The sequence below is a fragment of the Panthera pardus genome, unplaced genomic scaffold, assembly GCF_024362965.1.
Source record: "Panthera pardus isolate Hobbes unplaced genomic scaffold, ASM2436296v1 HiC_scaffold_8, whole genome shotgun sequence".
Taxonomy (NCBI): domain Eukaryota; kingdom Metazoa; phylum Chordata; class Mammalia; order Carnivora; family Felidae; genus Panthera; species Panthera pardus.
Genome location: NW_026527013.1, coordinates 7,089,552 through 7,194,146, shown reverse-complemented (window position 1 = coordinate 7,194,146; position 104,595 = coordinate 7,089,552). Strand labels below are relative to the sequence as shown.

The 104,595-nt window shown below is 41.2% G+C and overlaps 7 protein-coding genes and 2 pseudogenes across 7 annotated transcripts; 7 read left to right on the top strand and 2 right to left on the bottom strand.

Annotated features, from left to right (window-relative positions):
* The first annotated feature begins 9,743 nt into the window (after nucleotides 1-9,743).
* LOC128775435 (putative gustatory receptor clone PTE01) lies at nucleotides 9,744-10,832 on the top strand. Its single transcript, XM_053896661.1, has one exon. It carries the CDS (start codon nucleotides 9,744-9,746, stop codon nucleotides 10,830-10,832), a length of 1,089 nt encoding a protein of 362 aa, XP_053752636.1.
* Nucleotides 10,833-16,428: 5,596 nt separating this feature from the next.
* LOC128775438 (olfactory receptor 7E24-like) lies at nucleotides 16,429-17,421 on the top strand. The gene has a single exon (XM_053896665.1). It carries the CDS (start codon nucleotides 16,429-16,431, stop codon nucleotides 17,419-17,421), a length of 993 nt encoding a protein of 330 aa, XP_053752640.1.
* A 7,204-nt stretch (nucleotides 17,422-24,625) lies between these two features.
* LOC128775669 (olfactory receptor 7D4-like) lies at nucleotides 24,626-25,597 on the bottom strand. Its single transcript, XM_053898183.1, has one exon. It carries the CDS (start codon nucleotides 25,556-25,558, stop codon nucleotides 24,626-24,628), a length of 933 nt encoding a protein of 310 aa, XP_053754158.1. The 5' UTR covers nucleotides 25,559-25,597.
* A 6,958-nt stretch (nucleotides 25,598-32,555) lies between these two features.
* Nucleotides 32,556-33,182, top strand: LOC128775667 (olfactory receptor 18-like; annotated as a pseudogene).
* Nucleotides 33,183-51,854: 18,672 nt separating this feature from the next.
* On the top strand, nucleotides 51,855-52,943 carry LOC128775434 (putative gustatory receptor clone PTE01). Its single transcript, XM_053896660.1, has one exon. It carries the CDS (start codon nucleotides 51,855-51,857, stop codon nucleotides 52,941-52,943), a length of 1,089 nt encoding a protein of 362 aa, XP_053752635.1.
* A 7,850-nt stretch (nucleotides 52,944-60,793) lies between these two features.
* LOC128775440 (olfactory receptor 7E24-like) lies at nucleotides 60,794-61,784 on the top strand (annotated as a pseudogene).
* A 7,334-nt stretch (nucleotides 61,785-69,118) lies between these two features.
* LOC128775444 (olfactory receptor 7D4-like) lies at nucleotides 69,119-70,090 on the bottom strand. The gene has a single exon (XM_053896671.1). It carries the CDS (start codon nucleotides 70,049-70,051, stop codon nucleotides 69,119-69,121), a length of 933 nt encoding a protein of 310 aa, XP_053752646.1. The 5' UTR covers nucleotides 70,052-70,090.
* A 7,215-nt stretch (nucleotides 70,091-77,305) lies between these two features.
* Nucleotides 77,306-77,932, top strand: LOC128775666 (olfactory receptor 18-like; the record flags this gene model as incomplete). Its single annotated transcript, XM_053898177.1, has 1 exon — nucleotides 77,306-77,932. A coding segment is annotated over one exon (627 nt), but the record flags the coding sequence as incomplete, so codon positions are not given.
* An 18,600-nt stretch (nucleotides 77,933-96,532) lies between these two features.
* On the top strand, nucleotides 96,533-97,621 carry LOC128775433 (putative gustatory receptor clone PTE01). The gene has a single exon (XM_053896659.1). The coding sequence runs from the start codon at nucleotides 96,533-96,535 to the stop codon at nucleotides 97,619-97,621; it is 1,089 nt and encodes a 362-aa protein (XP_053752634.1).
* Nucleotides 97,622-104,595: the final 6,974 nt, after the last annotated feature.

Here is a 104,595-nt window from a genome sequence, read left to right as displayed (position 1 = left end):
AAAATACAAGGATAAAGAGAAAATTCTGAAAGCAGCAAGGGATAAACGTGCCCTCACATATAAAGGGAGACCTATAAGACTCGTGACTGATCTCTCCTTTGAAACTTGGCAGGCCAGAAAGGCTTGGCACGATATCTACAGTGTGCTAAACAGAAAAAATATGCAGCCGAGAATCCTTTATCCAGCAAGTCTGTCATTTAGAATAGAAGGAGAGATAAAGGTCTTCCCAAACAAACAAAAACTGAAGGAATTTGTCACCACGAAACCAGCCCTACAAGAGATCCTAAGGGGGATCCTGTGAGACAAAGTACCAGAGACATCACTACAAGCATAAAACATACAGACATCACAATGACTCTAAACCCATATCTTTCTATAATAACACTGAATGTAAATGGATTAAATGCGCCAACCAAAAGACATAGGGTATCAGAATGGATAAAAAAACAAGACCCATCTATTTGCTGTCTACAAGAGACTCATTTTAGATCTGAGGACACCTTTAGATTGAGAGTGAGGGGATGGAGAACTATTTATCATGCTCCTGGAAGCCAAAAGAAAGCTGGAGTAGCCATACTTATATCAGACAAACTAGACTTTAAATTAAAGGCTGTAACAAGAGATGAAGAAGGGCATTATATAATAATCACAGGGTCTATCCACCAGGAAGAGCTAACTATTATAAATGTCTATGCGCCAAATACCCGAGCCCCCAGATATATAAAACAATTACTCATAAACATAAGCAACCTTATTGATAAGAATGTGGTCATTGCAGGGGACTTTAACACCCCACTTACAGAAATGGATAGATCATCTAGACACACGGTCAATAAAGAAACAAGGGCCCTGAATGATACATTGGATCAGATGGACTTGACAGATATATTTAGAACTCTGCATCCCAAAGCAACAGAATATACTTTCTTCTCGAGTGCACATGGAACATTCTCCAAGATAGATCATATACTGGGTCACAAAACAGCCCTTCATAAGTTTACAAGAATTGAAATTATACCATGCATACTTTCAGACCACAATGCTATGAAGCTTGAAATCAACCACAGGAAAAAGTCTGGAAAACCTCCAAAAGCATGGAGGTTAAAGAACACCCTACTAACGAATGAGTGGGTCAACCAGGCAATTAGAGAAGAAATTAAAACATATATGGAAACAAACGAAAATGAAAATACAACAATCCAAACGCTTTGGGATGCAGCGAAGGCAGTCCTGAGAGGAAAATACATTGCAATCCAGGCCTATCTCAAGAAACAAGAAAAATCCCAAATACAAAATCTAACAGCACACCTAAAGGAAATAGAAGCAGAACAGCAAAGGCAGCCTAAACCCAGCAGAAGAAGAGAAATCATAAAGATCAGAGCAGAAATAAACAATATAGAATCTAAAAAAACTGTAGAGCAGATCAACGAAACCAAGAGTTGGTTTTTTGAAAAAATAAACAAAATTGACAAACCTCTAGCCAGGCTTCTCAAAAAGAAAAGGGAGATGACCCAAATAGATAAAATCATGAATGAAAATGGAATGATTACAACCAATCCCTCAGAGATACAAACAATTATCAGGGAATACTATGAAAAATTATATGCCAGCAAATTGGACAACCTGGAAGAAATGGACAAATTTCTAAACACCCACACTCTTCCAAAACTCAATCAGGAGGAAATAGAAAGCTTGAACAGACCCATAACCAGCGAAGAAATTGAATTGGTTATCAAAAATCTCCCAACAAATAAGAGTCCAGGACCAGATGGCTTCCCAGGGGAGTTCTACCAGACATTTAAAGCAGAGATAATACCTATCCTTCTCAAGCTATTCCAAGAAATAGAAAGGGAAGGAAAACTTCCAGACTTATTCTATGAAGCCAGTATTACTTTGATTCCTAAACCAGACAGAGACCCAGTAAAAAAAGAGAACTACAGGCCAATATCCCTGATGAATATGGATGCAAAAATTCTTAATAAGATACTAGCAAATCGAATTCAACAGCATATAAAAAGAATTATTCACCATGATCAAGTGGGATTCATTCCTGGGATGCAGGGCTGGTTCAACATTCGCAAATCGATCAACGTGATACATCACATTAACAAAAAAAAAGAGAAGAACCATATGATCCTGTCAATCGATGCAGAAAAGGCCTTTGACAAAATCCAGCACCCTTTCTTAATAAAAACCCTTGAGAAAGTCGGGATAGAAGGAACATACTTAAAGATCATAAAGGCCATTTATGAAAAGCCCACAGCTAACATCATCCTCAACGGGGAAAAACTGAGAACTTTTTCCCTGAGATCAGGAACACGACAGGGATGCCCACTGTCACCGCTGCTGTTTAATATAGTGCTGGAAGTTCTAGCATCAGCAATCAGACAACAAAAGGAAATCAAAGGCATCAAAATTGGCAAAGATGAAGTCAAGCTTTCGCTTTTTGCAGATGACATGATATTATACATGGAAAATCCGATAGACTCCACCAAAAGTCTGCTAGAACTGATACATGAATTCAGCAAAGTTGCAGGATACAAAATCAATGTGCAGAAATCAGTTGCATTCTTATACACTAACAATGAAGCAACAGAAAGACAAATGAAGAAACTGATCCCATTCACAATTGCACCAAGAAGCATAAAATACCTAGGAATAAATCTAACCAAAGATGTAAAAGATCTGTATGCTGAAAACTATAGAAAGCTTATGCAGGTAATTGAAGAAGATATAAAGAAATGGAAAGACATTCCCTGCTTATGGATTGGAAGAATAAATATTGTCAAAATGTCAATACTACCCAAAGCTATCTACACATTCAATGCAATCCCAATCAAAATTGCACCAGCATTCTTCTCGAAACTAGAACAAGCAATCCTAAAATTCATATGGAACCACAAAAGACCCCGAATAGCCAAAGTAATTTTGAAGAAGAAGACCAAAGCAGGAGGCATCACAATCCCAGACTTTAGCCTCTACTACAAAGCTGTAATCATCAAGACAGCATGGTATTGGCATAAAAACAGACACATAGACCAATGGAATAGAATAGAAACCCCAGAACTAGACCCACAAACGTATGGCCAACTCATCTTTGACAAAGCAGGAAAGAACATCCAATGGAAAAAAGACAGTCTCTTTAACGAATGGTGCTGGGAGAACTGGACAGCAACATGCAGAAGGTTGAAACTAGACCACTTTCTCACACCATTCACAAAAATAAACTCAAAATGGATAAAGGACCTGAATGTGAGACAGGAAACCATCAAAACCTTAGAGGCGAAAGCAGGAAAAGACCTCTCTGACCTCAGCCGTAGCAATCTCTTACTCGGCACATCCCCAAAGGCAAGGGAATTAAAAGCAAAAGTGAATTACTGGGACCTTATGAAGATAAAAAGCTTCTGCACAGCAAAGGAAACAACCAACAAAACTAAAAGGCAACCAACGGAATGGGAAAAGATATTTGCAAATGACACATCGGACAAAGGGCTAGTATCCAAAATCTATAAAGAGCTCATCAAACTCCACACCCGAAAAACAAATAACCCAGTGAAGAAATGGGCAGAAAACATGAATAGACACTTCTCTAAAGAAGACATCCGGATGGCCAACAGGCACATGAAAAGATGTTCAACGTCGCTCCTTATCAGGGAAATACAAATCAAAACCACACTCAGATACCACCTCACGCCAGTCAGAGTGGCCAAAATGAAGAAATCAGGAGACTATAGATGCTGGAGAGGATGTGGAGAAACAGGAACCCTCTTGCACTGTTGGTGGGAATGCAAATTGGTGCAGCCGCTCTGGAAAGCAGTGTGGAGGTTCCTCAGAAAATTAAAAATAGACCTACCCTATGACCCAGCAATAGCACTGCTAGGAATTTATCCAAGGGATACAGGAGTACTGATGCATAGGGGCACCTGTACCCCAATGTTTATAGCGGCACTCTCAACAATAGCCAAATTATGGAAAGAGCCTAAATGTCCATCAACTGATGAATGGATAAAGAAATTGTGGTTTATATACACAATGGAATACTACGTGGCAATGAGAAAAAATGAAATATGGCCTTTTGTAGCAACATGGATGGAACTGGAGAGTGTGATGCTAAGTGAAATAAGCCATACAGAGAAAGACAGATACCATATGGTTTCACTCTTATGTGGATCCTGAGAAACATAACAGAAACCCATGGGGGAGGGGAAGGAAAAAAAAAAAAAAAGAGGTTAGAGTGGGAGAGAGCCAAAGCATTAGAGACTGTTAAAAACTGAGAACAAACTGAGGGTTGATGGGGGTGGGAGGGAGGGCAGGGTGGGAGGGAGGGCAGGGTGGGTGATGGGTATTGAGGAGGGCACCTTTTGGGATGAGCACTGGGTGTTGTATGGAAACCAATTTGACAGTAAATTTCATATATTAAAAAATAAAAAAAAAAAAGAAAAAAAAAGATACTCTTGTTTATTTAAGAGAAGTAGCAAGTTATAAATAAACATATAAAAATTAATAGTACTTAATATGCCAGCATACATCAAAGAAACAGAAAAATTAGAACTTGGGCTGTCATTTAAATAAGGGAACAAAAACCCCTAAAAACGGGAAAAAGGAAGTTCCTCTTAGGAACATAAATTTTAACTTAGAAGATGGAAATAGCCTCTGATTCTTGTTGTAGAAAACCAAATTCTCCCTAATTTACATGACTGACATAATCGATTTGTAGATGTCAAAGTCAAAAAGCCATACATTAAATTGAAAAAAAAAAAAGAGTCTGTATTTTATATTAAGATCCTTGAAATTAGAAGTCAGAAGGAAAGTGTACAGACAGATGAGCTTTCTCCAGAGAGGAAGAAGGGCCTAGACCCTTCTAACTACAGTCACTTTTCTCATTTTATTCTTCTGTTATTAGGAAGTCCTCAGAGAGTGGGATAGCATGGACCAATTTTGCTAATTATGAGCTCTGTGCATTGAGCTCTCAAGGTCATACAGGAGTAAATAATTAGCCAGTGCCTCCAGCCTTTCTGGATGGCAATTCCGTTAGGATTCATACTGTGTCTTCTCCTCCAAGAGTCATCATCTGCAGAAGAAGATTCATGCGTGAGGCTGTCTTCCTGCCAGTCCTGAGCACAAAACCTCAGCCATCATCACTTACCAGGCAGGAGGGGAGGATGGATCCAAACTCCTATGTCATGACCCAGCAGAGGTATAGCACAGACCAGTGAGTGTCCAGGAAGATGGTGGATGGAAGAGGGACTGTTGGGAACTGTTTCCTCCTCAGCAAGACAAGCTGGGGCTGGCCAGATGGGAGGACAGCCATAGGCAAAGTTTCAGCTCAGAGGCCTATGAAGTTGATGTTCTTTTTCCTGTTGGGAATTTCAGAATCTCATTCAGAATTCTGCTCTCCTCCAACACCATTTCTAGCTTCCATATGCCACACTCACATGAGAGCAAGAAATGGATGTCTCCAAATTGTTCCCTAAGTACTCCAAAAGGATCATGACTGTGATGACGGTAATCATGATGGTGATGAGGAGAGTAGCCATTCTACAAAACTTTATTGAGAGTCTCCATGTGCCAGGCTGTGAACTTTGTGCTATACAGCTTTTTATTTTCATGTACATAATCCTTCCCAAAACACAGGTGCACAATTGAGGAAAAGAGCACAGCATTCTTATTTATTTTCACCAAGTCCTGGGGTCAAAAGGGGTGAAGTCAGGTTTGGATCTGAGTATCAAGACTCTATTCACAAGGCACAGGGTGTGGGCAATGTCTTTCCGTACAATTTATTTTCATGTGGCTTGTGAGCCCTTGAAATGTGAGTGGTCCAAATTGACATGTTCTGCCCATACAAGATACCAGATTTTGAAGATGTTCAAAAAAGAATGTAGAATATCTCAATGTTGTTTATTGGTGAAATTATAATATTTTTTGACATAGTTGGTGAAGGAAAATATTAAAACAAACAAACAAACAAACAAACAAACAAACGAAAACCAACCAACATCTCAACCTGCCTTTCCTTTTTCTTTCTAGGTCACTCCAGGCAGACTGTCAGCAGGAAACAACTGAGCCTCATTCATTCCTCAGCACCTACACTGTGGTTAGCATAGTGTATGTGTATGTATATGCCTTATGTATATTATATATACATATAATATATATAATATTGATTACCCTTTGTTAGTTCACAGGAACACATTGTAGTCAATATGGCTTCCATACACTAGAGGCTTTCCTGTCTAAGTTTTCTTTTCTTCCAGGGATGTCCTGTATGACAAATGAATGAGATTCAGTGGTTTCCTCCAAGCACTCTTCCAGAGTGACAAATCAAATTAACCAAACCCTGAGGAAGGGGCCATGGGAACCCCTGGTTTGTAGCCAAATCAGACAGAAATTGGCCAGAACATGACGGACATACTAGTCTCAACTGGCATCTGAAGTGGGGTGGGAGCAGTCTTGTGAGACTGAGCCCTTATCCTCTGGGATCTGACACTCCAGGCAGATAGTGTCAGAACTGAGTTAAACTGTAGGACATTCAGCTCTTGTAGAGAATTGCTTAGTGTGGGGGGAAAGTCTTCTGTGTAAAATAATGGAGAATTGGAGGAGGTGAAAAAGTGCATGGGTTTTTCCTATACAGTGTCAAAGACTTAATTCAATTTTAGTTTACTACTCATAGGGTCAGAGTGTTCATGCCCATTGTGGGATCTTTGAGGGGAAGGCAATAGTTTTAATGGTGAAGGTGAAGCATACATGTTTGTTCACTGTTCTTATGTTCAAGAACCTCCTCCCCAAGATTCTAGAGGGCACGTTGTTTAAATTTAATGGGATCCCAAGAAATGACTGTAACCTGAACCCCTGTATTGATTGAGAACATGAAGTTTGCCAACTGGTGCATTTCAGCAGATATTAAAGTTAATTCAGAACCCGTGTGAAGAGATGCAAAGCCAATCAGCACCTTTTTATTTTTTGTTCTATAAAGTATTTTAGTACATTTCAGATTTCTAATTGGATCAAGTTGTATACCTGTTCTATTTTTTGTCTCCTTCCCCATATGCAAGTTTCTTTCTTTCTCTTCTTTTTTTTTCTTTATTTTTAAACACTGTATATATTTCAAAGGAGGTCCTCTCCATCCTGCTCATATTTGTAAATTTCTTTCTCCAGAGAGCCTCAAGCCAGGATCTTCATGATGAGGGGCCTCTTCCATGATGATGATTGTTTTATAGGGCTTATATACCCCATGCCTAAGCCAGGTCTACACTAACCTCTTTACTGTGCTACAGGGATGCTATGGATGTTTCTCCCATTAACCCTGAGGGTCTGGATCTTTGTTGTGACAAAGGCATGGGCAACAGGAACAGCAGAGGTATTGAAAGGTCCCAGCCTGTTTTTAGGAATGCAGACCTCATATGACACACGATGACTGCTTTTCTTCTCCTTCTCCTTCCTTCCTCTCCCCTCTCCCCTTCTTCCTTTATTTCCCTCCCTCTGTCTCTCTTTCCCTCTCTATCTCTCCAATGACACTTCCATGTGCAACCACCCAATGGACCTAGATCTTGCACAGGGTGTACTCTTTCCCTTGAGCACCCATAGAGGCCAATGCTGGTTTGAAACACACAGCAGTCAGGGTAAGAGCCTTTCCTCAACCCTAATGTCAGTCACAGCTTCATTCTAAGACATGGAGAGGTCTGGGCCAAGACACAAGACCCAGGGCCACATTAAGAAAAGACCCAATCCTGGGGCACCTGGGTGATTCAGTCAGTTGAGCATCCATCCAACTTAGGCTCAGGTCATGATTTTGTGCTTGGTGAGTTCGAGCCCCACATCAGGCTCACTGCTGTCAGCCTGTCAGCACAGAGCATGCTTCAGATCCTCTGTCCCCCTCTCTCTACCCCTCCCCCACTTGTGCTAGCTCCCCTCATAAAGATAAATGTTAAAAGTAAAAGACCCCATCCCAAACTCTTGTCTCTAACAACCAAGTGATTATTGACACTTCTAAATGAGGTCATTTGGATCTATAAGAAAGGATTGGAAGGGCTCAAGAAATGCATGACAGTGCAGCACAGTCCAGAGTGCATGCTTGCCATGAGGCAGCAGAGCCAGTGAGCAAGCCAGACCAAGAGAAGAAAGACCTCGTCTGGTGGTGGTCACTGCCTCATGCCCTAGTCACTGCATCAATAGGACACTGCAGAAATAGGATTGACTCCTATTCAAAATTTGGCTTGGATGTTGAGGCTGATAATGCCACACATACAAGAGGTTATAAAACGTTTTATTCTTCATAAATATCTCCCTTTAGGGAAAGCATAGCAGGCTTTCTAAACTGGTCTGAAATGGCACAAGATGGTATATATATATATATACAATGGAGTATTACTGGGCAATCAAAAAGAATGAAATCTTGCCATTTGCAACTACGTGGATGGAACTGGAGGGTATTATGCTAAGTGAAATTATTCAGTGAGAGAAAGACAAAAATCATATGACTTTACTCATATGAGGACGGTAAGAGACAAAACAGATGGACATAAGGGAAGGGAAACAAAAATAATCTAAAAACAGGGAGGGGGACAAAACATGAGAGACTCATAAATATGGAGAACAAACTGAGGGTTACTGGAGGGGTTGTGGGAGGCAGGATGGGTCAGGGGCACCAAGGAATCTACTCCTGAAATCACTGTTGCACTATATGCTAACTAATTTGGATGTAAATTAAAAAAAAATGAAATGGCACAAAAGTTCAAGGAAAGTGATTGGCTTGGATTTTGTATTGTGGCTATGGTGTGAGTTCAGAGAGAGAGAGAGAGAGATTTCCTGCATATGTTCTTGTGAGGTTTGAATGTTTCACTGTCTCTAAAGGAGGGGCACCCAGGCTGCCTGGCTTGCTTTTTTTGTTGTTTGTTTTTTGAGATAAATTGACATATAACATATTAGGGTCAAGTATACAACATAATGATTCAAAATTTATACATATTACAAAAGGATCACTACGGTCTAGTTAGCTTCCATCAAATACATAGTTCCAATTTTTTTTGAGAGAGAGAGAGAGAAAGAGAGAGCAGGCAGGCAAGGGAGGGGCAGAGGGAGAGAAAGGATCTTAAGCAGGCTCTATACTCAATGCAGAGCTGGATGCAGAGCTTGATCCCATGACTCTGGGATCATGACCTGAGCCGAAATTAAGGGTCGGGTGCTCAGCCGACTGTGCCACTCAGGTGCCCTGCAAAACTTTTTTTCTTGTAATGAGAACTTTTAAGATCTACTCTTAACAGCTTTCAAATATGAAACACGGTATTATTAACTATAGTTAACATGCTGTACATCACATCCTTAGAACTCACTTATAACTGGAGGACCCGGGTTTTTTTATCAGCTAGCCCAGGTGTTGGGCAGATGGGGTAAAGAGAGCCTTAACCACCGTTTGCAGTCAAATATCACCACAAAATATGAGTCAGACACTTTATTACATAGTTCTTTAGGGTGTTTGTAATTTCTCTGCATTTAGATGAAATAACGTACTTTTGACTGCTAATTAGTGCCCTTAGATGAGAACAATCTTTTAAGGGAGAATGACATTTCTTATTCCTTTTGTTTCCTTTAAGGAGGGTACTGATATGTTAGTGTGTTTATGGAATTTTAAATCTGTAAGTATCCTTGGCATCTCTAATTTCTTTAGCTCCATCTTTCCAAAGTGGGTGCACATAGAAACAGGTGAATGGAGCAAAGGACAATGAGAAAAGAGTTGTAGGAAGAGTATGTTGTCACAACTGACAAATGTTGCTAAATTTCCCTCAAGTGTGAATACTTTATTTGTGAATTGCATGCATCCAAAGTATAGCCACACTGATGGATTCCTGTATCCTTGTTTCTGTTATGTAAACTCTCATTTATTTTCCAAAAGCTGTCTCTGCTCTGTGGAACCAGATAATCTAACAGATGTGTTGGAGTTCCTCCTCCTGGGGTTCTCAGATGATCCAGGACTGCAGACTCTAACCTTCAGCCTGTTCCTGTCCATGTATGTGGTCACCATGCTAGGGAATCTGCTCATCATCCTGGCTGTCAGCTCTGACTCCCACCTCCATACCCCCATGTATGTCTTCCTTTCCACCCTGTCCGTGGCTGACATCGGTTTCACATCTACCACAGTCCCAAAGGTGATTTTGGACATTCAGACTCATAACCGAGTGATCTCCCATGCGGGCTGCCTGATTCAGTTGTCTTTCTTTAATCTTTTTGGCTGTTTGGACAGTGTACTCTTAACCGTGATGGCCTATGATCGATTTGTAGCTATTTGCTATCCTCTGTACTACCCAGTCATCATGAACCCCCGCCTCTGTCGCCTGCTGATTCTGGTGTCTTTTTTGATCAGCCTTCTGGACTCTCAGCTGCAATGCCTCGTTGTGTCACAACTTACCTTCTGCACAAACGTGGAAATTCCCCATTTCTTCTGTGACCCTCCTCAACTCCTCAAGCTTTCCTGTAATGATACTTCCACCAATAAAATATTCATGTATTTTATTGGTGGCATCTTTGCTGGTATTCCAGTCTCAGGGATCCTTTTCTCTTATACACGAATTCTTTCCTCCGTTCTGAGAGTCCCGTCAACAGGTGGGAAGTACAAAGCCTTGTCCACCTGTGGCTCTCACCTGTCGGTTGTTTGCTTATATTATGGAACAGGTCTTGGGGTGTACCTGGGATCGAGTGTCTCACATTCTTCCAGGAAGGATGCAGTGGCCTCCGTGATGTATACTGTGGTTGCTCCCATGCTCAATCCCTTCATCTACAGCCTGAGGAACAGAGACATCAAGAGGGCCTTGCAGAGGCTCCTTAACAGAACAGCCTAGTCCATCTACAGCCTGAGGAACAGGGGCATCAAGAGGGCCTTGCAGAGGCTCCTTAACAGAACAGCCTAGTCTTAATACTTGGGCTTTTTTTGTGTGTGTGCCTATTGATCAGAAATGATTGCCAAACCAAACATATGGAATTGGCAAGCATGCCTCTTTGGTCACATTTTTTGTAGGTCGTGGTCCATTCCTCTTGATTTGTCATTTCTAAATATTGCTTATCTTGGCACCCTTTTGATGGAATTATGGGAGTATTCCAGGACGCTATGTATCCCAATATCACTGCACAATTGAATCTCTTTATACCTATGGAATCTTCTGATTGGTCACCTATGACCCGAGCTTCCTGTAGAAATTCACAACTCCATTTTCAAATAGATACACAATTCTCAGCCATTTTCACCATAATGTCTATTATCCATAAAAGTTTGGCTTTGGTCAAATCTGTTTATCCAGGTTGTGTGAGAGAATGCATGTCACTGGTCCATAATCTTGGCTTCCTATTTGGACTATCTGAGAAGCATTTTAAAATCCTCATAGTATGGAGTGCCTGGTTGAGTCAATCAGAAGAGTGAGCAACTCTTGATCTTGAGGTTGTAAGTTCGAGCCTCACATTGGGTGTAGTGGTTACCTAAAACTAAAATCTTGGGACCCCTAGGTGGCTCAGTCCATTGAGTCCAACTTGTGATTTTGGCTCAGGTAGTGTTCTCAGGTTTCATGAGATTGAGCCCTGCACTGGGCTCAATCAGCCCGTGCTTTCCAGCCCTTTAGTGGCCAGTTCCAGTTAAGTGGGCTCCATACATGTCTCTCCTCCTCCCAGAGTTGTCTGCTCCAGGAGACCCATAGCTGCATCTGTGTTCCTGCCAGTCCTGGAAACAAAGCCTCTGTCCTCACCCAGTTCCAGGTAGGGGAGTGGCAGTGGGATCTGCGTTCCTCAGACCTGCTCCAGCAGAGACACAGCACAGTCCAGGAGTAGTAAGTGCAGTGGGAGAGACTGAAGGCAGAAGGGACTGGAAGAGCATTGTTTCCTCCTCATCAAGACAACTAGAGCGGTTGGAATAGCCAGACATGAGGGGACCAAAATGGAAAGATTCAACTCACAGCCCTATAAAGACCTAATGTGATTGGTTTTGGTGCGGATCCAAGAACTCTTATTTAGATTTCTATTTTTGCCCCCATGTTATTTCTGTGTCCCGTGGGCATCTTCCCCATCAGAGCAGGAAATTGGTCCTTCTTAACTGCCCACAAGTCCTGCAAATGATCATGAAGCTGATGATGACGGTGATGATGGCAATGATGACAGTAACCAGAATGTTACAAACTTTTACCTTGGGACTCCGAGTTTCAGGCACCGAGTTAAGTTTTCTATGTAGCTTGTTACCTTTTATCTGCATTACCATCCCCAACAGACAACAACATGCATTATCATCATTTCAGAGATAAGGAGAGGAACACAGCATTCTCTTTCACTTCCTGATTTTATTTATTTTTTGTGTCCAACCGACTTTTATTTTTAAGGCTTAATTTAAATTCCAGTTAGTGATCATAGTTAACATAATATTCGTTTTAGGTGTACTGTATAATGATTCCACAATTTCATATGTCACCTAATGCTCATCGTGACAAGTGCTCTCCTTAATGCCCATGACCCATTTCACTCATCCCCCCAACCACCTCCCTTCTAGTTTTTTCTCTATAGTTAAAAGTCTGTTTCTTGGCTTGCCTCTGTCTCTTTTTTGCCCCTTTCCTTGTTTGTTTTGTTTCTTAAATTCCACATAGGAGTGAAAGCATATTATATTTGTCTTTATCTCACTGACTTATGTCACTTAGCATAATGCTCTAGCTCCATCCATGTTGTTGCAAATGGCAAGATTTCATTCTTTTTTATGGCTGAGAAATATATATATATACACACACACACACACACACACACACACACACACACACACATATACATATATGTAATATCTATCTCACGACTTTTTTATCCATTCATCAATTGATGGACACTTGGGCTGTTTCTATAACTATTATTGTAGATAATAATGCCATAGCTATCAGAGTGCATGTATCCCTCTGAATTAGTATTTTTATATTCTTTGGGTAAATATCTAGTAATGCAGTTGCTGGATCATAGGGTAGTTCTATATTTAATTTTTTGAGGGATCTCCATACTATTCTCCAGAGTGGCTACACCAGCAGTGAAGAGTGTTCCCTTTTCTCCACATCCTTCCCAACACCTGGTGTTTCCTGTGTTGCTAATTTTAGCCATTCTGACAGGTGTTGAATGGTATCTCATGGTGGTTTTGATTTGTATTTCCCTGATGATGAGTGATGTTGAGCATCTTCTCACATGTCTGTATGTCTTTTTTGGAAAGATTGTGTTTTTGCTATGCATAAATTTTTTAAGTTTTACCAGGTCCTGGAATAGATAGGGATGAAGTCATGTTTAGATGCAGACAGTGAGACTCTGTTCACAGGGCACCTAGACTGTATTCACTCCTGCTTATCCACCCTGCCTGTCTTTTTCCCGTTACTCCAGGAAGAGACTCCTGCTCTCTGTGCTCTTTCCTTTGGGGGTTCATGGTAGAAGACACCAGAGAGCAGTGGTGCCACCAGCTGCGTCAACTATAGAAAAGATAGTTGAGATGAAGGTAGAGATCATATAAACAGTCCGCTCATGGGGCACCTGGATGTCTCAGTCAACGAAGTGTCAGACTCTGGCTCAGGTCATGATCTCAGGACTCATGAGTTTGTGTCCCGCATTGGGCTCTGGGCTAACAGCTCAGAGCCTGGAGCCTGCTTCGAATTCTGTGTCTCCGTCTCTATATTTTTTCCCCACTCGCACTCTGTCTTCCGCTCTGAAAAATACATAAACATTAAAAAAAAAAAAAAACAAAAAACTCATGACTGTTCAGAGAAGCTCTCTCTTGCCCCTTCTCCTGGATTTTGCTTCACACTCCACTTTCTCTTCCATTTTTGTAATTTCAGCCCTCTTGATTTCTAAGGGGATAGAGTCAGTATGTTAGATCCGATTCTTAAGAAATAAAGAGTTCAGGGGTGCCTGAGTGGCTAAGTCGGTTGAGCGTCTGACTCTTGATTTTCGCTCAGGTCATGATCCCAGAATAGTGGGATTGAGTCCCACATTGGGCTCAACACTGGGCATGCAGCCTGCTTTGGATTCTCTCTCTCCCTTTTTCTGTCCCTCTCCCCTGAATGCTTCTCTGTCTCTCCAAAAAACAAACAAACAAACAAACAACAACAACAACCACAAAACAGAAAGAAACTGTTCAAAGGTATATCTTAGCGATTCTGGAAACGACCTCTGGACTTCTCCTTAAATGCTCTGAAGTTCATGGAAACAGGGACCCACCATTGAATTTTGAACCTTATCTGCTCTACTTTTTTATCTGTATGGGACTGGGCAAGCTCTTAATATCTTTGATCTGGTTTATACAACTGCACTGAGTAAGAATTAACATGAGCACTGTACATGTGACTAAATATGTGATGAATGCATATAGTAAGGGCAAGGTAAATTTTAGGTATTATTAATATTGTTTTTACTGTCATTCTCAAGGCTAAGCACCATATATCCAACTAAATATCCTGTGATTGGAAGTTTTGGGTTTCCTGAGATCCCGAGAGAACATTTTTGTTGTTGTTGTTGTTCTTATGCAGGTAGGTACTGAGCGTTTGGAGGGAAACGACTGAATCACATTCATTTCTGATTTCCCAGAGTCTATACTTTGCTTGGCACAGAGTAGTGACAAGGACAACAGTGATCTCTGTTCAATATTGAATAGACCCTACATTGGTTCTCAGAAACAGAGCATAGACAATATGGCCTCAATGCTCTCTCTGCGTGCTTCTCTTCCTTCCAGTACAAACCTCTGTTAGGTGCCACATGGGTACTGTTCTCCCCATTTCTAGGTGATACCTAGAGGGATACCAGCACGGAGAGGTTGAGAGCTTGCAAATACTCCAGATTTAGTATGTGACAGATGTGAGACTCAAAGTCCTGATTCCCATCCCAAGACTCGGTGCACTCCACCAGTGTGGAATGATTTCTTCAATTTCACACATGCTTTTGTCCCAGATGAGAAAACAGAAAGAGGATGACCAATTCCTTCTCTTGAGATTTTGTGACTTCATCTGTGAATTAGGGAAATGGGCCAAATGGTTTACGGGGGCCTTTACTATATGAATATTATAGATCATAGGATTTTTTTTTATGAGGACTAATGCATTTGGCAGCCTATTTTGGAGATCTGTGATTTGGAAATATTATTCCCTAGACAAAAATAGAATTTTCATGTGGATCTACTATGAAAGAGCATGGCAACACAGACTTCAGGCATCTTTCCAGTTCTATACCTTGACAATAAAAGCATGAAGTTGCTTTTGTCTACCTTTTCTATTGGGAAAATAAAGATAGATAATTAATAGTACAATTGTACATGTATTGATTTTTACAATTCTTCACCTTTCTGCTTATATGGTACAGAAATTCTTGTATAATATGGAAGTGTGCAGAATTTTATTAGGAATATTATAATAAGAAATGGAAAAATAAAATAAAGTCATCCATCAGGTAATACTATGCATCATTTGAAGTGCTTGAAATAGATGTGTGTACTTCACAGAGACACTTGAAGCACATTATTGTGGTGAGAATGAAGAAAGCAATGTGAGCATTATTATAGTATTAAGTAAGGTTTCTTTTAAACTTTATTTGTTTTTGAGCTTTATTTGTTTTTGAGAGAGATAGAGAATAGGTCGGGGAGGGGCTGAGAGAGAGGGAGACACAAAATCTGAAGCAGGCTCCAGGCTCTGAGCTGTCAGCACAGAGCCTGATGCGGGGCTCGAACTCACAAACCACGAGATCATGACCTGAGCCGAAGTCAGATGCTCGATGGACTGAGCCACCCAGGCGCCCCAGGGTTAAGTAAGTTTTTAAGAAAACTGTTCATGAATACATCAGTACTAATATTATGAAAACATTGAAAGGAAAATATACTGCCACATTCGTGACAGTGTTTGCCTTTGGGCAGCTGAAGTGAAGAGGGCAATGGGATCATGCAGGGATAGCAAGAAAACTCAACTTTTCCTGGCCACAAATATGAGTTCCAAAACAAGTATAACTAAATATTTCTCTTTTTAAAGTTTATTTATTTATTTTGAGAGAGAGAAAGAAAGTACAAGCAAGGGAGGGGCAGAGTGAGAGGGAGAGAGAGAAGCCCAAGCAGGCTCTATGCTGTCAGTACAGAGCCTGATGAGGGGCTTGAACCCACACACCGTGAGATCATAACCTGAGCTGAAATCATGAGTCAGATGCTTAACCAACTGAGCCACCCAGGTGCCCCTAAATATTTCTATGTTTATATGTTTAGATGCTTGTCTAACATTCTTTGGCTCAATGTCTTCATGATGGGTATATGTAGAAACAGGTAAATTGCCAAGACACCAATAAGGAAAGAGTTCTAAGAAGAGTTTACAATGGAGAAATGTTGCTGAAGGTAACAGGAGGTAGGATCCTCAAGTGTGAATGCGTTACTTATGAATTGCTTGAATCTAAATATTCACACTTAGCTGGATGTCTCTACACTCGTTTTGTTTATTCAACACTCTCTTCTTTTTCAAGAGGTGTCCCATCTTCATGGAACCACAGAATCTAACTGGTGTCTCAGAATTCTTCCTCATGGGACTCTCAGATGACCTGGAACTACAGCCCCTTCTCTTTGGGCTGTTCCTGTCCATGTACCTGGTCAGTGTGCTGGGGAACCTGCTCATCATCCTGGCTGTCAGCTCTGACCCCCACCTCTACACACCCATGTACTTCTTCCTTTCCAACCTGTCCTTGGCTGACATTGGTTTCAGCACCACTACGATCCCCAAGATGCTGTTGAACATTCAAACACACAGTAGATCTATCACCTATGCAGACTGCCTAACTCAGGTATCCTTTTTTTTCCTATTTGGATGTTTGGACAATCTACTCCTGGCTGTGATGGCATATGACCGTTTTGTGGCGATTTGTCACCCCCTGCACTACCCAGTCATCATGAACGCATGCCTCTGTGGCTTTTTGGTCCTCGTGTCATTTTTCAGCAGCCTTTTGGACTCTCAGATTCACTGTTTGATGGTGTCACAACTTACCTTCTGCACAAGTGTGGAAATTCATCATTTCTTTTGTGATGCACCTCAACTTCTCCACCTTGCCTGTTCTGATACCTCCATCAGTACCATACTAGTGTATTTCATGGGGGCCATTTTTGGTGGCGTTCCACTCTCAGGGATCCTTTGCTCTTATACTCGAATTGTTTCCTCCATTCTGAGAGTCCCATCAACAGGCGGGAAGTGCAAAGCCTTTTCTACCTGTGGCTCTCACCTATCAGTTGTTTGCTTGTTTTACGGAACAGGTCTTGGGGCATACCTCAGTTCATCTGTCTCCCCCTCCCCTAGGAGGAGTGCAGTGGCGTCGGTGATGTATACTGTAGTCACCCCAATGCTGAACCCCTTCATCTACAGCCTGAGAAACAAGGATATCAAGAGAGCACTGTGGAGGATTATCAGCAGGACAGACTAATCTTAGCATGTGTCTTATCCTTTTCGGTTCATTGCACTGCAAAATGCAGCAAATCAAACATGCACAAGACATTCTGGATGTGCAGTCACATGGTATAGGTACCTATATGGATCTCTGGTGTTTGCTTACACAATTTTTCCTCTTAGCATAGCTCTAATGGAATTGGGAGATTATTTTGGGCTCCCCACTTAAATTATAACCTCTGCAGGATTATGTATATATCCATATATCCCTCTCACTTTCCTTTTGCATTACGCAGGACTCTTGGTCATGAGCAGTCTTGTTTCTATCAATGCAAAATAATCATAACTGTCTCTTGTTATTTATTGTTTCTATACTTTTCCTGAGCTTCCTCTCCCCCACCCCATCCACCCACAAATTTGATGGGAGGTTCTAAACCCTACCTTAAGGACCAAGGCGTCTGATACATTTTGGCACCTTAATGCTCTTGGTCAGATTTTTGAGCGAGTAGGATGACTAATTTCTTTTTGAAATTGAAGTGGGACGCTATTAATATTGAGTTTGAGTCAACAGGTATCAAGTTTCCTGGGACTTCTCTAGGAACTTTGGGTTGTATGGTTCCCAAGGAATAGATGGGAGAGGAACTACCAGAACAGAGGTGATTCCCAATTTTCCTGATAATTTTCCTTCCCATTCCATCTAACTTCTCCCCACTCATATTACATAACCCGACGCAAAGGGGAAAATATTGTATACTTCCATTTATATGAGGTTCATAAAGTAGTTGAATCCATAGAGAGAGAAAGTAGAATGGTGGGAGCTGGGGTCTGGAGGAGCGAGAGATGGGGAGGTAGTGTTTAGTAGGTTCAGAATTTCAGTTTGGGAAGATAGCAAAGTTCTAGAGTTGGATGGTGGTGATGACTGCACAACAGTGTGAATGTACTTCATGCCACTGTACTGAAAACTGCTTAAGATGGTAAATTTTATGTTCTTTTACCACAATTTAAAAAAAGATCTTGTGTCAGGAATAAGGGACATGTTGCTTCAAATGTTGAGTGTTACTCAGCCCTCAGCAACCAACGTCTATAGGGATCTACTTCAGCAAGCTCATGCCTCCTTGGGGCAGCCCACATCCGATGACTGATTAGGTGTGGGGGTGCAAACATTTGGTCCCTTTGCCCTAGTTCCCGGCAACTCTAAGAGATCATCTTAGCTCCAGAACTCCCTGCTGGTTGTTGGAGATCTTTGATGGGCTTCATCTTGGCTCGACTTTTTCCAGTTTCCTTCCTTGCTGCAAAGAATTTGCCGAACCACAAGATTGTCCTCACCTCTGACACCAGATGCAAGTCCAGGAGCCCCTAGGTCCACTCTCACATCAGACCAGTTGGATCCAAATTTGGGAACTTTTTCACATTTGATACTTTGCTAGAATGATTCAAACCAAGAGGACTTCCTCAGATGCACCAGAATGACTCACAGAGCTCAAGAAGCAGTGTGCTTATGATTGCAGTTTGCTTATAGGAAAGAGACACAAGTTAGAGTTAGCCAAAGAAGGGCATATGGAGGTTCCCATATGCGAAGCTTCTTGTTGTTCTCTTCCCTTGGATCCAGACCCATTACCTCCTCCTGGTGACAATATGTGTGACAATACTCAAAGACCATTTCCAATCAGGTAGCTCACCTGAGCTCCATTGTCCAGAATTTTTATTGAGGCTTCATTAGATAGACATGAGTAGTTGAATTATGGCCTATCAGGTTGAACCCAATTTCCAACCTCCCTCCTTATATTGGCCTGATATGCCTTTGCCCAATACTCCAACCCTTTAATCACATGGCTGGTCTTTTTGGCAAGGCCAGTTCCCATCCTAAGTCATTTCATTAGCATAAACTATCAGGTGTGGTCCTTCATGAATAACCTGGGGTCTTTCACAAATAACCAATCACTTCTATCATTAGGGAATTTTCAAGCATTTAAAGGTTACCTCCCAGGAGCTGGGACAAAGGCCATCTCTGTTTAGGTGAGGCCAAATTCTTTACTACACATATGCCCCTGCACAGATGTTGATTCTAGGAACATTGCTTGGTAAACATCCTGTGTGCTAATCATTGTCTCAGAGTCGGCTTCAGAAGGAACTCAATATGGGACCCCTTGTTACTAATAAAATGTATTTGAGAACATTTTATTTTATTTTTTTCAAGTTTATTTACTTATTTTGAGAGGGAGAAGGTGCAGAGAGAGAGAGGGGGAGGGAGAAATCCCAAGTGGGCTCTGCATGGTCAGCTGGGAGCCCAAGATAGAGCTTGATATGGGCTCACATGAACTCACAAACTGTGAGATCATGACCTGATCCGAGATCAAGAGTTGTTTGCTTAACCGACTGAGCCACCCAGTGCTCCTTGAAAAAATTTTAAAGGCAGTTCTGAAGTAGTTGAAATATTCTTTGAATTACAAACCTAACGCTGGGCTCATGAAAAGGAAAATTCAAGGGCAAAAGATGAAGAATGGGGGCATTCATTCATTCAATGCTCCCTGCGGGCAGCAGGGAGGTCACCACTGAAATTTTTAATAACTCTGGAAATCCAAACGCAGAGATATTTGATAGAAAAGGAGTGTAGAGTTTGAGATAATAAGGTAACTTACATATCCCCATGTGTGTTACACTTTTAAAAAAGTTTATTTTAAAACATTAAACCCTTGGTGTAAATAAAATGTGCATTAAAAATGACAATTTTGGCTGCTGCTGGTATTGTAATCCTCTAATTTCTGGAGTCAGTGGTCCAACCATAAACATTCCCCCCTACCCAACCCTTTATTTTGTGACAAGTTTTACCATGGCCCCACAGATTCCTCTGTTCAATGGATTTTGAAAGCATTGCTCGTGGGGATGACCTCAGTGTTCAACACTGAGGCTATTCCTGCCCTTCTCGGAAGAGGAGTTTTCTGAAGAATTAACAAACATTCCAACACTGGTCCATTAGTGGAAGTTGCTTTCACTGCATGTTGGCGGACATACTAGTAAGTCTCTTCTTGTTTCCACTGCCAAAATTCACTAGCATCTAGCATCTAGCACATACAATATAGCTGTTCAGATTTTCAAGTGAGAGACCTACTCCTCCCTTTCAAGTCACTCAGACACCCCCCCCCTCAAATTTTGTCATTTTAGGTCTTCGTTTTATTTGCCTTCATATCAAAGCAATTAAATGATCTGTATAGCACTGTTTTAGTGATATGATTTGCTTTTCCCATTCTTCCAAAACAATTCATGGTCACATTGTATTATTGCTCTTATAAGAGTGCCCTAATTGGGTGCTCAGTAATCACTTTCTCCCTGTGGACATGGCAGCCAGATTGATTTTTTAGGTGTAGTCAAAACTTGTGACTTCTCTGCTTAAAACCTTCTAGTCACTTTGTGTTACTCTTTGAGTACAATTCGAACCCTTTGCCATGGTCTATAACATCCTTCAGTTAGTCTCTCCTATCCCTTTCCAGGTCCTTCATTGGTCCCTGGACCAGCACCATCACCTTCACCTGGGAAACTACAAATGCCAACTTTCATACCCTCTCCAGACCTGCTAAATCAGAACCTCTACAGCTGGAACCCAGCCATCTGTATTTTAACAGGCCCAGCAGGTGATTCTATTGCACACTAAGTGTGAGAACCATTTGCCTAGACATATTGGATATCTTTTTTTTTAATTTTATTTTTTTAAATTTACATTCAGATTAGTTAGCATATAGTGCAACAGTGATTTCAGGAGTAGATTCCTTAGTGCCCCTTACCCATTTAGCTCATCCCCCCTCCCACACCCCCTCCAGTAACCCTCTGTTTGTTCTCCATATTTATGAGTCTCTTATGTTTTATCCCCCTCTCCTTTTTTATACTATTTTTGTTTCCCTTCCCTTATGTTCACCTGTTTTGTCTCTTAAAGTCCTCATTAGGAGTGAAGTCATATGATATTTGTCTTTCTCTGAGTGACTAATTTCACTTAGCATAATACCCTCCTGTTCCACCCACGTAGTTGCAAATGGCAAGATTTCATTCTTTGTGATTGCCAAGTAATACTCCATTGTATATATATACCACTTCTTCTCTATCCATTCATCCATCAATGGGCATTTGGGCTCTTTCCATACTTTGGGTATTGTTGATAGCGCTGCTATAAACATCGGGGTGCATGTGTCCCTTCAAAACAGCACACTTGTATCCCTTGGATAAATGCCTAGTAGTGCAATTTCTGGGTCATAGGGTAGTTCTATTTTTAATTTTTTGAGGAACCTCCAGATTATTTTCCAGAGTGGCTGCACCAGCTTGCATTCCCAGACATATTGGATATCTTATATTTATTTATTAATTAAAAAATTGTTTTAATGTTTATTTATTTTTGAAACATACAAGACAGAGCAGGAGCAGGGGAGGAGCAGAGAGAGAGAGGGAGACACAGAATCCGAAGCAGGCTTTGAACCATCAGCACAGAGTCCAGCACGGGGCACAGAGACACAAACCGTGAGATTATGACCAGAGTCAAAGCTGGGCCCTCAACTGATAAGCCACCCGAGCACCCCTCTTATTTTTCTTTAAACAGACTATATTCTTTCAGTCTCTAGACCATTACACTTAATTCTCTCTGCCTAAAATTTTCTTCCCCTTTCTTACTCAACTTTCCACTCAAATATCGAAATTTAAAGATGTTTTCTCTCTCTGGGGTACCTGGATGGCTCAGTCAGTTAAGTTAAGAAATCTTGATCAGCTTCAGTCATTTTCTCACAGTTCTTGGGTTGGAGCCCCACATCAGGCTCCATGCTGATGGTGAGGAGCCTGCTTGGGATTCTCTCTCCCTCTCTGCACCTCCCATGCTTGCTCTCATTCTCTCTCTCTCTCTCTCTCTCTCTCTCTCTCTCTCAAAGTAAGTAATATAAACTTAAAAAAAAAGATGCCTTCTCTTACACCCATCTAAATTCTCCTGATGTTCTCTCCATCAGGTTAGTCTCTATTCATCTTTTACTACCATTACTTTCTGAGTGAGTTCACATGTTTTGAGTGTCATGGACAGTCTTTGTACCAGGCTACCTCAGATATTTTGTTCCAAATGAAACTGATGCATCAAGAAAGTGGGTTTTGCTCCTCTTCCAGTCTGAAGTCCTTTGTGAGATGCAATATTATTTGCTTAAACAGGCAAGACACTGGGCAATTTCATCAAAAGAGTACTTTGATAGAAATTTGTTAGGAATTTCTAGAGACTTTCTAGAGAAAGTCGTTCGTTGTGTGTCCAAGTAAAATTGCATTGGACATAGTCAAACAGGTAAAGAAGACCTTATTCAAGACTATTACAGTAAGGGATAGAGATTGAACTCAACTCCACAGAACAAAAGACAGGAGGATTTTAGAAGCTGGGGTGAGCTTATGGAAAAGGGGTGGAAGATATTGGGGGGAGGTTGGTCGATGTGGCTAGTCTATCTGTGTTTGCTAATTGCTGCTTATTGAACTTAAGTGCCTACCGTCCTATGAAAAGACATTGGGAGATAAAGGTGCTAACATTATTGACGATTATATTTCAAAGGGATGGCTCCCAGGTCTTTAAGGAAGACATCCTGGGTTGTAAAATTGATGACAAAGGGGTGGTCAGGCCCTTGCAGTCAGGAAGAAACATGTTTTAATTTTAGTCAAGCTGCAGGGAATGTTAAGGCAGTCTTAATCAATTGATATCCAAAATTTCTACTCTTGTTCTAAACTTGTAATTCTTGAGTGTTTTAATATGTTTCAGTTAGCTAACCTCCATACCTGGACAGAAGTTCGAAACTACATTCACAAATACCTTGAGTTCTAAACTTAAAATGGCAGTAGTCTTAACCATGGGTGATTGAGCAACAAATCCAGAATGGTGACTGGGATCCATGAGCCACAGAGACCTGCAGTGGTGGTAACAGATCATAGATGAGCAGACATCAAGAATATCAGTTGACTTAGATAACCCAAAATATAAAAAGCAAGTCTGCAATTATCAGATGTCGGCTACCACAATCAAATATCCTGATTTTTTCCCAGTTTCTAGATGAAATCTGTTTTTAGACACAAAGCCTAAAAGAAATTAAGGGGGAGGTGGGTCCCCCTTTTGGAAATCCATAAATAGTTTTTCAAAATGGTGCTATCCCTTGAAGACTCCACTTGATGGAAAGTAGATTCTGTCAGACTTCTTCTATCCTGGAGTGGTCAGCGACTCATCTTTACCAGGACGGATATTTTTGTGTTTATGTTTGCCTTTCCTGTTGCAGTGCCTTGGCAAACACCACCATCCAAAGACTTAACACATTATCCAATTGCTTTATGGTGAAGAAGATAGGAAAACAAACACTTATCAGAAGATCCACTGGTCCTAACATACTCTACCTCGGCTGAAGCTGCCCAGAATCACATACCTAGAGAGTAGTGATTCTGTGATTCTGTCCTTACTCTCCTGAATTGTAATCCAGTAATTGACATCATCCTTAAAGACATGTTTCCTTTCACACACATTTTATCACTGTGTGTTCTCCTGTGTTGGGCCCTTGGTAAATTCACCAGCACAACAAGGCAACTAAACCAAATGATGTATCAGAGCCTGGTCAATTCTGATACTCTGGACCCAGAAGTTTTTCTACATTTAGTGATATATTTTTATAGCTTATTTTGGAAGTGCACTCAATAAACATTTGGAGAAACATTCAACCTTGCTAATAGCCAAATAATTAATCCATCAGTGAATATTCTGTTTGGACACATAATGTGATCAGAAACTCTGAGATCCTGAACTTATGCTCTATTAGGACAAAGATTTTTTTCTGTGTTTTTTTTTTTCCTTCAATGCTGTTTTCCAGACATCTCCTGCAGCCTAGCACACCAAAGGCGCTTAGTTAATAAGAACTAACAATGGTTATTGATAAAATGCACTACTTTTCATAATCCTCATGCAACTGTTCTGAACTGGTAGTAGCATAAATGGCCACAGGACTGGAAATCCAAGGTGAGGTGCAGTAATAGGAAAGTGAAAGGAGGGGACGCAGAGGGTAGAACTGAGGATAACAGAGGAGTCAACATAAGAGGTTGAAGTACCTAGAAAAAGTACTCACAAGGCAGCTCTGGGCAACGTCACTTACTTATGGAGGACGGGTGAGAAGCACAACTCAGTGTGATTAGGAGGTGGGATTTCTTTAGCAGCCACCTGCTGCTACCACTGTCAGCTCAAAAACCCAGGACTAGTGTTCCCATCACTGAACATAGAGTGTTATCCTGAGAACTTTTTGTAAAGCCCTCTTGATGTCCCTGTTCCGTAGGCTGTAGATGAAGGGATTCAGCATTGGGGTGATCACGGTGTACATCAATGAGGCAATCATGCCCCTCCAGGAAGATGCATCAGAACTGAGATACACACCAAGCCCTGTCCCATAGAACAAAGAAACCACAGACAAGTGAGATGCACAGGTGGAAAATGTCTTATACTTCCCATTAGCTGATGGGATTCTCAGGATTGAGGAGGCAATTCGGCTATAGGAGAAAAGGATCCCTGAGAAGGGAACAATGCCAAGAAGGCCAGTCACAATGTATTGCAGGATGTGATTGACCAATGTGTCTGAGCAGGCAAGCATGAGGGCCTGAGTAAGTTCACAGTAAAAGTGTGGAATTACCCGGTTGGTGCAGAAGGACAGCCGCAACATTAAGAGACTCTGGATCAGGGAGTATGACAAGCTGATGAACCAGGACACAAGAACCAGGAGGCCACAGAGCCACGGGTTCATGATGACTGTGTAGTGCAAGGGGTGACAGATGGCTACAAACCGGTCATAGGCCATCACAGTGAGGAGAAAAGTGTCCATACCTCCAAAAACCATGAAAAAATACATCTGGGCGATGCAGCCTGCATAGGTGATGGATTTGCTCTGTGTTTGGATGTTCACCAGCATCTTAGGGATGGTGGTGGAGATGAAGCAGATGTCAGCAAAGGACAAGTTGGAGAGGAAGAAGTACATGGGGGTGTGGAGGTGAGAGTCAGAGCTGACGGCCAGGATGATGAGCAGGTTCCCGAGCACGGTGACCAGGTACATGGACAGGAAGAGCCCAAATAGAATGGGTTGATGCTCTGAGTCTTGGGAAAATCCCAGGAGTAAAAATTCTGAAACACTCGTTTGATTTCTTGGTTCCATATTGCCAACACATCAGCTAGATGATTGAAGAAGGGAATGCACATGAAATAGACACTAGAAAAACTCTAGAGTCTGCTTTTTTATTTCTTGAAATGAAGTATTGGGCATAAAGGCCTTAACATTACAGAATTTAGACATCCTATATTCTGTTTTATGTGCAACGTTTAATAATGTTGATCAATCCCTGTCCATCGGCCTTTGGGGCCCTCATTTATCCTCTTTATTTAGAATCACCAAATCTAAAAAGTTAAGAACAACTTTGGACATTAGCCATAACATGATCCAAACTCATTCTAACACAAATGAGCAACATGAGGTCTGGTGAACCGCAGTACCTTAATGTGGATTATCTGCCTTGTGTGGGACGCAAAAAAGGGTCAGATAACTATGTCTCAGAGGTGAGAAAATGTGAGGGTATCGCACGTGTCTGGACAGACTATTGCAGGATGAGTAGAATGTAGTTTTACTCCTCAAGAAGAAAAAAAAGGAAGAAAAAGAAAATGTTTACACAAAATGATAAATCACATAAACAGATTCTTAATGCTTAGTGTACCAGGGACCATCAACATCCTGCAGGAACAGGGCCAGATGCTTCCTGGACATTTGTTGCTTGACAAAATGCTCTTCATCCAGATGGTATACGTTCAAGCAAAAAATGCATATTAACATTTGCAGTATTTCAGTACCATTATATACTACAAAGGTCACAAATAGAATTTTAGTCATATCCTCTATGGTGCTCATGAAATACCCAAGGGAGCCTAGAAACCACTCCAGGATGTTGACATAGGAGCCCAAAAAAATGAGAGTCAGATGTGGCACTCATATTCAGGTGATGATTCAATGAGGCTGGGAAGAAGAGGAGCCCACCTACTCTCCTACTCTCTTTGTTTCAGGTCCTGAGGTCCTGTACCCAGATATAGAGGAAGGGGTCCTATAACCCAGGATGCTGAACAGCATAAAATCATAAAATGATCTTCAGTGTTGTATTTTGTCTCGTTAGAAGTATTTTTGCACAACTACTATTCTGTAATGCCCCTAACTACAAAGGGAAAAAGCCACCATTGACTGTCATCCCTGTCAGTCCTCTTAGGTATGAAAATCAAAGTAGCAGGAAAGGGGTGGCTGAAATAGGTGAAGGTGGTCAAAAGGTACTAACTTCCAGTTATAAAACAAATAAACCATGAGGTATAATGTGCAGTATGAATACAGTTAATAGTATTATATGGTATATTTGAGAGTTGCTAAGAAAATAGACCTTATAGGGGCACCTGGATGGCTCAGTCGGATAAGTGTCTGACTTCAGGTCATGATCTCGCAGTTTATGAGTTCCAGTCCTGTATCTGGCTCTGTACTGACAGCTCAGAGCCTGGAGCCTGCTTCAGATTCTCTGTCTCCCTCTCTCTGCTCCTCCCTCACTAGTGCACTGTTTCTCAAAAATAAATAAAAAATATTTAAAAAAGAAGAAAATAGATCATATAATTTCTCATCACCAGAAAAAAATTTTTGTAACTATGTGTGGTGGCGGATGTTAACCAGACCTATTGTGGTAATATGTCAAATATTATATGTGCAATGTGATGAATCATTATGTCATATACCTTATGCTAATATAATGTTACATACCAATTTTACTTAAAAAAAAAACAAACAAACAAACACAAAAACCCCAAAGCAAAGAGTGTGTCTGGAATGATAAAGATGGTCACGTTGTAGGCAAATTGTTTAGGTATGAATGAACGTCTTTGTTCTGACCCTTGGTAGGTGGGCAGTTTGCAATCACCTCTGGTGGCTTCTGGTCAGGTGAGAGGTATTTGAAACAGAGGGTCACGACTCATCTTTAAAGCACGATAGTTTGTAAAAATTTTCCTTGACTTTTTATAGATGTAGCTTGCTCCCTTGCATTCTGATCTGTTTTGAGCAGAAGATCAGAGTACACAAGTAATGCCCACAATTCTGGATAATCCCTGGGTGCTGTGTGTCAACATCATCAACTGCATTAGAATTCAGTAAAGCCATTTCTTAGAGGGACTGGATTATGATTCAAGCGGGTCATGAAATGATGAATTATCACATTCATCTTAAGAAAGAGTTTCTTATAGATTAGAAACATTTTATCTTATGGCACAAAAACAGACACATAGACCAGTGGAATAGAACAGAGACTCCAGAATTGGACCCACAAAAGTATGGCCAACTAATCTTTGACAAAGCAGGAAAGACTATCCAGTAGAAAAAAGACAGCCTCTTTAACAAATGGTGCTGGGAGAACTGGACAGCAACATACAGAAGAATGAAACTAGACCACTTTCTTACACCATTCACAAAAATAAACTCCAAATGGGTAAAGGACCTGAATGTGAGACAGGAAACCATCATAACCCAAGAGGGGAAAGCAGGAAGAAACCACTCTGGCCTCAGTTGCAGCAATTTCTTACTTGACACATCTCCAAAGGCAAGGGAATTAAAAGCAAAAATGAACTAATGGGACCTCATCAAGATAAAAAGCTTCTGCACTACAAAGGAAACAATCAACAAAACTAAAAGGCAACCAACGGAATGGGAAAAGATATTTGCAAATGACATATCAGACAAAGGGCTAGTATCCAAAATCTATAAAGAAGTCACTAAACTCCACACCCAAAAAACAAATAATCCAGTGAAGAAATGGACAGAAGACGTGAATAGGCACTTCTCTAAAGAAGACACCCAGATGGCCAACAGGCACATGAAAAGATGCTCAACGTCAGTCCTCATCAAGAAAATACAAATCAAAACCACACTGAGATATTATCTCATGCCAGTCAGAGTGGCTAAAATGAACAAATCAGGAGACTATAGATGCTGGCGAGGATGTGGAGAAAGGGGAACCCTCTTGTACTGTGGGTGGGAATGCAAACTGGTGCAGCCACTCTGGAAAACAGTGTGGAGGTTCCTCAAAAATTTAAAAATAGATCTACCCTATTACCCAGAAATCGCACTGCTAGGAATTTACCCAAGGGAGATAGGAGTGCTGATGCATAGGGGCACTTGTACCCCAATGTTTATAGCATCACGTTCAACAACAGTCAAACGATGGAAAGAGCCTAAATGTCCATCAACTGATGAATGGATAAAGAAATTGGGGTTTATATTCACACTGGAATACTACTTGGCAATGAGAAAGAATGAAATCTGGCCTTTTGTAGCAACAAAAGGATGGATGGAAATGGAGAGCGTTATGCTAAGTGAAATAAGTCATACAGAGAAAGATACCATATGTTTTCACTCTTATGTGGATCCTAAGAAACTTAACAGAAGACCATGGGGGAGGGGAAGGAAAAAAAAAGTTAGAGAGGGAGGGAGCCAAACCATCAGAGACTCTTCAAAACTGAGAATAAACTGAAGGTTGATGGGGGGTGGGAGGGAGGAAAGGGTGGGTGATAGGCATTGAGGAGGGCACCTGTTGGGATGAGTACTGGGTGTTTTATGTAAACCAATTTGACAATAAATTTCATATTAAAAAAATAAAGATTTATGGTCAGAAAAAAGAAAGAAAGAAAGGAAGAAACATTTTATCTTAGGACGAGAGCTTAGAAATTAGAGGTGAAAGATACAACCATTTGTCATTTATACTTTCCCCTTTATTCATGCACCAAATACATGTTGGTCTTCTGTTTCTATTCTGTTTCTAGGATCTAGTGTTAGTGGGCAATTTTGTGGAGCCAGGCAGGATGTAGAGAAGAATGGAACTAGGCTGTTAGTCACTGAAAAAGTCCTGGAAGCCATTCTGCAAGAAGGATTACTTTGGGACAGGCTAAGTGTTAGCTGTTGGGGGTACAAAGATTAATGGTGTGGTTTTGTCTTGAGGGAGCCTGCCTTTCAGGGGTAGTGGTGGATACAGAAACCAGTCATCGTAATACAGTGACTTAAAAGCTAAGGTAAATGCAGTCTTCAGAGTGAAGTCGAGAAAGGAACCACAAATACAGCCTGAAGTGATGCAGTCAAGGAAGGATTCCTGGAGGAACAGATCCGGGGGCAAGGAGTTGTCTAGGTTGATGATTGAGCATGGGCTTTTCTGGCAGAGAAGGCAGCAAGGAAAAAAGCCCATAAGCAAAAAGCTGCATGGGACAGTGTGCTCCTAGCAATTTGTTGCAACACAAAATGGGACATGGAAATGGTGAAGAATGAGGTTAATGAGAAGAGCGGGGGCCATATCTCTGGGAACCTTGAAAAAAAACAATGGATAAAAGGATAGGGGCTATGTAAGGACTGTGACTGAAGGAGTAACATGATCCATATCACGATTTTCCCTGGTGCCTGGAGTGAAAGATAGATTTAAGGCAGGCAAACTAGGGTCAAAGGGAATGGGGTTGGGAATACTCATATCATTAAAGTTGAAGGGACCACGTCACCAATTTTTGGGAAGAGGAACAAAGAGAAGAGGTGAATAAATTGTTCCCATGTCTTACTAATGATTCCATGTTTCTAGATAAGGGTGAGACTTGACACCCAAGAGGAATCAAGTGAAACTATGAGGAAGGGATATGTGAAATCAGTGTCTTCCAGAATGTTTCCAGAGCTGAAGGGGAGGGTGTCAAGAGGGGACTGGACATTGGACCTTCCTGTGTGCTTTGCTCTTCCTCCCACATCCATCGTGTGCACGTCTTTATACACTGCAGCCCTAGATACCAGGGAACACAGACTCTTCACTCTTGAATATCTCTATGAGGACCACAGATGAAGGTGAAGAAGGAATGGAGGGACAGGTCCTTACAGAGAAACAGGGTATGTTCCCCAGCAAATGAAGGTGGTAAAGAAGGATTCAGAAAGGATTTATCTGGTCTGAGTGAAGGTGAAGTCTCTGGAGTTTTGGGGCCAGGCGATGGAGTAAAGAATAAGAGAAGACCCATATTGCATAGTCAAAGACCTAATAATCTATCAGTACCTGGGGGCATCCATTTGTGCACTTCCGACTGGTAACTGTGCCATTACACGGTGTGGTCCTGGATAGTGCTGTGGTATCCAAGAGCAGACTGGGGGCTTAACTCTTCCTCCTCAACCCTATAATCTCCATCAACCATCCACCCAAATAACATGCAAGCAAAGTAAAAGCTCACTAACAATGGTAGGGTAGCCATTCACCCTCCCAAAAAATTGGCCCCTAGAGCTCCTCCTGCATGCATACCATGGGGGTGTCCCTGCCACAGGCTTAATAGTAGTCAATGCCCTTTCTACCCAACCACCTCTTTTCTCTATTTCCCACAACACTTACTGGGCTATGTATGCTTGGCAATGTGGGCTCACCACTGGGGCTGACTCCCCTGCATCTTGTTCTCTCATGGAGGGTGGGCAATGAAGAAAGATTTGTTTCCCCAAAGAGAAGGGATACAGAGCCAGGCATGCAATGCAGGGTGTGTCTGATTTTTCCTGCCAAAGGCATGGGTATCTTGGGAGTGATACATGGGCCTTGGTGACTATAAGTTGATATGTTACAGGTTTGGTGGCCCTGGGGACTGAACCCCTGTGAAGCTTGTTAGACAAATTGATCAATGGATTTTCCATTCCCTGATCAATTTGACTCCTGGTAGGCAGGGTCCACACAGGAAAGGGTCTCTGACCTGCCAATTCCTTATCCCTAGGAGAGTAATAGTGGGGCCAGCTGTGACACCTCTCTTCTGGGTCCCTTTTCACTGGGAAGAATTTTTCCAGTGTTTCTTAGATCTCCTCCTGAAGACAACTGACTTGTAGTATTCACATCAGGCAGATGGCTGAGTAATGAAGGATCCCAGGAATCACTTGGGTAATGGTTCTCAAACTTCTGGCCTGTGCCCGGATGACCTTGAATATTTGTTTAACTAGTTTTATTTTTAATTTACTTTATTTTTTAAGTTTATTTATTTACTCTGAGAGACACACAGATTGAGAACAAGCAGAGGAGGGGCAGAGAGAAGGAGAGACAGAATCCCAAGTAGGCTCTACACTATTAGCACAGAGTCCATTGTGGGGCTTGAACTCACGAACTGCAAGATCATGACCTGAGCTGAGATCGAGAGTCAGACTCTTAACTGACTGTGCCACCCAGGTGCCCCTTTTATTTCAATAGATTTCTGAGTTCCGTCTCCAAGTTTCTGTCTCAATATGTCTGGCTTTGGGCCTGACAATTTGGATTTTTCACAACCTCTAAATTTTGCTGGTCTCTAGGACACTATTTTGAGAATAGTTGCCCTAGGGGAGTTTCAAAATGTAAGCTATATCAAAAGTATCACCTTGGGCTCTTGTTAATGTATAACTTTCCACCTTATTCCAGACATACATAGTCAATATCTCCAGGGGAAGAGGCTGAGAATGTACTTTGAAAAAAATTTACAACAATTTTACTTTACTTTATTTTTATTTATATTTTATTGTAGAGATAGGTACAAATATATAGGTATAGATAGATATATATCTCCACAATATGTATATAATGACATTTTCCATTTTAAGAATTTTTAAGTGTGCAAGTCTGTGGCATTAAGAACATTCACAATGTTGTACAACCATCACCACTATCCATTTCCAGAACTTTATCATCATTTCCAATAGCACACTGTCCCCGTTAAACAAATTCCACATTCCCCCTCTCCCAACCATTGAAAACCCCTATTCTACTTTCTGTCTCTATGACTTTGCCCATTCTAGGTACCTCATATAAGTGGACTCATAAAGTGCTTATCCTTTTGTGTCTGACTTATCTCACTTAGCATGTTTTCAAGATTCAACCATGTTGCAGCACGTATCAGAATCTCATTCCTTAGGGCTGAATAATATTTCATTGTATGTATATATCAAATTTTGTTTATTCATCTATTTTCATCCTTCGGCTATTGTGGTTAATGCTGGGATGAACTTCAGCAAGAATCTATTTGACTTTCTGCCTTAAATTTTAGGGGGCATATACCTGGAATTAATGGATCTTGAGAATTTACTATTTTTATCCTTTACTATTGGATTTACTATTTTATCCTTTTGAATTTCCTATTTTACCCTTTTTGGATGTATGGATGGTATGTTTCTGACTGCAATGGCATATGACCGATTTGTGGCCATCTGTCATCGTCTACACTACTCAGTCATCATGAACCCACATCTCTGTGGCTTTGTAGTTTTGGTGTCCTTTTGTGTTAGCCTTTTGGACTCCCAGTTGCACAATTTAATCGTGTTGCAACTTACCTGTTTCAAGGATGTGTAAATTTCTCATTTCTTCTGTGACCCTTCTCAACTCCTCAACCTTGCCTGCTCTGACACTTTCACCAATAACATAGTCATGTATTTTGTTGGTGTCATCTCTGGCTTTGTCCCTATCTCAGGGATCTTTTTCTCTTACTATAAAATTGTTTCTTCCATTCTGAGAATCCCATCAACAGGTGGGAAGTACAAAGCCTTCTCCACCTGTGGCTCTCACCTGTCAGTTGTTTGCTTATTTTATGGAACGGCTATTGGAGTATACCTTGGATCAGCACTGTTGCCTTCTCCCAGGAAGGATATGGTGGCCTCAGTTGTGTACACCGTAGTCACCCCCATGCTGAACCCCTTCATTTACAGCTTGAGGAACAGGGACATCAAGAGTGCCCTATGGAGGTCACTCAGAAGAATAGGTTAATCTCAGTATGTGTGCATTCCTTTTTGAAGTGTGTGTTGAAAAAATCAGCCAAACCAAACATGTAGATCAGCAAATACTGCTTTCTGGGCCCCATTATTTTTTCAGTCTCATGGTTTTCATTCCTCTTCATGTTTCATACATGAATACTATTTTTTAAAATTTGTTTTTAATTGGATTGGAGGAGTATTCTGGGACGCTTTGTACATCATAATGAATACGTGAGAAGTTCTCCTCAATGACCCTGGTATCCAGGGTGCATTCTTCCTTTTATGTACCTAAAATTTATATCCTTTCCCATGGTTTCTGTTTATTTTGCATACAAATTTTGCATCTGTCAAAGCTATTTATCCGGGTAATGTCTAAATATGCCATTACTGGTCCTCAATCTTGGATTTTTTTTTAAGTTTATTTATTTTGACAGAGAGAGAGAACACGAGCACACAAGTGGAGGAGGAACAGACAGGGGGAGATAGAATCCCAAGCAGCCTCTGCACTGTTAGTGCGGAGCCCAATGTGGGGTCAAACTCATGAATGGTGAGATCATGACCTGAGCTGAAGGTGGACACTTAACCGACTGAGCCCCGCAGGCACCCCCCAATCATGGATTTTATAGAATACGCTGAGAAGTTTTATAACTAATGATGACTGAGTCTCATCACCAGAGATTCTGATTTAGTTGGACAGGTGTGTGTCTAGGTATGAGGATGTTTTAAAAAGCACCCAAGATGGTTTAGTTGTGAGTTGCTAAAGAGATCAAGCTCAAAAGGCTAAGTTATAAAAAACGTACTGTAGCTCGAAGCAAGGGGTTTCTTCAAATATATTGTCCTTCAACACTATAAGCTTTTCCTTTGTGCTGGTTGTTAACTCTTTCTGCTCCAAACTCATCCTTCTATACTTATCTTGTAATGCTAGAGTGGGTCTCTTGAAATCCCTGCTTTGTTTTCCATATATATATATTTTTTTTTTTTTCTTTCTCCAAAATTTTACTTAAATTCCAGTTAGTTAATGTATAGTTCAATATTAGTTTCAGGTGTAGAATTCGGTGATTCATCACAACAAGTGCCCTCCTTAGTACCCATCATCCATCTAGCCCATCCCCCCACCCACCTCCCCTCCAGCAACCCTCAGTCTGTTCTCTACAGTTAAGAGTTGTTGCATAATTTGGGGGCACCTGGGTGACTCGGTTGAGTGTCCAACTTCGGCTCAGGTCATGATCTCACAGTTCATGAGTTCAAGCCCTGCATTGGGCTCTATGCTGACAGCTCAGTCTGGAGACTGCTTTGGATTCTGTGTATCCCTCTCTCTCTCCCCCTCTCCCCACTCATGCTCTGTCTCTATCTCTCTCAAAAATAAACAAACATTAAAAAAATGAAAAATGCATAGTTACATATTTTTAATAATGGTCAGCAAATTATATTACACTCTAAAATTAAGTAAAGTTCACTCCTACCTCTAAAAACCCTAAGCCCTTGGTATTTATTGGCTTCCATCTGTCACCACATTTTCCCATCTTTTGCTTTGTCCTGAAGTAGCTATTTACTCAACCACCTACACTTAATTCTCTTTATTAAAACAATCCATTGATTTTTTTTTCTTGACCGAACCCTGAATGTTAAATTATAACATGAGGAGAAAGGTGTGTAATAAGTTGTGTGCAGTTGGAATATTGCATAATGAGCTCATAAAATAAAGGTGGTTTTAAATATAGATTTAGGAATGTACAACTGAGATCTAAGTCCTGGAATCCTATTTCCAGTAGATGAGTGGCTCTAGTGGTGTCTGAGGATTATAAAGTCACAAATTTCATCATAAATAAATTGTACTTTGTCCTCCTTTTTAAAACATCCTCAGCAGCAAAGGTTTATGTTGTCAGCAAAGGTGAGCTCTTTTCTTTGTCTGGTAACAAACAGCCTGTTTAGGACTTCACTTTGTTGCCTTCCCGTCTTGTCTTCTGTCATTGATAAATCAGTCTTTGGGCTCCATTTGGTATCCATCTTTCCTTAGAAATGTCATACGTAGTTTATTGGTAGTAATCTTGGTTCTCTGAAAACCTGTCCAAAAGTTCCTTTAATTTACCCTGTCTTTTACCTCTATGGTAAATCATCTACCAACTACATGGATAAGGAACTTGATATTGGAGAAAGGCATGAAATTGACAGATGATGAAGCCAAAACAGTTAGCGGGAAGTTACCATCCAAGACAAATTACCGCATTTCTATACTTGCCTATCCATTTATGCAGACCTAAGTGATGGCCAAAGAACCTTGGTAAGGGGGAAAGTGATGCTGCTTTTTTTGTCACATGGTAGACTCTACCCAGTGGCAGCACTTTGGTTTTGTTTGTTTGTTTTTAGGTTTAGATTTAGAAGAGTGCTGAGCATGGGAAAAGACTGGAAGATTCATACAGCCATGTAAATGTGGACTGACAACAGTTGATTAGAATAGGAAACACAGAAGGAGACTGGGTGGTTCAGTCAGCTGAGTGTCTGACTTCGGCTCAGGTCAAGATCTTGTTCATGAGTTTGAGCCCTGCATCAGGCTCTGTGCTGACAGCCTGGAGCCTGGGGCCTGCTTTGGATTCTGTATCTCCCTCTCTCTCTGCCCCTCCCCCTCCCATGCTCACACTCTGTATCTCTCTCAAAAATAAATAAACATCAAAAAAAAAAAAAAAAAAACAAACCACCCCAAAACCCAAAAAAGAATAGGAAACACAGATAATAGAAAAAAATGTGGGATAAGAAAATACTCCATGGCCTGGTATTGGCTCAGAAATTTGCAAATTAGTAAGTCAAAGTTCCTTTCTGAGCCCCAGAATCCTCAGCAGCAAATTAAGTGCAACAGTGTTTATCCTCTGAGGCCATGCAATAATTATATATAATTTTGCCATGGACCAGTCAGATGGTATATGGTAATTCTTATTATAACATTAAGGAAGTTAATTTAAATAAACATTCCAGTAATTTATAAGTAACTTGATGCTACAAACAGTGTGACTTTGAGTATGATACATAACATATTTCTATTTAATTTCTTATCTGTAGAGTTATGATAATAAGAGCATCTAAATGAGAGGCTGATTGAGAAGATATCATCAAATGTAATGATAGAACACAATTTAGGATATAGTAAGGGATCGATAGGGCAGATTGTTGTAGTATATTGACAGGCCAGTGTATAGTTCCAACATACAGGCTTTGTAGGCCAAAATTTGACTTGTAACATCAGCTCTGGCTTCACCATCAGCTAACTCATTAGCTGAGTGCACTGGGATATATTTTTATAACTTTGATGGCCTCTGATCCTTCATTTTAAGTAATATTTAGCTGGAAGCACTCTAGGATTAAAAAGACTCTAGGATTAAAAAGGGGGGGGCACCTGGGTGGCTCAGTCGGTTAAGTGTCCGACTTCGGCTCAGGTCATGATCTCGCAGTCTATGAGTTCAAGCCCCACGTCGGGCTCTGTGCTGACAGCTCAGAGCCTGGAGCTTGCTTCGCATTCTGTGTCTCCCTTTCTCTCTGTTCCTCCCCAACTCATACATTTCTCTCTCTCTCTCAAAAATAAATAAACGTTAACAAAATAATTTAAAGAAAAGTAAAAATAAAAAGACAATATGCTCATGGTAAGAACTCAATAAATATAGATATCATTATCATCATTATATCCTAAGGTTGATATATTTCTTTTTTCAACTCTATTGAGATATAATTGACATACAACATTGTGTAAGTTTAAAATGTACAGTGTATTGATTTGATACACTGATATATTGCAAAGTGATTTACGACCACAGAGTTAGTTAACAATTCCATATATCACATAAGTACCATTTCTTTTTTGTGGTGAGAACATTTAAGATCTACTCTCTCAGCAACTTTCAAGTATATGATATAGTACAGTCATCATGCTGTACATTAGATCCTCAGAATTTATTTATCTGATAGCTGAAAGTTTGTGCCCTTTGACCAACATATCCCTATTTTCCCTACCCTCTATCCCCTGGTAACCAGTTGTTTCCTTTTTGTTTGTTTGAGTTTGGTTGTTTTAGATTCCACATATAAGAGAGAGTATGCAGTGTTTGTCTTTCTCTGACTTATTTCACTTAGCATCATGTCCTCAAGGTCCATCTATGTTGCAAATGGCAGAATTTGCTTGTTTCTTTCTTTTTAAAAAATGTTTATTTATTTATTTTTGAGAGAGAAAGAGAGAGAGAGCAAGTGAGCAGGGAAGGGGCAGAGAAAGAGGAAGAGAGAGAGAGAATCCCAAGCAGGCTCCATGCTGTCATTGCAGAGCCCAACACAGGGCTTGAACACTCGAACCATGAGATCGTGACCTGAGCCAAGATCAGGAGTTGGATACTTAACCCACTGGGCCGCCCAGGCACCCCAAATTTACTTCTTTCTTTTTGCTGACTAATATTCTCTTTTGTGTGTATGGATACATATTGCATCTTCTTTATCTGTTTGTCTGTTGAAGGACATTTAGATTATTTTTGTATTTTGGCTAATGTGAATAATGCTGCAATGAACATGGGAGCACAGATATCTCTTCGAGATCCTGTTTTAATTTCTTTTGAAAATATACCTGGAAGTGGGGTTGCTGGATCATATGCTGGTTCTATTTTCAATACTTTGAGACACCCACATGCCGTTTCCATCGTGTTTGTACTGATGAACATTCCCACAAAAGTGCACATGGGTTCCCTTTTCTCTACTTTTGCCAACATCTGTTATAGTGTCTTTGAAGACAGTAATTTTAACAGGTCTGAGTTGATATCTCATTGTGGTTTCAATTTGCATTTCCCTAATGATGAGTGATGTCAAGCACTTTCATGCACCCATTGGTTATTTGTTAGTCTACTTTTAGAAAACGGCTTGCTTGGTTCTTCTGCCCATTTATTATTATTATTAGTCCTTGAGTTGTATGAGTTCTTTATATATTTTGGATATTAACTCTTTATCAGATATATGATTTCCAAATATGTCCTCTCATTTTCCCATTCCATGGTTGCTTTTGCATTTTGTTGTTTCTTTTGCTGTGCAGAAGCTTTTTACTTTGATGTAGTCCCACTTATTCATTTTTGCTTTTGTTGCTTGTGCTTTTGGTGTCCTGTTTAGGAAATTGCTGCCAGACCAATGTGAAGGAGTTTCTTCCCCTATGTTTTCTTCTAGGAGTCTTATGTTTTCAGGTCCTCTGTTTAAATCTTCAACCCATTAAACTTTGTTTTTGTGAGTAGTGTAAGATAAGGGTCCAATTTTATTCCTCTGCAGGTAGTAATTTAGTTTTCCAAACTTTTTTATTTTTTATTTATTTATTTTTTTTGGAGACAGAGTGTGAGTTTGGTAGGGGCAGAGAGAGAGGCAGAGAGAATCCCAAGCAGGCTCTATGCTTTCAGTGCAGATCCCAACACGGGGCTCCATCTTGCAAAACATGAGCTGAAATCAAGAGTGAATCAACTAAGCCACCCAGATGCCCCTTCCCAACACTATTTTTTGAAAAGAATATCCTTTCCCCCTTGGGTGTTCTTGGTTCTCTTGTTAAATATTAGTTGACAATATATGCAGGGGTTTACTTCTGGGCTGTTGAGTCTGTACTATTGGTTTCTGTGTCTATTTTTATGTCATTACCATACCTGCTTGTGGTTGATATTGGTAGTGCTTACACTTCTTCCTTGTTTCTAGCTGCGTCTATATGTGCAAGCTTTGCCATTCTCTGGGTGGGGTATACCAGAAGCAGGTCCTTTGTGCAGAGCCCTGAACGTCTGGGCAAACTGGTCACTCACCCTACTCTCCCTTTCCTTTTGAGAGGAGCTCTTCTGGCTGATGAATACCCTCTTGGTGCTGAGCAGTGCTAGCTGAGGGATGGAATGATGCAGGCAAAATGAAGCTATTCTTTCTTCCCCTTTGTGTAGTTATTCTTGTGTTAACCTTATTCTCAGGTTATTCCCTTTTGTGTGGTTAGTCACTGTTTGCTGAAGTTTCTTAAGTAGACTCCTGAGCTCTTCCAGAGCTGTTTTTGCTCATGGATGGTTAATTATTGATCTCTCGGGTGGGTGTGGCAGAGGCCAGGGTTGCTTCTTCACCATCTTGGATTAATTGATTTTTCTTTGCATCAGTTAATGATAAACCATTCTCTGAGTTACTCATCCAGAGTCCTATGAACCGGGAGAACCACATGATAGGCTGTGGCAGTTTGTGAGGGACCAATATTTTCACACAATTTATTTTGTCACCCAGAAAAAAACCAACAGGCCATTTATTTAAAAAAAATTTTTTTTACATTTACTTATTTTTGAGAGACAGAGAGAGAGCACAAGTGGGGAAGGGGCAGGGAGAGAAGGAGACACAGAATCTGAAGCAAGCTCCAGTCTCTGAGCAGTCAGCACAGAGCCTGACGCGGGGCTTGAACTCACCAACTTCGAGGTCATGACCTGAGCTGAAGTTGGGTGCTTAACCGACTGAGCCACCCAGGCACCCCTCAACAGGCCATTTATTTAAATGTTAGTATTTGTGAACACAAAGTAATGTAAAGAAAATACATTCGAGGGCAAATGAATTCTTCTCAATGTGCAGAAATCAGAAACTACCGGGGGGGGGGGGGTTGTTAAATTTGAGCACAGAACGGCTCAGCTTGGTGTGATGTCAATGGAGGGACCCTGGTGGTAGAAGAGAAACTATATTAGCTTCATGTCCTGAAGCAACATGGTGGGGTCTGCAGAAATACCAAATCAGTGGCCATTTCTACTCACATGTCAGATCTTTTGCAGAGGAATTTTGTTGAGAGTCTTTTGGTGTTATGGGTTGTGGGCTGTGTTGGGAAGCAGAGAGACATCTTCAGAGTCTTGTGGTATTTAAGACCAATGTCCTGAAAAAGGGTGGGACCTGCATGGTGCGTAGATTGTCATATGTTCCCAAAGACCTCCACCTCCTGGATTTATACCAATGTGGAGACTTATCCCCTGAAGTGTGTCCTGGGCCTAGTGACTTGCTTCCAACCAACACAACATGGCAACACTGATGGGATGTCACTTCTGAGACTGGGGTACAAAAAGACTCTGGCTTTCAACTTCCTGTCTGTAGTTTCCTTGTCACCTGCCTGCTTATCCTGATGGAAGCCAGCTGCTATGTTGCTTCCCCATGAAAGACCCATGTGGCAGAGAACTGAAGAATACCTCTGGCCAACAGCCAACGGGGAGTCCATCCTTCCAACAGCTATGTGAGTGCGCTTGGAAACAGGTCTTCTCCCAGTCAAACTTTGAGGGGACTGTAACTCTAGCTGGCACACTCATTGCAGTCTTGTTAGATACTCTTGTTTATTTAAGAGAAGTAGCAAGTTATAAATAAACACATAAAAATTAATAGTACTTAATATGCCAGCATACATCAAAGAAACAGAAAAATTAGAACTTGGGCTGTCATTTAAATAAGGGAACAAAAACCCCTAAAAACAGGAAAAAGGAAGTTCCTCTTAGGAACATAAATTTTAACTTAGAAGATGGAAATAGCCTCTGATTCTTGTTGTAGAAAACCAAATTCTCCCTAATTTACATGACTGACATAATCGATTTGTAGATGTCAAAGTCAAAAAGCCATACATTAAATTGAAAAAAAAAAAAGAGTCTGTATTTTATATTAAGATCCTTGAAATTAGAAGTCAGAAGGAAAGTGTACAGACAGATGAGCTTTCTCCAGAGAGGAAGAAGGGCCTAGACCCTTCTAACTACAGTCACTTTTCTCATTTTATTCTTCTGTTATTAGGAAGTCCTCAGAGAGTGGGATAGCATGGACCAATTTTGCTAATTATGAGCTCTGTGCATTGAGCTCTCAAGGTCATACAGGAGTAAATAATTAGCCAGTGCCTCCAGCCTTTCTGGATGGCAATTCCGTTAGGATTCATACTGTGTCTTCTCCTCCAAGAGTCATCATCTGCAGAAGAAGATTCATGCGTGAGGCTGTCTTCCTGCCAGTCCTGAGCACAAAACCTCAGCCATCATCACTTACCAGGCAGGAGGGGAGGATGGATCCAAACTCCTATGTCATGACCCAGCAGAGGTATAGCACAGACCAGTGAGTGTCCAGGAAGATGGTGGATGGAAGAGGGACTGTTGGGAACTGTTTCCTCCTCAGCAAGACAAGCTGGGGCTGGCCAGATGGGAGGACAGCCATAGGCAAAGTTTCAGCTCAGAGGCCTATGAAGTTGATGTTCTTTTTCCTGTTGGGAATTTCAGAATCTCATTCAGAATTCTGCTCTCCTCCAACACCATTTCTAGCTTCCATATGCCACACTCACATGAGAGCAAGAAATGGATGTCTCCAAATTGTTCCCTAAGTACTCCAAAAGGATCATGACTGTGATGACGGTAATCATGATGGTGATGAGGAGAGTAGCCATTCTACAAAACTTTATTGAGAGTCTCCATGTGCCAGGCTGTGAACTTTGTGCTATACAGCTTTTTATTTTCATGTACATAATCCTTCCCAAAACACAGGTGCACAATTGAGGAAAAGAGCACAGCATTCTTATTTATTTTCACCAAGTCCTGGGGTCAAAAGGGGTGAAGTCAGGTTTGGATCTGAGTATCAAGACTCTATTCACAAGGCACAGGGTGTGGGCAATGTCTTTCCGTACAATTTATTTTCATGTGGCTTGTGAGCCCTTGAAATGTGAGTGGTCCAAATTGACATGTTCTGCCCATACAAGATACCAGATTTTGAAGATGTTCAAAAAAGAATGTAGAATATCTCAATGTTGTTTATTGGTGAAATTATAATATTTTTTGACATAGTTGGTGAAGGAAAATATTAAAACAAACAAACAAACAAACAAACAAACAAACAAACAAACGAAAACCAACCAACATCTCAACCTGCCTTTCCTTTTTCTTTCTAGGTCACTCCAGGCAGACTGTCAGCAGGAAACAACTGAGCCTCATTCATTCCTCAGCACCTACACTGTGGTTAGCATAGTGTATGTGTATGTATATGCCTTATGTATATTATATATACATATAATATATATAATATTGATTACCCTTTGTTAGTTCACAGGAACACATTGTAGTCAATATGGCTTCCATACACTAGAGGCTTTCCTGTCTAAGTTTTCTTTTCTTCCAGGGATGTCCTGTATGACAAATGAATGAGATTCAGTGGTTTCCTCCAAGCACTCTTCCAGAGTGACAAATCAAATTAACCAAACCCTGAGGAAGGGGCCATGGGAACCCCTGGTTTGTAGCCAAATCAGACAGAAATTGGCCAGAACATGACGGACATACTAGTCTCAACTGGCATCTGAAGTGGGGTGGGAGCAGTCTTGTGAGACTGAGCCCTTATCCTCTGGGATCTGACACTCCAGGCAGATAGTGTCAGAACTGAGTTAAACTGTAGGACATTTAGCTCTTGTAGAGAATTGCTTAGTGTGGGGGGAAAGTCTTCTGTGTAAAATAATGGAGAATTGGAGGAGGTGAAAAGGTGCGTGGGTTTTTCCTATACAGTGTCAAAGACTTAATTCAATTTTAGTTTACTACTCATAGGGTCAGAGTGTTCATGCCCATTGTGGGATCTTTGAGGGGAAGGCAATAGTTTTAATGGTGAAGGTGAAGCATACATGTTTGTTCACTGTTCTTATGTTCAAGAACCTCCTCCCCAAGATTCTAGAGGGCACGTTGTTTAAATTTAATGGGATCCCAAGAAATGACTGTAACCTGAACCCCTGTATTGATTGAGAACATGAAGTTTGCCAACTGGTGCATTTCAGCAGATATTAAAGTTAATTCAGAACCCGTGTGAAGAGATGCAAAGCCAATCAGCACCTTTTTATTTTTTGTTCTATAAAGTATTTTAGTACATTTCAGATTTCTTTTTTCTTTTTTTTTTTTTTTTTTTTTTAGTGTCTAAGGCGATTCTTTTTTTTTTTTTTTTTTTAATATATGAAATTTACTGTCAAATTGGTTTCCATACAACACCCAGTGCTCATCCCAAAAGGTGCCCTGCTCAATACCCATCACCCACCCTGCCCTCCCTCCCACCCTGCCCTCCCTCCCACCCCCCATCAACCCTCAGTTTGTTCTCAGTTTTTTAACAGTCTCTAATGCTTTGGCTCTCTCCCACTCTAACCTCTTTTTTTTTTTTTTTTTTTTTTTTCCCTTCCCCTCCCCCATGGGTTTCTGTTATGTTTCTCAGGATCCACATAAGAGTGAAACCATATGGTATCTGTCTTTCTCTGTATGGCTTATTTCACTTAGCATCACACTCTCCAGTTCCATCCATGTTGCTACAAAAGGCCATATTTCATTTTTTCTCATTGCCACGTAGTATTCCATTGTGTATATAAACCACAATTTCTTTATCCATTCATCAGTTGATGGACATTTAGGCTCTTTCCATAATTTGGCTATTGTTGAGAGTGCCGCTATAAACATTGGGGTACAGGTGCCCCTATGCATCAGTACTCCTGTATCCCTTGGATAAATTCCTAGCAGTGCTATTGCTGGGTCATAGGGTAGGTCTATTTTTAATTTTCTGAGGAACCTCCACACTGCTTTCCAGAGCGGCTGCACCAATTTGCATTCCCACCAACAGTGCAAGAGGGTTCCTGTTTCTCCACATCCTCTCCAGCATCTATAGTCTCCTGATTTCTTCATTTTGGCCACTCTGACTGGCGTGAGGTGGTATCTGAGTGTGGTTTTGATTTGTATTTCCCTGATAAGGAGCGACGTTGAACATCTTTTCATGTGCCTGTTGGCCATCCGGATGTCTTCTTTAGAGAAGTGTCTATTCATGTTTTCTGCCCATTTCTTCACTGGGTTATTTGTTTTTCGGGTGTGGAGTTTGATGAGCTCTTTATAGATTTTGGATACTAGCCCTTTGTCCGATGTGTCATTTGCAAATATCTTTTCCCATTCCGTTGGTTGCCTTTTAGTTTTGTTGGTTGTTTCCTTTGCTGTGCAGAAGCTTTTTATCTTCATAAGGTCCCAGTAATTCACTTTTGCTTTTAATTCCCTTGCCTTTGGGGATGTGCCGAGTAAGAGATTGCTACGGCTGAGGTCAGAGAGGTCTTTTCCTGCTTTCTCCTCTAAGGTTTTGATGGTTTCCTGTCTCACATTCAGGTCCTTTATCCATTTTGAGTTTATTTTTGTGAATGGTGTGAGAAAGTGGTCTAGTTTCAACCTTCTGCATGTTGCTGTCCAGTTCTCCCAGCACCATTTGTTAAAGAGACTGTCTTTTTTCCATTGGATGTTCTTTCCTGCTTTGTCAAAGATGAGTTGGCCATAAGTTTGTGGGTGTAGTTCTGGGGTTTCTATTCTATTCCATTGGTCTATGTGTCTGTTTTTGTGCCAATACCATGCTGTCTTGATGATGACAGCTTTGTAGTAGAGGCTAAAGTCTGGGATTGTGATGCCTCCTGCTTTGGTCTTCTTCTTCAAAATTACTTTGGCTATTCGGGGCCTTTTGTGGTTCCATATGAATTTTAGGATTGCTTGTTCTAGTTTCGAGAAGAATGCTGGTGCAATTTTGATTGGGATTGCATTGAATGTGTAGATAGCTTTGGGTAGTATTGACATTTTGACAATATTTATTCTTCCAATCCATGAGCAGGGAATGTCTTTCCATTTCTTTATATCTTCTTCAATTACCTGCATAAGCTTTCTATAGTTTTCAGCATACAGATCTTTTACATCTTTGGTTAGATTTATTCCTAGGTATTTTATGCTTCTTGGTGCAATTGTGAATGGGATCAGTTTCTTCATTTGTCTTTCTGTTGCTTCATTGTTAGTGTATAAGAATGCAACTGATTTCTGCACATTGATTTTGTATCCTGCAACTTTGCTGAATTCATGTATCAGTTCTAGCAGACTTTTGGTGGAGTCTATCGGATTTTCCATGTATAATATCATGTCATCTGCAAAAAGCGAAAGCTTGACTTCATCTTTGCCAATTTTGATGCCTTTGATTTCCTTTTGTTGTCTAATTGCTGATGCTAGAACTTCCAGCACTATATTAAACAGCAGCGGTGACAGTGGGCATCCCTGTCGTGTTCCTGATCTCAGGGAAAAAGCTCTCAGTTTTTCCCCGTTGAGGATGATGTTAGCCGTGGGCTTTTCATAAATGGCCTTTATGATCTTTAAGTTTGTTCCTTCTATCCCGACTTTCTCAAGGGTTTTTATTAAGAAAGGGTGCTGGATTTTGTCAAAGGCCTTTTCTGCATCGATTGACAGGATCATATGGTTCTTCTCTTTTTTTTTGTTAATGTGATGTATCACGTTGATCGATTTGCGAATGTTGAACCAGCCCTGCATCCCAGGAATGAATCCCACTTGATCATGGTGAATAATTCTTTTTATATGCTGTTGAATTCGATTTGCTAGTATCTTATTAAGAATTTTTGCATCCATATTCATCAGGGATATTGGCCTGTAGTTCTCTTTTTTTACTGGGTCTCTGTCTGGTTTAGGAATCAAAGTAATACTGGCTTCATAGAATGAGTCTGGAAGTTTTCCTTCCCTTTCTATTTCTTGGAATAGCTTGAGAAGGATAGGTATTATCTCTGCTTTAAATGTCTGGTAGAACTCCCCTGGGAATCCATCTGGTCCTGGACTCTTATTTGTTGGGAGATTTTTGATAACCGATTCAATTTCTTCGCTGGTTATGGGTCTGTTCAAGCTTTCTATTTCCTCCTGATTGAGTTTTGGAAGAGTGTGGGTGTTTAGAAATTTGTCCATTTCTTCCAGGTTGTCCAATTTGCTGGCATATAATTTTTCATAGTATTCCCTGATAATTGTTTGTATCTCTGAGGGATTGGTTGTAATCATTCCATTGTCATTCATGATTTTATCTATTTGGGTCATCTCCCTTTTCTTTTTGAGAAGCCTGGCTAGAGGTTTGTCAATTTTGTTTATTTTTTCAAAAAACCAACTCTTGGTTTCGTTGATCTGCTCTACAGTTTTTTTAGATTCTATATTGTTTATTTCTGCTCTGATCTTTATGATTTCTCTTCTTCTGCTGGGTTTAGGCTGCCTTTGCTGTTCTGCTTCTATTTCCTTTAGGTGTGCTGTTAGATTTTGTATTTGGGATTTTTCTTGTTTCTTGAGATAGGCCTGGATTGCAATGTATTTTCCTCTCAGGACTGCCTTCGCTGCGTCCCAAAGCGTTTGGATTGTTGTATTTTCATTTTCGTTTGTTTCCATATATGTTTTAATTTCTTCTCTAATTGCCTGGTTGACCCACTCATTCGTTAGTAGGGTGTTCTTTAACCTCCATGCTTTTGGAGGTTTTCCAGACTTTTTCCTGTGGTTGATTTCAAGCTTCATAGCATTGTGGTCTGAAAGTATGCATGGTATAATTTCAATTCTTGTAAACTTATGAAGGGCTGTTTTGTGACCCAGTATATGATCTATCTTGGAGAATGTTCCATGTGCACTCGAGAAGAAAGTATATTCTGTTGCTTTGGGATGCAGAGTTCTAAATATATCTGTCAAGTCCATCTGATCCAATGTATCATTCAGGGCCCTTGTTTCTCTATTGACTGTGGTCTAGATGATCTATCCATTTCTGTAAGTGGGGTGTTAAAGTCCCCTGCAATGACCACATTCTTATCAATAAGGTTGCTTATGTTTATGAGTAATTGTTTTATATATCTGGGGGCTCGGGTATTTGGCGCATAGACATTTATAATAGTTAGCTCTTCCTGGTGGATAGACCCTGTGATTATTATATAATGCCCTTCTTCATCTCTTGTTACAGCCTTTAATTTAAAGTCTAGTTTGTCTGATATAAGTATGGCTACTCCAGCTTTCTTTTGGCTTCCAGGAGCATGATAAATAGTTCTCCATCCCCTCACTCTCAATCTAAAGGTGTCCTCAGATCTAAAATGAGTCTCTTGTAGACAGCAAATAGATGGGTCTTGTTTTTTTATCCATTCTGATACCCTATGTCTTTTAGTTGGCGCATTTAATCCATTTACATTCAGTGTTATTATAGAAAGATATGGGTTTAGAGTCATTGTGATGTCTGTATGTTTTATGCTTGTAGTGATGTCTCTGGTACTTTGTCTCACAGGATCCCCCTTAGGATCTCTTGTAGGGCTGGTTTCGTGGTGACAAATTCCTTCAGTTTTTGTTTGTTTGGGAAGACCTTTATCTCTCCTTCTATTCTAAATGACAGACTTGCTGGATAAAGGATTCTCGGCTGCATATTTTTTCTGTTTAGCACACTGTAGATATCGTGCCAAGCCTTTCTGGCCTGCCAAGTTTCAAAGGAGAGATCAGTCACGAGTCTTATAGGTCTCCCTTTATATGTGAGGGCACGTTTATCCCTTGCTGCTTTCAGAATTTTCTCTTTATCCTTGTATTTTGCCAGTTTCACTATGATATGTCGTGCAGAAGATCGATTCAAGTTACGTCTGAAGGGAGTTCTCTGTGCCTCTTGGATTTCAATGCCTTTTTCCTTCCCCAGTTCAGGGAAGTTCTCAGCTATAATTTGTTCAAGTACCCCTTCAGCACCCTTCCCTCTCTCTTCCTCCTCTGGGATACCAATTATGCGTATATTATTTTTTTTTAGTGTATCACTTAGTTCTCTAATTTTCCCCTCATACTCCTGGATTTTTTTATCTCTCTTTCTTTCAGCTTCCTCTTTCTCCATAACTTTATCTTCTAGTTCACCTATTCTCTCCTCTGCCTCTTCAAGCCGAGCCATCGTGGATTCCATTTTGTTTTGCAATTCGTTTAAAGCGTTTTTCAACTCCTCGTGACTGTTCCTTAGTCCCTCGATCTTTGTGGCAAGAGATTCTCTGCTGTCCTGTATACTGTTTTCAAGCCCAGCGATTAATTTTATGACTATTATTCTAAATTCACTTTCTGTTATATTATTTAAATCCTTTTTGATCAGTTCATTAGCTGTTGTTATTTCCTGGAGATTCTTCTGAGGGGAATTCTTCCGTTTGGTCATTTTGGAGAGTCCCTGGCGTGGTGAGGACCTGCAGTGCACTTCCCCTGTGCTGTGGTGTATAACTGGAGTTAGTGGGCAGGGCCGCAGTCCGACCCGATGTCTGCCCCCTGCCCACTGCTGGGGCCACAGTCAGACTGGTGTGTGCCTTCTCTTCCCCTCTCCTAGGGGCGGGATTCACTGTGGGGTGGCGTGTCCCGTCTGGGCTACTTGCACACTGCCAGGCTTGTGTTGCTGGGGATCTGGCGTATTAGCTGGGGTGGGTAGGCAAGGTGCACGGGGGCTGGAGGGGCAGGCTTAGCTCGCTTCTCCTTAGGTGATCCACTTCAGGAGGAGCCCTGTGGCAGCGGGAGGGAGTCAGATCCACTGCCGGAGGTTTGGCTCTGCAGAAGCACAGAGTTGGGTGTTTGCGCGGAGCGAGCAAGTTCCCTGGCAGGAACTGGTTCCCTTTGGGATTTTGGCTGGGGGAGGGGCGGGGGAGATGGCGCTGGCGCCTTTGTTCCCCGCCAAGCTGAGCTCTGCCGTCCGGGGGCTCAGCAGCTCTCCCTCCCTTTGTCCTCCAGCCTTCCCGCTTTCCGAGCAGAGCTGTTAACTTATGACCTCCCAGACGCTAAGTCGCGCTTGCTGTCGGAACACAGTCCGTCCGGCCCCTCCGCTTTTGCCAGCCAGACTCGGGGGCTCTGCTTGGCCGGCGAGCCGCCCCTCCGCCCCGGCTCCCTCCCGCCAGTCCGTGGAGCGCGCACCGCCTCGCCGCCCTTCCTACCCTCTTCCGTGGGCCTCTAGTCTGCGCTTGACTCCGGAGACTCCCTTCTGCTAATCCTCTGGCGGTTTTCTGGGTTCTTTAGGCAGGTGTAGGTGGAATCTAAGTGATCGGCAGGACGCGCTGTGAGCCCCGCGTCCTCCTACGCCGCAATCTTCCGGACTTCTCTACATTTCAGATTTCTAATTGGATCAAGTTGTATACCTGTTCTATTTTTTGTCTCCTTCCCCATATGCAAGTTTCTTTCTTTCTCTTCTTTTTTTTCTTTATTTTTAAACACTGTATATATTTCAAAGGAGGTCCTCTCCATCCTGCTCATATTTGTAAATTTCTTTCTCCAGAGAGCCTCAAGCCAGGATCATGATGAGGGGCCTCTTCCATGATGATGATTGTTTTATAGGGTTTATATACCCCATGCCTAAGGCATGTCTACACTAACCTCTTTACTGTGCTACAGGGATGCTATGGATGTTTCTCCCTATAACCCTTAGGGTCTGGATCTTTGTTGTGACAAAGGCATGGGCAACAGGAACAGCAGAGGTATTGAAAGGTCCCAGCCTGTTTTTAGGTGTGCAGACCTCATATGACACACGATGACTGCTTTTCTTCTCCTTCTCCTTCCTTCCTCTCCCCTCTCCCCTTCTTCCTTTATTTCCCTCCCTCTGTCTCTCTTTCCCTCTCTATCTCTCCAATGACACTTCCATGTGCAACCACCCAATGGACCTAGATCTTGCACAGGGTGTACTCTTTCCCTTGAGCACCCATAGAGGCCAATGCTGGTTTGAAACACACAACAGTCAGGGTAAGAGCCTTTCCTCAACCCTAATGTCAGTCACAACTTCATTCTAAGACATGGATAGGTCTGGGCCAAGACACAAGACCCAGGGCCACATTAAGAAAAGACCCAATCCTGGGGCACCTGGGTGATTCAGTCGGTTGAGCATCCATCTGACATAGGCTCAGGTCATGATTTTGTGCTTGGTGAGTTCGAGCCCCACATCAGGTTCACTGCTGTCAGCCTGTCAGCACAGAGCATGCTTCAGATCCTCTGTCCCCCTCTCTCTACCCCTCCCCCACTTGTGCTAGCTCCCCTCACAAAGATAAATGTTAAAAGAAAAAGACCCCATCCCATACTCTTGTGTCTAACAACCAAGTGATTATTGACACTTGTAAATGAGGTCATTTGGATCTATAAGAAAGGATTGGAAGGGCTCAAGAAATGCATGACAGTGCAGCACAGTCCAGAGTGCATGCTTGCCGTGAGGCAGCAGAGCCAGTGAGCAAGCCAGACCAAGAGAAGAAAGACCTCGTCTGGTGGTGGTCACTGCCTCATGCCCTAGTCACTGCATCAATAGGACACTGCAGAAATAGGATTGACTCCTATTCAAAATTTGGCTTGGATGTTGAGGCTGATAATGCCACACATACAAGAGGTTATAAAACATTTTATTCTTCATAAAGATCTCCCTTTAGGGAAAGCATAGCAGGCTATCTAAACTGGTCTGAAATGGCACAAGATGATTTATATATATATATATATATATATATATATATATATATATATACACACACACACACACACACACACAATGGAGTATTACTGGGCAATCAAAAAGAATGAAATCTTGCATTTGCAACTACGTGGATGGAACTGGAGGGTATTATGCTAAGTGAAATTAGTCAGTGAGAGAAAGACAAAAATCATATGACTTTACTCATATGAGGACTTTAAGAGACAAAACAGATGGACATAAGGGAAAGGAGACAAAAATCTAAAAACAGGAGGAGGACAAAACAGAAGAGACTCATAAATATGGAGAACAAACTGAGGGTTACTGGAGGGGTTGTGGGAGGGGGGATGGGTCAGGGGCACTAAGGAATCTACTCCTGAAATCACTGTTGCACTATATGCTAACTAATTTGGATGTAAATTTAAAAAAAATGAAATGGCACAAAAGTTCAAGGAAAGTGATTGGCTTGGATTTTGTATTGTGGCTATGGTGTGAGTTCAGAGAGAGAGAGAGAGAGATTTCCTGCATATGTTCTTGTGAGGTTTGAATGTTTCACTGTCTCTAAAGGAGGGAGTACCCAGGCTGCCTGGCTTGCTTTTTTTGTTGTTTGTTTTTTGAGATAAATTGACATATAACATATTAGGGTCAAGTATACAACATAATGATTCAAAATTTATACATATTACAAAAGGATCACTACGGTCTAGTTAGCTTCCATCAAATACATAGTTCCAATTTTTTTTGAGAGAGAGAGAGAGAAAGAGAGAGCAGGCAGGCAAGGGAGGGGCAGAGGGAGAGAAAGGATCTTAAGCAGGCTCTATACTCAATCCAGAGCTGGATGCAGAGCTTGATCCCATGACTCTGGGATCATGACCTGAGCCGAAATTAAGGGTCGGGTGCTCAGCCGACTGTGCCACTCAGGTGCCCTGCAAATTTTTTTTTCTTGTAATGAGAACTTTTAAGATCTACTCTTAACCGCTTTCAAATATGAAACACGGTATTATTAACTATAGTTAACATGCTGTACATCACATCCTTAGAACTCACTTATAACTGGAGGACCCGGGTTTTTTTATCAGCTAGCCCAGGTGTTGGGCAGATGGGGTAAAGAGAGCCTTAACCACCGTTTGCAGTCAAATATCACCACAAAATATGGAGTCAGACACTTTATTACATAGTTCTTTAGGGTGTTTGTAATTTCTCTGCATTTAGATGAAATAACATACTTTTGACTGCTAATTAGTGCCCTTAGATTAGAACAATCTTTTAAGGGAGAATGACATTTCTTATTCCTTTTGTTTCCTTTAAGGAGGGTACTGATATGTTAGTGTGTTTATGGAATTTTAAATCTGTAAGTATCCTTGGCATCTCTAATTTCTTTAGCTCCATCTTTCCAAAGTGGGTGCACATAGAAACAGGTGAATGGAGCAAAAGACAATGAGAAAAGAGTTGTAGGAAGAATATGTTGTCACAACTGAGAAATGTTGCTAAATTTCCCTCAAGTGTGAATACTTTATTTGTGAAATGCATGCATCCAAAGTATAGCCACACTGATGGATTCCTGTATACTTGTTTCTGTTATGTAAACTGTCCTTTATTTTCCAAAAGCTGTCTCTGCTCTGTGGAACCAGATAATCTAACAGATGTGTTGGAGTTCCTCCTCCTGGGGTTCTCAGATGATCCAGAACGGCAGCCTCTAACCTTCAGCCTGTTCCTGTCCATGTATGTGGTCACCATGCTAGGGAATCTGCTCATCATCCTGGCTGTCAGCTCTGACTCCCACCTCCACACTCCCATGTACGTCTTCCTTTCCATCCTGTCCGTGGCTGACATCGGTTTCACATCTACCACAGTCCCGAAGGTGATTTTGGACATTCAGACTCATAACCGAGTGATCTCCCATGCGGGCTGCCTGATTCAGTTGTCTTTTTTTTATCTTTTTGGCTGTTTGGACAGTGTACTCTTAACCGTGATGGCCTATGATCGGTTTGTAGCTATTTGCTATCCTCTGTACTACCCAGTCATCATGAACCCCCGCCTCTGTCGCCTGCTGATTCTGGTGTCTTTTTTGATCAGCCTTCTGGACTCTCAGCTGCAATGCCTCATTGTGTCACAACTTACCTTCTGCACAAACGTGGAAATTCCCCATTTCTTCTGTGACCCTCCTCAACTCCTCAAGCTTTCCTGTAATGATACTTCCACCAATAAAATATTCATGTATTTTATTGGTGGCATCTTTGCTGGTATTCCAGTCTCAGGGATCCTTTTCTCTTATACACAAATTCTTTCCTCCGTTCTGAGAGTCCCGTCAACAGGTGGGAAGTACAAAGCCTTGTCCACCTGTGGCTCTCACCTGTCGGTTGTTTGCTTATATTATGGAACAGGTCTTGGGGTGTACCTGGGATCGACTGTCTCACATTCTTCCAGGAAGGATGCAGTGGCCTCCGTGATGTATGCTGTGGTTGCTCCCATGCTGAATCCCTTCATCTACAGCCTGAGGAACAGGGACATCAAGAGGGCCTTGCAGAGGCTCCTTAACAGAACAGCCTAGTCTTAATACTTGGGCTTTTTTTGTGTGTGTGCCTATTGATCAGAAATGATTGCCAAACCAAACATATGGAATTGGCAAGCATGCCTCTTTGGCCACATTTTTTGTAGGTCGTGGTCCATTCCTCTTGATTTGTCATTTCTAAATATTGCTTATCTTGGCACCCTTTTGATGGAATTATGGGAGTATTCCAGGATGCTATGTATCCCAATATCACTGCACAATTGAATCTCTTTATACCTATGGAATCTTCTGATTGGTCACCTATGACCCGAGCTTCCTGTAGAAATTCACAACTCCATTTTCAAATAGATACACAATTCTCAGCCATTTTCACCATAATGTCTATTATCCATAAAAGTTTGGCTTTGGTCAAATCTGTTTATCCAGGTTGTGTGAGAGAATGTATGTCACTGGTCCATAATCTTGGCTTCCTTTTGGAGTATCTGATAAGCCTTTTAAAATCCTCATACTATGGAGTGCCTGGTAGACTCAATCAGAAGAGTGAGCAACTCTTGATCTTGAGGTTGTAAGTTCGAGCCTCACATTGGGTGTAGTGGTTACCTAAAACTAAAATCTTGGGGCCCCTAGGTGGCTCAGTCTGTTGAGTCCAACTCGTGATTTTGGCTCAGGTAGCGTTCTCAGGTTTCATGAGATTGAGCCCTGCACTGGGCTCTATGCTGACAGAAAGGAGCCTACTTGGGATTCTCTCTCTCTCTCTCTCTCTCTCTCTCTCTCTCTCTCTCAAAAATAAATAAATAAACTGTAAAAAATCTTTAAAAATATCCTCATGCCTGAGTCCCACCATTATAGATTAAGATTCAATTGGACTGGAGAGTGAAAAGAATGTGAACAGTTTTTTTCTTTTTCTTTTTTAACAGCTCCCCAGGTGGGGCTAATGTGCAGCTATTTGGAGGCCTATGGGATTTTGTCAGACCTTTCATTCAAAGATGATTTACATGTGTTGGGTCCTTCGCTGTACATGGCCAGATCCCGGACATCTCCAAGTGATCAGAGCTTGTAAAGGAGGAGATATGAGCTTTCCATAGCTCATATCCAATAGAGGAGATACGAGTTTTCCATAGCCATAACCAGTATGCTTTTTTCCTTCGTATGCCTGGTAATATTTTTTTACGTGTCTTCTTCCTCCATTCTCTACAGCTGGCTAACTGTGCTGAATAGCTGAATATTATGCTCTTGTTCTCTGCTCCAGACTTACCCTTCTCTACGTTAAGTTGTGATGCTGTGGTAGGGGCTAGGGACCTTTCAACCACTGCTCTAATTTTCCATCTGTCCTTTCTTTAAGTTCTTCCAATAATGGTGATCAATGTCACATGCACCAATCCCCAACCTTTTCCCCATACTTCCTAGCCCATGCTGTTATCACTACATCCTGCGGCTACTGCTCTGTTGCCATGTTTTTCCTTTTGTGTCTTTCACTTTTCAATAAGTATTTAATCGTAACTACATTAAATTACCTTCATTACAATAACTAGTGCAGGCTTTTTCTTGATTGAACTCTGGTAAATCGTAATGTGGGGAATAAAGCTACATTGTGAGATGCGATGGGAAGAATGCAAGTGGGTGAAGATGAAAAGGTGAGTGTAGTGATGTGTCTTGGTCAAGGGTATACAACTGAGGTTTCAAGTAGTGGTGATATTTCCAGTGGTTTTGATTGTGCCTGTAGGTTGTAAATCACCTAAGTCTTTGTGGATAAATGTAACTGTATCTTCATTGTCATTACTCAAGGATAGCAAAGGACCGTGTCCTCAGCAAAGGGCAGATCTTCCCTTTCACTAGTAACCACCTTATTAGGATTCCATCTTGTCACCATGCTTCCTTCTCTTCTATCATGACCACTTCTATCATGACGGGTTCTTCTCTCTTCTGCTACACTCCCGGGAACCCGTGTTCGTATCAATCTTTCCTTTACAGGTGGTACATACAGATAGTTTCTGAGGTAGAAATTTGGGGGCTTTCTGAAAAGCTTTCTGATAACTGCTTTCATTTGCTCTGCCTCTACACTAAGCCAATGGCCTACCAGCTTCACTGGCAATGAACCTAGCATTGGATTAGCTCTTCCTGCTACAAAGTGACTACAGTTTAATACTAAATTTTCCTCTTGTTCAAGCATTATACAACATCTCAGTATGCATACTTCCTTCTCCAACCCTTCTCTGTATTCCTGTCATTTGGTCCTTTGGACACTCTAAAATTTTCCTCTGCCATTTATGCACACACAAACATGATTAGCACACTTCTTTCATATCCAATTAATTTGGTAATTATTGAGGTTTTCTTTGTATCAGTAAATGAGAAATCAATCTCTGAGCTCATCTTCCAGTCAAGCCTTGAGAGGACTACATCCCTGGCCCACATTTTGAATGTAGAGATCTCTGAGAGCTCCTGAAGTATTTAAGCAAACTATCAAGTCACCGGATAAATATGTAAAGATAAACAGTTGTCTAATGTAACAATGTATATGGCTAGATGGTAAATTTAGAACCTGGACAGTCATTCAAAACATCAAATCCCAGACATCTCCAGTGTATAAAATTCCAAACCCCAAACAAGATCTATAGGAAGAAAAATAGAAAGTTCTCCTTAGAGACATAAATTTTCAGAGAAAATAGAAATACTATCAGATTCTTGGTAGGAGAAATAGAAGTAGTAGAATAAGAGACCTAATTCTCTCTAAACTATGATTAAGTCAATGGCTTTACAGATACAAAAGGCATAAGGTGCTTTCTCTAGTTGGAAAAAAAATGTGTCTGAATTTTGTGGTTAGGTATGTAACTTGGAATTCAGAAGTGAGGAGTAGAGGTCAGCTTCTTCCTGAGAAGAGGAAGGGTCTTGACACCCCGTCCCCAACCCCCTGCAACCTCAGTACATTCACTTTTTTCCTTTTCCTCTTCCATTAGTAATAGAATGTCCTTAGAGATTGGGAGAACATGGACCAATTTGGCTAATTATGTGCCATGTGCTTTGAGCCCTCAAGGTCAAACAGCTGTAAACAATCAGCCCGTGCTTTCCAGCCCTTTAGTGGCCAGTTCCAGTTAAGTGGGCTCCATACATGTCTCTCCTCCTCCCAGAGTTGTCTGCTCCAGGAGACCCATAGCTGCATCTGTGTTCCTGCCAGTCCTGGAAACAAAGCCTCTGTCCTCACCCAGTTCCAGGTAGGGGAGTGGCAGTGGGATCTGCGTTCCTCAGACCTGCTCCAGCAGAGACACAGCACAGTCCAGGAGTAGTAAGTGCAGTGGGAGAGACTGAAGGCAGAAGGGACTGGAAGAGCATTGTTTCCTCCTCATCAAGACAACTAGAGCGGTTGGAATAGCCAGACATGAGGGGACCAAAATGGAAAGATTCAACTCACAGCCCTATAAAGACCTAATGTGATTGGTTTTGGTGCGGATCCAAGAACTCTTATTTAGATTTCTATTTTTGCCCCCATGTTATTTCTGTGTCCCGTGGGCATCTTCCCCATCAGAGCAGGAAATTGGTCCTTCTTAACTGCCCACAAGTCCTGCAAATGATCACGAAGGTGATGATGACGGTGATGATGGCAATGATGACAGTAACCAGAATGTTACAAACTTTTACCTTGGGACTCCGAGTTTCAGGCACCGAGTTAAGTTTTCTATGTAGCTTGCTACCTTTTATCTGCATTACCATCCCCAACAGACAACAACATGCATTATCATCATTTCAGAGATAAGGAGAGGAGCACAGCATTCTCTTTCACTTCCTGATTTTATTTATTTTTTGTGTCCAACCGACTTTTATTTTTAAGGCTTAATTTAAATTCCAGTTAGTGATCATAGTTAACATAATATTCATTTTAGGTGTACTGTATAATGATTCCACAATTTCATATGTCACCTAATGCTCATCGTGACAAGTGCTCTCCTTAATGCCCATGACCCATTTCACTCATCCCCCCCAACCACTTCCCTTCTAGTTTTTTCTCTATAGTTAAGAGTCTGTTTCTTGGCTTGCCTCTGTCTCTTTTTTGCCCCTATCCTTGTTTGTTTTGTTTCTTAAATTCCACATAGGAGTGAAAGCATATTATATTTGTCTTTCTCTCACTGACTTATGTCTACTTAGCATAATGCTCTAGCTCCATCCATGTTGTTGCAAATGGCAAGATTTCATTCTTTTTTATGGCTGAGAAATACACACACACACACACACACACATATACATATATGTAATATCTATCTCACGACTTTTTTATCCATTCATCAATTGATGGACACTTGGGCTGTTTCTATAACTATTATCGTGGATAATAATGCCATAGTTATCAGAGTGCATGTATCCCTCTGAATTAGTATTTTTATATTCTTTGGGTAAATATCTAGTAATGCATTTGCTGGATCATAGGGTAGTTCTATATTTAATTTTTTGAGGGATCTCCATACTATTCTCCAGAGTGGCTACACCAGCAGTGAAGAGTGTTCCCTTTTCTCCACATCCTTCCCAACACCTGGTGTTTCCCATGTTGCTAATTTTAGCCATTCTGACAGGTGTTGAATGGTATCTCATGGTGGTTTTGATTTGTATTTCCCTGATGATGAGTGATGTTGAGCATCTTCTCACATGTCTGTATGTCTTTTTTGGAAAGATTGTGTTTTTGCTATGCATAAAGTTTTTAAGTTTTACCAGGTCCTGGAATAGATAGGGATGAAGTCATGTTTAGATGCAGACAGTGAGACTCTGTTCACAGGGCACCTAGACTGTATTCACTCCTGCTTATCCACCCTGCCTGTCTTTTTCCCGTTACTCCAGGAAGAGACTCCTGCTCTCTGTGCTCTTTCCTTTGGGGGTTCATGGTAGAAGACACCAGAGAGCAGTGGTGCCACCAGCTGCATCAACTACAGAAAAGATAGTTGAGATGAAGGTAGAGATCATATAAACAGTCCGCTCATGGGGCACCTGGATGTCTCAGTCAGCGAAGTGTCAGACTCTGGCTCAGGTCATGATCTCAGGACTCATGAGTTTGAGCCCCGCATTGAGCTCTGGGCTAACAGCTCAGAGCCTGGAGCCTGCTTCGAATTCTGTGTCTCCGTCTCTATATTTTTTCCCCACTCGCACGCTGTCTTCCGCTCTGAAAAATACATAAACATTAAAAAAAAAAAAAAAAGAACTCATGACTGTTCAGAGAAGCTCTCTCTTGCCCCTTCTCCTGGATTTTGCTTCACACTCCACTTTCTCCTCCATTTTTGTAATTTCGGCCCTCTTGATCTCTAAGGGGATAGAGTCAGTATGTTAGATCCCATTCTTAAGAAATAAAGAGTTCAGGGGTGCCTGAGTGGCTAAGTCGGTTGAGCGTATGACTCTTGATTTTCGCTCAGGTCACGATCCCAGAATAGTGGGATTGAGCCCCACATTGGGCTCAACACTGGGCATGCAGCCTGCTTTGGATTCTCTCTCTCCCTTTTTCTGTCCCTCTCCCCTGCATGCTTCTCTCTCTCTCCAAAAAACAAACAAACAAACAAACAAACAACAACAACAACAACAACAAAACAGAAAGAAACAGTTCAAAGGTATATCTTAGCGATTTTGGAAACGACCTCTGGACTTCTCCTTAAATGCTCTGAAGTTCATGGAAACAGGGACCCACCATTGAATTTTGAACCTTATCTGCTCTACTTTTTTATCTGTATGGGACTGGGTAAGCTCTTAATATCTTTGATCTGGTTTATACAACTGCACTGAGTAAGAATTAACATGAGCACTGTACATGTGACTAAATATGTGATGAATGCATATAGTAAGGGCAAGGTAAATTTTAGGTATTATTAATATTGTTTTTACTGTCATTCTCAAGGCTAAGCACCATATATCCAACTAAATATCCTGTGATTGGAAGTTTTGGGTTTCCTGAGATCCCGAGAGAACATTTTTGTTGTTGTTGTTGTTCTTATGCAGGTAGGTACTGAGCGTTTGGAGGGAAACGACTGAATCACATTCATTTCTGATTTCCCAGAGTCTATACTTTGCTTGGCACAGAGTAGTGACAAGGACAACAGTGATCTCTGTTCAATATTGAATAGACCCTACATTGGTTCTCAGAAACAGAGCATAGACAATATGGCCTCAATGCTCTCTCTGCGTGCTTCTCTTCCTTCCAGTACAAACCTCTGTTAGGTGCCACATGGGTACTGTTCTCCCCATTTCTAGGTGATACCTAGAGGGATACCAGCACGGAGAGGTTGAGAGCTTGCAAATACTCCAGATTTAGTATGTGACAGATGTGAGACTCAAAGTCCTGATTCCCATCCCAAGACTCGGTGCACTCCACCAGTGTGGAATGATTTCTTCAATTTCACACATGCTTTTGTCCCAGATGAGAAAACAGAAAGAGGATGACCAATTCCTTCTCTTGAGATTTTGTGACTTCATCTGTGAATTAGGGAAATGGGTGAATTAGGGTTTACGGGGGCCTTTACTATATGAATATTATAGATCATAGGATTTTTTTTATGAGGAGTAATGCATTTGGCAGCCTATTTTGGAGATCTGTGATTTGGAAATATTATTCCCTAGACAAAAATAGAATTTTCATGTGGATCTACTATGAAAGAGCATGGCAACACAGACTTCAGGCATCTTTCCAGTTCTATACCTTGACAATAAAAGCATGAAGTTGCTTTTGTCTACGTTTTCTATTAGGAAAATAAATATAGATAATTAATAGTACAATTGTACATGTATTGATTTTTACAATTCTTCACCTTTCTGCTTATATGGTATAGAAATTCTTGTATAATATGGAAGTGTGCAGAAGAATTTTATTAGGAATATTATAATAAGAAATGAAAAAATAAAATAAAGTCATCCATCAGGTAATACTATGCATCATTTGAAGTGCTTGAAATAGATGTGTGTACTTCACAGAGACACTTAAAGCACATTATTGTGGTGAGAATGAAAAAGCAATGTGAGCATTATTATAGTATTAAGTAAGGTTTCTTTTAAACTTTATTTGTTTTTGAGCTTTATTTGTTTTTGAGAGAGAGAGATAGAGCACAGGTCAGGGAGGGGCTGAGAGAGAGGGAGACACAAAATCTGAAGCAGGCTCCAGGCTCTGAGCTGTCAGCACAGAGCCTGATGCGGGGCTCGAACTCACAAACCACGAGATCATGACCTGAGCCGAAGTCAGATGCTCGATGGACTGAGCCACCCAGGCGCCCCAGGGTTAAGTAAGTTTTTAAGAAAACTGTTCATGAATACATCAGTACTAATATTATGAAAACATTGAAAGGAAAATATACTGCCACATTCGTGACAGTGTTTGCCTTTGGGCAGCTGAAGTGAGGAGGGCAATGGGATCATGCAGGGATAGCAAGAAAACTCAACTTTTCCTGGCCACAAATATGAGTTCCAAAGCAAGTATAACTAAATATTTCTCTTTTTAAAGTTTATTTATTTATTTTGAGAGAGAGAAAGAAAGTACAAGCAAGGGAGGGGCAGAGTGAGAGGGAGAGAGAGAAGCCCAAGCAGGCTCTATGCTGTCAGTACAGAGCCTGATGAGGGGCTTGAACCCACACACCATGAGATCATAACCTGAGCTGAAATCATGAGTCAGATGCTTAACCAACTGAGCCACCCAGGTGCCCCTAAATATTTCTATGTTTATATATTTAGATGCTTGTCTAACATTCTTTGGCTCAATGTCTTCATGATGGGTATATGTAGAAACAGGTAAATTGCCAAGACAGCAATAAGGAAAGAGTTCTAAGAAGGGTTTACAATGGAGAAATGTTGCTGAAGGTAACAGGAGGTAGGATCCTCAAGTGTGAATGCGTTACTTATGAATTGCTTGAATCTAAATATTCACACTTAGCTGGATGTCTCTACACTTGTTTTGTTTATTCAACACTCTTCTTTTTCAAGAGGTGTCCCATCTTCATGGAACCACAGAATCTAACTGGTGTCTCAGAATTCTTCCTCATGGGACTCTCAGATGACCTGGAACTACAGCCCCTTCTCTTTGGGCTGTTCCTGTCCATGTACCTGGTCACTGTGCTGGGGAACCTGCTCATCATCTTGGCTGTCAGCTCTGACCCCCACCTCTACACACCCATGTACTTCTTCCTTTCCAACCTGTCCTTGGCTGACATTGGTTTCAGCACCACTACGATCCCCAAGATGCTGTTGAACATTCAAACACACAGTAGATCTATCACCCATGCAGACTGCCTAACTCAGGTATCCTTTTTTTTCCTATTTGGATGTTTGGACAATCTACTCCTGGCTGTGATGGCATATGACCGTTTTGTGGCCATTTGTCACCCCCTGCACTAACCAGTCATCATGAACCCATGCCTCTGTGGCTTTTTGGTCCTCGTGTCATTTTTCAGCAGCCTTTTGGACTCTCAGATTCACTGTTTGATGGTGTCACAACTTACCTTCTGCACAAGTGTGGAAATTCATCATTTCTTTTGTGATGCACCTCAACTTCTCCACCTTGCCTGTTCTGATACCTCCATCAATACCATACTAATGTATTTCATGGGGGCCATTTTTGGTGGCGTTCCACTCTCAGGGATCCTTTGCTCTTATACTCGAATTGTTTCCTCCATTCTGAGAGTCCCATCAACAGGCGGGAAGTGCAAAGCCTTTTCTACCTGTGGCTCTCACCTATCAGTTGTTTGCTTGTTTTACGGAACAGGTCTTGGGGTATACCTCAGTTCATCTGTCTCCCCCTCCCCTAGGAAGGGTGCAGTGGCGTCGGTGATGTACACTGTGGTCACCCCAATGCTGAACCCCTTCATCTACAGCCTGAGAAACAAGGATATCAAGAGAGCACTGTGGGGGATTATCAGAAGGACAGACTAATCTCAGCATGTGTCTTATCCTTTTCGGTTCATTGCACTGCAAAATGCAGCAAATCAAACATGCACAAGACATTCTGGATGTGCAATCACATGGTATAGGTACCTATATGGATCTCTGGTTTTTGCTTACACATTTTTTCCCTTAGCATAGCTCTAATGGAACTGGGAAATTATTTTGGGCTCCCCATTTAAATTATAACCCCTGCAGGATTATGTATATATCCATATATCTCTCTCACTTTCCTTTTGCATTACCCAGGACTCTTGGTCATGAGCAGTCTTGTTTCTATCAATGCAAAATAATCATAACTGTCTCTTGTTATTTATTGTTTCTATACTTTTCCTGAGATTCCTCCCCCCCGCGCCATCCACCCACCAATTTGATGGGAGGTTCTAAACCCTACCTTAAGGACCAAGGCATCTGATACATTTTGGCACCTTAATGCCCTTGGTCAGATTTTTGAGCGAGTAGGATGACTAATTTCTTTTTGAAATTGAAGTGGGACGCTATTAATATTGAGTTTGAGTCAACAGTTATCAAGTTTCCTGGGACTTCTCTAGGAAGATTGGGATGTATGGTTCCCAAGGAATAGATGGGAGAGGAACTACCAGAACAGAGGTGATTCCCAATTTTCCTGATAATTCTCCTTCCCATTCCATCTAACTTCTCCCCAGTCCTATTACATAACCCGACGCAAAGGGGCAAATATTGTATACTTCCATTTATATGAGGTTCATAAAGTAGTTGAATCCATAGAGACAGAAAGTAGAATGGTGGGAGCTGGGGTCTGGAGGAGTGAGAGACGGGGAGGTAGTGTTTAGTAGGTTCAGAATTTCAGTCTGGGAAGATAGCAAAGTTCTAGAGTTGGATGGTGGTGATGACTGCACAACAGTGTGAATGTACTTCATGCCACTGTACTGAAAACTGCTTAAGATGGTAAATTTTATGTTCTTTTACCACAATTTAAAAAAAGATCTTGTGTCAGGAATAAGGGACATGTTGCTTCAAATGTTGGGTGATACTCAGCCCTCAGCAATCAACCTCTATAGGGATCTACTTCAGCAAGCTCATGCCTCCTTCTTGGGGCAGCCCACATCCGATGACTGATTATGTGTGGGAGTGCAAATATTTGGTCCCTTTGCCCTAATTCCAGGCAACTCTAAGAGATCATCTTAGCTCCAGAACTCCCTGCTGGTTGTTGGAGATCTTTGATGGGCTTCATCTTGGCTCGACTTTTTCCAGCTTCCTTCCTTGCTGCAAAGAATTTGCCGAACCACAAGATTGTCCTCACCTCTGACACCAGATGCAAGTCCAGGAGCCCCTAGGTCCACTCTCACATCAGACCAGTTGGATACAAATTTGGGAACTTTTTCACATTCGATACTTTGCTAGAATGATTCAAACCGAGAGGACTTCCTCAGATGCACCAGAATGACTCACAGAGCTCAAGAAGCAGTGTGCTTATGATTGCAGTTTGCTTATAGGAAAGAGATACAAGTTAGAGTTAGCCAAAGAAGGGCATATGGAGGTTCCCATATGCGAAGCTTCTTGTTGTTCTCTTCCCTTGGATCCAGACCCATTACCTCCTCCTGGTGACAATATGTGTGACAATACTCAAAGACCATTTCCAACCAGGTAGCTCACCTGAGCTCCATTGTCCAGAATTTTTATTGAGGCTTCATTATATAGACATGAGTAGTTGAATTATGGCCTATCAGGTTGAACCCAATTTCCAACCTCCCTCCCTATATTGGCCTGATATGCCTTTGCCCAATACTCCAACCCTTTAACCACATGGCTGGTCTTTTTGGCAAGGCCAGTTCCCATCCTAAGTCATTTCATTAGCATAAACTATCAGGTGTGGTCCTTCATGAATAACCTGGGGTGTTTCATGAATAACCAATCACTTCTATCATTAGGGAATTTTCAAGCATTTAAAGGTTACCTCCCAGGAGCTGGGACAAAGGCCATCTCTGTTTAGGTGAGGCCAAATTCTTTACTACACATATGCCCCTGCACAGATGTTGATTCTAGGAACATTGCTTGGTAAACATCCTGTGTGCTAATCATTGTCTCAGAGTCGGCTTCAGAAGGAACTCAATATGGGACCCCTTGTTACTAATAAAATGTATTTGAGAACATTTTATTTTATTTTTTTCAAGTTTATTTACTTATTTTGAGAGGGGGAAGGTGCAGAGAGAGAGGGGGAGGGAGAAATCCCAAGTGGGCTCTGCATGGTCAGCTGGGAGCCCAAGATAGAGCTCGACACTGGGCTCACATGAAATCACAAACTGTGAGATCATGACCTGAGCCGAGATCAAGAGTTGGTTGCTTAACCGACTGTGCTCCTTGAAAGAATTTTAAAGGCAGTTCTGAAGTAGTTGAAATATTCTTTGAATTACAAACCTAACGCTGGGCTCATGAAAAGGAAAATTCAAAGGCAAGAGATGAAGAATGGGGGCATTCATTCATTCAATGCTCCCTGGGGGCAGCAGGGAGGTCACCATTGAAATTTTTAATAACTCTGGAAATCCAAACGCAGAGATATTTGATAGAAAAGGAGTGTAGAGTTTGAGATAATAAAGTAACATACATATCCCCATGTGTGTTACACTTTTAAAAAGTTTATTTTAAAACATTAAACCCTTGGTGTAAATAAAATATGCATTAAAAATGACAATTTTGGCTGCTGCTGCTATTGTAATCCTCTAATTTCTGGAGTCAGTGGTCCAACCATAAACATTCCCCCCTACCCAACCCTTTATTTTGTGACAAGTTTTACCATGGCCCCACAGATTCCTCTGTTCATTGGATTTTGAAAGCATTGCTCGTGGGGATGACCTCAGTGTTCAACACTGAGGCTATTCCTGCCCTTCTCGGAAGAGGAGTTTTCTGAAGAATTAACAAACATTCCAACACTGGTCCATTAGTGGAAGTTGCTTTCACTGCATGTTGGCGGACATACTAGTAAGTCTCTTCTTGTTTCCACTGCCAAAATTCACTAGCATCTAGCATCTAGCACATACAATATAGCTGTTCAGATTTTCAAGTGAGAGACCTACTCCTCCCTTTCAAGTCACTCAGACACCCCCCCCCCAAATTTTGTCATTTTAGGTCTTTGTTTTATTTGCCTTCATATCAAAGCAATTAAATGATCTGTATAGCACTGTTTTAGTGATATGATTTGCTTTTCCCATTCTTCCAAAACAATTCATGCTGACATTGTATTATTGCTCTTATAAGAGTGCCCTAATTGGGTGCTCAGTAATCACTTTCTCCCTGTGGACATGGCAGCCAGATTGATTTTTTAGGTGTAGTCAAAACTTGTGACTTCTCTGCTTAAAACCTTCTAGTCACTTTCTGTTACTCTTTGAGTACAATTTGAACCCTTTGCCATGGTCTATAACATCCTTCAGTTAGTCTCTCCTATCCCTTTCCAGGTCCTTCATTGGTCCCTGGACCAGCACCATCAGCTTCACCTGGGAAACTACAAATGCCAACTTTCATACCCTCTCCAGACCTGCTAAATCAGAACCTCTACAGCTGGAACCCAGCCATCTGTATTTTAACAGGCCCAGCAGGTGATTCTATTGCACACTAAGTGTGAGAACCATTTGCCTAGACATATTGGATATCTTTTTTTTAAATTTTATTTTTTTAAATTTACATCCAGATTAGTTAGCATATAGTGCAACAGTGATTTCAGGAGTAGATTCCTTAGTGCCTCTTACCCATTTAGCTCATCCCCCCTCCCACACCCCCTCCAGTAACCCTCTGTTTGTTCTCCATATTTATGAGTCTCTTATGTTTTATCCCCCTCTCCTTTTTTATACTATTTTTGTTTCCCTTCCCTTATGTTCACCTGTTTTGTCTCTTAAAGTCCTCATAGGAGTGAAGTCATATGATATTTGTCTTTCTCTGACGGACTAATTTCACTTAGCATAATACTCTCCTGTTCCACCCACGTAGTTGCAAATGGCAAGATTTCATTCTTTTTGATTGCCGAGTAATACTCCATTGTGTGTGTGTATGTATGTGTGTGTATATATATATATATATATATATATATATATATATATACACACACATATACATATGTATGTATGTATATATATGTATGTATGTGCATATATATATATATATATATATATGTATATATATGTATGTATATGCCACATCTTCTTTATCCATCATCCATCAATGGGCATTTGGGCTCTTTCCATACTTTGGCTTGTTGATAGTGCTGCTATAAACATTGGGGTGCATGTGTCCCTTCAAACAGCACACTTGTATCCCTTGGATAAATGCCTTGTAGTGCAATTTCTGGGTCATAGGGTATTTCTATTTTTAATGTTTTGAGGAACCTCCATACTGTTTTCCAGAGTGGCTGCACCAGCTTGCATTCCCAGACATATTGGATATCTTATATTTCTTTTTTTAATTAAAAAAATGTTTTAATGTTTATTTACTTTTTTTTTGGAAACATACAAGACAGAGCAGGAGCAGGGAGGAGCAGAGAGAGAGGGAGACACAGAATCTGAAGCAGGCTCTGAACCATCAGCACAGAGTCCAGCACGGGGCACAGAGACACAAACCGTGAGATTATGACCAGAGTCAAAGCTGGGCCCTCAACTGATAAGCCACCCGAGCACCCCTCTTATTTTTCTTTAAACAGACTATATTCTTTCAGTCTCTAGACCATTACACTTAATTCTCTCTGCCTAAAATTTTCTTCCCCTTTCTTACTCAAGTTTCCACTTAAATATCGAAACTTAAAGATGTTTTCTCTCTCTGGGGTACCTGGATGGCTCAGTCAGTTAAGTGAAGAACTCTTGATTGGCTTATGTCATTTTATCACAGTTCTTGGGTTGGAGCCGCACATCAGGCTCCATGCTGACGGTGAGGAGCCTGCTTGGGATTCTCTCTGTCCCTCTCTGCACCTCCCATGCTTGCTCTCACTCTCTCTCTCTCTCTCTCTCTCTCTCTCTCACTCAAAGTAAGTAATATAAACTTAAAAAAAAAAGATGCCTTCTCTTACACCCATCTAAATTCTCCTGATGTTCTCTCCATCAGGTTAGTCTCTATTCATCTTTTACTACCATTACCTTCTGAGTGAGTTCACATGTTTTGAGTGTCATGGACAGTCTTTGTACCAAGCTACCTCAGATATTTTGTTCCAAATGAAACTGATGCATCAAGAAAGTGGGTTTTGCTCCTCTTCCAGTCTGAAGTCCTTTGTGAGATGCAATATTATTTGCTTAAACAGGCAGGACACTGGGAAATTTCATCAAAAGAGTACTTTGATAGAAATTTGTTAGAAATTTCTAGAGACTTTCTAGAGAAAGTCGTTCGTTGTGTGTCCAAGTAAAATTGCATTGGACATAGTCAAACAGGTAAAGAAGACCTTATTCAAGACTATTACAGTAAGGGATAGAGATTGAACTCAACTCTACAGAACAAATGACAGGAGGATTTTAGAAGCTGGGGTGAGCTTATGGAAAAGGGGTGGAAGATATTGGGGGGAGGTTGGTCGATGTGGCTAGTCTATCTGTGTTTGCTAATTGCTGCTTATTGAACTTAAGTGCCTACCCTCCTATGCAAAGAGGTTGGGAGATAAAGGTGCTAACATTATTGATGATTATATTTCAAAAGGATGGCTCCCAGGTCTTTAAGGAAGACATCCTGGGTTGTAAAATTGATGACAAAGGGGTGGTCAGGCCCTTGCAGTCAGGAAGAAACATGTTTTAACTTTAGTCAAGCTGCAGGGAATGTTAAGGCAGTCTTAATCAGTTGATATCCAAAATTTCTACTCTTGTTCCAAACTTGTAATTCTTGAGTGTTTTAATATGTTTCAGTTAGCTAACCTCCATACCTGGACAGAAGTTCTAAACTACATTCACAAATATCTTGAGTTCTAAACTTAAATGGCAGTAGTCTTAACCATGGGTGATTGAGCAACAAATCCAGAATGGTGACTGGGATCCATGAGCCACAGAGACCTGTGGTGGTGGTAAGAGATCATAGATGAGCAGACATCAAGAATATCAGTTGACTTAGATAACCCAAAATATAAAAAGCAAGTCTGCAATTATCAGATGTTGGCTACCACAATCGAATATCCTGATTCTTTTCCCAGTTTCTAGATGAAATCTGTTTTTAGACACAAAGCCTAAAAGAAATTAAGGGGGAGGTGGGTCCCCCTTTTGGAAATCCATAAATAGTTTTTCAAAATGGTGCTATCCCTTGAAGACTCCACTTGATGGAAAGTAGATTCTGTCAGACTCGTTCCATCCTGGAGTGGTCAGCGACTCATCTTTATCAGGACGGATATTTTTGTGTTTATGTTTGCCTTTCCTGTTGCAGTGCCTTGGCAAACACCACCATCCAAAGACTTAACACATTATCCAATTGCTTTATGGTGAAGAAGATAGGAAAACAAACACTTATCAGAAGATCCACTGGTCCTAACATACTCTACCTCGGCTGAAGCTGCCCAGAATCACATACCTAGAGAGTAGTGATTCTGGGATTCTGTCCTTACTCTCCTGAATTGTAATCCAGTAATTGACATCATCCTTAAAGACATGTTTCCTTTCACACACATTTTATCACTGTGTGTTCTCCTGTGTTGGGCCCTTGGTAAATTCACCTGCACAACAAGGCAACTAAACCAAATGATGTATCAGAGCCTGGTCAATTCTGATACTCTGGACCCAGAAGTTTTTCTACATTTAGTGATATATTTTTATAGCTTATTTTGGAAGTGCACTCAATAAACATTTGGAGAAACGTTCAACCTTGCTAATAGCCAAATAATTAATCCATCAGTGAGTATTCTGTTTGGACACATAATGTGATCAGAAACTCTGAGATCCTGAACTTATGCTCTATTAGGACAAAGATTTTTTTCTGTGTTTTTTTTTTCCTTCAGTGCTGTTTTCCAGACATCTCTTGCAGCTTAGCACACCAAAGGCGCTTAGTTAATAAGAACTAACAATGGTTATTGATAAAATGCACTACTTTTCATAATCCTCATGCAACTGTTCTGAACTGGTAGTAGCATAAATGGCCACAGGACTGGAAATCCAAGGTGAGGTGCAGTAATAGGAAAGTGAAAGGAGGGGACGCAGAGGGTAGAACTGAGGATAACAGAGGAGTCAACATAAGAGGTAAAAGTACCTAGAAAAAGTACTCGCAAGGCAGCTCTGGGCAACGTCACTTACTTATGGAGGACGGGTGAGAAGCACAACTCAGTGTGATTAGGAGGTAGGATTTCTTTAGCAGCCACCTGCTGCTACCACTGTCAGCTCAAAAACCCAGGACTAGTGTTCCCATCACTGAACATAGAGTGTTATCCTGAGAACTTTTTGTAAAGCCCTCTTGATGTCCCTGTTCCGTAGGCTGTAGATGAAGGGATTCAGCATTGGGGTGATCACGGTGTACATCAATGAGGCAATCATGCCCCTCCAGGAAGATGCATCAGAACTGAGATACACACCAAGCCCTGTCCCATAGAACAAAGAAACCACAGACAAGTGAGATGCACAGGTGGAAAATGTCTTATACTTCCCATTAGCTGATGGGATTCTCAGGATTGAGGAGGCAATTCGGCTATAGGAGAAAAGGATCCCTGAGAAGGGAACAATGCCAAGAAGGCCAGTCAACATGTATTGCAGGATGTGATTGACCAATGTGTCTGAGCAGGCAAGCATGAGGGCCTGAGCAAGTTCACAGTAAAAGTGTGGAATTACCCGGTTGGTGCAGAAGGACAGCCGCAACATTAAGAGACTCTGGATCAGGGAGTATGACAAGCTGATGAACCAGGACACAAGAACCAGGAGGCCACAGAGCCACGGGTTCATGATGACTGTGTAGTGCAAGGGGTGACAGATGGCTACAAACCGGTCATAGGCCATCACAGTGAGGAGAAAAGTGTCCATACCTCCAAAAACCATGAAAAAATACATCTGGGCGATGCAGCCTGCATAGGTGATGGATTTGCTCTGTGTTTGGATGTTCACCAGCATCTTAGGGATGGTGGTGGAGATGAAGCAGATGTCAGCAAAGGACAAGTTGGAGAGGAAGAAGTACATGGGGGTGTGGAGGTGAGAGTCAGAGCTGACGGCCAGGATGATGAGCAGGTTCCCGAGCACGGTGACCAGGTACATGGACAGGAAGAGCCCAAATAGAATGGGTTGATGCTCTGAGTCTTGGGAAAATCCCAGGAGTAAAAATTCTGAAACACTCGTTTGATTTCTTGGTTCCATGTTGCCAACACATCAGCTAGATGATTGAAGAAGGGAATGCACATGAAATAGACACTAGACAAACTCTAGAGTCTACTTTTTTATTTCTTGAAATGAAGCATTGGGCACAAAAGCCTTCACACTTCAGAATGTAGGAATCCTACATTCTGTTGTTACACACAACATTGAATAATGTTGATCAATCCCTGTCCATAGGCCTTTGGGGCCCTCATTTATCCTTTTTATTTAGAATCATCAAATCTAAAAATTCAAGAACAATTTTGGACATTTGAAATAACATGACCCAAACTTACTCTAACACAAATGAGGAACATGAGGTCTGGTGAACGCAGTAACTTACTGTGGATTATCTGCCTTGTGTGGGACTCAAAAAAGGGTCAGGCAACTATGTCCCAGAGGTGAGAAAATTTGAAAGTATCTCACATATCTGGACAGACTATTGCAGGATGAGTAGAATGTAGGTTTACTCCTCAAGTAAAAAATAAAGGAAGAAAAAAGAAAAGGTTTTCACAAAATAATAAATCACATGAACAAATACTTAATGCTTAGTGTACCAGGAGCCATCAACATCCTGCAGGAACAAGGCCAGACGCTCCTTAACATTTGGTGCTTGACTAAATGCTCTTTATTTGTGAAGTTAAGGAATTGGTACCCATGTCTAACAAAAATGTAGATATCAAGGTTTGCACTATTTCAGTACCATTAGATACTACAAAGGTCCCAAACAGAACTTTGAGACTTAATCTCTATGGTGCTCATCAAATACCTGGGGAAAGCATAGGAACTGCTCCAGGATGTTGACACAGGAGCCCAAAAAAATGAGAGTCAGATGCGGCACTCACAATCAGGTGATGATTCAATGAGGCTGGGAAGAAGAGGAGCCCACCTACTCTCCTACTCTCTTTGTTTCAGGTCCTGAGGTCCTGTACCCAGATATAGAGGATGGGGTCCTATAACCCAGGATGCTGAACAGCATAAAATCATAAAATGATCTTCAGTGTTGTATTTTGTCTCGTTAGAAGTATTTTTGCACAACTACTATTCTGTAATGCCCCTAACTACAAAGGGAAAAAGCCACCATTGACTGTCATCCCTGTCAGTCCTCTTAGGTATGAAAATCAAAGTAGCAGGGAAGGGGTGGCTGAAATAGGTGAAGGTGGTCAAAAGGTACTAACTTCCAGTTATAAAACAAATAAACCATGAGGTATAATGTGCAGTATGAATACAGTTAATAGTATTATATGGTATATTTGAGAGTTGCTAAGAAAATAGACCTTATAGGGGCACCTGGGTGGCTCAGTCGGATAAGTGTCTGACTTCAGCTCAGGTCATGATCTCGCAGTTTATGAGTTCCAGTCCTGTATCTGGCTCTGTACTGACAGCTCAGAGCCTGGAGCCTGCTTCAGATTCTCTGTCTCCCTCTCTCTCTGCTCCTCCCTCACTAGTGCACTGTTTCTCAAAAATAAATAAAAAATATTTGAAAAAGAAGAAAATAGATCATATAATTTCTCATCACCAGAAAAAAATTTTTGTAACTATGTGTGGTGGCAGATGTTAACTAGACCTATTGTGGTAATATGTCAAATATTATATGTGCAATGTGATGAATCATTATGTCATATACCTTAAGCTAATATAATATTACATACCAATTTTACCTAAAAAAAAAAAAACAAACACAAAAACCCCAAAGCAAAGTGTGTGTCTGGAATGATAAAGATGGTCACGTTGTAGGCAAATTGTTTAAGTATGAATGAACGTCTTTGTTCTGACCCTTGGTAGGTGGGCAGTTTGCAATCACCTCTGGTGGCTTCTGGTCAGGTGAGAGGTATTCGAAACAGAAGGTCACGACTCATCTTTAAAGCATGATAGTTTGTAAAAATTTTCCTTGACTTTTAATAGATGTAGCCTGCTCCCTTGCATTCTGATCTGTTTTGAGCAGAATATCAGAGTACACAGGAAATGCCCACAATTTTGGATATTCCCTGGGTGCTGTGTGTCAACATCATCAACTGCATTAGAATTCAGTAAAGCCATTTCTTTTTTTTTTTTTTTTTTAAATTTTTTCAACGTTTTTTATTTATTTTTGGGACAGAGAGAGACAGAGCATGAACGGGGGAGGGGCACAGAGAGAGGGAGACACAGAATCGGAAACAGGCTCCAGGCTCCGAGCCATCAGCCCAGAGCCTGACGCGGGGCTCGAACTCATGGTCCGCGAGATCGTGACCTGGCTGAAGTTGGACGCTTAACCGACTGCGCCACCCAGGCGCCCCAGTAAAGCCATTTCTTAGAGGGACTGGATTATGATTCAAGCGGGTCATGAAATGATGAATTATCACATTCATCTTAAGAAAGAGTTTCTTATAGATTAGAAACATTTTATCTTATAGCACAAAAACAGACACATAGACCAGTGGAATAGAACAGAGACTCCAGAATTGGACCCACAAAAGTATGGCCAACTAATCTTTGACAAAGCAGGAAAGACTATACAGTAGAAAAAAAGACAGCCTCTTTAACAAATGGTGCTGGGAGAACTGGACAGCAACATACAGAAGAATGAAACTAGACCACTTTCTTACACCATTCACAAAAATAAACTCCAAATGGGTAAAGGACCTGAATGTGAGACAGGAAACCATCATAACCCAAGAGGGGAAAGCAGGAAAAACCTCTCTGACCTCAGCTGCAGCAATTTCTTACTTGACACATCTCCAAAGGCAAGGGAATTAAAAGCAAAAATGAACTATTGGGACCTCATCAAGATAAAAAGCTTCTGCACTACAAAGGAAACAATCAACAAAACTAAAAGGCAACCAACGGAATGGGAAAAGATATTCGCAAATGACATATCAGACAAAGGGTTAGTATCCAAAATCTATAAAGAACTCACCAAACTCCACACCCAAAAAACAAATAATCCAGTGAAGAAATGGACAGAAGACGTGAATAGGCACTTCTCTAAAGAAGACATCCAGATGGCCAACAGACACATGAAAAGATGCTCAACGTCAGTCCTCATCAGGAAAATACAAATCAAAACCACACTGAGATATTAACTCATGCCAGTCAGAGTGGCTAAAATGAACAAATCAGGAGACTATAGATGCTGGCGAGGATGTGGAGAAAGGGGAACCCTCTTGTACTGTGGGTGGGAATGCAAACTGGTGCAGCCACTCTGGAAAACAGTGTGGAGGTTCCTCAAAAATTTAAAAATAGTTCTACCCTATTACCCAGAAATCGCACTGCTAGGAATTTACCCAAGGGATATAGGAGTGCTGATGCATAGGGGCACTTGTACCCCAATGTTTATAGCATCACTTTCAACAATAGTCAAACGATGGAAAGAGCCTAAATGTCCATCAACTGATGAATGGATAAAGAAATTGGGGTTTATATTCACACTGGAATACTACTTGGCAATGAGAAAGAATGAAATCTGGCCTTTTGTAGCAACAAAAGGATGGATGGAAATGGAGAGTGTTATGCTAAGTGAAATAAGTCATACAGAGAAAGATACCATATGTTTTCACTCTTATGTGGATCCTAAGAAACTTAACAGAAGACCATGGGGGAGGGGAAGGAAAAAAAAAGTTAGAGAGGGAGGGAGCCAAACCATCAGAGACTCTTCAAAACTGAGAATAAACTGAAGGTTGATGGGGGGTGGGAGGGAGGGAAGTGTGGGTGATGGGCATTGAGGAGGGCACCTGTTGGGATGAGCACTGGGTGTTTGATGTAAACCAATTTGACAATAAATTTCATATTAAAAAATAAAGATTTATGATCAGCAAAAAGAAAGAAAGAAAGGAAGAAACATTTTATCTTAGGACGAGAGCTTAGAAATTAGAGGTGAAAGATACAACCATTTGTCATTTATACTTTCCCCTTTATTCATGCACCAAATACATGTTGGTCTTCTGTTTCTATTCTGTTTCTAGGATCTAGTGTTAGTGGGCAATTTTGTGGAGCCAGGCAGGATGTAGAGAAGAATGGAACTAGGCTGTTAGTCACTGAAAAAGTCCTGGAAGCCATTCTGCAAGAAGGATTACTTTGGGACAGGCTAAGTGTTAGCTGTTGGGGGTACAAAGATTAATGGTGTGGTTTTGTCTTGAGGGAGCCTGCCTTTCAGGGGTAGTGGTGGATACAGAAACCAGTCATCATAATACAGTGACTTAAAGCTAAGGTAAATGCAGTCTTCAGACTGAAGTCGAGAAAGGAACCACAAATACAGCCTGAAGTGATGCAGTCAAGGAAGGATTCCTGGAGGAACAGATCCATGGGCAAGGAGTTGTCTAGGTTGATGATTGAGCATGGGCTTTTCTGGCAGAGAAGGCATCAAGGAAAAAGGCCCATAAGCAAAAAGCTGCATGGGACAGTGTGCTCTTAGCAATTTGTTGCAACACAAAGTGGGACATGGAAATGGTGAAGAATGAGGTTGACGAGATGAGTGGGGGCCACATCTCTGGGAACCTTGAAAAAAACAATGGATAAAAGGATAGGGGCTATGTAAGGACTGTGACTAAAGGAGTAACATGATCCATATCACGATTTTCCCTGGTGCCTGGAGTGAAAGATACATTTAAGGCAGGCAAACTAGGGTCAAAGGGAATGGGGTTGGGAATACTCACCTCATTAAAGTTGAAGGGACCACGTCACCAATTTTAGGGAAGAGGAACAAAGATGAAGAGGTGAATAAATTGTTCCCATGTCTTACTAATGATTCCGTGTTTCCTGATAAGGGTGAGACTTGACACCCAAGAGGAATCAAGTGAAACTATGAGGAAGGGATATGTGAAATCAGTGTCTTCCAGAATGTTTCCAGAGCTGAAGGGGAGGGTGTCAAGAGGGGACTGGACATTGGACCTTCCTGTGTGCTTTGCTCTTCCTCCCACATCCATCGTGGGCATGTCTTTATACACTGCAGCCCTAGATACCAGGGAACACAGACTCTTCACTCTTGAATATCTCTATGAGGACCACAGATGAAGGTGAAGAAGGAAGAGGAGGGACAGGTCCTTACGGAGAAACAGGGTATGTTCCCCAGCAAATGAAGGTGGTAAAGAAGGATTCAGAAAGGATTTATCTGGTCTGAGTGAAGGTGAAGTCTCTGGAGTTTTGGGCCAGGCGATAGGAGTAAAGAATAAGAGAAGATCCATATTGCATAGTCAAAGACCTAATAATCTATCAGTACCTGGGGGCATCCATTTGTGCACTTCCGACTGGTAACTGTGCCATTACACGGTGTGGTCCTGGATAGTGCTGTGGTATCCAAGAGCAGACTGGGGGCTTAACTCTTCCTCCTCAACCCTATAATCTCCATCAACCATCCACCCAAATAACATGCAAGCAAAGTAAAAGCTCACTAACAATGGTAAGGTAGCCATTCATCCTCCCAAAAAACTGGCCCCTAGAGCTCCTCCTGCATGGATACCATGGGGTGTCCCTGCCACAGGCTTAATAGTAGTCAATGCCCTTTCTACCCAACCACCTCTTTTCTCTATTTCCCACAACACTTACTGGGCTATGCATGCTTGGCAATGTGGGCTCACCACTGGGACCGACTCCCCTGAATCTTGTTCTCTCATGGAGGGTAGGCAATGAAGAAACATTTGTTTCCCCAAAGAGAAGGGATACAGAGCCAGGCATGTAATGCAGGGTGTGTCTGATTTTTCCTGGCAAAGGCATGGGTATCTTGGGAGTGATACATGGGCCTTGGTGACTATAAGTTGATATGTTACAGGTTTGGTGGCCCTGGGGACTGAACCCCTGTGAAGCTTGTTAGACAAATTGATCAATGGATTTTCCATTCCCTGATCAATTTGACTCCTGATAGGCAGGGACCACACAGGAAAGGGTCTCTGACCTGCCAATTCCTTATCCCTAGGAGAGTAATAGTGGGGCCAGCTGTGACACCTCTCTTCTGGGTCCCTTTTCTTTGGGAAGAATTTTTCCAGTGTTTCTTAGATCTCCTCCTGAAGACAACTGACTTGTAGTATTCACATCAGGCAGATGGCTGAGTAATGAAGGATCCCAGGAGTCACTTGGGTAATGGTTCTCAAACTTCTGGCCTGTGTCAGGATGACCTTGAATATTTGTTTAACTAGATTTATTTTTAATTTAGTTTACTTTTTAAGTTTATATATTCTGAGAGACACAGAGAGAGAGAACAAGCAGAGGAGGGGCAGAGAGAAGGAGAGACAGAATCCCAAGTAGGCTCTACACTATTAGCACAGAGCCCATTGTGGGGCTTGAACTCACGAACTGCAAGATCATGACCTGAGCTGAGATCGAGAGTCGGACTCTTAACTGACTGTGCCACCCAGGTGCCCCTTTTATTTCAATAGATTTCTGAGTTCCATCTCCAAGTTTCTGTCTCAATATGTCTGGCTTTGGGCCTGATAATTTGGATTTTTCACAACCTCTAAATTTTGCTGGTCTCTAGGACACTATTTTGAGAATAGTTGCCCTAGGGTAGTTTCAAAATGTAAGCTTTATCAAAAGTATCACCTTGGGCTCTTGTTAATGTATAACTTTCCACCTTATTCCAGACATACATGGTCAATATCTCCAGGGGAAGAGGCTGAGAATGTACTTTGAAAAAAATTTACAACAATTTTACTTTACTTTATTTTTATTTATATTTTATTGTAGAGATAGACACAAATATATAGGTATAGATGGATATATATCCACAATATGTATATAATAACATTTTCCATTTTAAGAATTTTTAAGTGTGCAAGTCTGTGGCATTAAGAACATTCACAATGTTGTACAACCATCACCACTATCCATTTCCAGAACTTTATCATCATTTCCAATAGAACACTGTCCCCGTTAAACAAATTCCACATTCCCCCTCTCCCAACCATTGAAAACCCCTATTCTACTTTCTGTCTCTATGACTTTGCCCATTCTAGGTACCTCATATAAGTGGACTCATAAAGTGCTTATCCTTTTGTGTCTGACTTATCTCACTTAGCATGTTTTCAAGATTCAACCATGTTGCAGCATGTATCAGAATCTCATTCCTTAGGGCTGAATAATATTTCATTGTATGTATATATCAAATTTTGTTTATTCATCTATTTTCATCCTTCGGCTATTGTGGTTAATGCTGGGATGAACTTCAGCAAGAATCTATTTGACTTTCTGCCTTAAATTTTAGGGGGCATATACCTGGAATTAATGGATCTTGAGAATTTACTATTTTTATCCTTTACTATTGGATTTACTATTTTATCCTTTTGAATTTCCTATTTTACCCTTTTTGGATGTATGGATGGTATGTTTCTGACTGCAATGGCATATGACCGATTTGTGGCCATCTGTCATCGTCTACACTACTCAGTCATCATGAACCCACATCTCTGTGGCTTTGTAGTTTTGGTGTCCTTTTGTGTTAGCCTTTTGGACTCCCAGTTGCACAATTTAATCGTGTTGCAACTTACCTGTTTCAAGGATGTGGAAATTTCTCATTTCTTCTGTGACCCTTCTCAACTCCTCAACCTTGCCTGCTCTGACACTTTCACCAATAACATAGTCATGTATTTTGTTGGTGTCATCTCTGGCTTTGTCCCTATCTCAGGGATCTTTTTCTCTTACTATAAAATTGTTTCTTCCATTCTGAGAATCCCATCAACAGGTGGGAAGTACAAAGCCTTCTCCACCTGTGGCTCTCACCTGTCAGTTGTTTGCTTATTTTATGGAACGGCTATTGGAGTATACCTTGGATCAGCACTGTTGCCTTCTCCCAGGAAGGATATGGTGGCCTCAGTTGTGTACACCGTAGTCACCCCCATGCTGAACCCCTTCATTTACAGCTTGAGGAACAGGGACATCAAGAGTGCCCTATGGAGGTCACTCAGAAGAATAGGTTAATCTCCGTATGTGTGCATTCCTTTTTGAAGTGTGTGTTGAAAAAATCAGCCAAACCAAACATGTAGATCAGCAAATACTGCTTTCTGGGCCCCATTATTTTTTCAGTCTCATGGTTTTCATTCCTCTTCATGTTTCATACATGAATACTATTTTTTAAAATTTGTTTTTAATTGGATTGGAGGAGTATTCTGGGACGCTTTGTACATCATAATGAATGCATGAGAAGTTCTCGTCAATGACCCTGCTATCCAGGGTGCATTCTTCCTTTTATGTACTTAAAATTTATATCCTTTCCCATGGTTTCTCTTTATTTTCCATACAAATTTTGCATCTGTCAAAGCTATTTATCCGGGTAATGTCTAAATATGCCATTACTGGTCCTCAATCTTGGATTTATTTTTTAAGTTTATTTATTTTGACAGAGAGAGAGAACACGAGCACACAAGTGGAGGAGGAACAGACAGAGGGAGATAGAATCCCAAGCAGCCTCTGCACTGTCAGTGCGGAGCCCAATGTGGGGTCAAACTCATGAATGGTGAGATCATGACCTGAGCTGAAGTTGGACACTTAACCGACTGAGCCCCCCAGGCACCCCCCAATCATGGATTTTATAGAATATGCTGAGAAGTTTTATAACTAATGATGACTGAGTCTCATCACCAGAGATTCTGATATAGTTGGACAGGTGTGTGTCTAGGTATGAGGATGTTTTAAAAAGCACCCAAGATGGTTTAGTTGTGAGTTGCTAAAGAGATCAAGCTCAAAAGGCTAAGTTATAAAAAACGTACTGTAGCTCGAAGCAAGGGGTTTCTTCAAATATATTGTCCTTCAACACTATAAGCTTTTCCTTTGTGCTGGTTTTTAACTCTTTCTGCTCCAAACTCATCCTTCTATACTTATCTTGTAATGCTAAAGTGGGTCTCTTGAAATTCCTGCTTTGTTTTCCATATATATATTTTTTTTTCCCAAAATTTTACTTAAATTCCAGTTAGTTAATGTATAGTTCAATATTAGTTTCAGGTGTAGAATTTGGTGATTCATCACAACAAGTGCCCTCCTTAGTACCCATCATCCATCTAGCCCATCCCCCCACCCACCTCCCCTCCGGCAACCCTCAGTCTGTTCTCTACAGTTAAGAGTTGTTGCATAATTTGGGGGCACCTGGGTGACTCGGTTGAGTGTCCAACTTCGGCTCAGGTCATGATCTCACAGTTCATGAGTTCAAGCCCTGCATTGGGCTCTATGCTGACAGCTCAGTCTGGAGACTGCTTTGGATTCTGTGTATCCCTCTCTCTCTCCCCCTCTCCCCACTCATGCTCTGTCTCTATCTCTCTCAAAAATAAACAAACATTAAAAAAATGAAAAATGCGTTGTTACATATTTTTAATAATGGTCAGCAAATTATATTACACTCTAAAATTAAGTAAAGTTCACTCCTACCTCTAAAAACCCTAAGCCCTTGGTATTTATTGGCTTCCATCTGTCACCACATTTTCCCATCTTTTGCTTTGACCTGAAGTAGCTATTTACTCAACTACCTACACTTAATTCTCTTTATTAAAATAATCCATTGATTTTTTTTTCTTGCCCGAACCCTGAAAGTTAAATTATAACATGAGGAGAAAGGTGTGTAATAAGTTGTGTGCAGTTGGAATATTGCATAATAAGCTCATAAAATAAAGGTGGTTTTAAATATAGGTTTAGGAATGTACAACCGAGATCTAAGTCTGGGAATCCTATTTCCAGTAGATGAGTGGCTCTAATGGTGTCTGAGGATTATAAAGTCACAAATTTCATCATAAATAAATTGTACTTTGTCCTCCTTTTTAAAACATCCTCAGCAGCAAAGGTTTATGTTGTCAGCAAAGGTGAGCTCTTTTCTTTGTCTGGTAACAATCAGCCTGTTTAGGACTTCACTTTGTTGCCTTCCCGTCTTGTCTTCTGTCATTGATAAATCAGTCTTTGGGCTCCATTTGGTATCCATCTTTCCTTAGAAATGTCATACGTAGTTTATTGGTAGTAATCTTGGTTCTCTGAAAGCCTGTCCAAAAGTTACTTTAATTTACCCTTTTACCTCTATGGTAAATCATCTATCAACTACATGGATAAGGAACTTGATATTGGAGAAAGGCATGAAATTGACAGATGATGAAGCCAAAACAGTTAGCGGGAAGTTACCATCCAAGAAAAATTACCACATTTCTATATTTGCCTATCCATTTATGCAGACCTAAGTGATGGCCAAAGAACCTTGGTAAGGGGGAAAGTGATGCCGCTTTTTTTGTCAGATGGTAGACTGTACCCAGTGGCAGCACTTTGGTTTTGTTTGTTTGTTTTTAGGTTTAGATTTAGAAGAGTGCTGAGCATGGGAAAAGACTGGAAGATTCATACAGCCATGTAAATGTGGTGTGACAACACTTGATCAGAATAGGAAACACAGAAGGAGACTGGGTGGTTCAGTCAGCTGAGTGTCTGACTTCGGCTCAGGTCAAGATCTTGTTCATGAGTTTGAGCCCTGCATCAGGCTCTGTGCTGACAGCCTGGAGCCTGGGGCCTGCTTTGGATTCTGTATCTCCCTCTCTCTCTGCCCCTCCCCCTCCCACGCTCATACTCTGGATCTCTCTCAAAAATAAATAAACATCAAAAAGAAAAACACCCCAAAACCCAAAAAAGAATAGGAAACACAGATAATAGAAAAAAATGTGGGATAGGAAAATACTCCATGGCCTGGTATTGGCTCAAAAATTTGCAAATTAGTAAGTCAAAGTTCTTTTCTGAGCCCCAGAATCCTCAGCAACAAATTAAGTGCAACAGTGTTTATCCTCTGAGGCCATGCAATAATTATACATAATTTTGCCATGGACCAGTCAGATGGTATATGGTAATTCTTATTATAACATTAAGGAAGTTAATTTAAATAAACATTCCAGTAATTTATAAGTAACTTGATGCTACAAACAGTGTGACTTTGAGTATGATACATAACATATTTCTATTTAATTTCTTATCTGTAGAGTTATGATAATAAGAGCATCTAAATGAGAGGCTGATTGAGAAGATACCATCAAATGTAATGATAGAACACAATTTAGGATATAGTAAGGGATCGATAGGGCAGATTGTTGTAGTATATTGACAGGCCAGTGTATAGTTCCAACATACAGGCTTTGTAGGCCAAAATTTGACTTGTAACATCAGCTCTGGCTTCACCATCAGCTAACTCATTAGCTGAGTGCACTGGGATATATTTTTATAACTTTGATGGCCTCTGATCCTTCATTTTAAGTAATATTTAGCTGGAAGCACTCTAGGATTAAAAAGACTCTGGGATTAAAAAGGGGGGGGCACCTGGGTGGCTCAGTCGGTTAAGTGTCCGACTTCGGTTAAGTGTCAGCTGTGCTGACAGCTCAGAGCCTGGAGCTTGCTTCGCATTCTGTGTCTCCCTTTCTCTCTGTTCCTCCCCAACTCATACATTTCTCTCTCTCTCTCAAAAATAAATAAACGTTAACAAAATAATTTAAAGAAAAGTAAAAATAAAAAGACAATATTCTCATGGTAAGAACTCAATAAATATAGATATCATTATCATCATTATATCCTAAGGTTGATATATTTCTTTTTTCAACTCTATTGAGACATAATTGACATACAACATTGTGTAAGTTTAAAATGTACAGTGTATTGATTTGATACACTGATATATTGCAAAGTGATTTACGACCACAGAGTTAGTTAACAATTCCATATATCACATAAGTACCATTTCTTTTTTGTGGTGAGAACATTTAAGATCTACTCTCTCAGCAACTTTCAAGTATATGATATAGTACAGTCATCATGCTGTACATTAGATCCTCAGAATTTATTTATCTGATAGCTGAAAGTTTGTGCCCTTTGACCAACATATCCCTATTTTCCCTACCCTCTATCCCCTGGTAACCAGTTGTTTCCTTTTTGTTTGTTTGAGTTTGGTTGTTTTAGATTCCACATATAAGAGAGAGTATGCAGTGTTTGTCTTTCTCTGACTTATTTCACTTAGCATCATGTCCTCAAGGTCCATCTATGTTGCAAATGGCAGAATTTGCTTGTTTCTTTCTTTTTAAAAAATGTTTATTTATTTATTTTTGAGAGAGAAAGAGAGAGAGAGCAAGTGAGCAGGGAAGGGGCAGAGAAAGAGGAAGAGAGAGAGAGAATCCCAAGCAGGCTCCATGCTGTCATTGCAGAGCCCAACACAGGGCTTGAACACTCGAACCATGAGATCGTGACCTGAGCCAAGATCAGGAGTTGGATACTTAACCCACTGGGCCGCCCAGGCACCCCAAATTTACTTCTTTCTTTTTGCTGACTAATATTCTCTTTTGTGTCTATGGATACATATTGCATCTTCTTTATCTGTTTGTCTGTTGAAGGACATTTAGATTATTTTTGTATTTTGGCTAATGTGAATAATGCTGCAATGAACATGGGAGCACAGATATCTCTTCGAGATCCTGTTTTAATTTCTTTTGAATATATACCTGGAAGTGGGGTTGCTGGATCATATGCTGGTTCTATTTTCAATACTTTGAGACACCCACATGCCGTTTCCATCGTGTTTGTACTGATGAACATTCCCACAAAAGTGCACATGGGTTCCCTTTTCTCTACTTTTGCAAACATCTGTTATAGTGTCTTTGAAGACAGTAATTTTAACAGGTCTGAGTTGATATCTCATTGTGGTTTCAATTTGCATTTCCCTAATGATGAGTGATGTCAAGCACTTTCATGCACCCATTGGTTATTTGTTAGTCTACTTTTAGAAAACGGCTTGCTTGATTCTTCAGCCCATTTATTATTATTATTAGTCCTTGAGTTGTGTGAGTTCTTTATATATTTTGGATATTAACTCTTTATCAGATATATGATTTCCAAATATGTCCTCTCATTTTCCCATTCCATGGTTGCTTTTGCATTTTGTTGTTTCTTTTGCTGTGCAGAAGCTTTTTACTTTGATGTAGTCCCACTTATTCATTTTTGCTTTTGTTGCTTGTGCTTTTGGTGTCCTGTTTAGGAAATTGCTGCCAGACCAATGTGAAGGAGTTTCTTCCCCTATGTTTTCTTCTAGGAGTCTTATGTTTTCAGGTCCTCTGTTTAAATCTTTAACCCATTAAAGTTCGTTTTTGTGAGTAGTGTAAGATAAGGGTCCAATTTTATTCCTCTGCAGGTAGTAATTTAGTTTTCCAAACTTTTTTTTTTTTTTTTTTTTTTTTTTTGGAGACAGAGTGTGAGTTGGGTAGGGGCAGAGAGAGAGGCAGAGAGAATCCCAAGCAGGCTCTATGCTTTCAGTGCAGATCGCAACACGGGGCTCCATCTTGCAAAACATGAGCTGAAATCAAGAGTGAATCAACTAAGCCACCCAGATGCCCCTTCCCAACACAATTTTTGAAAAGAATATCCTTTCTCCATTGAGTGTTCTTGGTTCTCTTGTTAAATATTAGTTGACTATATATGCAGGGGTTTACTTCTGGGCTGCTGAGTCTGTACTATTGGTTTCTGTGTCTATTTTTATGCCATTACCATACGTGCTTGTGGTTAATATTGGTAGTGCTTGCACTTCTTCCTTGTTTCTAGCTGCATCTATATGTGCAAGCTTTGCCATTCTCTGGGTGGGGTATACCAGAAGCAGGTCCTTTGTACAGAGCCCTGAACGTCTGGGCAAACTGGTCACTCACCCTACTCTCCCTTTCCTTTTGAGAGGAGCTCTTCTGGCTGATGAATACCTTCTTGGTGCTGAGCAGTGCTAGCTGAGGGATGGAATGATGCAGGCAAAATGAAGCTATTCTTTCTTCCCTTTTGTGTAGTTATTCTTGTGTTAACCTTATTCTCAGGTTATTCCCTTTTGTGTGGTTAGTCACTGTTTGCTGAAGTTTCTTAAGTAGACTCCTGAGCTCTTCCAGAGCTGTTTTTGCTCATGGATGGTTAATTATTGATCTCTCGGGTGGGTGTGGCAGAGGCCAGGGTTGCTTCTTCACCATCTTGGATTAATTGATTTTTCTTTGCATCAGTTAATGATAAACCATTCTCTGAGTTACTCATCCAGAGTCCTATGAACCGGGAGAACCACATGATAGGCTGTGGCAGTTTGTGAGGGACCAATATTTTCACACAATTTATTTTGTCACCCAGAAAAAAACCAACAGGCCATTTATTTAAAAAAAAATTTTTTTACATTTACTTATTTTTGAGAGACAGAGAGAGAGCACAAGTGGGGAAGGGGCAGGGAGAGAAGGAGACACAGAATCTGAAGCAAGCTCCAGTCTCTGAGCAGTCAGCACAGAGCCTGACGCGGGGCTTGAACTCACCAACTTCGAGGTCATGACCTGAGCTGAAGTTGGGTGCTTAACCGACTGAGCCACCCAGGCACCCCTCAACAGGCCATTTATTTAAATGTTAGTATTTGTGAACACAAAGTAATGTAAAGAAAATACATTCGAGGGCAAATGAATTCTTCTCAATGTGCAGAAATCAGAAACTACCGGGGGGGGGGGGGGTTGTTAAATTTGAGCACAGAACGGCTCAGCTTGGTGTGATGTCAATGGAGGGACCCTGGTGGTAGAAGAGAAACTATATTAGCTTCATGTCCTGAAGCAACATGGTGGGGTCTGCAGAAATACCAAATCAGTGGCCATTTCTACTCACATGTCAGATCTTTTGCAGAGGAATTTTGTTGAGAGTCTTTTGGTGTTATGGGTTGTGGGCTGTGTTGGGAAGCAGAGAGACATCTTCAGAGTCTTGTGGTATTTAAGACCAATGTCCTGAAAAAGGGTGGGACCTGCATGGTGCGTAGATTGTCATATGTTCCCAAAGACCTCCACCTCCTGGATTTATACCAATGTGGAGACTTATCCCCTGAAGTGTGTCCTGGGCCTAGTGACTTGCTTCCAACCAACACAACATGGCAACACTGATGGGATGTCACTTCTGAGACTGGGGTACAAAAAGACTCTGGCTTTCAACTTCCTGTCTGTAGTTTCCTTGTCACCTGCCTGCTTATCCTGATGGAAGCCAGCTGCTATGTTGCTTCCCCATGAAAGACCCATGTGGCAGAGACCTGAAGAATACCTCTGGCCAACAGCCAACGGGGAGTCCATCCTTCCAACAGCTATGTGAGTGCGCTTGGAAACAGGTCTTCTCCCAGTCAAACTTTGAGGGGACTGTAACTCTAGCTGGCACACTCATTGCAGTCTTGTTAGATACTCTTGTTTATTTAAGAGAAGTAGCAAGTTATAAATAAACACATAAAAATTAATAGTACTTAATATGCCAGCATATATCAAAGAAACAGAAAAATTAGAACTTGGGCTGTCATTTAAATAAGGGAACAAAAACCCCTAAAAACGGGAAAAAGGAAGTTCCTCTTAGGAACATAAATTTTAACTTAGAAGATGGAAATAGCCTCTGATTCTTGTTGTAGAAAACCAAATTCTCCCTAATTTACATGACTGACATAATCGATTTGTAGATGTCAAAGTCAAAAAGCCATACATTAAATTGAAAAAAAAAAAAGAGTCTGTATTTTATATTAAGATCCTTGAAATTAGAAGTCAGAAGGAAAGTGTACAGACAGATGAGCTTTCTCCAGAGAGGAAGAAGGGCCTAGACCCTTCTAACTACAGTCACTTTTCTCATTTTATTCTTCTGTTATTAGGAAGTCCTCAGAGAGTGGGATAGCATGGACCAATTTTGCTAATTATGAGCTCTGTGCATTGAGCTCTCAAGGTCATACAGGAGTAAATAATTAGCCAGTGCCTCCAGCCTTTCTGGATGGCAATTCCGTTAGGATTCATACTGTGTCTTCTTCTCCAAGAGTCATCATCTGCAGAAGAAGATTCATGCGTGAGGCTGTCTTCCTGCCAGTCCTGAGCACAAAACCTCAGCCATCATCACTTACCAGGCAGGAGGGGAGGATGGATCCAAACTCCTATGTCATGACCCAGCAGAGGTATAGCACAGACCAGTGAGTGTCCAGGAAGATGGTGGATGGAAGAGGGACTGTTGGGAACTGTTTCCTCCTCAGCAAGACAAGCTGGGGCTGGCCAGATGGGAGGACAGCCATAGGCAAAGTTTCAGCTCAGAGGCCTATGAAGTTGATGTTCTTTTTCCTGTTGGGAATTTCAGAATCTCATTCAGAATTCTGCTCTCCTCCAACACCATTTCTAGCTTCCATATGCCACACTCACATGAGAGCAAGAAATGGATGTCTCCAAATTGTTCCCTAAGTACTCCAAAAGGATCATGACTGTGATGACGGTAATCATGATGGTGATGAGGAGAGTAGCCATTCTACAAAACTTTATTGAGAGTCTCCATGTGCCAGGCTGTGAACTTTGTGCTATACAGCTTTTTATTTTCATGTACATAATCCTTCCCAAAACACAGGTGCACAATTGAGGAAAAGAGCACAGCATTCTTATTTATTTTCACCAAGTCCTGGGGTCAAAAGGGGTGAAGTCAGGTTTGGATCTGAGTATCAAGACTCTATTCACAAGGCACAGGGTGTGGGCAATGTCTTTCCGTACAATTTATTTTCATGTGGCTTGTGAGCCCTTGAAATGTGAGTGGTCCAAATTGACATGTTCTGCCCATACAAGATACCAGATTTTGAAGATGTTCAAAAAAGAATGTAGAATATCTCAATGTTGTTTATTGGTGAAATTATAATATTTTTTGACATAGTTGGTGAAGGAAAATATTAAAACAAACAAACAAACAAACAAACAAACAAACAAACAAACGAAAACCAACCAACATCTCAACCTGCCTTTCCTTTTTCTTTCTAGGTCACTCCAGGCAGACTGTCAGCAGGAAACAACTGAGCCTCATTCATTCCTCAGCACCTACACTGTGGTTAGCATAGTGTATGTGTATGTATATGCCTTATGTATATTATATATACATATAATATATATAATATTGATTACCCTTTGTTAGTTCACAGGAACACATTGTAGTCAATATGGCTTCCATACACTAGAGGCTTTCCTGTCTAAGTTTTCTTTTCTTCCAGGGATGTCCTGTATGACAAATGAATGAGATTCAGTGGTTTCCTCCAAGCACTCTTCCAGAGTGACAAATCAAATTAACCAAACCCTGAGGAAGGGGCCATGGGAACCCCTGGTTTGTAGCCAAATCAGACAGAAATTGGCCAGAACATGACGGACATACTAGTCTCAACTGGCATCTGAAGTGGGGTGGGAGCAGTCTTGTGAGACTGAGCCCTTATCCTCTGGGATCTGACACTCCAGGCAGATAGTGTCAGAACTGAGTTAAACTGTAGGACATTTAGCTCTTGTAGAGAATTGCTTAGTGTGGGGGGAAAGTCTTCTGTGTAAAATAATGGAGAATTGGAGGAGGTGAAAAGGTGCGTGGGTTTTTCCTATACAGTGTCAAAGACTTAATTCAATTTTAGTTTACTACTCATAGGGTCAGAGTGTTCATGCCCATTGTGGGATCTTTGAGGGGAAGGCAATAGTTTTAATGGTGAAGGTGAAGCATACATGTTTGTTCACTGTTCTTATGTTCAAGAACCTCCTCCCCAAGATTCTAGAGGGCACGTTGTTTAAATTTAATGGGATCCCAAGAAATGACTGTAACCTGAACCCCTGTATTGATTGAGAACATGAAGTTTGCCAACTGGTGCATTTCAGCAGATATTAAAGTTAATTCAGAACCCGTGTGAAGAGATGCAAAGCCAATCAGCACCTTTTTATTTTTTGTTCTATAAAGTATTTTAGTACATTTCAGATTTCTTTTTTCTTTTTTTTTTTTTTTTTTTTTTTAGTGTCTAAGGCGATTCTTTTTTTTTTTTTTTTTTTTAATATATGAAATTTACTGTCAAATTGGTTTCCATACAACACCCAGTGCTCATCCCAAAAGGTGCCCTGCTCAATACCCATCACCCACCCTGCCCTCCCTCCCACCCTGCCCTCCCTCCCACCCCCCATCAACCCTCAGTTTGTTCTCAGTTTTTTAACAGTCTCTAATGCTTTGGCTCTCTCCCACTCTAACCTCTTTTTTTTTTTTTTTTTTTTTTTCCCTTCCCCTCCCCCATGGGTTTCTGTTATGTTTCTCAGGATCCACATAAGAGTGAAACCATATGGTATCTGTCTTTCTCTGTATGGCTTATTTCACTTAGCATCACACTCTCCAGTTCCATCCATGTTGCTACAAAAGGCCATATTTCATTTTTTCTCATTGCCACGTAGTATTCCATTGTGTATATAAACCACAATTTCTTTATCCATTCATCAGTTGATGGACATTTAGGCTCTTTCCATAATTTGGCTATTGTTGAGAGTGCCGCTATAAACATTGGGGTACAGGTGCCCCTATGCATCAGTACTCCTGTATCCCTTGGATAAATTCCTAGCAGTGCTATTGCTGGGTCATAGGGTAGGTCTATTTTTAATTTTCTGAGGAACCTCCACACTGCTTTCCAGAGCGGCTGCACCAATTTGCATTCCCACCAACAGTGCAAGAGGGTTCCTGTTTCTCCACATCCTCTCCAGCATCTATAGTCTCCTGATTTCTTCATTTTGGCCACTCTGACTGGCGTGAGGTGGTATCTGAGTGTGGTTTTGATTTGTATTTCCCTGATAAGGAGCGACGTTGAACATCTTTTCATGTGCCTGTTGGCCATCCGGATGTCTTCTTTAGAGAAGTGTCTATTCATGTTTTCTGCCCATTTCTTCACTGGGTTATTTGTTTTTCGGGTGTGGAGTTTGATGAGCTCTTTATAGATTTTGGATACTAGCCCTTTGTCCGATGTGTCATTTGCAAATATCTTTTCCCATTCCGTTGGTTGCCTTTTAGTTTTGTTGGTTGTTTCCTTTGCTGTGCAGAAGCTTTTTATCTTCATAAGGTCCCAGTAATTCACTTTTGCTTTTAATTCCCTTGCCTTTGGGGATGTGCCGAGTAAGAGATTGCTACGGCTGAGGTCAGAGAGGTCTTTTCCTGCTTTCTCCTCTAAGGTTTTGATGGTTTCCTGTCTCACATTCAGGTCCTTTATCCATTTTGAGTTTATTTTTGTGAATGGTGTGAGAAAGTGGTCTAGTTTCAACCTTCTGCATGTTGCTGTCCAGTTCTCCCAGCACCATTTGTTAAAGAGACTGTCTTTTTTCCATTGGATGTTCTTTCCTGCTTTGTCAAAGATGAGTTGGCCATAAGTTTGTGGGTGTAGTTCTGGGGTTTCTATTCTATTCCATTGGTCTATGTGTCTGTTTTTGTGCCAATACCATGCTGTCTTGATGATGACAGCTTTGTAGTAGAGGCTAAAGTCTGGGATTGTGATGCCTCCTGCTTTGGTCTTCTTCTTCAAAATTACTTTGGCTATTCGGGGCCTTTTGTGGTTCCATATGAATTTTAGGATTGCTTGTTCTAGTTTCGAGAAGAATGCTGGTGCAATTTTGATTGGGATTGCATTGAATGTGTAGATAGCTTTGGGTAGTATTGACATTTTGACAATATTTATTCTTCCAATCCATGAGCAGGGAATGTCTTTCCATTTCTTTATATCTTCTTCAATTACCTGCATAAGCTTTCTATAGTTTTCAGCATACAGATCTTTTACATCTTTGGTTAGATTTATTCCTAGGTATTTTATGCTTCTTGGTGCAATTGTGAATGGGATCAGTTTCTTCATTTGTCTTTCTGTTGCTTCATTGTTAGTGTATAAGAATGCAACTGATTTCTGCACATTGATTTTGTATCCTGCAACTTTGCTGAATTCATGTATCAGTTCTAGCAGACTTTTGGTGGAGTCTATCGGATTTTCCATGTATAATATCATGTCATCTGCAAAAAGCGAAAGCTTGACTTCATCTTTGCCAATTTTGATGCCTTTGATTTCCTTTTGTTGTCTAATTGCTGATGCTAGAACTTCCAGCACTATATTAAACAGCAGCGGTGACAGTGGGCATCCCTGTCGTGTTCCTGATCTCAGGGAAAAAGCTCTCAGTTTTTCCCCGTTGAGGATGATGTTAGCCGTGGGCTTTTCATAAATGGCCTTTATGATCTTTAAGTTTGTTCCTTCTATCCCGACTTTCTCAAGGGTTTTTATTAAGAAAGGGTGCTGGATTTTGTCAAAGGCCTTTTCTGCGTCGATTGACAGGATCATATGGTTCTTCTCTTTTTTTTTGTTAATGTGATGTATCACGTTGATCGATTTGCGAATGTTGAACCAGCCCTGCATCCCAGGAATGAATCCCACTTGATCATGGTGAATAATTCTTTTTATATGCTGTTGAATTCGATTTGCTAGTATCTTATTAAGAATTTTTGCATCCATATTCATCAGGGATATTGGCCTGTAGTTCTCTTTTTTTACTGGGTCTCTGTCTGGTTTAGGAATCAAAGTAATACTGGCTTCATAGAATGAGTCTGGAAGTTTTCCTTCCCTTTCTATTTCTTGGAATAGCTTGAGAAGGATAGGTATTATCTCTGCTTTAAATGTCTGGTAGAACTCCCCTGGGAATCCATCTGGTCCTGGACTCTTATTTGTTGGGAGATTTTTGATAACCGATTCAATTTCTTCGCTGGTTATGGGTCTGTTCAAGCTTTCTATTTCCTCCTGATTGAGTTTTGGAAGAGTGTGGGTGTTTAGAAATTTGTCCATTTCTTCCAGGTTGTCCAATTTGCTGGCATATAATTTTTCATAGTATTCCCTGATAATTGTTTGTATCTCTGAGGGATTGGTTGTAATCATTCCATTTTCATTCATGATTTTATCTATTTGGGTCATCTCCCTTTTCTTTTTGAGAAGCCTGGCTAGAGGTTTGTCAATTTTGTTTATTTTTTCAAAAAACCAACTCTTGGTTTCGTTGATCTGCTCTACAGTTTTTTTAGATTCTATATTGTTTATTTCTGCTCTGATCTTTATGATTTCTCTTCTTCTGCTGGGTTTAGGCTGCCTTTGCTGTTCTGCTTCTATTTCCTTTAGGTGTGCTGTTAGATTTTGTATTTGGGATTTTTCTTGTTTCTTGAGATAGGCCTGGATTGCAATGTATTTTCCTCTCAGGACTGCCTTCGCTGCGTCCCAAAGCGTTTGGATTGTTGTATTTTCATTTTCGTTTGTTTCCATATATGTTTTAATTTCTTCTCTAATTGCCTGGTTGACCCACTCATTCGTTAGTAGGGTGTTCTTTAACCTCCATGCTTTTGGAGGTTTTCCAGACTTTTTCCTGTGGTTGATTTCAAGCTTCATAGCATTGTGGTCTGAAAGTATGCATGGTATAATTTCAATTCTTGTAAACTTATGAAGGGCTGTTTTGTGACCCAGTATATGATCTATCTTGGAGAATGTTCCATGTGCACTCGAGAAGAAAGTATATTCTGTTGCTTTGGGATGCAGAGTTCTAAATATATCTGTCAAGTCCATCTGATCCAATGTATCATTCAGGGCCCTTGTTTCTCTATTGACTGTGGTCTAGATGATCTATCCATTTCTGTAAGTGGGGTGTTAAAGTCCCCTGCAATGACCACATTCTTATCAATAAGGTTGCTTATGTTTATGAGTAATTGTTTTATATATCTGGGGGCTCGGGTATTTGGCGCATAGACATTTATAATAGTTAGCTCTTCCTGGTGGATAGACCCTGTGATTATTATATAATGCCCTTCTTCATCTCTTGTTACAGCCTTTAATTTAAAGTCTAGTTTGTCTGATATAAGTATGGCTACTCCAGCTTTCTTTTGGCTTCCAGGAGCATGATAAATAGTTCTCCATCCCCTCACTCTCAATCTAAAGGTGTCCTCAGATCTAAAATGAGTCTCTTGTAGACAGCAAATAGATGGGTCTTGTTTTTTTATCCATTCTGATACCCTATGTCTTTTAGTTGGCGCATTTAATCCATTTACATTCAGTGTTATTATAGAAAGATATGGGTTTAGAGTCATTGTGATGTCTGTATGTTTTATGCTTGTAGTGATGTCTCTGGTACTTTGTCTCACAGGATCCCCCTTAGGATCTCTTGTAGGGCTGGTTTCGTGGTGACAAATTCCTTCAGTTTTTGTTTGTTTGGGAAGACCTTTATCTCTCCTTCTATTCTAAATGACAGACTTGCTGGATAAAGGATTCTCGGCTGCATATTTTTTCTGTTTAGCACACTGTAGATATCGTGCCAAGCCTTTCTGGCCTGCCAAGTTTCAAAGGAGAGATCAGTCACGAGTCTTATAGGTCTCCCTTTATATGTGAGGGCACGTTTATCCCTTGCTGCTTTCAGAATTTTCTCTTTATCCTTGTATTTTGCCAGTTTCACTATGATATGTCGTGCAGAAGATCGATTCAAGTTACGTCTGAAGGGAGTTCTCTGTGCCTCTTGGATTTCAATGCCTTTTTCCTTCCCCAGTTCAGGGAAGTTCTCAGCTATAATTTGTTCAAGTACCCCTTCAGCACCCTTCCCTCTCTCTTCCTCCTCTGGGATACCAATTATGCGTATATTATTTTTTTTTAGTGTATCACTTAGTTCTCTAATTTTCCCCTCATACTCCTGGATTTTTTTATCTCTCTTTCTTTCAGCTTCCTCTTTCTCCATAACTTTATCTTCTAGTTCACCTATTCTCTCCTCTGCCTCTTCAAGCCGAGCCATCGTGGATTCCATTTTGTTTTGCAATTCGTTTAAAGCGTTTTTCAACTCCTCGTGACTGTTCCTTAGTCCCTCGATCTTTGTGGCAAGAGATTCTCTGCTGTCCTGTATACTGTTTTCAAGCCCAGCGATTAATTTTATGACTATTATTCTAAATTCACTTTCTGTTATATTATTTAAATCCTTTTTGATCAGTTCATTAGCTGTTGTTATTTCCTGGAGATTCTTCTGAGGGGAATTCTTCCGTTTGGTCATTTTGGAGAGTCCCTGGCGTGGTGAGGACCTGCAGTGCACTTCCCCTGTGCTGTGGTGTATAACTGGAGTTAGTGGGCAGGGCCGCAGTCCGACCCGATGTCTGCCCCCTGCCCACTGCTGGGGCCACAGTCAGACTGGTGTGTGCCTTCTCTTCCCCTCTCCTAGGGGCGGGATTCACTGTGGGGTGGCGTGTCCCGTCTGGGCTACTTGCACACTGCCAGGCTTGTGTTGCTGGGGATCTGGCGTATTAGCTGGGGTGGGTAGGCAAGGTGCACGGGGGCTGGAGGGGCAGGCTTAGCTCGCTTCTCCTTAGGTGATCCACTTCAGGAGGAGCCCTGTGGCAGCGGGAGGGAGTCAGATCCACTGCCGGAGGTTTGGCTCTGCAGAAGCACAGAGTTGGGTGTTTGCGCGGAGCGAGCAAGTTCCCTGGCAGGAACTGGTTCCCTTTGGGATTTTGGCTGGGGGAGGGGCGGGGGAGATGGCGCTGGCGCCTTTGTTCCCCGCCAAGCTGAGCTCTGCCGTCCGGGGGCTCAGCAGCTCTCCCTCCCTTTGTCCTCCAGCCTTCCCGCTTTCCGAGCAGAGCTGTTAACTTATGACCTCCCAGACGCTAAGTCGCGCTTGCTGTCGGAACACAGTCCGTCCGGCCCCTCCGCTTTTGCCAGCCAGACTCGGGGGCTCTGCTTGGCCGGCGAGCCGCCCCTCCGCCCCGGCTCCCTCCCGCCAGTCCGTGGAGCGCGCACCGCCTCGCCGCCCTTCCTACCCTCTTCCGTGGGCCTCTAGTCTGCGCTTGACTCCGGAGACTCCCTTCTGCTAATCCTCTGGCGGTTTTCTGGGTTCTTTAGGCAGGTGTAGGTGGAATCTAAGTGATCGGCAGGACGCGCTGTGAGCCCCGCGTCCTCCTACGCCGCAATCTTCCGGACTTCTCTACATTTCAGATTTCTAATTGGATCAAGTTGTATACCTGTTCTATTTTTTGTCTCCTTCCCCATATGCAAGTTTCTTTCTTTCTCTTCTTTTTTTTCTTTATTTTTAAACACTGTATATATTTCAAAGGAGGTCCTCTCCATCCTGCTCATATTTGTAAATTTCTTTCTCCAGAGAGCCTCAAGCCAGGATCATGATGAGGGGCCTCTTCCATGATGATGATTGTTTTATAGGGTTTATATACCCCATGCCTAAGGCATGTCTACACTAACCTCTTTACTGTGCTACAGGGATGCTATGGATGTTTCTCCCTATAACCCTTAGGGTCTGGATCTTTGTTGTGACAAAGGCATGGGCAACAGGAACAGCAGAGGTATTGAAAGGTCCCAGCCTGTTTTTAGGTGTGCAGACCTCATATGACACACGATGACTGCTTTTCTTCTCCTTCTCCTTCCTTCCTCTCCCCTCTCCCCTTCTTCCTTTATTTCCCTCCCTCTGTCTCTCTTTCCCTCTCTATCTCTCCAATGACACTTCCATGTGCAACCACCCAATGGACCTAGATCTTGCACAGGGTGTACTCTTTCCCTTGAGCACCCATAGAGGCCAATGCTGGTTTGAAACACACAACAGTCAGGGTAAGAGCCTTTCCTCAACCCTAATGTCAGTCACAACTTCATTCTAAGACATGGATAGGTCTGGGCCAAGACACAAGACCCAGGGCCACATTAAGAAAAGACCCAATCCTGGGGCACCTGGGTGATTCAGTCGGTTGAGCATCCATCTGACATAGGCTCAGGTCATGATTTTGTGCTTGGTGAGTTCGAGCCCCACATCAGGTTCACTGCTGTCAGCCTGTCAGCACAGAGCATGCTTCAGATCCTCTGTCCCCCTCTCTCTACCCCTCCCCCACTTGTGCTAGCTCCCCTCACAAAGATAAATGTTAAAAGAAAAAGACCCCATCCCATACTCTTGTGTCTAACAACCAAGTGATTATTGACACTTGTAAATGAGGTCATTTGGATCTATAAGAAAGGATTGGAAGGGCTCAAGAAATGCATGACAGTGCAGCACAGTCCAGAGTGCATGCTTGCCGTGAGGCAGCAGAGCCAGTGAGCAAGCCAGACCAAGAGAAGAAAGACCTCGTCTGGTGGTGGTCACTGCCTCATGCCCTAGTCACTGCATCAATAGGACACTGCAGAAATAGGATTGACTCCTATTCAAAATTTGGCTTGGATGTTGAGGCTGATAATGCCACACATACAAGAGGTTATAAAACATTTTATTCTTCATAAAGATCTCCCTTTAGGGAAAGCATAGCAGGCTATCTAAACTGGTCTGAAATGGCACAAGATGATTTATATATATATATATATATATATATATATATATATATATACACACACACACACACACACAATGGAGTATTACTGGGCAATCAAAAAGAATGAAATCTTGCATTTGCAACTACGTGGATGGAACTGGAGGGTATTATGCTAAGTGAAATTAGTCAGTGAGAGAAAGACAAAAATCATATGACTTTACTCATATGAGGACTTTAAGAGACAAAACAGATGGACATAAGGGAAAGGAGACAAAAATCTAAAAACAGGAGGAGGACAAAACAGAAGAGACTCATAAATATGGAGAACAAACTGAGGGTTACTGGAGGGGTTGTGGGAGGGGGGATGGGTCAGGGGCACTAAGGAATCTACTCCTGAAATCACTGTTGCACTATATGCTAACTAATTTGGATGTAAATTTAAAAAAAATGAAATGGCACAAAAGTTCAAGGAAAGTGATTGGCTTGGATTTTGTATTGTGGCTATGGTGTGAGTTCAGAGAGAGAGAGAGAGAGATTTCCTGCATATGTTCTTGTGAGGTTTGAATGTTTCACTGTCTCTAAAGGAGGGAGTACCCAGGCTGCCTGGCTTGCTTTTTTTGTTGTTTGTTTTTTGAGATAAATTGACATATAACATATTAGGGTCAAGTATACAACATAATGATTCAAAATTTATACATATTACAAAAGGATCACTACGGTCTAGTTAGCTTCCATCAAATACATAGTTCCAATTTTTTTTGAGAGAGAGAGAGAGAAAGAGAGAGCAGGCAGGCAAGGGAGGGGCAGAGGGAGAGAAAGGATCTTAAGCAGGCTCTATACTCAATCCAGAGCTGGATGCAGAGCTTGATCCCATGACTCTGGGATCATGACCTGAGCCGAAATTAAGGGTCGGGTGCTCAGCCGACTGTGCCACTCAGGTGCCCTGCAAATTTTTTTTTCTTGTAATGAGAACTTTTAAGATCTACTCTTAACCGCTTTCAAATATGAAACACGGTATTATTAACTATAGTTAACATGCTGTACATCACATCCTTAGAACTCACTTATAACTGGAGGACCCGGGTTTTTTTATCAGCTAGCCCAGGTGTTGGGCAGATGGGGTAAAGAGAGCCTTAACCACCGTTTGCAGTCAAATATCACCACAAAATATGGAGTCAGACACTTTATTACATAGTTCTTTAGGGTGTTTGTAATTTCTCTGCATTTAGATGAAATAACATACTTTTGACTGCTAATTAGTGCCCTTAGATTAGAACAATCTTTTAAGGGAGAATGACATTTCTTATTCCTTTTGTTTCCTTTAAGGAGGGTACTGATATGTTAGTGTGTTTATGGAATTTTAAATCTGTAAGTATCCTTGGCATCTCTAATTTCTTTAGCTCCATCTTTCCAAAGTGGGTGCACATAGAAACAGGTGAATGGAGCAAAAGACAATGAGAAAAGAGTTGTAGGAAGAATATGTTGTCACAACTGAGAAATGTTGCTAAATTTCCCTCAAGTGTGAATACTTTATTTGTGAAATGCATGCATCCAAAGTATAGCCACACTGATGGATTCCTGTATCCTTGTTTCTGTTATGTAAACTGTCCTTTATTTTCCAAAAGCTGTCTCTGCTCTGTGGAACCAGATAATCTAACAGATGTGTTGGAGTTCCTCCTCCTGGGGTTCTCAGATGATCCAGAACGGCAGCCTCTAACCTTCAGCCTGTTCCTGTCCATGTATGTGGTCACCATGCTAGGGAATCTGCTCATCATCCTGGCTGTCAGCTCTGACTCCCACCTCCACACTCCCATGTACGTCTTCCTTTCCATCCTGTCCGTGGCTGACATCGGTTTCACATCTACCACAGTCCCGAAGGTGATTTTGGACATTCAGACTCATAACCGAGTGATCTCCCATGCGGGCTGCCTGATTCAGTTGTCTTTTTTTTATCTTTTTGGCTGTTTGGACAGTGTACTCTTAACCGTGATGGCCTATGATCGGTTTGTAGCTATTTGCTATCCTCTGTACTACCCAGTCATCATGAACCCCCGCCTCTGTCGCCTGCTGATTCTGGTGTCTTTTTTGATCAGCCTTCTGGACTCTCAGCTGCAATGCCTCATTGTGTCACAACTTACCTTCTGCACAAACGTGGAAATTCCCCATTTCTTCTGTGACCCTCCTCAACTCCTCAAGCTTTCCTGTAATGATACTTCCACCAATAAAATATTCATGTATTTTATTGGTGGCATCTTTGCTGGTATTCCAGTCTCAGGGATCCTTTTCTCTTATACACAAATTCTTTCCTCCGTTCTGAGAGTCCCGTCAACAGGTGGGAAGTACAAAGCCTTGTCCACCTGTGGCTCTCACCTGTCGGTTGTTTGCTTATATTATGGAACAGGTCTTGGGGTGTACCTGGGATCGACTGTCTCACATTCTTCCAGGAAGGATGCAGTGGCCTCCGTGATGTATGCTGTGGTTGCTCCCATGCTGAATCCCTTCATCTACAGCCTGAGGAACAGGGACATCAAGAGGGCCTTGCAGAGGCTCCTTAACAGAACAGCCTAGTCTTAATACTTGGGCTTTTTTTGTGTGTGTGCCTATTGATCAGAAATGATTGCCAAACCAAACATATGGAATTGGCAAGCATGCCTCTTTGGCCACATTTTTTGTAGGTCGTGGTCCATTCCTCTTGATTTGTCATTTCTAAATATTGCTTATCTTGGCACCCTTTTGATGGAATTATGGGAGTATTCCAGGATGCTATGTATCCCAATATCACTGCACAATTGAATCTCTTTATACCTATGGAATCTTCTGATTGGTCACCTATGACCCGAGCTTCCTGTAGAAATTCACAACTCCATTTTCAAATAGATACACAATTCTCAGCCATTTTCACCATAATGTCTATTATCCATAAAAGTTTGGCTTTGGTCAAATCTGTTTATCCAGGTTGTGTGAGAGAATGTATGTCACTGGTCCATAATCTTGGCTTCCTTTTGGAGTATCTGATAAGCCTTTTAAAATCCTCATACTATGGAGTGCCTGGTAGACTCAATCAGAAGAGTGAGCAACTCTTGATCTTGAGGTTGTAAGTTCGAGCCTCACATTGGGTGTAGTGGTTACCTAAAACTAAAATCTTGGGGCCCCTAGGTGGCTCAGTCTGTTGAGTCCAACTCGTGATTTTGGCTCAGGTAGCGTTCTCAGGTTTCATGAGATTGAGCCCTGCACTGGGCTCTATGCTGACAGAAAGGAGCCTACTTGGGATTCTCTCTCTCTCTCTCTCTCTCTCTCTCTCTCTCTCTCTCTCTCTCTCAAAAATAAATAAATAAACTGTAAAAAATCTTTAAAAATATCCTCATGCCTGAGTCCCACCATTATAGATTAAGATTCAATTGGACTGGAGAGTGAAAAGAATGTGAACAGTTTTTTTCTTTTTCTTTTTTAACAGCTCCCCAGGTGGGGCTAATGTGCAGCTATTTGGAGGCCTATGGGATTTTGTCAGACCTTTCATTCAAAGATGATTTACATGTGTTGGGTCCTTCGCTGTACATGGCCAGATCCCGGACATCTCCAAGTGATCAGAGCTTGTAAAGGAGGAGATATGAGCTTTCCATAGCTCATATCCAATAGAGGAGATACGAGTTTTCCATAGCCATAACCAGTATGCTTTTTTCCTTCGTATGCCTGGTAATATTTTTTTACGTGTCTTCTTCCTCCATACTCTACAGCTGGCTAACTGTGCTGAATAGCTGAATATTATGCTCTTGTTCTCTGCTCCAGACTTACCCTTCTCTACGTTAAGTTGTGATGCTGTGGTAGGGGCTAGGGACCTTTCAACCACTGCTCTAATTTTCCATCTGTCCTTTCTTTAAGTTCTTCCAATAATGGTGATCAATGTCACATGCACCAATCCCCAACCTTTTCCCCATACTTCCTAGCCCATGCTGTTATCACTACATCCTGCGGCTACTGCTCTGTTGCCATGTTTTTCCTTTTGTGTCTTTCACTTTTCAATAAGTATTTAATCGTAACTACATTAAATTACCTTCATTACAATAACTAGTGCAGGCTTTTTCTTGATTGAACTCTGGTAAATCGTAATGTGGGGAATAAAGCTACATTGTGAGATGCGATGGGAAGAATGCAAGTGGGTGAAGATGAAAAGGTGAGTGTAGTGATGTGTCTTGGTCAAGGGTATACAACTGAGGTTTCAAGTAGTGGTGATATTTCCAGTGGTTTTGATTGTGCCTGTAGGTTGTAAATCACCTAAGTCTTTGTGGATAAATGTAACTGTATCTTCATTGTCATTACTCAAGGATAGCAAAGGACCGTGTCCTCAGCAAAGGGCAGATCTTCCCTTTCACTAGTAACCACCTTATTAGGATTCCATCTTGTCACCATGCTTCCTTCTCTTCTATCATGACCACTTCTATCATGACGGGTTCTTCTCTCTTCTGCTACACTCCCGGGAACCCGTGTTCGTATCAATCTTTCCTTTACAGGTGGTACATACAGATAGTTTCTGAGGTAGAAATTTGGGGGCTTTCTGAAAAGCTTTCTGATAACTGCTTTCATTTGCTCTGCCTCTACACTAAGCCAATGGCCTACCAGCTTCACTGGCAATGAACCTAGCATTGGATTAGCTCTTCCTGCTACAAAGTGACTACAGTTTAATACTAAATTTTCCTCTTGTTCAAGCATTATACAACATCTCAGTATGCATACTTCCTTCTCCAACCCTTCTCTGTATTCCTGTCATTTGGTCCTTTGGACACTCTAAAATTTTCCTCTGCCATTTATGCACACACAAACATGATTAGCACACTTCTTTCATATCCAATTAATTTGGTAATTATTGAGGTTTTCTTTGTATCAGTAAATGAGAAATCAATCTCTGAGCTCATCTTCCAGTCAAGCCTTGAGAGGACTACATCCCTGGCCCACATTTTGAATGTAGAGATCTCTGAGAGCTCCTGAAGTATTTAAGCAAACTATCAAGTCACCGGATAAATATGTAAAGATAAACAGTTGTCTAATGTAACAATGTATATGGCTAGATGGTAAATTTAGAACCTGGACAGTCATTCAAAACATCAAATCCCAGACATCTCCAGTGTATAAAATTCCAAACCCCAAACAAGATCTATAGGAAGAAAAATAGAAAGTTCTCCTTAGAGACATAAATTTTCAGAGAAAATAGAAATACTATCAGATTCTTGGTAGGAGAAATAGAAGTAGTAGAATAAGAGACCTAATTCTCTCTAAACTATGATTAAGTCAATGGCTTTACAGATACAAAAGGCATAAGGTGCTTTCTCTAGTTGGAAAAAAAATGTGTCTGAATTTTGTGGTTAGGTATGTAACTTGGAATTCAGAAGTGAGGAGTAGAGGTCAGCTTCTTCCTGAGAAGAGGAAGGGTCTTGACACCCCGTCCCCAACCCCCTGCAACCTCAGTACATTCACTTTTTTCCTTTTCCTCTTCCATTAGTAATAGAATGTCCTTAGAGATTGGGAGAACATGGACCAATTTGGCTAATTATGTGCCATGTGCTTTGAGCCCTCAAGGTCAAACAGCTGTAAACAATCAGCCCGTGCTTTCCAGCCCTTTAGTGGCCAGTTCCAGTTAAGTGGGCTCCATACATGTCTCTCCTCCTCCCAGAGTTGTCTGCTCCAGGAGACCCATAGCTGCATCTGTGTTCCTGCCAGTCCTGGAAACAAAGCCTCTGTCCTCACCCAGTTCCAGGTAGGGGAGTGGCAGTGGGATCTGCGTTCCTCAGACCTGCTCCAGCAGAGACACAGCACAGTCCAGGAGTAGTAAGTGCAGTGGGAGAGACTGAAGGCAGAAGGGACTGGAAGAGCATTGTTTCCTCCTCATCAAGACAACTAGAGCGGTTGGAATAGCCAGACATGAGGGGACCAAAATGGAAAGATTCAACTCACAGCCCTATAAAGACCTAATGTGATTGGTTTTGGTGCGGATCCAAGAACTCTTATTTAGATTTCTATTTTTGCCCCCATGTTATTTCTGTGTCCCGTGGGCATCTTCCCCATCAGAGCAGGAAATTGGTCCTTCTTAACTGCCCACAAGTCCTGCAAATGATCACGAAGGTGATGATGACGGTGATGATGGCAATGATGACAGTAACCAGAATGTTACAAACTTTTACCTTGGGACTCCGAGTTTCAGGCACCGAGTTAAGTTTTCTATGTAGCTTGCTACCTTTTATCTGCATTACCATCCCCAACAGACAACAACATGCATTATCATCATTTCAGAGATAAGGAGAGGAGCACAGCATTCTCTTTCACTTCCTGATTTTATTTATTTTTTGTGTCCAACCGACTTTTATTTTTAAGGCTTAATTTAAATTCCAGTTAGTGATCATAGTTAACATAATATTCATTTTAGGTGTACTGTATAATGATTCCACAATTTCATATGTCACCTAATGCTCATCGTGACAAGTGCTCTCCTTAATGCCCATGACCCATTTCACTCATCCCCCCCAACCACTTCCCTTCTAGTTTTTTCTCTATAGTTAAGAGTCTGTTTCTTGGCTTGCCTCTGTCTCTTTTTTGCCCCTATCCTTGTTTGTTTTGTTTCTTAAATTCCACATAGGAGTGAAAGCATATTATATTTGTCTTTCTCTCACTGACTTATGTCTACTTAGCATAATGCTCTAGCTCCATCCATGTTGTTGCAAATGGCAAGATTTCATTCTTTTTTATGGCTGAGAAATACACACACACACACACACACACATATACATATATGTAATATCTATCTCACGACTTTTTTATCCATTCATCAATTGATGGACACTTGGGCTGTTTCTATAACTATTATCGTGGATAATAATGCCATAGTTATCAGAGTGCATGTATCCCTCTGAATTAGTATTTTTATATTCTTTGGGTAAATATCTAGTAATGCATTTGCTGGATCATAGGGTAGTTCTATATTTAATTTTTTGAGGGATCTCCATACTATTCTCCAGAGTGGCTACACCAGCAGTGAAGAGTGTTCCCTTTTCTCCACATCCTTCCCAACACCTGGTGTTTCCCATGTTGCTAATTTTAGCCATTCTGACAGGTGTTGAATGGTATCTCATGGTGGTTTTGATTTGTATTTCCCTGATGATGAGTGATGTTGAGCATCTTCTCACATGTCTGTATGTCTTTTTTGGAAAGATTGTGTTTTTGCTATGCATAAAGTTTTTAAGTTTTACCAGGTCCTGGAATAGATAGGGATGAAGTCATGTTTAGATGCAGACAGTGAGACTCTGTTCACAGGGCACCTAGACTGTATTCACTCCTGCTTATCCACCCTGCCTGTCTTTTTCCCGTTACTCCAGGAAGAGACTCCTGCTCTCTGTGCTCTTTCCTTTGGGGGTTCATGGTAGAAGACACCAGAGAGCAGTGGTGCCACCAGCTGCATCAACTACAGAAAAGATAGTTGAGATGAAGGTAGAGATCATATAAACAGTCCGCTCATGGGGCACCTGGATGTCTCAGTCAGCGAAGTGTCAGACTCTGGCTCAGGTCATGATCTCAGGACTCATGAGTTTGAGCCCCGCATTGAGCTCTGGGCTAACAGCTCAGAGCCTGGAGCCTGCTTCGAATTCTGTGTCTCCGTCTCTATATTTTTTCCCCACTCGCACGCTGTCTTCCGCTCTGAAAAATACATAAACATTAAAAAAAAAAAAAAAAGAACTCATGACTGTTCAGAGAAGCTCTCTCTTGCCCCTTCTCCTGGATTTTGCTTCACACTCCACTTTCTCCTCCATTTTTGTAATTTCGGCCCTCTTGATCTCTAAGGGGATAGAGTCAGTATGTTAGATCCCATTCTTAAGAAATAAAGAGTTCAGGGGTGCCTGAGTGGCTAAGTCGGTTGAGCGTCTGACTCTTGATTTTCGCTCAGGTCACGATCCCAGAATAGTGGGATTGAGCCCCACATTGGGCTCAACACTGGGCATGCAGCCTGCTTTGGATTCTCTCTCTCCCTTTTTCTGTCCCTCTCCCCTGCATGCTTCTCTCTCTCTCCAAAAAACAAACAAACAAACAAACAAACAACAACAACAACAACAACAAAACAGAAAGAAACAGTTCAAAGGTATATCTTAGCGATTTTGGAAACGACCTCTGGACTTCTCCTTAAATGCTCTGAAGTTCATGGAAACAGGGACCCACCATTGAATTTTGAACCTTATCTGCTCTACTTTTTTATCTGTATGGGACTGGGTAAGCTCTTAATATCTTTGATCTGGTTTATACAACTGCACTGAGTAAGAATTAACATGAGCACTGTACATGTGACTAAATATGTGATGAATGCATATAGTAAGGGCAAGGTAAATTTTAGGTATTATTAATATTGTTTTTACTGTCATTCTCAAGGCTAAGCACCATATATCCAACTAAATATCCTGTGATTGGAAGTTTTGGGTTTCCTGAGATCCCGAGAGAACATTTTTGTTGTTGTTGTTGTTCTTATGCAGGTAGGTACTGAGCGTTTGGAGGGAAACGACTGAATCACATTCATTTCTGATTTCCCAGAGTCTATACTTTGCTTGGCACAGAGTAGTGACAAGGACAACAGTGATCTCTGTTCAATATTGAATAGACCCTACATTGGTTCTCAGAAACAGAGCATAGACAATATGGCCTCAATGCTCTCTCTGCGTGCTTCTCTTCCTTCCAGTACAAACCTCTGTTAGGTGCCACATGGGTACTGTTCTCCCCATTTCTAGGTGATACCTAGAGGGATACCAGCACGGAGAGGTTGAGAGCTTGCAAATACTCCAGATTTAGTATGTGACAGATGTGAGACTCAAAGTCCTGATTCCCATCCCAAGACTCGGTGCACTCCACCAGTGTGGAATGATTTCTTCAATTTCACACATGCTTTTGTCCCAGATGAGAAAACAGAAAGAGGATGACCAATTCCTTCTCTTGAGATTTTGTGACTTCATCTGTGAATTAGGGAAATGGGTGAATTAGGGTTTACGGGGGCCTTTACTATATGAATATTATAGATCATAGGATTTTTTTTATGAGGAGTAATGCATTTGGCAGCCTATTTTGGAGATCTGTGATTTGGAAATATTATTCCCTAGACAAAAATAGAATTTTCATGTGGATCTACTATGAAAGAGCATGGCAACACAGACTTCAGGCATCTTTCCAGTTCTATACCTTGACAATAAAAGCATGAAGTTGCTTTTGTCTACGTTTTCTATTAGGAAAATAAATATAGATAATTAATAGTACAATTGTACATGTATTGATTTTTACAATTCTTCACCTTTCTGCTTATATGGTATAGAAATTCTTGTATAATATGGAAGTGTGCAGAAGAATTTTATTAGGAATATTATAATAAGAAATGAAAAAATAAAATAAAGTCATCCATCAGGTAATACTATGCATCATTTGAAGTGCTTGAAATAGATGTGTGTACTTCACAGAGACACTTAAAGCACATTATTGTGGTGAGAATGAAAAAGCAATGTGAGCATTATTATAGTATTAAGTAA

Bases quoted from the DNA above. Each gene is read 5' to 3' on its own strand.
- LOC128775669 (XM_053898183.1), bottom strand. From the start codon at position 25,558: ATGGAACCAAGAAATCAAACGAGTGTTTCAGAATTTTTACTCCTGGGA.
- LOC128775434 (XM_053896660.1), top strand. From the start codon at position 51,855: ATGTTGTCACAACTGAGAAATGTTGCTAAATTTCCCTCAAGTGTGAAT.
- LOC128775438 (XM_053896665.1), top strand. From the start codon at position 16,429: ATGTCTCTACACTCGTTTTGTTTATTCAACACTCTCTTCTTTTTCAAG.
- LOC128775435 (XM_053896661.1), top strand. From the start codon at position 9,744: ATGTTGTCACAACTGACAAATGTTGCTAAATTTCCCTCAAGTGTGAAT.
- LOC128775444 (XM_053896671.1), bottom strand. From the start codon at position 70,051: ATGGAACCAAGAAATCAAACGAGTGTTTCAGAATTTTTACTCCTGGGA.
- LOC128775433 (XM_053896659.1), top strand. From the start codon at position 96,533: ATGTTGTCACAACTGAGAAATGTTGCTAAATTTCCCTCAAGTGTGAAT.